At 39.2% G+C, this 144179-nt stretch overlaps 3 protein-coding genes and 2 pseudogenes across 12 annotated transcripts in view; 2 read left to right on the plus strand and 3 right to left on the minus strand.

Moving 5' to 3' along the window:
• Positions 1–18735: 18735 nt before the first annotated feature.
• LOC117310612 (ubiquitin-conjugating enzyme E2 D2-like) lies at positions 18736–19537 on the minus strand (annotated as a pseudogene).
• A 2624-nt stretch (positions 19538–22161) lies between these two features.
• Positions 22162–22894, minus strand: LOC117310649 (insulin-like growth factor-binding protein 3 receptor pseudogene; annotated as a pseudogene).
• Positions 22895–26581: 3687 nt separating this feature from the next.
• LOC117310650 (sodium-dependent organic anion transporter-like) lies at positions 26582–39825 on the plus strand. The gene is given in 5 exon segments (XM_033850354.1): positions 26582–26819; positions 26822–26936; positions 36367–36485; positions 38268–38356; positions 39796–39825. Coding segments are annotated over 5 exon segments (591 nt in total).
• Positions 39826–44338: 4513 nt separating this feature from the next.
• Positions 44339–88222, plus strand: LOC117310589 (lysine-specific demethylase 5D-like). Of its 10 annotated transcripts, none has more exons than XM_033850295.2 (28): positions 44339–44543; positions 44670–44838; positions 46000–46077; positions 47086–47208; positions 47656–47826; positions 48651–48782; positions 52202–52325; positions 52431–52615; positions 54208–54366; positions 54762–54881; positions 54997–55155; positions 55741–55857; positions 66370–66551; positions 66646–66808; positions 79579–79698; positions 79821–80015; positions 80288–80469; positions 80552–80676; positions 80802–80949; positions 82075–82171; positions 82733–83091; positions 83517–83655; positions 84327–84506; positions 84661–84795; positions 84974–85564; positions 85843–85921; positions 86051–86250; positions 86362–88222. In XM_033850295.2, exons 2-28 carry the CDS (start codon positions 44689–44691, stop codon positions 86764–86766), a joined length of 4818 nt encoding a protein of 1605 aa, XP_033706186.1. In that variant the 5' UTR covers positions 44339–44543; positions 44670–44688; the 3' UTR covers positions 86767–88222. The 10 variants fall into 10 exon arrangements, with proteins under 10 accessions (XP_033706186.1, XP_033706192.1, XP_033706190.1 ...); XM_033850294.1 differs by having other exon boundaries at positions 44340–44551; positions 48648–48782; XM_033850293.1 differs by having other exon boundaries at positions 44340–44543; positions 48648–48782.
• Positions 88223–97175: 8953 nt separating this feature from the next.
• The window catches only part of LOC117310651 (BCL-6 corepressor-like), a 47291-nt gene continuing 287 nt past the window's right edge, over positions 97176–144179 (minus strand). The window contains 12 exon segments of the mRNA XM_073799791.1: positions 97176–98983; positions 100108–100264; positions 100478–100555; positions 102293–102438; positions 122075–122241; positions 133201–133455; positions 133792–134105; positions 134955–135194; positions 138668–138851; positions 139922–140222; positions 140224–142462; positions 142465–142726. Coding sequence (XP_073655892.1) covers positions 98695–98983; positions 100108–100264; positions 100478–100555; positions 102293–102438; positions 122075–122241; positions 133201–133455; positions 133792–134105; positions 134955–135194; positions 138668–138851; positions 139922–140222; positions 140224–142462; positions 142465–142726 — 4632 coding nt within the window. The 3' untranslated portion in view covers positions 97176–98694.

Raw genomic sequence — 144179 nt, forward strand, 5'->3', positions numbered from 1 at the left:
AGTCAGACATATAAAAACAAACACGGTGTGATCTCACTTATATCACAAAAACAAAAAACAAGCCAAACATATAGAAACAGAATATTGTGTTTGCCAGCAGCTGAGGTTTGAGGGCAATGGAAAGATATTCATCCAGTTATATAAGTGCTGTGGATCTAATAATCAGCATAATGACAGTAGTTAACAATACCGTATTGCATACAGGCATAACTTGGTGATGTTTCGGGTTTGGTTCCCGACCACTGCAGTAAAGCAAATATCGAAAAAAGTAAGTCACACAATTTATTTGGTTTTCCAGTGCATATAAAAGTTGTTTAAACACTACTGTAGTGTATTAATTTTTATGCAATAGTATTATGTCTAAAAAACACTGTACATACCTTAATTTTGAAATACTTTATTGCTAAAAAATGGTAACCATCATCTGAACTTTCAGTGAGTCATTACATTTTGGATGGTGGAGGCTCTTGCCTTGATCTTGATGCCTGCTGACTAGTTTCATGTTGGTTGCTGAAGGTTGGGGTGCGAATTTCTTAATATCAGACAATGAAATTTGCTGCATCAAATGAGTTTAGGTAATATTCTAAATCCTTTATTGTCATTTCAACAGCCTTCACAGCATCTTCACCAGGAGTAGATTCCATCTCGAGAAACCATTGTTTTGGCTAACCTATAAGAAGCAACTCTGCATCTTTTAAAGTTTTATCATGAGACTGCAGCAATTCAGTCACAACTTCAGGCTCCACTTGTAATTCTGGTTCTCTCACTGTTTCCACTAAATCGGCAGAGACTTTCTCCATCGAAGTCATGAACCCCTCAATGTTATCCATGAGGGTTGGAATCAACTTTTTCCAAACTCCTGTTAGTGTTGATATTTTGAGTTCTTCCCATGAATCATGAATGCTCTTATGGCAGCTAGAATGGTGAATCCTTTCCTGAAGGTTTACAATTGATTTTATCCAGAACTCTCAGAGCAAACATCACCTCATAAGCTATAGTCTTATAATGTGTATTTTTTAACAAAGCCTTGAAAGTCAAAGTGACTCCTTGACCCTTTGGCTGCAGAATGGATGTTGTATAAGCAGGCATGAAAACATTTATCTCATTGTACATCTTCATCAGAGCTCTCAGGTAACCAAGTGCATTGTCAATGAACAGTAATATTTTGGAAGGAATCTTTTTACCTGAGGAGCAGGTCCAACAGTAGGCTAAAAAAATTAAATATATGCTATAAAAGGATGTGCCATCCTTAGGCTTTGCTGTCACATTTACAGAGCACAGGCAGAATAGATATAGCATAATTCTTCAGGGCCCTAGGATTTTCAGAATGGTAAGTGAGCTTCATCTTCATCTTAAATTCGCCAGCTGCATTAGCCCCTAACAAGAGTCAGCCTGTCCTTTAAGGCTTTGAAGCCAGTAATTGACTCCTCCTCTGTAGCTAGGAAAGTTCTAGATGGCATCTTCTTCCAGTAGAAGGCTGTTTCATCTACACTGAAAATCTATTGTTTAGTGTATCCACAATCATTAATGATATTAGCTAGATCTTCTGGATAACTTCCTGCAGCTTCTATATCAGTACTTGCCGCTTCAGCTGGTACTTTTGATGTTATGGAGACAATTTCTTTCCTTAAACTTCATGAACCAACCTCTGCTAGATTCAGACTTTTCTTCTGCAGCTTCCTCATTTCTTTCAGGGTTCATAGAGGAGAGTTAAGGCCTTGCTCTGGATTGGATTTTGGCTTAAGGGAATGTTGTGGCTGGTTTGATCTTCTATCCAGACCACTCAAACTTTCTCCACATCACCAAGAAGGCTGCTTTGGTTTCTTATAATTTGTGTTTGCTGGAGCAGCACTTTTAATTTCCTTCAAGAACTTTTCCTTTACATTTACAACTTGGCTAATTACTTGGCACAAGAGGCTTTCAACATGTCTTCCTCACTAAGCTTAATCATTTCTAACTTTTGATTTAAATTGAAAAACATGCAACTCTTCCTTTTTATTTGAATTGGCCTACATTCAATTCCTTCCCTCAAGGGTGTAGTTACAATAGTAACATCAAAGGTCACTGATCACAGATCACTATAACAAATAAAATAATAATGAAAAAGTATGACATAATGTGATAATTACCAAAATGTGACAGAGACGTGAAGTGAGTAAATGCTGTTGCAAAAGTAGTACCAATAAACTTGCTTCATGTTTATGGATTGCCATAAACTTCAATTTGTAAAAACACACAATATCTTTTAAGTACGATAAAGTAAAATATGCCTGTATTTGAAAACTGCAGAGAGTAAATCTTTTATGGATTGCCATAAACTTCAATTTGTAAAAACACACAATGTTTTGAAAACTGCAGAGAGTAAATCGTGAGTATTCTCACCACACACAGAAAATTGTAATGATGTGAGGTGAGGAATGTGTTAACTAACCTTTCATGGTAGTTATTTTGCAGTATACAGATGTATCAAATCATCACATTATACACCTTAACGTATGTAGTATATTGCAATAAAACTGAAAAAAACTTTAAAAAACAAAAAAGTTATTCTCTCAAATTTTGGGTAAAGTTATTAGAAGGAAAAAAACATAAAATTATTAGATTTTCAAATTATATTACTCCTTAGAGTTCTTGATCCCAAATGGCTATTGCTTTCCCAATAATTTAAAAAAAAAAAAAAAAAGTAGGGGCTTCCCTGGTGGCACAGTGGTTGAGAGTCCGCCAGCTGATGCAGGGGACACGGGTTCGTGGCGCAGTCCGGGAAGATCCCAAATGCCGCGGAGCGGCTCGGCTCGTGCACCATGGCCGCTGAGCCTGTGCGTCCGGAGCCTGTGCACCACAACGGGAGAGGCCACAACACTGAGATGCCCGCGTACCACAAAAAAAAAAAAAAAAAAAAAAAAGAATCCTTAAAACTCAAAATTAAAAAGACAACCAATCCAATTAGCCAATTAAAAGAGATGTTTGACCAAAGAGGATAGTCACATGGGAAATAAACACATGAAAAACCATTCAACAGTATTAGTCATATCACTGCAAACATATTAAAACACCTAATATAAAAAGTAGTGACAATAGCAAATGCTGGTGAGGAGGCAGCAAAATTGGATCACTTATACATTGCTGGTCAGCATGTAAAATAATACATTCACTCTGCAAAAGAGTTTGGCAGTTTCTTATAAATATAAACATGCAGTTACAACAAATCCCTGCAATTGTACTCTTGGACATTTGTGAAAACTTGTTTTTGGAAAAACCTGTACATGAAGGTTTACAGTAGCTTTATTCCTAATAACTAAAAACAGAAACTATCTTATATGAACTTCAGTTGTGAACTGGCAAACAGACTGTCGTATAGTCATAGCATCGGTACTACACAGCAAGTAAAAGGAACTATTAAGACAGGCTATAATTGGATGAATCTCCAGGAAATGATACTGAGTTTAAAACGTTAATCTCAAAAGGTCACATACAGTTTGATTTCATCTAAAAACACTCTCAAAATGAAAACAGTATAAGAATGGAGGACAGATTAGTGATCATCAAAGGCAAGGAAGGTACTGGAGAGCAGAGGGAAGTGAATGTGACTTTAAAAGGTCAACAAAGCCAGGTGAGAGGTTTGGGGGGCAGGGGGATGGCATTTTAGATATAGAGGTTCAAAAAACGCCTTTCTAAGTACATACTCTTTTTGTAGACATCTAAATCTTAAGTCATTCTTGAGGAAAACTAGAGGAAAGGCACATACAGGTGCTGAAGAAGGAGATGTCTAGCATGTTAAAAAAATATTAATGCAGTCAGTTTGGCAGGATCAGAACTCATGAAATAGTAGTACCCCTATTCCCTTAGTAGTAGAAAATGAAACAGTATGAATAGTAGAACATGAAATTAGGAAGTATGGTGACTGAATTTCCCAAGAGTACCACAACGAATTATCATAAATTGGGGCTTCAAACAACCGAAATTGAATCTTTCACAGTTCTGGATGCTAGAAGTCTGAAATAGGATAGTGGCAGGGCAATGCTCCCTCTGAACACTCTAGGAAGGAATCCTTTCTTGACTCTTCTAGCATCTGGAGGTAGCTGGCAATCCTTGGCTTTTTTTGGTTTGCAGTTGCATTACTGCAGTGTGTGCCTCTCTCATCTCATAGTGTTCTGTTAACGTCACAATGCTTCCTTCCATGCATGTTTGTGTGTGTGTCCAAATTTCCCTTTTATAAGAACACTAGTCATATTGGATGAGAGCTCACCCTCTCATGATCTCATTTTAACATAATATCATCTGTAAATAAGGTTACTTTCTAAAGTACTGGTGGTTAGAGGTTCAATATGTCTATTTTGAGGGACTGTAATTCTACCCGTAACAGTGAAGGATTTTTAGGTTATTTTTAGGGACAACTTTTAAAGACTGACTGCATTACGCAGAGACAAACTGAATGATTCTGACAAAATTGCAGGATTTGACTTAGATTTTAACAGAATTCCTGTGGCTATTGTTTGGGGAATAAACCATAGGGAAATAAATGCAGATATGGCAGAGTGTAAAGACAGCTCCAATAATCCAGGCAAGAAATAATGGTGATGACGCAGAATGTTTTTAGTAGAATCTTCCCAATTTCATTTTCTTTGACTAACATCTCTCACCAAGACTATTTTCCTAACTTTACTAGTCTTTCTGATTTCATATTTATTATTTTCTCTATAATTTTTCTGGCTGTTTTTAACCTTATTTTTTCATTTTGTGTGAAATATTTATCAATGCTGGTGTAATATCTAAGCCATTGCCATTTTGCTGTTCTTAGTTTTAATGTCCATTTACTAATCTATTTTTATCAAATCAATAACATCATGGAAGTTCTATCAAGTGTGTTGATTGCCACAGGATAGAACACGTACATTTTATTTTATTTTCTCCTTTGCCTTGACACAAGTTAAAAGCTTATGTTAATTTGGACTGAATAACTTAATATGAGGGATTTGAAGGTCTCTCGGGATTTAACAAAAATTATTTCCACTGCAGCAAAAATTCTTCACTTTGTTACAATGTAGTAGCAGTATAATTTTATTAATTGGTACATATATCCCTTCTGGAACATTTAAAACTCATAAGATAGATTTATTTCAACAACTAGTAATAACTGCCACTGAAAACTCACTGACTCAACATTTGCAAATACGACTATTTCTTTTTTTTTTTCAAATATGTGAAACAACTTTATAAATTGTACTTACCTGACCAGTTGCACAAAAGTATTTGCCTTTCCCACTACTGCTAACAAATTACATTTTTCCCCTAATGCCTTTAAAATTATTTCAGATTCTTTTCCATTATAGGATTTTTTTCCATTATAGGTTATTACAAGATATTGAACATAGCTCTCTCTGCTATACCATAGGTCTTCGTTGTTTATCTGTTTTATATATGGTAGTGTGTATCTGTTAATCCCAAAATCCTAATTTATCACTCCCATCCTTTCCCCTTTGGTAACCATAAATTTATTTTCTATGTCTGTGAATCTGTTTGTGCTTTGTAAATAACTTCATTTGTATTATTTTTTAGATTCCACATATATGATATCATATAATATTTGGCTTTGACTTAACTTCAGTTAGTATGATAATCTCTAGATCCATGCATTTCCATCCATACATGCAAATGGTAGTATTTCATTCTTTCTTATGGCTGAGTAATATTCATTATATATACATACCACATGTTCTTCATCCATTCATTTGTTGCTGGACACTTAGGTTGCTTTCATTTCTTGGCTATTGTAAATAATGCTGCTATGAACATAAGGGTACATGTATCTTTTCAAATTAGTGTTTTCATCTCTTCTGGATATATGCCCAGGAGTGGGATTGCTGGATCATATAGTAACTCTATTTTTAGTTTTTAAAGGAACCTCCATACTGTTTTCCATAGTGGTTGAACCATCTTATGCATTCCCATCAATAGTATAGGAGGGTTCCCTTTTCTCCATGACCTCTCCAGCATTTATCTACAGACTTTTTGATGCTAGCCATTCCGACCAGTGTGAGGTGATACTTCATTGTAGTTTTGATTTGCATTTCTTTTTTTTCAGCTTTATTGAGATATAATTGACAAATAACATTGTATAAGTTTAAGTGATTTGATATAAATATATATTGTGAAATGATTACCACACTTAGGTTAGTTAACAGATTCATCTCACATATTTATCTTTTTGTGTGTGTGTATATGTGGTTCTAACATGTAAGATCTACTCTCAGCAATTTTTAAGTATACAGTACAGTGTTAACTATAGTCACTGTGCTGTACATTTTTAAAATTTATTTATTTATTTATTTGTTTATTTATTTTTATTTTTGGCTGTGTTGGGTCTTCGTTACTGTGCGTGGGCTTTCTCTAGTTGTGGCGAGTGGGGGCTACTCTTTGTTGCAGTGTGTGGGCTTCTCATTGCAGTGGCTTCTCTTGTTGAGGGGCTCTAGGTGCGTGGGCTTCAGTAGTTGTGGCATGCGAGCTCAACAGTTGTGGCTCATGGGTTCTAGAGTGCAGACTCAGTAGTTGTGGCTCACAGGCTTAGTTGCTCCATGGCATGTGGGATCTTCCCAGACCAGGGCTCAAACCCATGTCCCCTGCATTGGCAGGTGGATTCTCAACCACTGCTCCACCAGGGAAGTCCCCCATGCTGTACATTTGATCCCCAGAACTTATTCATCTTATAACTGTAACTTTGTACCCTTCAACAAATATCTTCCCATTACCCCAGTGCCTGGTAACCACCCTGTTTCTATGAGTTTGACTTTTTTAGATTCCACATATAAGTGAAATTGTGCAGTATTTGTCTTCCCCTTACATATATATATATACATAAATATATAACATTTTCTTCAGTTACACATATATTTTTTTTCACATTCTTTTCTATTATGTTTTATCACAGAGTACTGACTATAGTTCTCTGTGCTATACAGTAGGACCCTGTTGTTTATCTATCCTGTATATATTAGTTTGCATCTGCTAATCCCAAACTCCCAATCCTTCCCTTCCTCACCTCCCCTCTCCCTTGCCACCACAAGTCTGTTCTCTATGTCTGTGAATCTGTTTCTGTTCTGTAGAGATGTTCATTTGTGTTGTATTTTAGTTTCACATGTAAGTGATATTAAATGGTATTTGTCTTTCTCTTTCTGAATTTGCTCGGTATGATAATCCATCCATGTTGCTGCAGATGGCATTATTTCATTCTTGTTAAGGCTTAGTAGTATTCCACTGTATGTATATGTATGACATCTTCCTTATCCATTCACCTGTCAATGGACATTTAGGTCACTTCCATGCTTTGGCTATTGTAAATAATGCTTCTATGAACATAGGGGTGCATGTATCTTTTCGAATTATAGTTTTGTTTGACGCATGCCCAGGAGTGGGATTGCTGGATCATGTGGCAACTGTATTTTTAGTTTTTTGAGGAGCCTCCATAGTGTTTTCCATAGTGGCCTAAACAAGTTACATTTGTACCAACAGTGTAAGAGGGTTCCCTTTTCTCCACACCATCTCCAGCCTTTGATATCTGTTGAATTTTAATGATGGCCATTCTGACTACAGTGATGGTGATACCTTATTGTAGTGTTGATTCACATTTCTCTAATAATTAGCAATGTTGAGCATCTTTTCATGTGCCTGTTGCCCACCTGTGTGTCTTCTTTGAAGAAATGTTTGTTTAGGTCTTCTGCCCATGTATTTGATTGGGTTGTTTGGTTTGGGGTTTTTTTTTTTTTTTGATATTCTGCTGTATGAGCTGTTTGTATATTTTGGAAACTAATCCATTGTTGGTCACATTGTTTGCAAATTTTTCCTCCCAAACCATAGGTTGTTTTTTTGTTTTGTTTATGGTTTCCTTTACTGTGCAAAAGCTTTTAAGTTGGACTAGGTCCCATTTGTTTTTTTATAAATTTATTTATTTACCTATTTTTGTCTGTGTTGGGTCTTTGTTGCTGCATGCAGGCTTTCTGTAGTTGCAGTGAGCAGGTGTTGCTCTTCATTGCGGTGCGCAGGCTTCTCATTGTGGTGGTTTCTCTTGTTGCACAGCGCTGGCTCTAGGTGTGTGGGCTTCATTAGTTGTGGCTCGCAGGCTCTCGAGTGCAGGCTTAGTAGTTGTGGTGCATGGGCTTACTTGCTCTGCGACATGTGGAATCTTCCCAGACCAGGGCCTGAACCCGTGTCCCCTGCATTGGCAGGTAGATCCCTAACCACTGCACCACCAGGGCAGTGCCCCCATTTGTCTTTTTTTTTTTTTTTTTTTGTCTTGGGAGACTGATCTAAGAAAATTTTGCTATGATTTATGTCAGAAAATGTCTTGCCTATGTTCTCTTCTAGTTTTATGGAGTCATGTCTTATATTTAAGTCTTTAAGCCATTTTGATTTTATTTTTGGGTATGGTGTGAGGGAGTGTTCTCTCATTGATTTACATGTGGCTGTCCAACTTTCCAAACACCACTTGCTGAAGAGACTGTCTTTTTTCCCTTGTATATCCTTGCCTCCTTTGTCAAAGATTAGTTAACCATAGGTGTGTGGGTTTATTTCTGGGCTCTCTATTCTGTTCCATTGATCTATATGTTTGTTGTGCCAATACCATGCTCTTTTGATTACTTTATCTTTATAGTATTGTCTGAAGTCTGGGAGGGTTATGCTCCCAGCTCTTTTGCCTTTTCCTCAGGATTATTTTGGCAATTCTGGGTCTTTTGTGGTTCCATATAAATTTTAGGATTATTTGTTCTAGTTGTGAAAAATGTCAAGGGTAATTTGATAGGGATTGCATTGAATCTGTATCTTGCTTTGGGTAGTATGATCATTTTAACAATATTAATTCTTCCAATCCAACAGCATGGAATATCTTTCCATTTCTTTGAATCATCTTCAGTTTCCTTTATCAGTGTTTTATAGTTCTCAACATATAAGTCTTACAACTCCTTGGTTACATTTATTCCTAAGTATTTTATTTTATTTTTTATGTGATTTTTAAATGGGATTTTTAAAACTTTCTCTTTCTGATATTTCATTGTTAGTGTAAAGAAATGCAACAGATTTTTGTATATTAATCTTGTAGCCTGCTACCTTGCTGAATTCATTTATCAGTTCTAATAATTTTTGTACGGCCTCATTAAGGATTTCTAAATAGAGTATCATGTCATCTGCATATAAGGACAATTTTACCTCTTCTTTTCCCACTCAGATACATTTTATTTTTTTTTTCTTATTTGATAGCTGTGACTAGGACTTCCAATACTATGTTCAATAGAAGTGATGAGAGTGGGCATCCTTGTCTTGTTCAAGAATTTCGTAGGAAGGCTTTCAGCTTTTCACCAGAATATTATGTTGGTTGTGGGTTTGTCATAAATAATTTTTATATTATGTTTAGATATGTTCCTGCTGTACCAACTTTAGTGAGAGTTTATATTATGAATGGATTTTGAATTTTTTCAAAAGCTTTTTCTACATCTATTGAGATGGTTTTTGCCTTTTCTTTTGTGGATGTGGTGTATCACATTGATTGATTTGCATATGTTGAACCACCCTTGTGACCCTGGAATGAATCCAACTTGATCATGGTGTATGATCCTATTGGCCTATAGTTTTCTTTTTTGGTAGTGTCTTTGTCTGGTTTTAGTATTAAGGTGATGATAGCTTCATAGAATGACTTTGGGTGTGCTCCCTCCTCTGCAATCTTTTGGAAGAGTTTGAGAAGGATAGGTATAAGTTTTTCTCTGTATGTTTGGTAGAATTTGTCTGTGAAGCCATCTGGTCCTGGACTTTTGTTTGTAGGGAGTTTTTTGTTTTCTTTTTTTCTTGGTACAATATATATGGAATCTAAAAAAATGGTTTTGTAAGGACTTTTAAAATTACAGATTCTATATTATTTCTAGTGATTGGTGTGTTCAAATTATCTATTTGTTCTTGATTCAGTTTTGGTGGGCTGTATGTTTCTAGAAACCTGTCCATTTCTTCTTGGTTGTCCAGTTTGTTGGCATTTAACTGTTCATAGTATTTTCTTATGATTTTTTATATTTCTGTGGTATTGTTTTTTATTTCTCACCTTTTATTTCTTATTTCGTTTATTTGGGGCCTGTCTCTTTTCTTCTTGGTGAGCCTGTCCAGTAATCAAAAAAAAATTTTTTTACTGAAGTCTAGTTTATTAAAAAGGTGCCACTTGAAGAGTGATCAGGGGATTTGATTCCTGCTGTTTCTTCCCTATATATGCTTTGACACACATTTTTTTGCAGTTTTATTAGTGTGTCACTGGCTATACCATAAACTGTACATATTTAAAGTACAGTTTGATGTTTTGACACCTGTAAGATCATCATCACAATTAAGATAATGAACATATTTGCCCCCTCAAGAGTTTTCTTGTGCCCTTCTTAATTCGTTCTTTCTCACTGCTCTTTTCCCATCCCCAGCCTCCCCTAGGGAACCACTGATCTAGCTGCTTTCTGGTATGATAAATTGATTTGTATTTTTGAAAATTTTATATAAATGCAGTAATAAAATATGCAATTTCTTTAGCCTGGTTTCTTTTGCTCAGCATAATTAGTTTAAGATTCATCCATGTTGTTGTGTATATGGTCCTTTTTATTGCTGAGTGGTATCCTATTGTATGAATATACCACTTTGTTTATCCATGAACTCATTGATAAACATGTGGATTGTTTCCAGTTCTGAGTGTTTACAAATGAAGCTGCTCTGAGCATTGTATGGGCATATGTTTTAACTTATCTTGGATGGATACTTCAAGGAGATGAATGGCTTGGTTCTATAGTAGGTATATGTTTAACTGACCCATTTTCAAATCCCTATTTTAGTTTTGAAGGAATCAGAGGGCTAGATGAACGATTTGTAACTTGCCCAAAATGACACAGCTTTTCAAGGAGTGGAACTGAGATGTGGTTTTAGATTCGTGTGATTCTAAGTCCAACCTTTTCCAGAAACCTATGCTGTTAAGCCATCTGCTTGGTCTGGTTTGGCCTGGCTGCCTGTGTGACCTATTGAGAAAGCTGATATCAGAGAATATGGCTGGTATGGGACAAGTAGGAGTTTGGAATGCGATAGATTTCCTCATTTCATTACTGGCAACCCTGGGCCACAGCAGGCTTTCTGGGCAGCAGGCTGATTTCCAATAAGTGTACTGTGTGCGAAGTTAAGAACACATGGTTTCTCTAGGATGTTAGCTTCCATGGGGAAGAAAGAATTAAGAAGTTGGGCCACATGTGACTACTTTCTCCCTCCAAACTTATCAGTTAGCTCCATTTCCCTTGAGGTGGAATAAGGGGGCAGAAAGAAGCCAGGAGTGTAATACTTTTGGAAACCTATTCACGTGGAAGGAGACACCCAGAATAGAAAAGTGTTCCTTCTCAACACCTTTATGTGTGATAACATACAAGACAGATAAGATCTTGAGATAGAATAGGAAAAAAGATGGTCTGAGTCAAGGTGAAGTTTAGGAGGTAAGATTGAAGAACATTTCTTTTCCATCCTTCGTTTGACTCACTCTAGACCCCATGACTTTTGTTCTGTATATTTGGAAAGTTCCCAGGTGGTCTCCTGTGTGAAGAACATATTGAGGCCATTCTTAAATCCTTTGTGACTTTTAGGAGAGCCACTTCCAGGAGATCTGGCAAGACCTACATGATTTCAGATCACGTGTGACCCTGGTAGATAGTAAATCCTGAGAGAGCTTCCCATTCCATCAGGAAGTGGTGGGAACTAACATTCACTGAGTATATTCTATGTGCCAGGGACTGCAAGATGCTAGTGCTTCTGATCAGTTTTCATGTCATGGCACATGTAGAAAATTCTAATATTTTATACTGGAATAAAAGATGAATGAGGATGCTCAAGGCCAGAGGTGACTGGCCCAGGGGCTCTAGGCAACCCAAAGGCTGAGGGATCAAATTCTTGCCATGCCCATCATTTAGTCACAGTGCAGCATTGAACCTAATTGTTGGGAGGCCCTGCACTACATATCCAGTATCCCTTATTCCATTAATCCTCTCATTTATAGACAAGGAGATTGAGGCCCAGGGGTTAAGCAGCTTGCCCTAGGTTGCACAACCATAACTTGGTATCATACCAAACTTTTTCATAACCTAAAACCCACATTTTTTGCACCACATGATGGTTTCTTCTAAAGGATCTCTGAATATTTCGGTCCATCCCTGCATATCACTCACTGGATAATTTCTGATTGACAGTTCATTCAATTGTTGTTCATTTCAACAAGTATTTATGTGGTTCTGATAATCTGTCAGCAATGCTTGGTGCTAGGACTTAAAGATGAACAAGACCCAGTCTTGTTCATTTTTAAAATGATAAAGCTTTAGCTTGTTTCCAGTTTTCATTATTATAGATAATGTTTCAGTGAACATACTTAAACATGTCTCTTTATACACGTTGTGTGGGAATTTCAATCCAGACTGTATGCCTAGAAATGGAATTTCTGCATCATAGGATACATATTTTAGTTCTACAAAATAATGTCAAATTGCTCTCCAAATGGCTGTACCAATATATGCTTCTTCTAGTGGTTTATGAGTATATTGGACATTTGCCTTTTTGTTTGTTCATTTTTGGGCTGCCCAGAATCTAACCTCATTTCTGTGGTTTTGTGAGCTGAAAAGCCAGATTCTTGCTCTGCCTGATCCCAAGAACCTGGGCATAAGTATGTGGCCAAAATATGCCAACTGGATGCTTCCTCCTGGGACATTGAATCTGGGGTGTGAGAGACACAGAAGACAACCTGGTTTGGCATTGATTTCAGTGACAGTGTCATGACATCCTGTGTCCAGGGGCAGAGGTGGAAGTAACATCAACAATGGTTTCAGGTTTCATCTTGACAGGCCCTTCCCATGACAAGATTTTAGTTGTGATTCTGGGTTTCCGGAAGTCCCTACCTGTTTTCTGAATCTTATTTTCTAGCCTTCTTATTCATGATCTCTCCAATAGCCTTCCAACAAATTCCAATTCGCCTACTAGAACTGAGTGAAGTGCACTGTTTTCATACTGATAATCACACATCGGAGGTTTGTGAAATCAATTTAGCGGGTATGACCAACAGTTAAAAAATTAGATAGTATAGAATAGAATAGAATAGAATAGAAATATTGACGTTCATTGATTGTGGTAAGGGTAGGGATTGTTTCATGAAACATACACACATATAAACATGCATAGATACACACATATAAACATGCACAGATACACACATATATGTACTAAGTTGCTAAGTAAAATGCTTTTCTTGTTTTAGGTTATCATTCAGAGATTTGAAAGTAGTGTTATAGGGTTTAAGATCATGGCCTCTGGAATTAGCTGCTTGTGTTCCTGTCCCACTTGCCAGCCATTTGACTTTGGGCAAATTACTACAGCTCTGTACCTTGCTTTCTTCATTTGTAACATGATAATATGCAGAGACTGCTAGTTTCCTACCAAAATTATTTCCCCTTCTGTCAAAGCTATGTTATTTTTTAAGTCAGTTCAAGCTGTTATAACAATACCAAAGACTGGGTGGCTCAAACAACAAACATTTATTTCTCACAGTTCTGGAGGCTGGAAGTCCAAGATCAGTGTGCCAGCATTGTCAGATTCTTAGTAAATACCCATTTCCTGGTTTACAGATGGTCACCTTTTGCTCTGTCTTCACATGACAGAGATAGAGATCATTTCTCCTGTGTCTCATAAGGGCACTAATCCCATTCATGAGGGCTCCACCATAATGACCTAAATACCTCCCACAGGCCCTACCACCAAATAATATCACAGTGCAGATTAGGGCTTCAACATGAATTTTGGGGAACACAAACATTCAGTCCACAGTTGTAGCTGAACACACGATTGTGCAGTTAGGCACTATTTGCTGGTTGATTTATAATTAAATGTGGGGATGCAGCTAAGTTCTTGCCAATGGAATGTGTGACATAATGGGTACCAGTTTCAAATCTCAACCTTGAAAGGCATTGTGTATACTTCCTCCATTACCTTTTCCCTTTCTTGGTGGGTGGAACCCTGATGTGGTGGTCATCCAGCTTTGGCCATGTAGAGAATGATAATGTAGACCAAATAGACAATAAATGGAAGGGGCTTGGATCCTTAAATGACTGTAGAATTCCACCAACCTGCACTACTCATATAAAGACCATTGAATATGAGAAAAATGTCTTTGTTCTCTAAGCTATTGCATTTTGGGATCTCTTTGTTATACAAATCTTGTCTTTACCCTAATTAGTACACTGTCTCGTGGAGCTGCTGAGGATTATTTGAGCAATTCGTCACATATAATAAGTATTAAATAAGGTATACCTGTTATTAATTTTTTGAAATCAAGAACACTCATTAGTAAAATGAGGGGTGAATTTAGCTCAGTGGTTCTCTATGAGGGGTGATTTTTATCCTCATCCCTCTCCTCCTTGGGGAACATTTGGCAATGCCTAGAAGTATGTTTGGTTATCTTAACTGTAGAGTATCATAAAGGCATGTAGTGGGTATAGTCCAGTGGTGCTGCTGAATATTCTACAATATACAGGACAGACCCCCACAATGTAGAGCCCCAAATGTCAGTAGTTCCAAGGCTGAAACCCTGATTTAGCTGATTGGTTTAAGCTACTTGGGATACATTGCTGAAACAGAATTTGGGGTCAAACTGCATGGCTGAGAAACACGAGGTGGGGTATTTCCCCAAAAGAAATGCCATTCTATTTTACCATGACAGGGGGAGAATGAATGCTGGGCAGCAGTGAATATATGTCTCCAGTACATTTTGAATACTGACATTCATTCACACCCTTCTTTCCATACATACATAAACCCACTCATTTATTCTTCAGAATCATATGCAGCTAATGCATCAGCTCCAAGTCCAGAATTTCAGGGTGATACACAGTCCTTGTCTTTAGTCTAGATCTTGCAACCAATAGCTAAATAATATGCCATTAACTCTAACACAATTGTTATACCATGATGGAGGGAGAACAGGATAACCACATAAAGACCATCTTTAGTCTTGCAGATAGATGGTGCTAGGTCACGAAGCTGCCATTCCTTACTTGGTATTTGGGGGCAGACAGCAGAGGAGTTGCTGAATCTATTCAGACTTCACTGAGCCACCAATCCACCATTATGGAGCCCAAGGTGAAATCCAATTACAGTTTTCTTTTGCTTCATTTGGGAGTTAAAGGGATAGGAAACAAGACAATAGAGGTATTGACAGGGAGGCTTAGAGATGTTTTCATTGTCCCTCAGAACAGATATAACCTATGAAAAGAACCTAGTGACTTTCGCTTAGTTTATTTATAATTATGGGCATAATCTATTAGTCTTAATTGATCCCTAGAGAAGGAAAAAGCAGCCAATGTACCAGGTGTCTCAGTCTATTTTGGAATTTTCTACTAATAGGCTCCTACCCTCCATTTATGTGCTCCTTTTAGCTTCAATCCGTCTCCTTCTCTTCAAATCATGTACCTCTAGTCAAAAGACTTGTTTTTCACTATGAGACTTTCACAGTATTGGAATGTAGGCGTCACCTCCTTCATGCACTGCAGTTGTAGGTGCCATTTTTCCTACATCAAATCAACTTTGTCAAAGTAACTTCTTCCAAGTGCCAATAACAAACTCCCTCTCTCATTGTTTTACAGATTGCTCACCATATGGATATTTCCCGTTGGAACTTAGTTTTTCTTGCTCTCATCATGTATGTAGAGCAGTTAAGAAAAGAGTAATCTGAATCGAACAAATGACCAACATTTCCTGGGCTTCATTACCTGCACCACCTCCTTCCCCAGCAGCTCTGCTGCATCAGACCTTGGGTGTTTCCACGAGTGTAACTGTCAGAACTCGATCACGACAGTTTAACAATGTCAAAATTACTTTACATACATAGTGGAAGTAGCTGACTTCATTTCCTTCGAGAGAAGGGGAGGGTTGTTTTGTAATGGTGGTCTCCTTTCATCATGGAATTGCATGACTCTTTAACATTTGAAAGAAATTACTAAATTTTACTAACAAAAGTCTTTGAAAAGCAAACCAGAAAATTGGAAGCAGGAGCAAAGAAGAATTTATTTATTTATTTATTTATTTATTTATTTATTTATTTATTTGATACTGACATAGTTATTTTTCTGGGTTAGATGTAACAGATGTTATTAATGATAATATTTAATAACAACACAATAGCTGATATTTATTGAGTATTTACATATCCCAGGCATAGTAGCTAGAAAAGCTCTGTTGAAAGTTTAATAAGGAAGGGGTAAATGGCCACTTTCATCATGACTGTAAAATGTCTGACTTGCCTGGTTCCACCCATTTTTGGTAGTTGATTGTTCAGGTCAAGTATCTATTTCATTTATCTATTTTTTTAGGGAGGACACTGTAGAGTAGCTTACAATCCACAGTAAGTGCTGGGAAATATTCTTTGTGTTTAAGATCATGAATGTTTGAATCAGGTACTCCCTTCAAAATAAAAGAGTTATTCAGACATGTAAATTAGGATATTACCTTTTTTAGCATGGATATTATTCTTTCATAATGTCAGTTAACACGTGTTTACTGTGCACCTGTATTCAATATCTGATACAGCATGTGAGTTAAGGGTTTAGGAAGGTGAATAATAGCAACCAGGATGTGATATTTAGTTTGAGTAGCACAAATAATATTTTATACAAGGGAAAATGAAATTTCATTATTTTATTTATTTTTCATATATAGTATGGACCCTGAAGTAGATTCTCATCATCTTGCCTTGTCATTTACTAGCTTAGCCCATGGCAGGTTGTTTAACCTCTATAAGGCTCTCAGCATTCATGGGTAAATGAGGGTAATAATGGTACCTGCATGATAGGGTTGTTGGAAGGATTAAATATGTGTAGTGGAGAAGCAATCTTTTTCTCTTGCCATCTTGGGTTCTCCAGCTGGGACCTTGTAAATTAGACGAGACACATTAATAAGAGAAAAACAAGTTTATTGACCTATGTGTCGCACATACATACGGGAGCACTCAGAAATAAGTTACTCAAAGAGGTGGTTAGAACTTCACCTTATATACCATTTTAAAAGAACAATACATTTTTTAAACATCTTTTTTGGAGTATAATTGCTTTACAATAGTGTGTTAGTTTCTGCTTTATAACAAAGTGAATCAGCTATACATACACATATATCCCCATATCTCCTCCCTCTTGCATCTCCCTCCCACCCTCCCTATCCCACCCCTCTAGGTGGTCACAAAGCACCAAGCTGATCTCCCTGTGCTATGTGGCTGCTTCCCACTAGCTATCTACCTTACGTTTGGTAGTGTATATATGTCCATGCCTCTCTCTCACTTTGTCCTAGCTTACCCTTACACTTCCCCATGTACTCAAGTCCATTCTCTACGTCTGTGTCTTTATGCCCCTAAAAAGATATCTACAAACAATAAGTGCTGGAGAGGGTGTGGAGAAAAGGGGACCCTCTTGCACTGTTGGTGGGAATGTAAATTGATATATCCACTATGGAAAACAGTATGAAGATTCCTTAAAAAACTAAAAATAGGACTACCATACGACCCAGCAATCCCACTACTGGGGATATACCCTGAGAAAAACATAATTCAAAAAGTGTCATGTACCACAATGTTCATTGCAGCTCTATTTACAATAGCCAGGACATGGAAGCAACCTAAGTATACATCGACAGATGAATGGATAAAGAAGATGTGGCACATATATACAATGGAATATTAGCCATAAAAAGAAATGAAATTGAGTTATTTGTAGTGAGGTGGATGGACTTAGAGTCTGTCATACAGAGCGAAGTAAGTCAGAAAGAGAAAAACAAATACCGTATGCTAACGCATGTACATGGAATCTAAAAAAACCAATACATTTTTAAAGATGTGACAAGACAAAAGAAAAGGGCTTTGAGTTTCTAGGGGTGAGAAGGCAAATATGTGGGGAAAACAGCTGTAGTTAAGTTTTGTCAGGTAGGTTCCTTTGGGCTGCCAAGGGTCTCTGTGTTGTTTACAGTGATTAATTGCTGTCCTTCCTGGTAGACAGGGGAGAGGAAACACTTTTACAAATTTATGGCCTGCTTTTAGTCAAATAGGGGGAGGATAAGGAACTCTTCTTGTATCTGCTTCTTCTTAATTGCCTCTGGTCAAAATAATCCTTATGCCAAAGTGGCATATTTTGGGGTGGCAGATTCTATAACCCTTCCTATGTAACAGATGTATCACAAGGCCTGGCACTATTTTTTTTTTTTTTTTTTTTTTGTGGTACGTGGGCCTCTCACTGTTGTGGCCTCTCCCGCTGTGGAGCACAGGCTCCAGACACGCAGGGTCAGCGGCCATGGCTCACAGGCCCAGCCGCTCCGCGGTATGCGGGATCTTCCCGAACCGGGGCAAGAACCCGTGTCCCCTGCATCGGCAGGCGGACTCTCAACCACTGCACCACCAGGGAAGCCCTACATACTCAATTTTTAAAAAAAAATTTTTTGAATGTTGGGCATTGTTCTCGTGTAACCATTTTACAGTTTCTAAAAGCAGTATTGTCCAAAGCTGGAAGAACTTAAGTCTTCGCCATGTGAATGAATGGAGGGAGTTAAACAAAAAATAAAATTTAAAAAGAGAAGGTCTGATAGGAGAGCAGCTGGATAAGAAAATCAAAAAAGGAATAGTAATTTAAAGTTTATTCCAGCTATAATGTGGCTTATTCTGACCTCAAGGCAGCATCACATGGCGTACTTCTGAGTCCATTCCTGAGATATTCTGTTGTACTTAGCTCTGTCTGTCTTATAGATCCATGCAATCTCTGGTACTAGGGAGTTATGTGGGTTTGAATCACACAGCAGTGAACAAATGGATTAAAGAACTTTAGAAATAGTTAAAGCAGGTGACCACTGTGATCTTAGAATATCAAGACAAATGCAGCCATTCCTGTTGATATTTGGATGATAAATTCTTATGGTAAATGCAACCTGGTTTGAAGGGGTAGTCCATAAGAAGATGAACTGTCAAAAAGAATACATATATATGTGTTAGCATACGGTATTTGTTTTTCTCTCTGACTTACTTCACTCTGTATGACAGTTTCTAGGCCCATCTACCTCGCTACAAATAACTCAATTTCATTTCTTTTTATGGCTGAGTAATATTGCATTGTATATATGTGCCACATCTTCTTTATCCATTCATCTGTCAATGGACACTGAGGTTGCTTCCATGTCCTGGCTATTGTAAATAGTGCTGCGGTGAACATGTGGTATAGGTCTTTTTTTAAATTAAGGTTTTCTCAGGGGATATGCCCAGTAGTGGGATTGCTGGGTCATAAGAACCAATAATAAAATAATACTGAATTTTATATTTACCTATTAAAAAAAAAAAGAATACACCACTTTGACATGGACTGTCATTAGGTCCCATAATTGTGACTTGCCAATGAAACATATCATTCCCAACTTGACCTGCAGAACATTGTGCCAGAGGATCATGGACCAAATCACTAAGTTCCTTATGAATTCATTTCAGCACCATAGTCTGTGCTTTTTGTCTGGCTCCTCACTACCTCAGTATGTGCTCAAAGGTCCAGCACAAACTCTTCATTTTCCAGGCTACTGGGAAGGGTAGTTTCTTCATCTCACACCGACTCTACACAGGTGCAGAGGGGCCAAGGCATCCCTCAAGCTGTGGCCTCGGCCTCCTCCCTGCCCACCCGACAGCTGCTGCATAGCTGACCCTACGGTGCTAATGCACATGATGTGAGGTGATAGTATTTTTGAATACTATCAAAAGGTGTGATTTTTTTTTTTTTTTTTTGGCTGCACCCACCGGCTTGTGGGATCTTAGTTCCCCAGCCAGAGACTGAACCTAGGCCCTGGACAGTGATAGCGCAGAGTCCTAAGCACTGGACTACCAGGGACTTCCCAAGGTTTGATTTTTTTTAAATATAGAATTAGGCTTTCTATCTTGTGTCATTTAACAGTCTGTTTCCTTACCACCAATTTATTTTAATTTTGGATTAAATAAATAGTTTTGTTTTTGAGATATCTCTCATGAGTTTACCTAAGCTCTTTTGGAACCTATAGGATTCTTTTTTTTTTTTCTTTTTTTTTTTTGGCCACACTGCACCATGGCTTGCGGGATCACAGTTCCCTGACCAGGGATTGAACCTGGGCCTGGAATCCTAACCACTAGGCCACCAGGGAACTCCCTATAGGATTTTTTTAAAATTTATTTTATTTTTGGTTGCGCTGCATGCAGCATGCGGGATCTTAGTTCCTCAGCCAGGGATGGAACCCATGCCGCCTGCAGTGGAAGTGCAGAGTCTTAACTGGATAGCCAAGGAAATCCCCAAAATTGATTTTATTAAAATATAGTTGATTTACAATGTTGTATTGGTTTCTGATGTACAGCAAAGTGATTCAGTTATATATATATTACATATATAAAATATATATATATATATATATATATTCTTTTTCATATTCTTTTTCATTCGGGATACTTAATACAGTTCCCTGTACTATATAGTAGGACCTAATAGTTTGCAACTGCTAATCCCAACTTCAAATCCATCCCTCCCCCACTCTCCCTTCCCCTGGGCAAGCACAACTCTGTTCTCCAGGTCTGTGAGTCTGTTTCATAGATAAATTCATTTGTGTCATATTTTAGATTTCACATGTAAGTGATAGCATATGGTATTTGTCCTTGTCTTTCTTGCTGACTTTCCTTAGTAGGATAATCTCTAGGTCCAACCAAGTCTCTACAAATGACCCAATTTCATTCCTTTTTATGGCTGAGTAATAGTCCATTGTATATATGTACCACATCTTCTTTATCCGTTCATTTGTCAATGGACATTTAGGTTGTTTTGATGTCTTGGCTATTGTAAATAGCACTGCTATGGACATAGGGGTGCATGTGTCTTTTCAAATTAGAGTTTTGTCCAGATATACACCCAGGAGTGGGATTGCTGGATCATATGGTAACTCTATTTTTAGTTTTTTTTTTTTAATTAAGCTTTATTGGAGTATGGTTGTATTAGTTTCTTGCTGTACAGCAAAGTGAATTAGTCATATGTATACAAATATCCACTGTTTTTTTAGATTTCCTTCCCATTTAGGTCACCACAGAGCACTGAGTAGAGTTCCCTGTGCTCTACAGCAGGCTTTCATTAGTTATCTATTTTATACATAGTAGTGTATATATGTCAGTCCCAGTCTCCCAATTCATCCCACCCCCCTATCCTCCTTGGTAACCATTCATTTGTTCTCTACATCTATGTCTCTACTTCTGCTTTGCATCCTTTCAAATCATGGTTTTCTCAGGGTATATGCTGAGTAGTGAGATTGCTGGGTCGTATGGTAGTTCTATTTGTAGTTTTTTAAGGAACCTCCATACTGTTCTCCATAGTGGCTGTATCAATTTATATTCCCACCAACAGTGCAAGAGTGTTCCCTTTTCTCCACACCCTCTCCAGCATTTATTGTTTGTATATTTTTTGATGATGGCCATTCTGACCAGTGTGAAGTGATACCTCATTGTAGTTTTGATTTGCATTTCTCTAATAATTAGTGGTGTTGCACATCTTTTCTTGTGTCACTTGGCCATCTCTATGTCTTCTTTGGAGAAATGTCTGTTTAGGTCTTCTACCCATTTTTTGATTGGGTTGTTTTTCTTTTTGATATTGAGCTGCATGAGCTGTTTGTATATTTGGGAGATTAATCAGTTGCTTCATTTGAAATATTTTCTCCCATTCTGAGGGTTATCTTTTTGTATAGTGTATGGTTTCCTTTGCTGTGCAAAAGCTTTTAAGTTTCATTAGATCCCATTTGTTTATTTTTGTTTTTATTTTCATTACTCTAGGCAGTGGATCAAAAAAAGATCTTGCTGTGATTTATGTCAGAGAGTGTTCTGCCTATATTTTCCTCTGAGAGTTTTACAGTATCCAGCCTTACAGTTAGGTCTTTAATTCATTTTGTTTTTGTTTTTGTGTATGTTGTTAGGGAGTGTTCTTTTTTTGAGGGGGGGCAAAAAATCCTTTTATTTCCCCCCCACATTCCAGCTCTCCACTTTTTGTAACATCTCTTCCAACTCAGAATCAAGGCCCAAGAAGTTGACTCACACCTGAGAATGAGACGGGAACTAGGCCAGTGCCCTCAGAACCAGGTTCTAGACCAGTAGGACTCTGGCGCAGCTGGAAGCACACAGCAGTGAGACAGCAGAGAAAGCCACAGAAGAGAAGAAGGAAGGAGCCCAAAACCAGCAGCCTAGAGCTACACAGAGCCAACTCCTCGGAGGTGAGCAACTTGCTGAGCACAAGACCTCTGTGGCTTCAGACGCTGACATACTCCTCAGTCATCCTAGGGCTCAGGGTAGAATTTCCTGCTCCCTCCTCCAAGCAGGACATGGGAGGCTGGCTGGAGGGCAGGATTACTGGAGCACCACTAAAATATAGGCAGGTTCCTGGGGTCCTTTCTTTGGTCACCCTGGCTGTAATGAGGACCAGCTCTCCTGCAGAAGATCCTTTCAATCCCATCTGACTACCCTGGACCTCGGGTAGTCAGAGGTCTTGGGTATGTCTGGGTCTTGTTCCTGTCTAGACCATCTCTGAAGTTCAAGGTAGTCAATAAGCCCACAACGTGAGCCACGCCACTTCTCTGTGACTGTCCCATTCAAAGGGCAAAGGGTCAGCTGGCCAAAAGATCTCAAGAAGGAGACCTAGTCCTGAGGGATGTCAGAGCTGCACAGGCCAGTCTTGTGCGTGAGGAGGAAGCAACCAAGGCCCAGGCCAGAAAGGCCCAGAAGCAGCAGGATCAAAGTGATACAGACCAGAGGTGGGTGGTGGGCCAGGCAGAGATACAGGTTGTGCCCTGCCTGGCAGATGCCCATGGGGAGCAGAGGGGTCTGGGCATCCAGGAAGAGCCACTTGGAGGCAGGCAGAGGCTGGCGTCCCCTGTGACGTCACGTGTGGAGTAGCAAAGGGTGGGAGTGTTCTAATTTCATTCTTTTACATGTAGCCATCCAGTTTTCCCAGCACCACTTTTGAAAATACTGTCATTTCTCCATTGTATATTCTGGCCTCCTTTGTCATAGATTAGGTGGCCATAGGTGTGTGGGTTTATCTCCGGACTTTCTATCCTGTTCCATTGATCTATATTTCTATTTCATAGGTAGGTTCGCTTGTGTCATATTTTAGATTCCACATATAAGTGATACCATATGGTATTTGTCTTTCTCTTTCTGACTTACTTCATTTAGTATGATAATCTCTAGGGCCATCCATGTTGCAAGTGGCATTATTTCATTCTTTTTATGGCTGAGTAATATTCCATTTTACATCTTTATCCATTCATCTGTCAGTGGAGATTTAGGTTGTTTCTATGTCTTGGCTATTGTGAATAGTGCTGTTGTGAGCAAAGGGGTGCCTGTGTCTTTTCAAATTATAGTTTTGTCCAGATATATGTTCAGGACTGGAATTACTGGATCCTATGGTAACTCTATTTTTAGTTTTTTGAGGAACCTCCATACTATTTTCCACAGTGGTTGCACCAATTTACATTCCCACCAACAGTATAGGAGGTGGAACCTATAGGATTTTTTTTTTTAAAGAATTCTATCCTTTTTAAATTAATTTATTTACTTTTGCTGTGTTGGGTCTTCGTTTCTGTGCGAGGGCTTTCTCTAGTTGTGGCAAGCGGGGGCCACTCTTCATCGCGGTGCGTGGGCCTCTCACTGTCGCGGCCTCTCTTGTTGCAGAGCACAGGCTCCAGACGCGCAGGCTCAGTAGTTGTGGCTCATGGGCCTAGTTGCTCCTCGGCATGTGGGATCCTTCCAGACTAGGGCTCGAACCCATGTCCCCTGCATTAGCAGGCAGATTCTCAGCCACTGCACCACCAGGGAAGCCCTATAGGATTTTTTATGTTCTTCAAGCTTCTAGAAGTTTCATGTTGTGCTAATTTTCAGAGTTTTGTAAACAATTCCTTAGCCATATTTAATCACCTTTCTTTTTGGCACTTTCACTCTGCCTTTACATTCTCAACCTGAAGAAGGTGGGCTGTTTAGTTGGTTTTCCTGAAGAAAATCTTTAACCTCTAATTCTATCTGCAGAGATTAGAAATACATGAAACATTTCCTGTGATTTGTAGAATTAGATCTCAAAATTAGGGTACATGTATGTTGAACATATTCAAGTGCATTTTAAGCTTGTGAGCATATGAGATAAATTTAGAGATTAGGGATTATTTGGTTTCTTCATCTTTATGCCAAATAGCAGTGTTTTATCCCTGAGCTATTTCTAAGGGTTGCCAGGATTTTCTGCATGATCATGCTACCAACTACTTTCGTTGTTTCCACTTCAGTGTGGTTCAGGGAAATGTAAGCTGAGAATTAGACTGGGATTCAATACCCCAGGGTTACAACTAACTTGCCTAATAACCTTGGACAAATCACAAAAGCCTTACTAGGCCTTTGTTTCCTTATATGTGAAGTGGGGAATGATAATACTTACCTCTTAGTTTGGATATGAAGATTAAATGGTATCTCACAATCCACCTTGCTAGCATGGGTTGTAAGTTTAGATTTTAAAATTTTCTAATTAATCACTAGAATCTCTACATGTAAATAGGGTTGGGGTCCCCTATTTAAAATCTCCTTTACAAATTTACTAAGAACTCTAGGTGCTTACTCTTCCAAAGGAGCCTCTTGTCAACCCCAAATGGAGAGAAACTCAGAAAAGCACGACCAGTCCACTGGTAGGTCCTGGTCTCAAATGCTGTTGTTTTGTTGAGACCTTTTGAATAAATTGGTTCTACTGAGGCCATTGAGTGCTCACCCACTGCTGGCATGCCCCTTCTGGTCCAGGTCCTTGCACACAACTTGGTGGTGCCCAAGCTTGACCTCTCAAGGTTACTTGTCTACTGGTTACATTCATCTACTCAGTTATTGTGTCCTGTATCACCCTGTGACATCTGTGTCAAGACAACTGGATCCAGAGGAACTTGTCACCAGTCCAGACATCACTTCCTTTCTTGATGTGTAACTAGATTTTAATATATTTTCCTACCAGTGGACCTCAGTTGGAATCATCCTAATTCATTTGAGAAATTCTGATAACGCTGAATTTCAAAAGGCAAGGCCAAGAACAACTTCACCTTTGGAGACTCCTTAAGTCCATTTTGCATATTTAGCCCACTCCTCCCAGCTATCAGAGCTGAGTACCAAGCAAATCACCAAAGTTCATATCACTTCATCATCTATCAGGAATGGCTTACTAAACTTAAATTTGTATTATTAAGAAGGGTCTTTCAGGTGATTTGGGAACAAGGAAGGACTACCAAGGGACTTATTTTTTTTAACCAAGGGACTTTTTGACAATATCCAGACAGAAATAATCTGATACCTTCTTACTAAATAAGGTTAAAAAAAAGTTCTGCTTCACCCCACAGAGCCACATATGTGTAAAGTACCTAGCATGCCTCTGTTATTTATTAGGTGCTCAAAAAATGTTAGTTCTCTCCTTTCTCCATTCCCCCTCATCTTGACCACCCGTCTGCATCATTTAGGTGGGAACACATAGCTTTCTGTGAGAAAGAGTGTGGCATCTAGTGTTTTGAAGCTTCAGTTTAGTGGAACCATATATTCCTTGTCTGGTTTTGCCAACAAAACATGTGTCTGTGTGGTTAAGGCACACAGAGGAGGCCCAGGTCATTGCAGTCAGAGGCTAACCTCACGCTCTGTCTTCAGCTTTCAAGACAAGCTCTTTACTACATTTATAGCTGAATTCCCAGACCTCACTACAAGACCCAGGGTTGTGGCATCTCAAAGCTGACTCTATTCTTCAAAAGAAAGTGACAGCTCCCTTGAATTATTTTGGGTTCAGTAGTGAGTCACCACATGTTTCATGAGACAAATCAGGTGCTTAATACCATATTAGTCTTACAGGTGTTTAATTATTGGCTTTAGACACAAATTCTAATAGAAATAGAAAGAATAAAAAGTGAGACTAATTCCAAAGCTCTCTTGAAATTATCCTTAGTCCCTGCTGACATTTCCTTAACTGGCCTTTTGTTTTAATGTCTTCAGCAGAAGAGTTTTGCTAATGCTCTGAGGTGTGGTTTTGGCTTAGCTGCCTTTGTTTTTTCCAGAGTTAGCCTTGCTCTCTGAAAAACATTGCATCCTGGCTTTTGCAAATCTCCACTGAGTTTGGAGAAATTATGCCTTGCCATCCAACCTCTTTCCTGGAACACAATGTGATTGCTGATGACATACCAGCTGTTCCACTTGACAATGTTTGCTTGTCGTCTCATTTCACTTGAATATTCACTGGTGAGTAAGAACAGAAGTGGAAAGCCTTACTTATCACAGTTTATTATATGTTTCATGCCCATGGTAATTACTTTTATAATGCCACTCATGAATAAATTGATCAGATTAGGGTGAATCACCTGACTGGCCAACAGCTATTGGAATGATCCTCCATGTGTGACCTGGTGGAAGTATTACAAAATGTGGCAGGATAGACCTGCCCAGCATCGCAGCAGTTGTTCATTTGTAATGCTGCCTTAAGGAGATAAGAAGATGAGAGCAAATTTTTCCAGCAGCTCAGCCTGCCTTGCCAATAGTTTGGAGGAGGAGTTGCCAGTGGGGCTGGAGACCTATGGGAACCTGGAACTTGTTTTCACAGTGGTGTCAGCCGTGATGATCGGCCTGCCCATGTTCTCCTTGGGATGCTCTGTGGAGATCCAGAGGCTCTGGTCACACATCAGGGGACCCTGGGGAATTGCTGTATGACTGCTCTGCCAATTTGGGCTCATGCCTCTTGCTTCTCTCTTAAGCCAGTCCAAGCTATGGTTATCCTCATCGTGGGGTGCTACCCAGGGGGAACCACCTCGAACATTTTCACCTACTGGGTTGATGGAGATATGGATCTCAGGTAAGTTACACTAGGGAAGCTCAGCTGTCTTCCCCTGATAGCACTCTGTCTGGGGTGGGGGTGGGGATGGGGGGGACTGACACCTTCACGTTAAAAACTTTGCCAATCTAGGTAGAGATTCCAGTGAGAAACATGTTACAGAGACTTGTTCAGTCCTAGAAGGACTTTCCTTTTCTGAGCTTAGAATTTACTTTGCTGTGATTGTCCTCTGTTTTACTGGCAACCGCTTTTCTGAATAGAGGGGTTTGGTTAATATGCAATAATGAAGGCAGGTCTCCTTCCTCACCCAGTGGCCCTTCCTAGGCATGAACTCATTCTCATTCACACTGATGACTTTAGCAACAGTCCTGGTTGCACAGTCTCCCAGGGCAGAATCCCAGGAAGCTAAGGATACTTGTTGGTAGCTATTGTAGTAGTGGTGGTGGCAGTGGCATAACCAGAATGAGGGCCTCATGGCTCAAATCAGCAAGTGATGCCTGAACACCTACTTTATGAGATAAGTATTTTGGGGAACTGGATAAGGGAGTGGATAGTGGTATGTGATAGATGCATCCTGTTTTGAGTGGCCTATTGAGTTGACTTGGAGAGCAACATAAAGACTTATGACTAAAACTGTTCTTTCTTGTTGCTTTGCAGATGTTTAACATTCATTACTAGAATCTCCCTCCTTTCAGTTAAGCCAGTGACCTTATTTCCAATTATGGTGTAGATAAATACGCCTGGGAAAGATTAAGCTTTATCATTCATTTACATTTTAATGAGATTGAATTAATCACATGTATTTTGCAGTGCTTGTTTTGATGGGGAAAAAAGGGCATTTGAATAAAGAATAGAGGAGTCACAATTGGAGAAAATGACAGTGGTCTTTCTAGAATCTTTGCTTACTTCCAAAAAACCTCTTTCACATTTTGCCCAGGGAAAGAACTACTTACAAATTTTAATCTTTGTTTGATGTGTATGTCATTTGGTTGAGATTTATTATACAGTGAATGAATGAATCAGAGGTGCTGACTGTGCTGGGAGTTGATGTTACTGAGTCAGCTGCAGATATGGGTTTCTAGTTTCCTGCATGTGCTGCATGTTCAGCATATGGAACTTATTTCACCTATTAATTTTAATGAGTTCATGCCAAGCAGGCCAATAATTAATTTTCATATGGCATATGTTTTTAGTTACCCACTTATCAAAGATTTGAAATGAATCACTTGCATTGCTAATTTAAAAAACCTCCTTAATGTGCACTAATTCAAATTCAGTAAAGTTGACCATTAATATAATAATTAGGAAATGACAAATATTCTTTACACAAAGTCCACATAACAGTGATAAATTCCAGGGCCTGAAAGTTTTGGGAAAGAAGAAGGAAAGACATTTATTAAGTATCCTGATAGTCAGGAGGTTTATGCTTTCATGTATTTTCTTTCTCTCCTTTCTTGACTCTCAAAATAACCTTGTAAATGACCTTTTATTATTCTGAATTTTACAGCTGAGAAAATTGTGTGTCAGATCGGTTAAGTATGGTGCCAAATCCTACAAATGAGTATGGCAGAACTCAGATTTAAAGGCACATCTGTTTCTCATCAGTCAGCAATTTAGGGACTTTCTTCAATGCCATTTATTAACACAACTAGATCTTCTGAGTAGGAACATAAATCTTTAAACAGTGTTCTCAAACACTTCTGTTCTAGAAAAGAGAACATTTATTACCTACATCTCTTATTAGCCAAAATTATAATAAAAACACCAATTAATAGGAAGTCTATAAAAGATAAATCTCATTTTACTTCCCTTAATTAGCTTTTAACTTTGGTCAAATTATTTAACCTATATGCCTTATTAGTAAAACAGGGTTAAAATTACCTGTTCCTCACAAGGATGTATTTTAAGGGGGAAAGATATATGCAGGATGCCAGGCACAGAGTAGGTATGTAGTAAATATTAGCTACTTTCCCATTTTTCTTAAAATTTTGATTTTGAGTCTCACAAACAAAAACAAGCATAAAATTTAAATTTTAAGAAATGAAATTTTAAAATGGGGACTAAATATTAGATTTTCAAAAGCTTATAGATACAAGAGTAATATATCTTAATTCTCAGTAAAAATTGCAAATAGGAAATTCAGTACTATCGAGTGAAACAATATCCAAGTTCATTATGTTTTTCTGACTTAATTACCAGCAAAGAAAACTTTTAAGCAAAACTCAATAGACAGTCATTGACAAAAATTCTATTTTTCATACCAGAAAAAATCCAAGAGCATTTAGTAAAACGTCTTCATTTTACAAATGGGGAAATTTAGATTTAGCGCTCTTGAGATGAGCACTAAATCTAAGTGTGTTTCTCATGCCTTAACTCCGTGCTTCATTCAATCTACTTGCAGTTCTCCATGTGTTCACACCAACCAAGGTGTTTCAGAATGAACATGTGTGAACCAGTTTCTGCATTCTGAGTATCTGATGCTGACACCAGTCATCCTCCCAGTCACCTGGGCTCATCATCTTAGCAGTCCTGCACCCCCACCCCCTGATTCCCTTCATGCTTCACTTTCTTTAGTTAGTTCTCTGGCTAGTATGTAGCCCACCCTCTTGATGTCACCCATAGCTATTGCTTCCTATCTGTCCACTGCCATCACCTCAGGTCAGACACCACAATTTCTTTCTTGGTCAATTGAAGTATCTTCACAATGTTCTCTTCTACCTTCAATCTCTGCTTCATGGTTTTGTAGTAAGTGGGTAAGGCAGGCTCTGGGGTCAGGCTGCCTGTCTTTATATCCTGACTTGGGACCTCTTTTCTGTAACTGCAAATCATAGTACTTCCTGTATGGTGTTGTGAGGTGAAAAGGAACATTAGTATATGTGTGAAGGCTTCTCAACACCTGCTAAATTGGGTAGAACCTAAGCTGGGTCTAACAAACTCCTGCAAGTTTATTTACCATTAAGCCCTTAAGTACAACTGGTCTTTTGTCAAAATGAGCTATTAACTGCTCTTTTTTTTTTAATAGATTTTAGTTTTATTTATTTTGGCTGCGCTGGGTCTTAGTTGTGGCGTGGGATCTTTGTTACGGCATGTGTGTGGGATCTAGTTCCCTGACCAAGGATTGAACCCAGGCTCCCTGCATTGGGAGTGCAGAGTCTTACCCACTGGACCACCAGGTAAGTCCCTATTAACTGTTTTTAAACATACCCAGCACTTTTCCAACTTTCTTTTGCTCATTGTCCTCACAGCCTGCAATGACAACTGGCCTGATCTGTCTCCTCCAATCATCCTTCAATATAACTGTTCTGGAAAGCAGTTGGCCCACATGTATGAAGAGCCTTAAAATTATCCTGCCCATGGACTGAGCTCTGCTCATCTTTGCAGGGCTCTGTTACATGTCCAGGACTGGCTAAATGTAGACTGATCTCAGATGGCCTCAGCTGGGACAACTGGGCTCTCCTCCATGTGTTCTCTCATTCTCTAGCAGGCTAGCCTAGACCTAACCAAATGACAGTGTCTGGAAAGCTTATAAGGTCTCTTGAGGCCTGAGCTTGAAAGCATTTCATCATAACTTCCACTACATTGCAGTGGCTAACGCAGATTGCAAGGCCAGCCGAGTTACAAGGACTGGAGAAGTAGATTCTGCCTCTCAATGGAATGAACTGCAAAGTCATAATGCAGAGGGCATGGAAAAGTGGGGGTAAAGGAACTGGGGACATTTTTTGCAATGTACTGTACTAAGGATGGACAGAATTCTTGCCTTGGACAGTAGGACATGAAAACTGAGATCTGGCAGTACAGTGTCATAGTTAAGTGCACCAGAAAGTAGATCCATCACTTACTAACTGGGTCATCTCAGTAGGTTATGTAAATTCTCTATGCTTTAGTTTCCTCACTACTAAAATAGGGAGAAACATAAATGGGTTGTTGTAAGGACTGAATTAGTTAATATATATAAAGTGCTTAGAGTCTTACTGGTACAAAATTCTCTATGAGTTATTATTATAAGGGTCAGGCAAAAGAGCACTGTATCAGGGGTCTGTGTTTTAGTCTCTGCTCAAGGAGCCATGTGCCTTTGAGCAATTTACCTTTCTGGACCTGTGTTCTCATTTGTAAAATCATTGGGTTAGACTTTCTGAGGTCCCTTTTTCTTTTTCTTTTCTTTTCCATTATGGTTTATTACAGGATATTGAATATAGTTCCCTATGCCATACAGTAGGACCTTATTGTTTATCCATTCTACATATAATAGTTTGCATCTACTAATCCCAAACTCCCAATCCATCCTCCCCTGCCCACTTGCCCCTTGGCAATCACAAGTCTGTTCTCTATGTCTGTGAGTCCGTTTCTGTTTCGTAGATAAGTTCATTTGTGTCATATGAGGTCCTTTTTTATATTGTGATAAAATATACATAACATAGCATTTACCATTTTAACATTTTTAAATGTACAGTTCAGTGGCATTAAATACATTCACATTGCTGTACAATCATTACGACCATCCATCTCTAGAACTTTTTCATCTTTCCAAATTGAAACTCTGTATCCATTAAACAATAATTTCTCCTTCTCTTCAGGCCCTGGCAACAGCTATTCTACTTTCTATTTCTATGAATTTGACTGCTTTAGATATCTCATATTAGTGAAATCATAAAACACTTGCCCTTTTGTGTCTGGCTTATTTCACTTAGCATAATGTCTTCAAAGTGCACCTATATTGTAGATTGTGTCAGAATTTCCTTTCTTTTTAAGGCTGAATAATAATCCATTGTATGTATATAAGACATTTTGTTTATCCATTCATCCATTGATGGACACTTGGGTTGTTTCTACATTTTGGCTACTGTAAGTAATGCTGCCATGAATACGGGTGTGCAAATGTCAGTTGGAGTCATTGCTATCAGTTCTTTTGGGTATAAACCAGAAATGGATCTGAGGCTCTTTTAAGTATTTTGTGACAATAGGAAAAGAAAAGCAAATTATAAAATCTAAGCACCCCCCCTCCCACCCCAGTTTTTAGTGTTTCTTCTGAAACTATTCAACAGAGATGCCTCTCCTCTGTCCTATAGCACTAAATATGCAATGCTTTCTTGTCATCTATCGGAGGACACTGTAGTAGTTGGGCTACTTTCAGCCTCACTAGGTCTCTGAGCTCCTCCAGGGCTTGTTCCTCTGCATACTTAGTGCTAGCCTGGTGGTGACAGGTGCTTGATAGACAAGAGTGAATGACTGAAGGAAATTTTCTGATTGCCTGTGTGTTACGAAAGCTTCTTTTGAAATGCAATCAGTTTATTGGCACAACTCAGGATAGCTTGCACTGTCCTTAGTTTGATAACTTTTTTTTTCTTTTCTGGCCATACTGTGTGGCTTGCAGGATCTCAGTTCCCCAACCAGGGATTAAACTCTGGCCCCAACATTGAAAGCCTGGAATCCTAACACTAGGCCACCAGGGAACTCTAGTTTGATAACTTTTGATATGTGAGGTCTATTCATCCCTGAGGACATATTTGTGTCCTCTACAGCAGAGAAAGACCACTGGTAGTGGTAGAGCCTGAGGGATTCAGTGGCCAATTTTGACTTTTGAACTTTAAAGGAGCTCCTGATCCTCAGCAGAAACCCTGAAAATAGGACTTCAGATTCTTCAGGTCTGTCTGACAGGGCCTGGTGGAGAACTGAAGATCATCTTGTGAGACAGAACTTAGATTGAATCCATGTGACTTAGTGTGTTTCTATAATGCTATGCACCTTGTCTATAAAATGAAAATAATACTCACCCATAGGGTTGTCTTTTAGATGAAAAGAGAAAGTGTATGTAATGAGGTCTGATACTTAGCAGGTGGTACTCAATAAATGCTGGTTACTGTTCTTGAGATGGAGCAGACAGCAGTAACATGTATATTTGGGGGTTGAAAACCTGGCCTTTAATTCTTCTGTAGGACCAAGTCTGTTGATCTGATCTTATAGCATATTCCATGTCCATCTGACTAGCTAGGTAATTTTAAAGATTTTTTTCAGTGGGGAAGCAAGTGTGTACTTTCGTAATTTTGAGTGTCAGAGTTCCTGAGTTTATTGGTTTCAAACTAAAATAACATGTGTATAATTTAAATCCCAACTGCAAAATGGTATACTCATCAATACTACATTTTGATATAATGCATATATGTATAATTTTCATGTTTTAAAGGAGGTTCAGGATTTCTACGTTTTTGCACACTTGCTGAATCTGTCTCATTATTCTCTGTAGTAGTTTGCAGATAGTTATGCCATTCTTCTAAGTGCAGGTGGAATCTTGTTATATTGAAGTTAGATTTTGCCAACAATTTTCCTATATGTGAACAGCCAAGAGACTCAGTTGACCACATCCTCTGTTTATGTTACATTGGAATTTCATGGCATTAAAACAAAAGGTGTGACTATCCAATGTACTCTGGCACATTCACTGTTTGCTTTTCCAGCTTTGGTGGTATTTATAACTGTCAGCAGAGCACCAGGGTCATCTGTTGCCTTCCTTGACCATTACTGTGAACGTTATGGGTAGTTGTATAAAGGATGGAAGTAGTAACCTGTGTAATCAAGGATATAGAATCAGTCTGATATAATCTTACACTTTGCTTCTCACAGTCATGAATCTTACCTTTCTGGTGTTTGAGCCAAAGCCATACAGGAGGAAAATGCTCTGCTAGTTCAACAGAAGTTCAAGATCAAAGTGACATAATATGGAATTCCTTTCAGGATGTGGTGATATGAAGAGCCAGGAATGTAGCACTATCATAGACTAGGAAGTTGGAGAAGCATTCCAAACACACTCTTCATAGATACAGAGGTTTGAGAGCTGTGGCAAGCTGCTTTTCTTCCTTCACCTGCTCTCTAGTTAGGAGGAGATAAGATAAGATAACATAATTTTAAATCTCATATGGAGTAAAATATTTGCAAGAACTGCTCAGAAAAGCTTGAAAAGAAAGACTTACGTGGAAGTGTCTGCTCTATCGTATACCAAAATACACTATGAAAACACCATAATTAAAAGTCTGGTATTTGCTTAGGAAAAAATGACATTTTGAACATACTTGAACATATATTTAATGTATAATGAAGCTGGAACTTCAGTTTAGTGGAAAAGTGTTTATCTGGAAAATTTAACACACTTGCCTCACAATATAGAAGACAATAGATCAGTTTCATACCTTACACAATATAACATATAGATTTTAGATTGGTTAAAGATATAAATGTAAAATATAAACCTATGAAAATGTAAAAAGTGGTGGCAATATTTGAATAACCTCAGGAGAGGGGGGAATGTTTAACAAGACAAGGAACTCAGAAGCCAGGAAAAAAAAAATTGACAGATGGACAGATTTGACTAGCTCAGAGTTATTTACCATGACAAAAGTCATAAGCATAATAAAAATATAAAATAAGCTTGGCAAAAATATTTGTATTACATTTGATTACATGTACCCTAATTTTAAAGCAGCTCCTACAAGTTGAGAAAATAATCAGACAAGCAAGGCTGTTGAGAGGGGGTATACAAGAGGTAATAAACTTGACGGAAAGCACAACCTTGTAGAGAGTCAGGTGTATAACAAAAGAAGAGTGAGATGCAGTTTTCAGTGTTCTCATGAGAGTTAAAAGGGATCGATGGCCTCCAGTGTAGGCAAGATTGTGAAATGCAACAAGCTTTTTTTGAAAGTAATCAGTAGTACCTATTAAAATAAAAACATAGACTTTTGACACAGTGATTCCACTTTGGAGAATCTATTCTACAGAAAGAAAAGAATTATTTAAAGTGAAATATATGTAAGAATGTTTATTATAACATTGTTTATAATGGAAGAAAACTCAAGTTTTTCATCATTAATGGAGTGATTAAAGAAATTACGGCATATTTATATTGTACTTGCAGTTCTTTAAAAAATATAAATTTGTTATATCTTTTGTCCTGAAAAATGCCTATGATATTAAGTGGAGAATAAAACAAAAGCAGCAAAGCTGCAGAGTAAGTTGTATCCTTTGATTTTTTAAAAAGAAAGCAACAAAGAATAAACCTCTATTCCCTGAACAAGCAGCTATGAAACAGGATTGTTCAAATGAAAACAAAGAGGAAAAGAGATATATACAAATACTTGTGAATTACCTAAGTCTGGTTTTCTGAAGGGGGTCACCAATTAGTTAAATATTTGACAGTGCATCTTTGGGCTAGATTCCCAGATGGGCAATTGTTGGGCCAAAGAATTAACACATATGTAATTTTGCTAGATATTACAAAACTCCCTCCAGGGCTTGTGCCATTTTGCATTTTCACCAGCAATGACTGAGAGTACAGAAGGAGTATTTTCAATATCATTGAAGTATAATGGTTACTGCTTTGCTGGGAGTATAAACATTGTTCTGATAGAAAATGTCAAAGTTATCACAGACAGATTATTTTATAGCCAGGGTAATTAGATGGAAACATTGGTGATTCATATTATGAGGAAGAATGATGGATGACTTGCAGGCCTGATCAAGTGCTGGAGGACATTTGCTGTCTCTGGAAGAGACCTTAGTCCTACGAAGGATCTCCTTCCCCTCCTTGGTGGGCTGGGAGGTAGTGAGCCTCAGTCTCTCGGCCATTTGCACCATAAACACAGGTTGGGCATATACCATGTGCAAGGCAGTCTGTTGTGAGAACTTAAACAATGAATATTAAAACAATCCCAGACTCTTGAAGCCTAGTGTTGAAGGGAACAAACTCTTGCTTTACCACTGGGTTGTGTTGCATGATGTTCCCCGTGCCTTGCCTCATCTGTAGAGCAGCATTAATCGTATCTATAAACAGTTTGTATGTGCTTAAACAGATTGTGTAATTTTCTCAGTGATTTAAAGATAAAGTATTTTGTTGGCCTGAAGAATATCTCATTTCCATTTACCTTATTTCCCTTAATTTTACTGATTGATTTTGTTGCTGGTTTTATCAGATAGGGACAAAATCCTATAAGGAAGAAAATCAATTCCTGGTTGTCAGGGACTGGGGGAAGAAGGTTATGGGGAGGTAATGCTAATGGGGCGGAGCTTCTTTTTGGGGTGATAAAAAGATTCTGGAAATAGAATAGTAGTCACATATACTAAAAGATACTTTAAAATGAATGAATTTTATTGTCTATGAATTATATATCAATAAAGGAGAACCGTATAAGGAAAAATATGAATCTTATAGTGACTAGCAGAATGTTTAGGACGAGTAAATGCTCATAAAATATGAGTTAATTGATAGATGGCAAGAACTGCAAGAAACTTTTTTCTAGGCCACAAATACAGTCATCATTTGTTGAATAATAAAACAGGAGGGAGTTTCAAGTAACTTGCCCTACATAATCTCTAAGAAGTTGTACCCCAGAAGTTGTTTTTGTAAGGACTAAATTCTTCATTTCAAACTCTCCATCTTAAGCAACTACTTTAATTTTACTTTCAGCATCAGTATGACAACCTGTTCCACAGTGGCTGCCCTGAGAATGATGCCCCTCCACCTTTATCTCTACACCTTGTCCTGGAATCTTGAGCAGAATCTCACCATTTCATATCAAAACATAGGTCTGGGGCTTCCCTGGTGGCGCAGTGGTTGAGAGCCTGCCGATGCAGGGGACGCGGGTTCATGCCCCGGTCCGGGAAGATCCCACATGCCGCGGAGTGGCTGGGCCCATGAGCCATGGTTGCTGAGCCTGCGCGTCCGGAGCCTGTGCTCCGCAATGGGAGAGGCCACAACAGTGAGAGGCCCGTGTACAGCAAAAAAAAAAAAAAAAACATAGGTCTGTATTGGGCTTGTGACATGAAATAATAATAGTAATGGAGATGGTAATAATAATAGCTGTTGTTTACTATGTGTCTCATTTATACAGGGGTTTTAATATATTATCTAATTTAATTTTCCATATAACCCTACAATATAGATTCTATTACCAGTTCCATATCCTGCATTTTCAGAATTAGGGAGGTGAAGTAACTCGACCAAGGTTGTGCAGCTGGTAAGTGCAGACTAGAATTCTGACTCGTGAATCTGACTGCGAAGTCCAAGCTCTGAACCCCTGCAAGTATTCACTTTTGAAAACAAAGCCAGAAAACTTACTTATTAAAAAAACAAATAACCCTTATATAATTCCCTAGAAAGCAATTAGACTCATCATGACCCACAGGTTAACTGAATCACAGTGCCTCTAATGAGACCTTAGTTCCCTCAGCTCCACCTTTTACATCACCTGTGAGCCTTGACTTCTTTACTGATCAACATAATGATTCCTATTGAGTATTAAAAGCATATCCACATGTCACAATCACACCCATATCTCTTTCATTATCTCCTTAAACTCTGAGAGCTCTGTGAACTTACTAGGCTTGGAAGAAAAACTTGGTGAGATGATGTCTATTCTGGTTTGATCAGAGTCTTTGGAGAATTGGTAGAAACTATGATTCGTAAACTCCAAAGTGTCAATCTGGAGTCTCAAGTAATTACTTACAGAGCTTACAACCCATGGCCCATAGTTCAGAACCATGAATAGAGCCATGTCCTGATAACAGCTGAAGCCCATTAAATTTGTAAAGTTTGAGTTAAATCTTAATTTAGAAATCATGATTTTATGTGCAACTTTTTCTTATCACTAAGTTATTACCATATTCTGTTTTAATAATATACTCTAAAAGTCACTTGTAAACAATTAAAGCCCCAAATATGAACAACTCATATGACTTTGGAGCTAGTATTGCAAGTGAGCAGGTTTGGAAAGTGGCACTGGAAAATGTCAGTGTATGGATCCTATTGGCAAGTAGACTTCTGCTCTGTTGAGCCTGTCCTTATTCTCTTATGTTAATTAAAAGATGTATTTCTCTACCTGCCTTTGAGTTACCTGGCTACGCTTGGAAATATGAGAACTTGCTTTGGTTTCTGTAGCAAATGCCATCTTTGTCTTGTAATAGATATTCTTTACTTTGCGAAGCAAATCACCCATTGGCTTCAAATAGAGAAATAATAGCTATAGTTGTAGAGTGGTAACTCCATACATAGCAACCAGAGAATTTTGCAGATATAAAAGGGTCCTCCTTTTTTCTAATCCTTACATTTTCAGTTGTGTCTAAAATTCCATGTGATTGTTGAGGGATTCTGAGAGAAATGATAGACTGTGTGTGATGGCATTCAGTGGTATCATATACCCTTCAAAGATTGTCTTATAAAGATTTAAAAAATTTATTTTGGAGGTGGATGCAGAAATAAAATGCATCTTTAATTAAAGCTTTTATCTAATTGAAATAGACATAAGTTGTTGAGGGCTGGGCAGTCAGGGTGAGAGGGGATACCATCTGACAGATTTTTCTTCTCTTCAGGAGTTACCCTTGTGTGCCTGACCATTCCTGTGGCCCTCGGTGTCTATGGGAATTATAGGTGGCCAAAACAATCCAAAATTATTCTTAAGGTAAGCAACTCCATGGGACAGTTAGCACATTTCAGAATCAGAGACTTGACAAATAGATGTAGGCAATGACCAGAACAAATGGGCCAATCAAATACAACCCCACACCTAGCACTGTTTTCTTTACATGTCCTGCATTTTTGGATCCAACCACCATATTTCCTCCACACTAAGCCTTGCTCCATTCCCATGGGACCCTACACTGAGGCTTATGACACCCTGCAAACCGTGGAACTCATGCTTTAGTGACAGAAAACCTTAGGCCTGCGTGTGGCCAGAGAGCACCAATTTGTTCACAAGGCTTCACACCGGTGCTCTCAAGTGAAGGCTGTCCAAGTCTGTATGAACTGGGACTCAGCGTTTAGGAGTGTGGCTGATTTCCTGGAACAGCAGAATGAAGGGATGTCTTTTGGAAGCACTCCTGGGGGAACCTCTAAAGATGGAGTTTGTACACACGAGCAAGGGCTGCTGACCACACGAATAATTGTCAAAATGAAATCATCCAGAACACACTAAGGAGTCTGGCCCTGGAATGATGGGAGGTGGAACACCCTACCTCCTCTTAACTTCACAGGGTTGTCTTTTATGTGCTAGAGAAACAAGCCAATGTCCGTGTTAAATAGCTTTTAAAATTATGTGGCTTGGGCTTCCCTGGTGGCGCAGTGGTTGGGGGTCCGCCTGCCGATGCAGGGCACGCAGGTTCGTACCCCGGTCCGGGAGGGTCCCATGTGCCGCGGAGCAGCTGCGCCCGTGGGCCATGGCCGCTGGGCCTGCGCATATTATGTGGCTTGAGTGGAGGCATTCTCAACAATGGTGTCCATCTCCTATAGGGTTTGTCCATTTTTCCAGTTATGCATTGTTTTAGACGATACAGACTTTTATTACATACTTTCATGAAGATTACATGCTTTCATGAAGATTTAAAAAATGTTTTTATTTCTACATTTATAAAGAAAGACATTTGGAGCTAACTGGAGGTTCAGCAAATAAATCTCAGTTTATTTTAGTTTGGGATTTATGGTTTGGTTCAGTTTAAGCTCTTGATGTTTGGCTCTACCTGACAAAACATGCCACTACATTTGCCTGCGCGAATAGATGATGCTTCCCCAGCTTGGCACAAGACTAAAAAACTCTCGCTATTCCTCCAGTGAGATGGAGAATGGGAAGAAGCGTTGACAAGCAGACAAATCAGTTGAGCACAGGCAGCTGGAGGAAGGCTTAGATGCTGTGGATTCGGATTGCTCATGGTGAGTTTACTGTTATTTCAGTAGGAGAAAATTTCCACTGTGTCAGCATGTGGTTATAATTTTGTTTACAAAACAAGAGGAGAGAGTATGATCATGGGAACCTCTTACTTTTCAAGTACTCTACCTTGCATTACTTTATAAAAAGGGCATCTAACAAAAAAATTATGATTTTGGTGTTTCCATATCCTCTACTAGGCCATCATTGTCAATGGAGAAATCAGATAAATTTTCTGTATGTCTGTAAAGAGTAAATGAAAACCATAGGCAAATTAAAAACCATTTGGCTATTCCATAGGCGCTGTGGCAGAAAATATTTAGTAATATGTATGAACAGTCTAGAGCACTTTAGTTAAAACTAGGACACTTTTATCATTATTTTGGGATGTCTTCATTTTCTATTCCTAGTCCTCTTTTAATTTTAGATCTGATTTATTTTCTGAATCAGTTGCTTTTGGTAAATTTTAAACTTTGATATCCCTTTCTTGGGAGAAAGTTAAAGGAGGATTTTTACAATCAGAGGCCTTTGTGTGTTCCAGCATCTTCCTGTTAGGCAGAGGCCCAGTCTTTCCCTATATTTGAGCAGTAAAAATGATCCCAGAACACATCTATGGTACATTGCGTTGTTTTTATTTTGTTTTGGTTCCTCATGACCATCTTCTTCCATACCCTGAATCACTTCAAATCAAGGTTGATGCTGAACTGGGTGCATAGTTTGCTGTTTACATGATGTGAATGGGAGCTTGCCAACATCCTGATTTTCTCCCAAATATTCTGGGTCTTGCTTCCTCTCTCTCTGGTTTAAAACTCAGACCACTAGGAAAATTTTTGGTTGATTTTTGTTTGTTTGTTTCTGTTAACAAAAGTAAGAGACAGTCTTCATTTGGGAGAAGATATCAGTATATTCAGTACTATCTCATTTTCCATTAATATTAGCTCAGGTTTTCTAATGAAGAATGGGTAAATTTCATTTGAAGGAGAGAAGAACAGGGAACAAAGCAGTAAGAAATTGTTGGTGTTTGAAGGAGTGGTGGGAAGAGAGTGGAGGATGGTCAGGCAGGGCAGATCTCAAACAACAGCTTACCAGCACAGGGCCTGTGAGGTTGTGTAAGAGGTGTTGGATGCTTATTATCAGATTTTTCACTTATTTCACAAATTTGTCCTATCCACGAAAAATGCCACTACCCAATCCTTCTGGCAAAATCCTCCCCTTGAAAGGAATACATTCTGATCATAAAATAAGAAGACTTAGATTTGTGCAAGTCACTTGACCATTTTGGACCTCAGTGTGGTATTGACATGAAGATATATAGAGAGACTGATGGAAAAGAATTGAGATTCTGGGGGCTTCCCTGGTGGCGCAGTTGTTGAGAGTCCGCCTGCCGATGCAGGGGACACGGGTTCGTGCCCCAGTCTGCGAAGATCCCACATGCAGCAGAGAGGCTGGGCCTGTGAGCCATGGTCGCTGGGACTGCGCCAGAGCCTGTGCTCTGCAATGGGAGAGGCCACAGCAGTGAGAGGCCCGCGTACTGCAAAGGAAAAAAAAAAAAAAGAATTGAGACTCTGGAAATAGAGCAAAATATATTTATGGACTATTGATTGTCATCAAATGTGCCAAGAAGTCAATGGAGAAATAATAATATATTATAATAATAGTAATTTTAATATAGTAATTAATACTTTGGATAAGGTTCAGGCACCTGTACTCTTCTAGGAAAATAAGTTTCACTATATTTTGTTTCATGCCTCTCAATTTATTTCAAGCATTTTTTCTTACTATAAATACAACATATGTTCACTGTAGAAATTTTTTAAAATTAGAAAATTCTGAAGAAAAAAAATTATCTGATATTTGACACAACTCTGTGAGAGTTGCACAACTCTAAGTATACTAAAACCACTAGGTTGTGTACTTTAAAAGTGGAGAATTTTATGTTTATCTCAATAAAGCTGTTGTATAAAAAACTATTTTAAAGTATCAAAACTGCTCTTCACTGATTTAGGGAGATTTTCATTGTTATATAAATGTGTGAAACTAGATTCAGCAGAGTTCTTTCATAATTACTCTGCATATACAAAAAAACTGCAGCCTGTGATCATTTCAAAATCTTTTTATATTCAGATACTGAGCCTTCATAAGGGTTGACTACCTCAGATTTGCTGCACTCATTGTGGATCACAACTTCTAGATAAGAAGTTTACAGCTATCGTGTCGAAGTGAAATTTGAAAGTAGCTCTGCTGGATTCCTATCAGAAATCCTGCAGAAAGTCAGACATCTTGGCTCTGATCTGCTATAAAAGATGTAAATTTAAGTGACCTTAATTACCCTGTCCTGTGCTCCATCCCTAAGGAATACTCTGTAGTGGGCGGTGGCTTTATTAGACTTCCTGGACCATGCTACTCTCAAAAGAACTGATGTGTTCAGATAATCTGTGTAGGGCTGTGATTCATAATTTAAACTTTGAGTTGTCTCCTGAGGTAACCACAAACTAAATTCAACCAAACTTGAGTCCAGCAAGTGGGAAAAGGGGTGGGGGAGGAAATAATCTTATTTCTTTTAGCAATTTTTTAATTTGGTAGTGCTTTTCTGTGTTCCATGTTAAGGCTTTTTTTTTTCTTTGACTTGGAATAGTTTTTGGCAGAGCATATTGCTTGGTTAAGTAACATGAAATATGCATTGGAATTATGAAATGCCTCATGAGTTTGCCAATCTCTAGAGTGGAACCAAACAGCCTTTGATGTAAAGGCTACCCAGGATTACCGAAAAGTCTTTCCATCTAATGAGACAGTCTGGTAGTTTCCTAGTTCTGTATCTTTGGTTCAGTAGAAATATTTCAAAGTGTCATGTGACCACTTGATTCAGAGTCTGGGTTTGTCCATGATAAATCCGTTTGTCAAATGTTGGAGTTGCAGACTTGCTACTGGTGAGAGTGAAGCAAATGGGTAAGCAAAACTATCCTGATGTGGGAATGTTTTCCTCTAGGAGTTCAGTCTTGATAAAAGTGTCAATACTACTCCTAGGAGGGTTACAGAATCACCTGACAGGACCTGCAAACAACATCTGGGCAATAATGTTGGCATTATTTGAGGTGACAGGGAGGATGCCTACGTTCTGATATACTTGGGTGAGTATTTGAGCCAGGCAAGGAGAGGTTGGATGATTGAGAAACAAAGCATTCTTGGTTAATATGAAGACTTCATTTGGCAACCAAAACTCTTAATAATGTCTTGGACCTTAGCCACATATTTCCCCTGAAAAGTATGCCTTTTTTTCCAGCAAAATTTTGTTGGGGTTTATGTTATTGAAGAATGAACTGATATGAATATGTGGAACTGGTATTTAATGGCATACTGTCCTAGAAATCTGAAGACCTGCAGGAGATTTAAAAATTCCAACCCTTGTTGTAACTTTTTAAAGAAGATTGTGATATTGTCAAAATACACATGAATGAAGTTTTAACATGCTGTATGATGGGTGGATAAGGCTGTCCATTGTACCATTTCTTTGTTTGAATTCTCAGGCATGGTTTGGCAGTGCAAACACTCTTGAAATTAACAAATTCAATACACAATAAATATACGCATTAAAAAATTGTGGAGAAGTAGATCTAACCATTTGAAAGACCTAATCATTTGAAAGATTAATAATACTGTGTAAACTATGGCAAATCTGATTTTATGAAACAAAAAAAAGTAAAAGTCCCACAGATAGAAACAAAATAAACATAAAAACATTTAAATATAAATAATGTTTAATCTAGCATAATAAAATAATGTTGATAACACAGATCAAGTGGATAAAGTTCTGGAAAAACATAAATGGTAAGAATAGAATTAAATAAAACAATATTCAAGTCAGACTAACAAACTTTGAATCAAAGATTTATTTCCAGTTCCCTTTAAAACGGGGCCTAACAGTTAATTTTTTAAAGCATTTTTTAAAAGAAATGGATACTTCCTAAATTTTGCAAAATGTTAAAAAATATAGCGCTAAGAAGATACCATGAAATAAATTTTACAAATGTAAAATTGACTTCAAGCTAAGTGGAGAACACCAATTATGGGAAATTTCACTCATTAACAAAGACGTAAAAAACTGTAAATAATGTTATGGACAGCAAAGTGTTAACAGCTTGTTTTAACATAAAACCTCACGAACAAATAGAATTTGTTTTGAGAAAACAGTGAAGTGTTCGACACCGCAAAATTGAGCATAGTTATTCCATCCACTGAAAGAATAACGTAGAAATAAGCGGGACAAGTTGTAGTCAGAGTGTTTTCACGGTACTTTTGTTTTTTGCTTTTTTTTTTTTTTTTTTTGCTATTAAGAATCCAATCTGCAGTTTGCATAAATGGAATAATAAACGTGCGCATGGAAAGTGGGTCGTGAGTGAAGTACTGTACATGAACGTAAATAAATTATATTCTATCATGGTTCCAGGTTTGTAAAACTCCTGCAACGGGTTCTTTTCCCATAAAGCCTGGCCTGTCACAGATAACTCGGTAAGGGTCTAGAGAAACTGCGTTTTGGCAAACGCAGGCACGTTGCTGTGGTTTACACTGGTGGAGTAACGGAGGAACATTTGGGCTGCAGGTTCAGTGCTCAGCCACACTGGTGATTCTTCAGATTTTTTTTTTCCTCGCTAATGCGCAGGCGTAACATGCGCAATGGCACATTAAAAAAAAGATCCGGTGCTTCTGGTCGTAACTCTACCCCTCTGTTCCGTTAAAGAACTACTTAATATCACGCTAGCGGCTAATTTGTGGTGATTTTACGGTGGTGAACTTGCTTCTGCAATCTCAGCTTTTACCTGGCGTTCAGAACGTCGTTCAGGTTTGTAGATAACTGCTGAAGAATCGGTGCGCGGAGTGACACGGCACGCAAAGAGACCGGAAAGGCTGGCGGTTCAAGATGGTGGTTGTTAAAACGCGTCCTTGACGATTGGTAAGCAGGTAAATGCGTTAAAATAACTCGGGAGTTTACTAGAAAATAAAGGCTGTGTGGCACTTACTTTTTATGTAGTAAGGATCCATGCGCTATTGAAAAAAACAGCAAAATCGTATTTTACAGATTAGCGTTCGGGCCCGACATGCAACCGGGGACGGACGACTTCCTAGCGCCGCCAGAGTGTCCGGTGTTCGAGCCTAGTTGGGCAGAATTTCGAGACCCCCTAGGCTACATCGCGAAAATCAGGCCCATTGCCGAGAAATCGGGTATTTGCAAGATTCGCCCACCCGCGGTAAGCCTCTAAAGCAGAATTTGGCCTGAAGGTGACTTTTGCAGTGACCGCAGGACCACTGTGCTACTTTAACAACGCCTTAGATTCGGAACCAGTTAATTGAATCCTCCAGGTAGCTCCTAGTTTCTCCCCTTGTAAATGTTTGACTAAAACGCGCTGGTGTCGGAAAACTAATATCCTATCACTAGACTTCGTGGAGTAACAAAAAATTTATGTGAATAACTAAAAAACCTGAATCGGTACCAATTCTCAACTGTGCCAGTGTTACACCCATCTCTATTATAGGGATATGTGTCTTTTATACTTTCTTTAAATGACATTTTGTTCATTCCAAGTTATTTGATATGTAATTGAACCGATGAAAAGTTGCATGAATTTGTGCCACTGAGCCTCCGTTGTTTACATTTTCTCATATGACCTGCGATGTGTATAATAAACATACCTAAAAATGGGAAGGGATATGGAACCCCTACCACCAACCGAAGTACTGTTATTTCACTTAGAGTCTTCTCTTCTGTTTTGGGATACTTAAAACTGCTAATTGAAACCGTTATTTGACTGAATTTTGAATGCAAATTGAAATGAACCTAGGCCATCAGTTTAAACAACTAATATGACATCCAGAGTAGATGTCCACTTACTGCACAGCATGCTGCTCATTAGTTACATGCTGAGCCAGACTCCCAGATTCTCTTTTTTTCTATTTCAATGGCAGTACTTTTCTCGGTATAGTAGTTATGCATTGGTTCATCTTTTCCAGACCACCAAGAGTAGGAAAAGATAATGGTCTAAGTTTGAAAATTAAACAGTTTCTTGTTCATAATAGGGTTATCCTCATTTCAGTAAGGACCTTTCTCACAGCCTTTTTGTCCTTTGTTCTTAAAGTGAGCTTTAGGCCTCATTTTGTCAGAATTTGGGACTTTTTTCTTTTGTTTCTGTTTGTTGTCTTTTTTTGGAGGAGACATACCAAGCAGACCTTTGGATTAGTAGATTTTTTTTTTCCCAGTGACCTAGTGTTAAAGATGCAACAGCTTGAGGCTTTTAGAGGCAAAAATAATAATGTCTTAAAAGTGAGGGATATTAAGATAGAAACAGGTGGTTCTAGTTCTATCTTTATCCTTTGTTATGCCATAATAACCAAGTTGTTTCTCTTTATTATAGGACTGGCAGCCTCCGTTCGCAGTAGAAGTCGACAACTTCAAATTTACTCCACGCATCCAGAGGCTAAATGAACTAGAGGTATTTTAATATTTAAGTCACCCTCTTAGAGTGGAATCTCAGCTGTAATCTTGTTTTGCTTGTAGTTTGATAACAACGCATTTAAGAGGTTAGGTTTTGAAGTAAATATATTTTGATTGTAACACCAGCTTCATTATTTCCAACAATATTGATCCTGCAAAAAGTCTTGTGCAGAATGGCAGGACATATAGAGGGTTTAAATTTAGGGAGATGAATCACATATTTTTTTCTGCCATAAATGGGCTAAAACTAGACCTATCAAGAAAAGAGATACTGTCTTTCCCATTTTTTCCCCCATACCTTTGTATTTTATTATTTTGGATTTTCCCTGATTTCTTTAACAAAAGCAAAGTACAGAGCAAAAATCTGGCCTCCTGAATTTCTACCTTAAGGCTGGTGGTGGTGTATGTATGACTGTATTTAAGAATGGGTTAGAGTAAGTAGGAGAGGAAAATCTTGTTTTTTAAAGTACTCAAGAGTGTCCATATTCGGTTTAGTATTATTTTTGGAAAGTATATGAATGGTTTGGCATTGTCTGTTAGAAGTTTTGACTGTGGTTGGTGACTAAAAGCACCAAAATGACTTAGGGTAAGAGAATGATAATTCATAAACTGGTCTCATGTCTTAAGTTTTTGACATGGAAAGGAAAACTACTTTATTCCCTTGAGTTGTGTTTCTGTAGACTCTAGATGGCTATCTGGAGGAAGATATTAGATTGAGCCTAAATACTCTTATTCAGCATTCAGTAAGCCCAAAGATAACGCTTTAAACTTAGGCACGAAGTGTTTTGACTTTGAGGCATCACTTTCTGAGTTCCTCCTCTCACGTGAAAGAATTAGTTTATTTGAGCTTTTTATGGACAACAGTGGTGTTAAAGGCAGTGAAGCCTAGATTCTAGCCTAGTAGAAAACCATAGAAAATACAGAACGATACTTGCTCATCCATTTCATACTGCACCAAAGTTCGGATAAGGAGTAAGACAAACTCATAGGGCTCTCTATTCTCTAGGCTCAGACCAGAGTGAAACTGAATTATTTGGACCAGATTGCAAAATTCTGGGAAATTCAAGGTTCTTCTTTAAAAATTCCCAATGTGGAGCGGAGGATCTTGGACCTCTACAGTCTTAGTAAGGTAAGAGTACTTCTGCTTTTAAAAGGAAAAACAAATAAAAAACCTTACTTTGGACACATCTGTTGTTGAACATTGTCTTTGGACAGGAAAGGAAAGAACACAAGAGTCCGCCAACATCTTTTCCCTCAGTGCTCCAGCAGTGATTTATTAGATTTTCATAGAAACCAGGACCTAGAGAGAGTCACTTGTATGCAGATTTTCAGTCTGATGGGACTTCCTATACCAACTAGTACTAGAGCAGGTAAACTAGGGCTCAGTCTTCAAGATGAAAACCCTAATTTAACTTTCACTTGGTTCATAGTCCTGCCAACATTGCTTGACACAATATTTGAGACCTGGAATCATTGGTACTGGGGGGCAGAGAGCACTCATTTTAAGCCTCATTGCAATTTTTTAGGTTTTTCCAGTGTGTTCACAGTTAATCTATACCCTTTCTTATCCTTTCAGATTGTGATGGAGGAAGGTGGCTATGAAGCCATCTGTAAGGACCGACGATGGGCCCGAGTTGCCCAGCGCCTCAACTACCCAGCAGGCAAAAACATTGGCTCCCTGTTACGATCTCACTATGAACGTATCATTTATCCTTATGAAATGTTTCAGTCTGGAGCTAACCTTCTGGTGAGGTCCCTTAGCTGGTTTGGAGCCTAATGTGATTTTGCTGTTTTTCCTCTTACCTTCCCTTTTCTGGTTGGGATTTCTTCTGAATAGTCAAGGTTTAGAGAGTTTTAAGCTCATTGACAAAATTAGAAATTCCAAGAATTGCCCCTGTAAAATATTTTGTAGCATGTGTGAAGAGGTTTTACACCTTCTAGGTTAGATCATGGGAAGTGGAGTGTCCTTTCCCTCTGTCTTAGGGTTTTCATGGACAAGGTCTTAAAGTAGGAGTTAGAGAAAAGCAGTTCTTATTTTAGTCATCCTCTGTGAAAAAGATAATTCTTAAGAGTTATTAAATTTTCGGAGGATAGTTCATGTAAAAAGAGTTTAGGAATAAAACCATGGTGTGACTTGGGCTTAACAAGGAGTGGCAACTGATTTAGCTGGTTATCTTAAATAATAACTTTTTAGGTTTTATTACCTCCAGAACTCTTTTTAAAACTACGTGTGTATCATGTATGTGTGCAAACATATTAAATTTAGCTTACCTGGTTTTATTAGATTTGAAGTGCATAAGGCACACAGAAAGTAAGGGGGGAAGTCCAGGTTCAAACCTTGGTCCAAGACTGTGGGCCTTCACTAGGCTCTACTGCTTATATGTATGCAAAGATGTAGAGGAATTTTCATGATGTGTTCTGTCATTCCAAAGAACAGAAGGGTAGATTTCTATAATTTACCAAGAAGTACAGCTTTTCTTGCCAGAGATTTAGGATGAGAGAATCAGTTATTTGCTGATTGTGAATATTACACATTTCCTGATACTTCACTTTTCCCTGTATCCCCAGCAGTGTAACACTCAACCATTTGACACTGAGGAGAAAGACAAGGAATACAAACCCCACAGCATTCCCCTTAGACAGTCTGTACAGCCTTCCAAGTTCAGCAGCTATAGTCGGCGGGCAAAAAGACTACAGCCTGATGTGAGTGCCTGGTTGTTTTTCCCTACAAACTGCCAAAGTTCATCTAGGACTCCCTTTTAGGGACAGTCCATTTGTATAAGACATTTTTCTTTTTTAACCTATAGCTGGTTCACGGTTGAATTAATTGAAAGTGAATGAGTTGTTTCATAGGTATGGTGTGCAGTATTTTTCTTTTGTAGTTTTCCTTTTGTACATTTTAAAAGCAAACGTGTATTCTTCTATTGTTGTCTTAAGGGTGAACTTTTGTGAATCTTGTGATGTTTTTATTAAGCATACTATATAGTTTATTTTTTAAACCATTGGTTTTCATTATGTGTTCTTTTATGAGATGGGCAGTCAGATGAGGTGACATAAGAAAGGCTCAGGAAAACAAAATATAATAGAAACATGAGTGTGGGGCAGGAGAGAAGGGTGAGCCTAAACCACAGCCTTTATTTAGGTTTCCAAGGGAAGGGCAGGTTGGGATTGGCTACTTTGAACAATTTCAGCGAGCTTTGACTTGCAGGGTGGTCCCTACTTTCCTGACACCTGACCCTGCATGATTATGGCAGAGAAATGTTGCCTCCTGGGGTGCAGGAGCCAGACACAGGACATATGGCTCTGGGCTGGTTAGTTTGCTTATCAACGTGTGCTCTCTGGTGAGTCCAATCTTGAAGAATTTGCTAGCCTGGAAGGGGCAGTCTCTCCACTGCCAGAAAACCTTTCAAGATGTCACACATCATAATGTACAGAAAATTTTAAATATGAACAGGTACAGTCTTATTATTTGGCTTAGCCTGTTTTGCTTAGCCTGTTTTGTATGTCTGCGTATATTTTCATAAAATTTTGAATGTGTCTACTTCTGAAATATCTTAGCATAAGGTTGTGTGTATCTTTAGTTATGTTGTGAATAATCTTAGTACTATTAAGTTTTAAAATACTTAACACTGTAATGTAGAATGAAGAAATGAGTAATAGTGATGTTCAGATTATTGAAATTGAAATGGATTCTGCATTAATACTTTAGTTCTTTATAGAGACAGGTGTCTGAAAATGAGTTGAATAAGAAAAACTGAGCAGGTAATAACTTGGAAACAGATACGTTTGAAAGTTGTCAGTGCCAGTCAAGAGCAAAAAAATTTTCACAATCAAAATGATCTTTAGTCGAATGGGATTGTCCACTGTGCTGGAAAGATTTTAAAAATTCTTGAAAACCATATGGTTACTAAAATAAAGAAAGGGGTTGTATTTCCAAAACATTATTACCAGGGAAAAAATACAAATAAATTCTAAGTAAAGCAGAAAAGAAAACAAGTAAATCTAGTGACAAAGAAATTGTGAGGACTAACATGTACATCGTTTTTCCACTTCATACATAAGTGTATGTAATATAGGAATTAATAGTAAGATGTCTGAAAGATTAAGAGTAGTACTGTGTTAGTTCATATTTTAAGACAAGCAGGTATTAGGTCTTTTAAAAGGTATTTGGTTTGCCAGCCATCACCTATAGAGTATATTAAGGGAATATGTCATGGTATAGTTAATATGATATAAGGGGAAATTATAAACGTACAAGGCACCTAGGAGTCCCATGCCTACAAACTGATGCAGTTGTCTTTCACAGTGTGTTTTCAAGATTCCTCTTACATTAACCTTACTAAATAATTAAATGTTTTACCTTACAAATTGAAAATATAAAATAGTAACATATTTTTTTTTACAATAACTAATTGGCCAAAAAGCGAAAATGTGTCAAGGATAAGGAACTAGGGATCTTAGTATATTGTTGGTAGGGTGAAAGATTGTACTAAAATTAAAATTTTTAATTCAAATTTTAGATGTGCATGCACTCCTGTTTTAACTCAATTAATCTTTCATAATAGCATGCAGCCATTATATGAGTATTATAATTTGTTCCCAGGACTTAATTTATAAAAATGCCTGAATGCCAACAGGGAGATCTCAGTGCCTTTGAAAGAAAAGTTTTAATGTTACTCACAGTGCCCCTAGAAGCAAGAGGAATACCATGCCACATGGGGCGACAGGAGGAAGGAAACATTAGTGTCTGTGGGGGGCAGAAAAGAGTAGGGAGAAGGCATAGGCCACAGCCTTTATCAGCGTATCCTCAGGGAAAGCAAGGCAAAGTAGGGTAAACATCCTAGAACTAACTGGCTGGTTTGAATAATCCCAGCAAGCTTTGGGGCCTAGGGAATTTTCCTAGTTGTTTGGTTCCTGGCCAGAGGTTGATTTGGCCAGGAACCAAACCATGGTCGTCATTTGTAAGTGTTAGATAAGGAGGTGGTTGGGGGTATGGACTTGGGATTAGTTAGTTTGTATATGACAGTTGTTTGTTGCCTCTAGAAATTAGCTAGACCTGGGAGGAACAGTCTCCCCAGTCAGCAAGGCCCTTCAAAAGATGTCAAAACATAAAATATAAAAAATTTAGAACATGATTAGTATAAGTAATTACATCATTTGTTTATAATACCAAAAAAAAATAAAATAAAAGAGTAGGTTGAATCTTTCCTGATGCCATAATAATAGAATAATAAGCTAGGGGACAGATATATATGTTGATGCTCCTTTTAAACTCAAGCCTCCTGTGTTTCGTTTCTTTTAATCATTTCTGCCTAATCACTGAGTGATATCTTTGCTACCACTGTGTCCCTAGTTAATGCTGTGTTTGTCATGGATATGGTCATACAATATATATACTGTTTGCATAAATTATTTTGGAAATAAAACCAGGAAATCGGTTATCATATGTGTTTTTATATATATGTAGAATAAAAGTTAGATAACGTCAGATTTTAGATGCAAAGAAGAAATGTAATAGAGCTTAAATTCAAGTTTTTGTTCAAAACTGATACAGTCGATAAAATACATTTCGTGGTGTTCACTAAAAAGAGATGTACTGAAAATGGCATATAATGTGTGTATTTTTTGACACATAACATTTCTGCTTTCCTAGGTCTTTAAATACATTGTCAGGAGAAGGGAATTATTTCTTATTATCTGAGTTCAAACAGAACAGTAGAATAGTAGGAGTCCTCTTATCTTCCCATTTGCGTCTTCAACTGAGTTGCAGAAAGGGGCTTTTTTTATAATTTATTTATTGTACTCTTTGGTATAAGTTATATATTTTGTGATACTTAAGCTTAACATACTGGAGTACTGTACCATATCCTTCATAGTGTGAAAAAAATCGAGACTATTACCTCTCAAATTTCTGTCTTCGTTTGTCCATCCCTGGTCACCCCTTACCCACAGATAAAAATACATCCATCAGTAAACAAGGTGGAGGCTGTTGACTGACTTGAATTTTTATGACCTCTTTTCCATTTATACTGCTGGAATATTTTGCGAATTGAAAGTCTAGATCTTAAGCATAATGCCCGTTTATATAAAACCACTTCCTTCTCTGAACCTTCTTTCAACAGCCAGAACCCACAGAAGAAGACATTGAGAAAAACCCAGAGCTGAAGAAGCTACAAATCTATGGGGCAGGTCCCAAGATGATGGGCTTGGGCCTTGTAGCCAAGGATAAGACTTTACGGAAGAAAGGTGAAGCCTAATAGGCTATGAGGCAAAGTGAAGGGTAAAGTACTAAAGTACCATGGGGGAGACAGTTTGTTAATCCTGATGGCAGATGGATTTGTTTGTTTTCAGGTTTGTTTCTGACTCCCCTAGATAAAGAAGGGGTCATATGCCCCTCAACTGTTACAATGAAGGAGGAACCGAGTGGGAACTGGGAAGTGATGTCGGCACTGCCCAAGGAGGATTCGAGTAACAGCCTAGAGCCCTGCACCAAGATGACCATGCAGCTGCGGAAGAATCAAAGCAATACCCAGTTTGTAAGGACTCTTAACACTGTTTATGAACTATCAGGACGAGGTGGAAGCTAAAATTATTTTATCGCACCTTACTTTCTCCTTCCTTCAGTTTACTTCTAAGCCCTTTAAATATGAAGACAGTGACGGCCAGGAGGGAGAAAGAACATACTCAAGTATTATAGTCAGGAGCAAAGTTCATATCCTATGTTCTATATCAGAAATTTCCTCCAAATTTTTGTGTCTTTTCAACTCCAGTGATAAGCACATTCTTAACTTTTACATCTTAATGTAGTAGGAGACAATGTGATTAAATATAAATTATGTGAAAGAGCTGTTTTCTGGCAAATGCTTCAGGGCTCTAAAAATCACATTTTACATAGTAGTGCCTCTCCTATGATCTTGCTTTACTTAAGTCTTTTATGTATATAAATCTTTCTTTTCACCTTTTCTTCCACCTCATCTGAAAGATTTTATAATCTCTTTAGTATGCTAGAGTTGCTACATTTTTATAAAGTGATAAATTTGCTTTTTCCTTCCTCTTAATCATGTCCACTGAGAGATTATCGTTACTACCACCATTGGGATTGTGTCCCCACTTAACCCTGTGTTTTTAGTACTTTCCAGATTGGGACTACTATAGATAATACTATTAAATTACATGACTTTAGGTAAGCTATGTAGACACTTACGTGGTGTATATATATAGTATTGGAATTGCTGTGACTGAGGGTAACTGCCTACATACATATATGTAAGTATATGCCAATGTATATATCTGTGTATAAACGTGTATATTTTATAAATTTACATATATTTATGTATGTGTGTAAATACATATATTTACATATACATGTTCTTGACAAATTATTATATCTACAGATTAATAAGAGAATTTATGTGTGTGTGTCTACCTCCATACACTCAGCAGATTTTTTTTTCCCACTCTCAGTTGTGTCTTTTTGCCCTTTACTGATCTTGTTACTTCTGCATTCTCCCAATGTAGCCTATCCTCACTGCAAGTAATTTTTCAGTAATGAATCCTTCCTGGTAAAAGTCTACTAGTGTGTCTTCTTTTTAAAGTGTACTTAATAATAAATTATTTCTGTAGTAGCTAAGAATCCAAGTTGTTAGACCTTGCCTTAATCTTTCTCTCCTTATGACCTATCCAATTCATTATCTAAACTGAAGACAGTTAAATGAAATGGAAACCTATTAAACTTCACATTAGAATAGCAGGTATAACTGGATAGTGGGTCATTGGACCTATTTATATTCAACTTGCAGTCTATACCAGCTATTACTAACATAGGTAATTCTCTGAATGATCTATGCTAGTATGTACCTTCATGCTTTGGGTTTGTACCGTGAAACTTAAATAAAGTCTACTTTTTGTTTCTTCCAACACACCTTAATTATGGTTCATTTCTTAACATGCATAGTAATTATTTATGTTGTCATATTTTTCACCAGACAGTGAAAAGTCATGAGTGAAGTCATGAGTAGAACAATGCATAGTCATTGACTGGTGGTGGCTGTTCAGAATGAATGGTCTGGAAGCCTAGGATAAAGTTTCCTTGAACAAGCAGCTTATATTATTTTATTTTTCCTGGTAGATTGACTCATATGTTTGCCGAATGTGCTCTAGAGGGGATGAAGATGATAAACTTCTTCTTTGTGATGTCTGTGATGACAATTATCACATCTTTTGCCTATTGCCACCCCTTCCTGAAATCCCCAGAGGGGTCTGGAGGTGCCCAAAGTGTATCATGGCGGTAAGGGCTGTCCACCATAGATGTTTTAAATTTAGTTCTTGGTAATTGTTTTTAATACAGACTCCTGGTTTTAGGGAAGAGTAAAGTAGGTTCCTCCATTTTTCTAAGTTAATAACTTTTGTTAGGTTATAATTAGCTATCAGTGACACAGTAAATGAGAGAATGGCTGGGTAGAGTAGCTGTAGGATGGTAGAAATTTAAGACAGACAGGAAGGACTGTAATCCAGATGATGTGAACCAAAGGAACAAAAGGAAATAAGTTTAGTAGATATTAAAGAAACTATTCCACCTGGAAAATTAAAGTGGAGGAATAGCATAAGATACATCTCTAGCTGGTTTTTTGAAGGGGTTTGTTGTCTATTGCCTCTGTCTTACTGAAATATTTTCTATTTCAGGAGTGTAAGAGACCCCCGGAAGCCTTTGGCTTTGAGCAGGCTACCCAGGAGTACACTTTGCAGAGCTTTGGTGAAATGGCTGATTCCTTCAAGGTGGACTACTTCAACATGCCTGTTCACGTATGTGATTGTGGAATGCGGATGTAGGGATTGGTGTCTGATAGTCTTAGTGCTCATGGACACGTGGGGCCAAAATATAGTGGGCTACGATCATCTTTTACACCTGTTATCACAGATGGTACCTACGGAACTTGTGGAGAAGGAATTCTGGAGGCTGGTGAGCAGCATTGAGGAGGATGTGACAGTTGAGTATGGAGCAGACATTCATTCCAAAGAATTTGGCAGTGGTTTTCCTGTTAGCAGTAGCAAAGGAAACCTGTCTCCTGAGGAGGAGGTAATGTGGTTGGTAATTCATATTTACACTGGCCAATAAAATTTAATGCCATTGGAAAATCTTGTCAGTGACCCAGAATTTGGATAGCCACTATTACTACCACATTTTCCTCTTTGGTATTTTCCTGGGGATAGGCACAAGGAATAGCATGATACCTTGCAGTTATCTGTTAGAATCCACAGTAGTCCTTCCTCTTTCCCCACATGTAATTGTTGGAAGTTACCACCTTTTGGTTATCTGCATAATAGAAAAACACAAATGCTACAACTAACTTGTTCACACATTTATGATTTGAAAGAACTAGGAGGGCATCAAGAAATGGCTTCATTTTATTCTTTAATACAAGGAGATCTCTTACCTACTCAGAGGTCAATTTAGATGTCCTAAATTCTGACTAAATCTTGTTAGCAATCTCTCCCTCAGTGCAGAACCAAAAAATACGATGGATGAAGCAACCTTATTTGGGGTGAAGAAGCTAAAAAAATAATCCATCTCATGTGTTATTGATGAATTATCCCTATAATAATTGTTGTTTTGCCATGCTAGTTACAACCAAGAAAATTAGTGTTTGGTTTTTTTATATAGATTGTCCTACATGTTAAGCCTTATGTGACAATTGATCCAGACCGCAAAAAAGTCTGGATTCTAAGAAGTACTCATTCTAAGAAGATAGAGATTCAGCAAGGCACATTCAGTTTTTGTGTATGTATACTGTGTTACTGTATATATGTTTGTGTGTATGTAGAAACACTTGAAGAGTCTGTTTCCCCCCAGTTTTTTTTTAATAGTATTTACATCAATTGTGGCAAATTGAAAAATATAAATGAAAAGGAAGAAAATCACCCAGAGCTTCTCTTTTAAAAAAAAAAAATTATTTATTTGTTTATTTATTTATTTGGCTGTGCCAGATATTCATTTTGGCATACAGGATCTTCATTGCTGCATGTGGGATCTTTAGTTGCAGCATGCGGGATCTTTCTCTCTTTTTTTTTTCCTCCATTTTGCAGATGTTTCAGCAGCATTTACTATCACAGAAGAAGTGGCAACATGTTCTACTTTTTTTTTCTATTTTTATTTATTTTTTGAAAATTATTTTTTTATACAGCAGATTCTTATTAGTTATCCATTTTATACATATTACTGTATCCATGTTAATCCCAATCTCTCAGTTCATCCCACCACCCCCACCCCACCCCCCAGCCACTTTCCCCCGTTGGTGTCCATACGTTTGTTCTCTACATCTGTGTCTCAATTTCTGCCCTGCAAACCGGTTCATCGCTACCATTTTTCTAGGTTCCACATATATGCATTAATATTCGGTATTTGTTTTTCTCTTTCTGACTTACTTCACTCTGTATGAGTCTCTAGATCCATCCACGTCTCTACAAATGACCCAATTTCGTTCCCTTTTATGGCTGAGTAATATTCCATTGTATATATGTACCACATCTTCTTGATCTGTTCATCTGTCGATGGGCATTTAGGTTGCTTCCATGACCTGGCTGTTGTAAATAGTGCTGCAATGAACATTGGGGTGCGTGTGTCTTTTTGAATTATGGTTTTCTCTGGATATATGCCCAGTAGTGGGATTGCTGGGTCATATAGTAATTCTGTTTTTAGATTTTTAAGGAACCTGCATACTGTTCTCCACAGTGGCTATGTCAATTTACATTCCCGCCAGTAGTGCAAGAGGGTTTCCTTTTCTCCACACCCTCTCCAGCATTTGCTGTTTGTAGATTTTCTGATTATGCCCATTCTAACCGGTGTGAGGTGATAACCTAATTTTAAGTTTGATTTTCATTTCTTTAATAATTTGTGATGTTGAGCATCTTTTCATGTAGTCCTTGAGCATTTGTATGTCTTCTTTAGAGAAATGTCTCTTTAGGTCTTCCACCCATTTTTTTCATTGGGTTTTTTGTTTTTTTAATACTGAACTGCATGTGCTGTTTATATACTTAGGAGATTAATCTTTTGTCCATTGATTTCGTTTGCAAATGTTATCTCCCATTCTGAGGGTTGCCTTTTCATCTTGTTTGTAATTTCCATTGCTGTGCAAAAGCTTTTAAGTTACATTAAGTCCCATTTGTTTATTTTTGTTTTTATTTCCAGTATTCTAGGAGGTTGGTCAAAAAAGATCTTGCTGTGGTTTATGTCAAAGAGTGTTCTTTCTGTATTTTCCTCTAAGAGTTTTATAGTGTCCAATCTTACATTTAGATCTTTAGTCTATTTTGAGTTTATTTTTGTGTATGGTGTTAGGAAATGTTCTAATTTCATTCTTTTACATGTAGCTGTCCAGTTTTCCCAGCACCACTTATTGAAGAGACTGTCTTTACTCCCTTGTATATTCTGGCCTCCTTTGTCATAGATTAGTTGACCACAGGTGCATGGGTTTATCTCTGGGCTTTCTATCCTGTTCCATTGATCTATATTTCTGTTTTTTGTGCCAGTACCCTATTGTCTTGATTACTGTAACTTTGTAGTGTAGTCTGAAGTCAGGGAGTCTGATTCCTCCAACTCTGTTTACATTTTCCCTCAAAATTGCTTTGGCTATTCAGGGTCTTCTGTGTCTCCATACAAATTTTAACATTTTTTGTTCTAGTTCTGTAAAAAAGGCCATTGGTAATTTGTTAAGGATTGCATTGAATCTGTAGATTGCTTTTAGGTAGTATAGTCATTTTTACTATAGTCATTTTAGTGTTGATTCTTCCAGTCCAAGAACATGATATATCTACCTCTCCATCCGTTTGTATCATCTTTAATTTCTTTCATCAGTCTCTTACAGTTTTCTGCATACAGTCTTTTGCCTCCTTAGGTAGGTTTATTCCTAGGTATTTTATTCTTTTTGTTGCTGTGGTGAATGGGAGTGTTTCCTCCAGCTCTTGACAACTATGATTCTAACTTTACTTTCTCTAAATTTGACTGCTTAGGTACCTTATATGTATTTGTCCTTTGTGGCTGGCTTCTTTCACTTGGTGTACTGTTTTCAGAGTTTATAAACTTCAAGGTTTATATCTTGTAGCATGTGTCATAATTTCCTACATTTGATCTTCTTTTCATTGGTTGATGGATATTTGGGTTGCTTCTGCCTTTTGGCTATATTGAATAATACTTTCATGAATACAGATGTACAGATATCTGTGCAAGACCCTTTTTCAGTTCTTTTGCCTATAGTATTCCCAGAGGTGGAATTCCTGAAACATAAAGTTTAATCTTTTGAAGAGCAACCATGTCATTTTTCACAGTGGTTCTGTCATTTTACACTCCCACCAGAAAGGCAATCCAGTACCTTTTTCTGAATAGTACTGTGAAGAATGATCAGACTTATTCCTTATTCTTCTTGTTTCTTATTCTTTAGAGGAAGAGCTTTCAATCTTTCATTATTGATTGTGAAATTAGCTGTGGGCTTTTTATGTATATCCTTTATTATGTTGAGGTATTTTCCTTCTTTTCCTTGTTTGTTAATGTTTTATCATGAAAGAGTATTGAATTTGTTAAGTGAACATTCCTGTACACTTTTGGTTTGAACACCAGTTTCCATTTTTCTTGAGTATGTATTTAGGAATGGAATTACTGGATTACGTGATAATCTATGTTTAATTTGTTAAACTGTTTACCACACCACTAGTAGCAAATGAGGGTTCCGCTTTCCACATGGCTACTAATGCTTGTTATTGACTGTTACATGGTTGTAGTCATCTCATTATAATAACTAATGTCAAGCATCTTTTCATGTGTATGTTGACCATTTATGTAACTCCTTTGGAGAAATACCTATTTAGGTCCTTTTCATATTTTAATTGAAGTTTTTGACTTTTGTAGTTGATATTTTTCAAATTATGGTAAAATATGCATAATATAAAATTTACTGTATTATTTTTAATTATATACTTGAGTGGCATTAAGTACAGTCACAAGGTCATGCAACCATCACCATCATCCTTTCTTATCACCCCAAACACAAACTTTGTACCCATTAAATAATTTCCCATTCTCCTTTCCCTCCAGCTTCTAGTAACCACTGTTGTTTTCTGCCTATGAATTTGACTGCCCTAGATATATCATGTAAATTGAGTCATACTTTTGTGTTTTGCTTATTGCATTTAGCATAGTGTCTTAAAGATTCATCAGTATTGTAGCATATAACAGAATTTCATTCCTTTCTAAAACTGAATAATATATATATATATAGCACATTTTGTTCATTAATTCTTCTGTTGTTGGACATTTGGATTGTTTGTATCTTTTTGCCATTGTGAATAATGCTTTTGTGAACATTGGTGTAGCAAATTTCTTTTTGACTTCCTGCTTTTATTTGGGTATAGGCTTAGATTAGAATTACTAGATTATATAATTTGAAACCCCAACAGCAGCGATTCCATTTTACATTCTGTCCAGCAGTGCACCAGGTTTCTAATTTCTCCGTGTATAGGTCAACACATGTTTTCTGCTATTTGTCTTTTGGTCAGTTTGTGGGCTGGTTTTTTGTTTTGGTAATAGCAGTTTCCTAATGTGTGAAAGTAAACTATTATCTTCCATCTGGATTTGCATTTCCCTAAATGATGAGGCGCTGAGAATCTTTTCATGTACTTGTTGCCGACTTTGGAGTCTTACAGCTTTAGCTCTTTTGTATATCTCTTTGACTTACTTGGAGTTGAAATTTTGTATGTGGGCCAGCCTCATTCTTTTGTAGTGGATATCTAAGTTTTCTATTTATTGGAAAGGCTGTCCTTCCCCATTAAGTGGTGTTGACACCCTTGTCAAAATCAGTTGACTGTATTTGCAGTAATTTATTTCTGGGCTTCCTGTTCTATTCCATCGGTCTCTAATGTATCCTATGCCAGTACCACACTGATTTCTGTAGCTTCTTGAAACGTAATACCTTCAACTGTACTTTGTGGCTATTTGGTGTCCTTGAGATTCCATGTGAGTTTTAGGGTGGATTTTTCTATTTCAGGAAAATTTTAGATGGATTTTTTCACTTCTCCATTGTTGTTTGAATTTTGATAAAGATTGAGTCTGTAGAATACTTCGGTAGTATTGACATCTTAAGTCTTAGAATTCATGAACACAGATGTGTTTCCATTAATTATGTCTTTAATATCTTTCAGCGATGTTTTGTAGTTTTTAATGTTTGTATACTTCTACTGCCTGGTATTCATTTTGATACTGTTGTTAGTAGAATTATTTACTTAATTTTCTTTTTGGATTGTTAATTGTCAGCTTTTAAAAATGCAACTGTTTTTTGTAGGTTGATTTCTGTAGCGTGCAACTTCACTAAGTTTATTTGTTGTAACAGGTTTTTGGTAGATTTTTTAGGGTTCTTTACGTATAGGATAATGTCATCTGCAAACAGATGATTTTACTTCTTCCTTTTCAATTTTGATTGCATTTTTTTTTTTTCTTGACTAATTGTTGTGACTGTAACTTGCAATTCCGTGTTGAATAGAAATGGTGAAAGTAGGCATTTGACTTGTTTCTGATCTTAGGGGCAAAGCTTCAGTCTTTTAATATTGAATTGAGTATAATGTCATCTAGAGGTTTTTCATATGTAGTCTTTATCGTCCTGAAGAAATTTCTGTTTCCTTCCATTTCTTGTTTGTATTAGGAAAAGTTGTAGAATTTTGTCAGATGTGCTTTTTCTGAATAACTTAAGAGGATTGTGTGTCTTTTTCCCTTACATTTTATTAATGAAAAGTTTACATTCATTAATTTTTGTATGTTGAACCATTTTTGCATTTCGGGAATAAATTCCAGTTACAAGTGGAATTTCCACTTCCACTTATAAGCAGTGTAGTATTCTAATGTGTAGCTGAATTAGATTTGCTCATATTATACTTTGTTGAGGTTATTGTTGACTTTGAGTTCTTATGTATGTTTGGAATAAAAGACCCTTATCAGATACATGACTTAACGTGACTTAAAAGAGTTTTTTGTCATATTACAGGATTAAAAATAATTTTGATAGTGTTCTGAAAAGTGCTCATTTTAAAGAAGTGCAATTTTTTTTTTTTTTTTTTTTTTTTTTTTTGTCGCCTGTACTTTTTGTGTTATTTTCAGAATCCACCAAATCCAAAGCAGTGAAGATTTACCACTGTGTTTTCTTTTTCTAGTTAGGTCTTGGACCCATTTTGTTTTACTTTCCCCTTACAATGTGAAATAAAGTTTCAGCTTCATTCTTTTGAAGTTAAATATCCAGTAGTCACAGCACCATTTCTCGAAGAGACTGCTCTTTCTCCACTGAGTAGTTTTGGCATCCTTGTCAAAATTGACATAGAAATGTGGCTTTGTTTATGATCTCTCATTTTTACTCCATTAGTCTAAATGCTACCCTGTTTTGATTACTCTAGCTTTGTGGTAAATTTAGAAATTTGAAACTGTGAATCCTTCAACTTTGTTCTTTTTCAAGACTGGCTGTTCTGGATCACTTGTAATTGTATTTGAATATTAAGATTGGCTTACCAGTACTGCTAAGAAGGTCATTGCAATTTTGATAAGGGTTGCATTGAATGTGTAGATTGCTTTGAGTACTTTTGCCACGTCAATGATATTAAGACTTCTAACCAGGGCTTCTCTGGTAGCGCAGTGTTTGAGAGTCTGCCTGCCAATGCGGGGGACACGGGTTCAAGCCCTGGTCTGGGAGGATCCCACATGCCGCGGAGCAACTTGGCCAGTGAGCCACAACTACTGAGCCTGCGCGTCTGGAGCTTGTGCTCCACAGCAGGAGAGGCCGCAACAGTGAGAGGCCCGCGCACCACGATGAAGAGTGGCCCCCGCTCGCCGCAACTAGAGAAAGCCCTCGCACAGAAACGAGGACCCAACACAGCCAAAAATAAATAAATAAATAAATAAATAAAGACTTTTAACCTATGAACACATATCTCTTTCCATTTCTTTGTCTTGTTTAATTTTGTCAGCAGAGCTTTGTGGTTTTCATTGTATTAGTTTTTCATCTCTGATTAAATTTATTCCTAAATATTTTATTCTTTATAATGCTGTTTTTAACAGACTTGTTTTTTAAATTTTCTTTTCAGGTAAAGAAGCACAATTGAATTTTGTGTGATTGTGTGTTGTGTAACTTAGCTGAATTCCTTTACTAGCTCGGTTTTTTATGGGTACATTCTTCAGGATTTTCTGTGTATTAGATCATGTGGTATGCAAATATAGCTATACATCTACTTTACTTAATATTTTAAAATTTTTCTGCTAAATTGCTTTGCATAGAACTTACACTACAGTACTGAATGGACGTGGCAAAATGTTGGAATCCTTGTCTTGTTCCTGATCTTAGAGGAAAGCTTTCAGTCTTTAATCATTGAGTATGATATTAGCTGTGGGTTTTTCACAAGTGCTTTTAGTAGGTTGAGAAAGTTCTCTTTTAATCTGAGACTGTTGAGGATAGTTACCATGAAAGGGTGCTGATTATTGTTAAATGCATCAGTTAGGATGATCATGAGTTTTTTAACCCTTTTTATTTTACTGATATAGGGTAGTACATTGGCTGGTTTTTATATTTGAACCATCCTCTATATTCCTGGGACAATTTCACTGGATCATGATGTATAATCCTTTTAATAAGCAGCTAGACTTGGTTTGTTAGTATTTGCTGAAGTGCCTTGTATCAGTGTATAATGTATAGTGGTTTGTAGTTCTTGTGTGCTGTCTTTGTCTGACTTGATGTCATAAAGTGAGTTAAGGATTCATTCCTTTTCTGTTTTTCAGAGAGTTTGAGTCAGATTGCAGTTTTTCTTGTAATTTTTCTTTCACTGGTAGAATTCACCAGTGAAGCCATCTCATTCTAGCATTTCTTTGTTCAAAGGTTTTAGATTACTGATTAAATCTCTTTATGTGTTATCAGTCTTCACATTTTTTATTTCTTGAGTCAGTTTGGGGAGATTGTTTTTAGTAGATTGTTCATTTCATCTAGATTATATGATTTGTTGGTATACAGTTTTTACATTGTCCTCTTATATAATACCTTTTTCTGTGAAGTTTTCAGTTATACCCATTTTCTTTTGTGATTTTAGTCATTTGAACTTCTTTCTCTTAGATTAAGCTTTTTCAGTTGTTATTCATCTGTCTCAAAGTATCTTTTAATTTTTCCTTTGTGAGTTCATCTTTGACCCATGGTTTTTAAAAGTGTGTAGTTTAATTTTCACATATCTGTAAATTTTCTGGTTTTTCATTGGATATTGATCTCTAGTTTCATTTGTTTGTGGTGCAGAAAGATTTTATTATTTTAGTTTTTTTATACTTCATTGGGATTTGTTTTATGGCCTAACATGTTTTATCCTGGGGAATGGTCTGTTTTACACTTGTGAAAAATATGAATTCTGCTGTTACTGGATGGGATTGTCTGTGTCTACCTTAAGCTGATTTATAGTGTTGTTCACATTTCCTATTTTCATATTCATATCTGCTCTGGTGGTGTTCTGGCCATTATTGTCTTAGCAATATTAAAACCTTCAATTATTTTTATAGAATTTTCTATTTCTCCCTTCAACTTTGTCAATTTTTGCTTCATTTATATTGGGGCTAGTTTTTAGGTGTGTGTTGTTTTGTCTTCTTGATGGATTGACCATTCTTATCAATGTATAATGTCTTTTTATCTTGAATAATTCTCAAAATCTATCTTGTCTGATAGTGATACAATGACCCCATCTCTCCTTTGGTTACTATTTGCACAAAATAAGTTCTTCAGCTTTTTTCCCTTTTAATTTGTGTTTAAGGCTTTGAGTCTTTTCAAGACATAATAGATCAGGTCTTTTTCTTATTCTGCCAGTTTCTGCCTTTTAATTGAAGAGGCATTCCTCTTCGATCCATTTACATTTAAGGTATTTACTGATAATGAAGAACTTAATTCTGCTCTTTTTTTCTTACGTCGTTAATCATTTTTCTTCTCAGTTCCCACATTACTCCTTCATTTTGGGTTTAATTTTTAATTGAATATTTTTCTCCTTTATTACTCATTTATCATTGCTCTTTTGTGTTTAATTGATTGTTTAATTGACTTTTTTCCTCAGTATGTCATTTCCCTTTTTGTATATTTTTTAGTTATTTTCTTGGTGGTTACCTTATACAACTAATATATATTACACTTGGTTAATACCACCTTAGTTTTAAACATTGTTCCTGCACAGAGTCTTCTCTATCCCTTTGTTATTATGGTTAATTATATCTTCATAAATTGTGTGCCCATTAACATAGACTTATAATTATTATTTTATATCAATACATTTGTGTTTATATCATAAGGGTAAAAAGAGTCACAAATCAGAACTGCAATAGTATTGAGCTTTTACATTTATACGTGTAGTTACCTGTATCATATTTTCTCATAAATCTTTGAGTTACCATCTAGTGGTTTTTGAACTTTTGCCTAGATAACTCTCTTTACTATTTCTTGTGGTGCAGATCCCTCATTTTTGTTTGGGAATGTCAGTTTGTCCTTCAGTTTTGATGGATAGTTTTTATCAGTTATAGAATTCTTGACTTATTTATTTTTTCTTTTATAACTTACAATATGTCAGCCTACTGTCTGTGGTTTCCATAGTTTCTAGTGAGAAATAGGCTAATCATATTGAGAATACTTTGTAGGAGAGATAACACTTCTCTCTTGCTGCTTGTAAGAATCACTATCAGCTTCCAATAGTTTGGCTATGCTTGGATTGCATTAGGCTTGTTGGATGTGTAGATTAATATCTTTAGGGAAGTTTTCAGCTGTTATTTCTTCAAATATTCTATTTCTTGTTTTATCTTCTCTCCTTTTAGGACTCTTATTAAGAGTATGTTGGTTTGCTTCAATGTTTCCCACAGCTGACTTAAAGGCTCTGTTCATTTTCCTTTATTCTTTATGCTCCTCAGTGTAAATAATCTCAATTGACCTGTCTTCGGATTTCCTGATACTAAGTTCTGACTTTTCATTCTATTGAACTGCTCCAGTGAATTTTTTGCTTCAAATATGATACTTTTCAGCTCCAGAATTTCTATTTGAGACGTTTTTTTTCTTCTGTCTCTCGAGTTTTCTGAGGAGACATTGGTCTCCTGGTTTCCTTTGGTTCTTTGTCAATGGTTTCCTTTACCTTTTTGAGCATATTTAAGATGCTGAAAGCCTTTTTCTAGCAAGTCCAGTGTCTCTGCTCTCTCAGTGACAGTTTCTCTTCTTTTTTTTTTCCCCTGTCATTGAATGGGTCATATTTTCTGGGTTTTTTTTTTTGCATGCATCATAATTTTTTATTGACAGCTGAACATTTTGAGTATTTTAATGTGACAGCTCTGGAAATCATATTCTCCTTCCCTTGGGGTATTTGTTGCCATTTTTTGGGATTGTGTAGTGTGTATGTTTTATATGACTTTTTTTAAAGGATTTTGCAAAGAAAAATTTTTTGTTAGATCTCTGAATACTCTTATTAAATTCTTTGCAGATTGGCTCTGTGTATGACCTTTCAATGCATAGATATTTACAGCTCATCACTTAAGCACAGCTTGGAGGTATAGCAAGAGGTGGTATTCCTTGAAATATAAGGAAGCTTTCAAAAGCAGGAGTTTTGGAGTTTTTCCTCCCAAGTGTACTGCAGTATCTGTTGTTTCACCCAACCGCTTTTTCCTACTCTGAGATTTCACCAGTGACTTTGATACTCCAAAAAATGAATTAATAACAATGTGTCAAACACAACCAAGAAATAAATGAGATGGTATAAATAATTTACTTAATAATTTAGTAGTTTGGAAGTAAGAGACAGCCTAAAATATCCTATGGAAACTACCCAGAGTAGTACTAAGGTTTGGGCAAGACTTCCAGAATAATATATCTGTGTGTGTTTGTTTTGGACAAGTAATAGAAAGGCATAAAGAAAAGAAAAATATGATAATGATATTTAGAAGATGTAAGTAAGTTAAGGAGTAACATCATTGTCTGTAAATTTTCATTAGGGGCACAGCATACCTGGAGTGTAACTGAGATAAAGTGATTTTAAAGAACATTTATGAAGAGTGTTAATTTCAGGGGCAGATAAATCTTAATCTGGATTATAGATAATTAATATTTTGAGTCATAGTCTTCCCTCTTTATGCAGAAAAATGATTTGCATTCAGAAAACACAGTGGACCTTCTGTGGGCCCATGAAAACTAGGTTTTTATTCCCAAACTAGAGCAAGCAGTTATCTTTCTTCACCCACCTGCTCCCTACTCACTCTGGTAAATCTCTGACCTGACAGGAGTATGCAAACAGTGGATGGAACCTGAATGTGATACCAGTGCTGGATCAGTCTGTTCTCTGCCACATTAATGCAGATATCTCAGGCATGAAGGTTCCCTGGCTCTATGTAGGCATGGTATTCTCAGCATTTTGTTGGCATATTGAGGATCACTGGAGTTACTCCATTAACTACCTACACTGGTGAGCAGGCTCCAAATGGCTGGGATGGATATCAAGATTCCCTCAGTATGCAAGGATATTTCCAGTCTTTATGTGTCTCTCTTTACCTGAGCAGGGGTGAGCCGAAGACCTGGTATGGTGTACCCTCACTGGCAGCAGAGCATTTGGAGGAGGTGATGAAGAGGCTAACACCTGAGCTCTTTGATAGCCAGCCTGACCTCCTACATCAGCTCGTCACCCTCATGAATCCCAACACCCTCATGTCTCATGGTGTGCCAGTAAGTACCTGGAAATAGGGGACAAATGGATTTAATGTTTGCCATGAAGTGAATGGCAGTGAATGAAAAGCTTAGTTTTGGAGGAAATAAAAGTTTTGGAGACTGGGTTTAGCAATGCATCTCTCTTTCCCTTTATATGCTATTTCAAGCTGCAATCCTGTGTAGACCACCAGGGTGTGGGGTATCCTTAAAACGAAGAGAAAAGAGAAATCAGAAAATTATTGAACAGCATAAAACCTAAAACCTTGTTTCTGGCCTTTTAATCTGCCTCATAGTCTGTAATAGGTTTTCTGATAACATTACTGGATATAGATTCTAATTTTATAATGCTTAAACAGAGGTGGGAGGGGTGGTTTCAGACTTCAGATTTTTCAGGATTCATTTATATCACCCTGTTTTGCAAAGGTTACTAAGCCAGGAATTTCTAGGAGATAAAATAGCACACTCTCTCTGTCTGCAACACACTACACATTTTCTCATTTGAACAACTTTTAGATTTAGATTAACCTCCACAAAACATTTTCATAACTTTTATGTCCATCTCCCTCAGTTTTTCCATCCACATAAAATGGACTTGACACCTCCAGTACTCTCTTCCAGTTCTGACATTTTACAAGTTCTTGAATTTTTTTCCTTTCTTCCTAATAACACCACTATTGTTTCATTAAAAAACATAGCCCTGAATATTGATTATAATGAGATCATACAGCTAATCTAGTTTTACCATTTCTCTTGCCTCATGATTCTTACTTTTTTTCCCCCACATATATTGGGGACTACCCTTCATATTCGGGACTAGAATTTGTGCATCATCTTTTTTTTTGTAATCTAATTTGCTGATGTAGTTATTCATAGTATTTTCTTATTATCCTTTTTATTTATGTAAAGTTAGCAGTAATCCACTTTCATTTCTGATTTTAATAATTTGTCTTGTCTCTTTTTGTCATACTCTTCTTAAAGGTTTCTCAATTTTGTTAATCATTTCAAGCAACTAGGTTATGGTTTTGGTGATTCTCTGTTGGTTTTCTATTCTCTATTTTACTTATTTTGTTAAGAAATTGACCCTTTTATAAATATATCATGTCCGTCTTCATTGCATGACAGTTTTTTACTTGAAGTCTAATTTCATCTCATATTCCTACAACCACTCCTACTCTCTTTTCATCACTATTTACCTGTAGTCTATTTTTTCATTGTTTTACTTCGAGTCCACTTGTGTCTTATGTGTAGGTGAGTTTCTTATAAAGAAGATAATAGTTGAATGAAGTTTTTTATTAATTCTGCCAGTCTTTGCTTTTTGAAACTTTAATTTTAAACTTAATATAATTGTCAGTAAGGAAGAACTTTACTTCTTTCTGCCATTTGTTGTTTTGTGCATGTCCTGAATCTTTTTTTTTTTTTTTTCTGAATCTTTTTTATTCCTCAGTTATTCCATTACTTCCTTCTTTGTGATTAATTGGTTTATTCCAGTTTAATTCTACTTAATGCCCTTATCTGGTGTTTATTTTCTAGTTATTTTCTTAATGGTTACCTTGGTGATTACAATTACTGTTTTAAAACAATCTGGTCTGAATTAATACCAATTTATTTTCAATAGTAAGTTTCAAACAAAATTCTTCATTCCTATGTAGGTCTGTCCCTCTTCTTTTATATTATTATTGTCACAAATTACTTGTTTGCCCTTGGACATGGTATTAAAATTTTCATTCCATGCACTTGTCATTTATAAAGAAAATAGGAGTCATAAAAAATGCACCACTGGTTTTTGTGTTTGCCAATTTAGATACCTTTTTCAGTGTTCTTATTTTCTTTGTATGGATTCTGGTTACACTCTAGTGTCCTTTAATTTCAGTCTGAAGGACTCCCTTTAACATTTCTTACAGAGCACACATATCTGCTAGACACAAACTTCCTCAGCTTTTGATTCTCTAGGAATAGCTCTCTTTTTTTTAATTTCCTTTTTTTTTAAATTAATTTTTATTGGAGTACAGTTGCTTTACAGTGTTGTGTTAGTTTCTGCTCTACAGCAAATTGAATCAGTTATACATAGAAATATATCCCTTCTTTTTTGGATTTCCTTCCCATTTAGGTCACAACAGAGTATAAAATTCCCTGTTCTGTGCAGTAGGTTCTTGGTAGTTATCTATTTTATACATAGTAGTGTATATATGTCAATCCAGTAGTGTATATATGTCAATCCCAATCTCCCAATTCATCCCACCCCTCCTTTCCCACCTTGGTGTCCTTATGTTTTGTTCTCTACATCTGTGTCTCTGTTTCTGCTTTGCAGATAAATTCATCTGTATCGTTTTTCTAGATTCCACATATAAGCAATGTTATCTTTATTTCTTCTTCATTCTTTTTTCTTTCATCACTCTGTGTTATCGCAAACTTCTGACATCCCTGATTTCTGATGAGAAATCTGCTGATAGTCTTATTGAGGATTCATTATATATGATGAATTGCTTCTCCGTTGCTACTCTCAAGATTCTGTCTTTGGTTTTGGCTTTTGAGAGTTTGGTTAAAGTTTTTAAATTTATTCTACTTAGAGTGGATTGAGTGGATTGAGCTTCTTGGATGTGCACACTTTTTCCTAAAATTTGGGAATTGTTCAGCCATTATTTCTTCAAATGTCTTTCTGCCATTTTATTTCTGTCCTCTTTCTCTGGACTTCCATAATGCATGTATTGATGTTGTTATTGGTGTCCCACAGGTGTTTTAGGTTATTTTTCTTTATTCTTTTTTCTCCAGTGCTTCTCAGACTGAATAATCTCAGTCAACCTATTTTAAAGCTTGCTGATTTTTTCTTTAGCCTACCCAAATCTGTTGAAACCATCCAGTGACTTTCTCCCCTTAATTATTTTCATTTATAGCTTAGGAATACTTTTCTGTCTCCTTTTTGTAATTTTTTTCTTTATTGAAATTCTCTATTTGCAGGGGACACCATTCCCCTGTTTTTCTTCAGTTCTTTGAACAGTATTTTAACTATGCTTATTTAAGACAATTGATTTTCAGATTTTGTCAGGTCCAGTTTTCAGGGATAGTTTTGTTGAATAGGCCATACTTTCCTATTTTTTCATTTGCCTTCTAATATTTTCTCTTTTTTTTTTACATCTTTATTGGGGTATAATTGCTTTACAATGGTGTGTTAGTTTCTGCTTTATAACAAAGTGAATCAGTTATACATATTTTCTTGAAAATAGGACTTCTGAGTATTGTATTGTGGCAGCTCCAGAAATCAGATTGTGTCATTACCACCTCCTCTCAGTATTTGTTATTACTGCTTTTGTGGTAGCGTTGTTGTTTAGTGACTTTTCTGAACTAATTTGGGGGTTGTCATTTGAGATAATGCATAATACAAATGCATAATACAAAATACACTGTAGAAAATAAACGATTTAAAAGTGAATAATTCAGTGGGTTAAGTACATCCACAGTGTTGTGCAACTACCACCTCTGTGTAGTTCCAAAAACAAATCTTTGGCCATCTAGTCAGTCTCCATTCACCCCTTTCTCCTAGTCCTTGAGCCAAAGACTTATTTTTGGTCTGTACAGATGACCTATTCTGGATATTTCCTGTAAATGTAATTGTACAGTATGTGGCCTTCGTGTCTCACTTTCTTTCACTTACTATAATTCCAGGGTTTATCCATGTTGTAGCATGTCAGTTTGTCATTGATTTTTTGGCCTAAAAGTATTCCATTATATATGTATGCCACATTTTGTTTATCCATTCTTCTCTCCATAGACATTTAGGTTTTTTCCACTTTTTGACTATTGTGAATAATAATGCTTTTCAACATTTGTCTATAAAAATGTTTGAGCAGTTTTTTCTTTAAGGATTTTTTTGATGTGGACCATTTTCTTTTAAGTTTTTTTATTAAATTTGTTACAATATTACCTCTTTTTATGTTTTATGCTTTTATGTTTCAGTTTTCTGGACTAGAGGCATTTGGGATCTTAGCTCCCGGACCAGAGATCAAACCCGCACCCCTGCATTGGAAGGCAAAGATGTTTTTTTAACATCTTTATTGGAGTATAATTTCTTTACAATGTTGTGTTAGTTTCTGCTGTATAACAAAGCAAATCAGCTATATGTGTGCATACATCCGCATATCCCCTCTCTCTTAAACCTCCCTCCCACCCTTCCTATCCCCCCCACTAGGTGGTCACAAGCACTGAGCTGATCTCCCTGTGCTATGCAGCAGCTTCCCACTAGCCATCCATTTTACATTTGGTAGTGTAGATATGTCAGTGCTACTCTCTTACTTCATACCAGCTTACTCTTCCCACGCCCCTCCGTGTCCTCAGGTCCATTCTCTATGTCTCCATCTTTATTCCCATTGAGCCCCTAGGTTCATCACATCCATTTATTTTAGATTCCATATATATGTATTAGCATATGGTATTTGTTTTTCTCTTTCTGACTTACTTCACTCTGTATGACACACTGTAGGTCCATCCACCTCACTACAAATAACTCAGTTTGGTTTCTTGTATATTTTGGAGATTTATCCTTTGTCAGTTGCTTCATTTGCAAATATTTTCTCCCATTCTGAGGGTTGTCTTTTTGTCTTGTTTATGGTTTCCTTTGCTGTCAAAACATTTTAAGTTTCATTAGGTCCCATTTGTTTACTTTTGTTTTTATTTTAATTAATCTAGGAGTTGGATCTGTAGTGGAATAACTGAGGACATGGAAAGGAGACGTGACCCATAAGCCAGAACCCCTCTGCAAAGCAAGGGGCTGGCAGCCCTCGGCAAACCGAGGGCGGGCGAATAAGCCAGGACTGCAGGCAGTCCTGGATACTTTGGGCACTGATCCATGAAATGACCTCAGTATAATCAGAACACAAGGAAACGTCCTTGTGCTACTTTAGTATAATCAGAATGATGGGAACACAAGGAGATGTCCTTGTGCTGCTTATGAGCTCAAGGACGAAGCACGGCATGTCTTCAAGAAAGCCCATTGTTGCCTGTATAATCAATAAAAGCATATGTTGCTGCTTTGGCATTTTTGGAATGTTAAGAAAACAAGTCTTAAGGTGTAAACATAGATAATGCTTAAATAAAAGCTACCACAGCAGGACAGACGGCACTGTTTTGCCTGAGCGAGCGGCAGCCCTCTACTGCTGTGCTTCGGCACAGTTCATCCCATGTGATGAGCTTGCTTTCAGAAACCCTGTCATAAGATAAACTGCAACAGGATCAAAAAGGATCTTGCTGTGATTTATGTCATAGAGTGTTCTGGCTATTGTAAATAGAGCTGCAATGAATATTGTGGTACATGTCTCTTTTTGAACTATGGTTTTTTCACACTATATACCCAGTAGTGGGATTGCTGGGTCATATGGTAGTTCTATTTGTAGTTTTCTGAGGAACCTCCATACTGTTCTCCATAGTGGCTGTATCAGTTTACATTCCCACCACCCTTTCCAGCATTTATTGTTTGTAGATTTTTTGATGATGGCCATTCTGACCGGTGTGAGATGATATCTCATTGTAGTTTTGATTTACATTTCTCTAATGATGAATGATGAACATTCTTTCATGTGTTTGTTGGCCATCTGTATATCTTCTTGGGAGAAATGTCTGTTTAGGTCTTCTGCCCATTTTTGGATTGGGTTGTTTTTTTGATATTAAGCTGCATGAGCTGATTGTGTATTTCAGAAATTAGTCCTTTGTGAATTGCTTCATTTGCAAATACTTTCTCCCATTTTCAGGGTTGTCTTTGTGTCTTGTTTATGGTTTCCTTTGCTGTGGAAAAGCTTTTAAGTTTCATCAGGCCCAATTGTTTATTTTTGTTTTTATTGCCATTTCTCTAGGAGGTGGGTCAAAAAGGATCTTGCTGTGATTTATGTCATAGAGAGCTGCCTGTGTTTCCCTCTAAGAGTTTTGCAGTGTCTGGCCTTACATTTAGGTCTTTAATCCATTTTGAGTTTTTGTGTATGGTGTTAGGAAGAGTTCTAACTTCGTTCTTTTACATGTAGCTGTGCAGTTTTCCCAGCACCACTTATTGAAGAGACTGTCTTTTCTCCACTCTGTATTCTTGCCTCCTTTGTCGTACATAAGGTGACCAAAGATGCATGGTTTATCTCTGGGCTTTCTATCCTGTTGCATTGATCTATATTTCTTTTATTGTGCCAGTACCATACGGTCTTGATTACTGTAGCTTTGTAATATAGTCTGAAGTCCAGGAGCCTGATTCCTCCAGCTCTGTTTTTCTTTCTCAAGATTGCTTTGGCTATTTGGGGTCTTTCGTGTTTCCATACAAATTGTGGCATTTTTTTGTTATAGTTCTGTGAAAAATGCCAGGGGTAGTTTGATAGCGATTGCATTGAATCTGTAGATTGTTTTGGGTAGTAGAGTCATTTTCACAATGTTGATTCTTCCAATCCAAGAACATGGTATATCTCTCCATCTGTTTGTATCATCTTTAATTTCTTTCATCAGTGTCTTATAGTTTTCTGCATACAGGTCTTTTGTCTCCTTAGGTAGGTTTATTCCTAGATATTTTATTCTTTTTGTTGCAATCGTTATTTTTTCAAAAGCTTTTTCTGCATCTGTTGAGATGATCACATGGTTTTTCTCCATCAGTTTGTTAATATGGTGTATCACATTGATTGATTTGCACATATTGAAGAATCTTTGCATTCCTGGAAGAAACCCCACTTGGTCATGGTGTATGATCCTTTTAATGTGCTGTCAGATTCTGTTTGCTAGTATTTTTTTGAGGATTTTTGTGTCTATGTTCATCAGTGATATTGGCCTGTAGTTTTCTTTCTTTGTGACATCTTGTCTGGTTTTGGTATCAAGGCATTGGTGGCCTTGTAGAATGACCCTGGGAGTGTTCCTCCCTCTGCTGTGAAGAGTTTGAGAAGGATGGTTATTAGCTTTTCTCTAAATGTTTGATAGAATTCACCTGTGAAGCCATCTGGTCCTCGAATTTTGTTGGCTGGAATATTGTTAAGCACAGTTTCAATTTCATTACTTGCGATTGGTCTGTTCATGTTTTCTGTTTCTTCCTGGTTCAGTCTTAGAAGGTTATATCTTTCTAAGAATTTGTCCATTTCTTCCAGGTTGTCCATTTTATTGGCATAAAGTTGCTTGAAGTAGACTCTCATGATCCTTTGTATTTCTGCAGTGTCAGTGTTACTTCTTTTTCATTTCTAATTCTGATGATTTGAGTCTTCTCCCTTTTTTTCTGGATGAGCCTGGCTAATGGTTTATTAATTTTGTTTATCTTCTCAAAGAGCCAGCTTTTAGTTTTATCAGTCTTTGCTAATGTTTCTTTTATTTTTTTTTTCATTTATTTCTGATCTGATCTTTATGATTATTTTCTTTCTGCTAACTTCAGGCTTTTTTGGTTCTTTTTTCTCTAATTGCTTAAGGTGTAAGGTTATGTTGTTTATTTGAGATGTTTCTTGTGGTAGGGTTGTATTGCTCTAAACTTCCCTCTTAGAACTGCTTTTGCTGTTTCCCATAGGTTTTGGATCATTATGCTTTCATTTTCCTTTCTCTCTAGGTACTTTTTGTTTTCCTCTTTGATTTCGTCAGTGATCCATTGGTTGTTTAGTAGTGTGTTGTTTAGCCTCCATGTTTTTGTATTTTTTTGCAGTTTTTTTCCTGTAGTTGATACCTAGTCTCATAGCATTGTGGCCAGAAAAGATACTTGATATGATTTCAGTTTTCTTAAATACTGAGGCTTGATTTGTGACCCAAGATATGGTCTCTTCTGGAGAATGTTCCACGTGCACTTGAGAAGAAAATGTATTCTGTTGTTTTGGGATAGAATATCCTATAAATATCAATTAAGTCCATCTGTGTCATTTAAAACTTGTGTTTCCTTATTTATATTCACTTGGATGATCTGTCCACTGGTGAAAGTGGGGTATAAAGTCCCCTACTATTACTCTGTTACTGTCGATTTCCCCTTTTAGGCTGTTAGCATTTGCCTTATCTATTAAGGATCGCCTGTGTTGGGTGCATAAATATTTAATTGTATCTTCTTCTTAGATTCATCCTTTGATCATTATGTGGTGTCCTTCTTTGTCTCTTCTAATAATCTTTTAGAGTCTGTTTTGTCTGACATGAGTATTGCTACTCCACCTTTCTTTTGATTTCCATTTGCATGGAATATCTTTTTCCATTCCCCCAATTTTAGTCTGTTTGTGTCCCTAGGTTTGAAGTGTGTCTCTTGTAGACAGCATATATATGGGTCTTGTTTTTGTATCCATTCAGCCAGTCTCTACCATTTGATTGGAGCATTTTATCCATTTACATTTAAGGTAATTATTGATACGTATGTTCCTATTACCATTTTCTTAATTGTTTTGGGTTTGTTATTGTAGGTCTTTTCCTTCTCTTGTGTTTCCTGCCTGGAGAAGTCCCTTTGGCATTTGCTGTAAAGCTATTGTAGTGGTGCTGAATTCTCTTAGCTTTTGCTTGTCTATAAAGGTTTTAATTTCTCCGTTGAATCTGAATGAGATCCTTGCTGGGTAGAGTAATCTCGATTGTAGTTTTTTCCCTTTCATCACTTTAAATATGTCCTGCCACTCCCTTCTGCCTTGCAGAGTTTCTGCTGAAAGGTCAGCTGTTAACCTGACAGGGATTCCCTTGTATGTTATTTGCTGCTTTTCCCTTGCTGTTTTAATATTTTTTTCTTTGTATTTCTTTTTTGATAGTTTGATTAATATGTGTCTTGGCGTTTTTTCTCCTTGGATTTATCCTATCTGGGACTCTCTGCGCTCCCTGGACTTGACTATTTCCTTTCCCATATTAGGGACGTTTTCAACTATAATCTCTTCAAATATTTTCTCAGTCCCTTTCTTTTTCTCTTCTTGTTCTGGGACCCGTATAATTCGAATGTTGGTGCGTTTAATGTTGTCCCAGAGGTCTCTGAGACTGTCCTCAATTCTTTTCATTCTTTTTTCTTTATTCTGCTCTGTGGCAGTTATTTCCACTATTTTATCTTCCAGGTCACTTCTCCGTTCTTCTGCCTCAGTTATTCTGCTATTGATTCCTTCTAGAGAATTTTCAGTTTCATTTATTGTGTTGTTCATCATTGTTTGCTTGCACTTTAGTTCTCCTAGGTCCTTGTTAAAGGTTTCTTGTATTTTCTCCATTCTATTTCCAAGATCTCGGATCGTCTTTACTGTCATTCCTCTGAGTTCTTTGTCAGGTTGACTGCCTATTCCCTCTTCATTTGTTTGGTCTGGTGGAGTTTTACTTTGCTCCTTCATCTGCTGTGTATGTCTCTGTCTTCTCATTTTGCTTATCTTACTGTGTTTGGGGTCTCGTTTTCTCAGGCTGCAGGTTCATAGTTCCCATTGCTTCTGGTGTCTGCCCCCAGTGGGTAAGGTTGGTTCAGTGGGTTGTGTAGGCTTCGCGGTGGAGGGGACTGGTGCCTGTGTTCTGGTGGATGAGGCTGGATCTTGTCTTTCTGGTGGGCGGGGCCGCATCTGGTGGTGTGTTTTGAGGTGTCTGTGAACTTATTATGATTTTAGGCAGCCTCTCTGCTAATGGGTGGGGTTGTTGTTCTCTTGCTTGTTGTTTGTCATGAGTCATCCAGCACTGCAGCTTGCTTGCTGTTGGGTGGAGCTCAGTCTTAGTGTTGAGACAGAGATCTCTGGGAGAGCTCTCACTGATTGTTATTATGTGGGGCTGGAAGGTCTCTGCTGGTCCAGTGTCCTGGACTTGGCTCTACCACCTTGGAGGCTCAGGCCCAACACCTGTTCGTAAGCACCAATATCTGCCAGCTGCACAGCTTGGAAGAAAAGGAAGAAAAAAAAAAAAAAGAATCCCAAAACAAATGATAAAGCAAAACTAAACAGACAAAATCACACAAAGAAACACACACACACTCATAAAAAGAAACAAAACAAAAAGTGTAAAAAAAACCAAAAACACTCTAGGACAAGTGGTAAAAGCAAACCTAAACAGACAAAATCACATAAAGAAACACACACATTCACGAAAAGAGAAAAAAGGAAAAACAAAATAAAGAGGAAGAGAGCAACGAAACCAATAAACTAATCCACAATGATAAAAACTAAACTAAAATAAACATAAAACTAGAAAGAAATTAGGTGCAGGAAGCAAACCCCAAGTCTACAGTTCCTCCCAAAGTCCACCACCTCAATTTTGGGGTGATTCGTTGTCTATTCAGGTATTCCACAGATGCAGGGTACATCAAGTTGATTGTGGAGCTTTAATCCGCTGCTCCTGAGGCTGCTGGGAGAGATTTCCCTTTCTCTTCTTTGTGCTCACAGCTCCCGGGGCTCAGCTTTGGATTTGGCCCGGCCTCTGCGTGTAGGTCGCCGGAGGGCATCTGTTCTTTGCTCAGACAGGACGGGGTTAAAGGAGCCGCTGATTCGGGGGCTCTGCCTCATTCAGGCCAGGGGGAGGGAGGGGATCAGAGTGTGGGGCGAACCTGCGGCGGCAGAGGCCGGCGTGACGTTGCACCAGCCTGAGGCGCGCCGTGCGTTCTCCCTGGGAAGTTGTCCCTGGATCCCGGGAACCTGGCAGTGGCGGGCTGCACAGGCTCCCTGGAAGGGAGGTGTGGATAGTGACCTGTGCTCGCACGCAGGCCCCTTGGTGGTGGCAGCAGCAGCAGCCTTAGCGTCTCATGCCCATCTCTGGGGTCTGTGCTGATAGCCACGGCTCATGCCCATTTCTGGAGCTCGTTTAGGTGGTGTTCTGAATCCCCTCTCCTCACGCACCCTGAAACAGTGGTCTCTTAACTCTTAGGCAGTTCCACACTGTTTCCCTGACTTTCTCCCAGGTAGCTGTGACACACTAGCCCCCTTCAGGCTGCGTTCACGCAATCAACCCCAGTCCTCTCCCTGGTATCTGACCTCCAAAGCCCGAGCCTCAGCTCCCAGCCACCACCTGCTGCAGCAGGTGAGCAGACAAGTGCCTCAGGCTGGTGAGTGCCGGTTGGCACAGATCCTCTGTGTGGGAATCTCTCCACTTTGCCCTCCGCACCCCTGTTGCTGTGCTCGCCTCCGTGGCTCCAAAGCTTCCTCACCGCCACCCCCATCTCCGCCAGTGAAGGGTCTCCCTAGTGTGTGGAAACTTGTCCTCCTTCACAGCTTCCTCCCAGAGGTGTGGGTCTTGTCCCTATTCTTTTGTCTCTGTTTTTTTCTTCTTTTTCCCTACCCAGGTACATGGGGGGTTTCTTGCCTTTTGGGAATTCTGAGGTCTTCTGCCCGCGTTCAGTAGGTGTTCTGTAGGAGTTGTTCCACGTTTAGATGTATTTTTGATGTATTTGTGGAGAGGAAGGTGATCTCCATGTCTTACTCCTCCGCTATCTTGAAGGTCTTCCTTGAAGGCGAAGTCTTAACCACTGGACTGCCAGGGAAGTCCCTGAGCGCTTGCTTTCAATTCTTTGTTATATAGCCAGAAATGCTGCATCATATGATTCAACGTTTATCTTTCTAAGGAACCTCCGTACTGTGTTCCATAGTGGATCCACCAGTATACTTTCCTACTGACAGGTTCCATTTTTTTTCTACATCTTCCCCATCTTGTTATTTTCTTTAAAAAAAAAATCTTTGGCCATCACAGTGGTAAAAAGAAGTATCTCATGTGATTTTGATGTGTATTTCCCTAATGACTAATGACTTTGAGTGTCTTTTTTATGGGCTTGAAGTAATCTTGTAAAGTCTGTTGTTTTTCTCTGTTCCATTAGAGTGGTAGTCATCTATCAGTGAGACTTTTCCTTAAACCAAGAAGAGAGAAAGAAAAATATATCCTCCTAGTCTTCCCAGGTTGGCTCTGGTTGGGGGCTGTTTTTCAGTGATTAGTGAAAGCTGTTTAAAACTGTCACCACCTGATTGTAGCCAAAAAATCAGCCAGAGGTTGGAGTTTAGGGTCTTCACAGGTTTTTTTCCTTAGTATTCATATAGCCTTCTCAATTTTCAGAAATAAGTAGGAGGTTTTCAGAGCCCTTATTTCCCCAAATATCTCTTTCCCTTGCCTTTTACTTCCCAGGCATTTTAGAATTTATTTTTTGGTCAGCCTTTTTTATCGTAGTAAAGGTGACAGCGGGTAATACATTTTTCTTTGCATGCTTTCAACAAACAGAACATGTGAAGCCGCTTCTATTCGTGAGGGGAAACCCTCAGGCAGATGAAATAAGGGGAGATACTTGAGCTGATTTTTCAGGGAGCCATGTGACAGGTCAAAATACACATCAGTTTTTTGAAAACAAGATTTACATTGTGCTGCAGGCACCAGCAGGCTGCACCAGGATCTTAAAACTGCTGTCCTCAAGGTAGCTGTTGAGATTGGGTGAAGGGGTCATAGACTGAGAAGTTATGACACCATTGTGTACTTGTGACAGTTTAAAAATTTCTTTTTGTTTCTTCCTTTTTTTAATTTATGGTTTTTGTAGTTTGTGATTTTACTGCAGAATTTTGAAAATGGTTAGGAAACTTTTTGCCAGCCTAGTCATTGGTAGAGGGAGAAAAGTTTGGAGTTCCCATTCCATCATTCGTGCTGATATTATTTCCCAACCTTTGAAATTGACATTTCTTTATTTGTTGATGTTACGAATTTTCTTCTCGTTTATGGATGACTGATGTATTTAATTCTTGAATTGTGCATTATTTTCATCTGTACTTTTGTCTGAATATCACTTTTAACCATCACACTCTTCATTTTCTCTTTTAGGGCACATAAATGCTGAAGTAGAATTTATGTGAAAGGCATTCTTGACTCTACATCCCATCCTTAGTCCTGACCCACACCCTCCTGTGTCTTCTTTTCAGGTTGTGCGTACAAATCAGTGTGCAGGAGAATTTGTCATCACTTTCCCTCGAGCTTATCACAGCGGCTTTAACCAAGGCTACAACTTTGCAGAGGCTGTCAACTTTTGTACTGCTGATTGGGTGAGTCTGGAATGGATGGGCTTGCAGATAGAAAAGTGTAAAGAATATGAGTAGAGGTTATTGTGGAGAAGGTAAGCACTCTGGTCTCCAGATTCTCTAACAAAGACTTGAACTGCTTACAGCTGCCTTCTGGACGCCAGTGCATCGAACACTACCGCCGACTTCGGCGCTACTGTGTCTTCTCCCATGAGGAGCTCATATGCAAAATGGCTGCTTTTCCAGAGAAGTTAGACTTGAACCTGGCTGTGGCTGTGTACAAGGAGATGTTCATTATGGTGCAGGAGGAGCGACATTTACGGAAGTCCCTATTGGACAAGGTGCGTGGTGGAGAACAGAACTCAGGGATTCAGTGAAGTAGACTATGGATGGGAGACATAGACAGAAATTGAGTAAGAATTCTGTTCCTCATCTCTAAGTCACACATTTTGAAGATGAAGGAAAACTATATTTGTTTATATTTTTTTCTTCCGATTTTTCTACAGCTGTCCTTACACGGTTGAGCCCACAGCAGGGCTCGGTGTTGGCTGAGGTGGGGTGTCCACAACCCTGCTCCTAGTCTTTACAGTATATGTGGGTTGAACACCCCCAGGGCATCACGGAGGCTGAACGAGAGGCTTTTGAGCTGCTCCCAGATGATGAACGCCAGTGCATCAAGTGCAAGACCACATGCTTCCTATCAGCCCTGGCCTGCTATGACTGCCCAGATGGCCTCGTCTGCCTTTCCCACATCAATGACCTCTGCAAGTGTTCCAGTAGCCGGCAGTACCTGCGGTGAGCATGGGGCCTACTTGGAGGACACAGAGCAGTTTATAGAACTGGGCCAGATGTGCTTTTCTTTGCACCATTCCCCCAGATACCGTTACACCTTGGATGAGCTCCCCGCCATGCTACATAAGCTGAAGGTTCACGCCGAGTCCTTTGACACCTGGGCTAACAAAGTGCGAGAGGCCCTAGAGGTAGAGGATGGCCGGAAGCGGAGTAAGTGATAAGAGGTGGAACAACCCAAGGGCAAGCGCTGTTTCTTTTTCTTCAGCACTCCCAATCCCTCTTCTCCAGCTGTTCATAATACTGCCTACCTCTTGAAACTTTAACTGTCTCTCCAGGCTTTGAAGAGCTAAGGGCACTGGAGTCTGAGGCCCGTGAAAGAAGGTTCCCTAACAGTGAGCTGCTTCAGCGATTGACGAATTGCCTGAATGAAGCAGAGGCTTGTGTCACCCAAGTGTTGGGTCTGGTCAGTGGCCAAGAGGTCAGGTATGTTAGAGAAGAGACCCAAAAAGGATGGGCAGTATGTGAAAATCGGTAAGAAAAAATGGGTAGACTGTAAGTGAAGAATCCATGTAACAAAAATTAATATGTTCTATATCTGTGTATATATAATCAGTTATATTTATTGGTGACCAATAGTTAATAATCTAGTTGACAAGGCATGGATTCAACATAGGATAACTTACAGTGAGAACTTATTAAGACATGAAAACAGTGGGATATGAACAACAAACCATTGAAAATAGGCAACTTCAAACATAATATGTCATGAATGGAAAAATTGTAGTCCTGACCTATCAGCAAATTTCATGAAGATATTCAACCACTGGAATTTCCACAAAATTTTAGAATTTGGAAGAAATCCTCACATTGTGTTTACGTAATTGGTTGCAGAAGTATATGATTAACTGATACACGCCTGCTTCTCTGACTGAAAAATTAACTTATTATTTATATACATATGCTTTATAAATTTTAAGTAAAGGAAAAATAGGAGCTATTAATCAGAATGTCAGAGTCATTTTTTTTTAACTTGAAGTTTTTAAACAGTTAAAATAGTAGAGGTGATTCCCTCTTGTAGATAACTTTTTTTCTTTTTCTACTTCAAAAGAAATAAAAACTTTCGCACCTTGACAAGGGATACTCATGGTCAGTGGCCTTGACTACTGCTCATATCCTGCTGGCTGTTTACTTTTATGTCTTACTTATTCTACATTTAGGTCTCCTTATATGTCTTAACTGAATACTACAGCAAATAAGTTATCTAGGGACCATCTCATATTTTTGTTATGTCCAGAAAAACTCTGTATTTATTTTCACTCTTCTAACTAATGACACTTACCCTAGACCCCAAACTATTAAATTTCCTCAAAAAGTTAGATTCTCTCGCTTAGGTTATCTCCAGTCTTCGTTAACAGTTTCTGTCAGCTGTCAATTGTCCTCAAGTCTTTTTTATCTTAACTTATTGGTTCACAGTACCAATTTAGAAAATGACTTTGGAAGCATTACTATTACATGGAAGAGAAATAAGGATGATGGGTTTCTCATGAATGCATGAAGTATGGACTTCGCAGGTTTATTGAGTGAATTTTTTCTGCCTGACTCCTGCAGGATTGAAACACCACAACTGACCCTGACTGAGCTCCGGGTCCTTCTTGAGCAGATGGGCAGCCTCCCTTGTGCCATGCGTCAGATGGGGCTTGTCAAGGTGAAGAGGGATGTGGCGTGGCATCCTTGTTAACATCAGATACTAGCAAAGTCTAAGATGCTATAGGAAGGTGTGAGAACTGATTGTTCTAAGTAGCTCCTTATAATACATCTTTCTTAGAAGCTACGGAGATGGCTGGTCCAACAATGTCTATCCTGATAGCTTACAGTACAAGGTGATATCCTCCAAACAAAAGTTACTGTACATACTAAGCAGAGAGCTACATGAAAGTCTTACTCCTGGCATTGGAGAACCTGAAGGGGGTGGGAAGATTTTTTTTTTTTTTTTTACTTTAAAGTGTCAGGAAGCTTTCTAGAAGAGTAAGATGGTATTAAAGTAGGCCAAACAAAAGTAGGTATTAAAGTAGGCCAAACAAACAAAGGCCAAACAAAATTTCAAATAATTAAAGGAGAAGCAGGAGTATTTATGGTAAATAAATGAGTTGATATCAAGCAGGCCATGTCTTAGGACATCATTGAAGATAAGTGGGAGCACAATAAGGCCAGCTGGTTGACTATCAGGATGAATAAAGAATATGTTTGTTATTCAATTTCTCTGCAGGATTTCCTGCAGCAGGTGGAGGACTACCAAGCTGAGGCCCGGAAAACCCTGGCCTCACTGCCAGCCAGTCTGGGGCAACTGCGGTCCCTGTTGGAAAGGGGGCAGCAGCTGGGTGTGGAAGTACCTGAAGCCCGTCAGCTCCAGCAGCAAGTGGAGCAAGCACGATGGCTAGATGAAGTAAAGCAAGCACTGGACCCTTCGGCCCAAAGGGGCTCCCTGGTCATCATGCAGGGGCTGTTGGTTACAGGTGCCAAAGTAGCTTCCAGCCCTTCTGTGGACAAGGCCCGGGCTGAGCTTCAGGAACTGCTGACCATTGCAGAGCGCTGGGAAGAAAAGGCTCATTTCTGCCTGGAGGCCAGGTGGAGCCCGCACTTTTTTCATATTACTGTGACTCAAAGTCTTTGTAGTTTGGGGATGATCCTAAGTATGGCTTCTAATGCACGACTCTGGTACCAGAGTCCCAGTTACCCATCCAGTAAACTATAAACGATTAATATGACATGTCATACAGTCCTATAGATACTTTACTGTTTAAAGGCAATAATTGAGGAAATACTCCTGGCCTGAGTTTGTTCTCGGATGAGAGACACTGGACATGACTTCTAAAAGAGTCACATGTTTACTTCAGTGTTTAGAGAGTTCCTAAGAATTGGAGAATTGTTGCTCACTTTCTCTGTCAAAGTTTTCATTACCTCTGATTTTGCCAAAGAAATCTAGGACCAGAAAAGAACCCAGTATATGTATACATTTAAGGATTGGTTCTTTTTTCCCCAAACATTTTTAGGCAGAAGCATCCACCAGCTACGCTGGAAGCCATAATTCGTGAGGCAGAAAACATCCCTGTTCACCTGCCTAACATCCAGGCACTCAAAGAGGCTCTGACCAAGGCACAGGCTTGGATTGCTGATGTGGATGAGATACAAGTGAGAACTTTGTTTCTTTTCCTACCTCAAACATTCAGCTGAAAGACGGACACTTTGGTCTTAGACAACTCAGTTGGGTTGTGCTAGAAAGTGGAAGCTGCAGGTTGAAGGGCACCCTTAAGGAACTAAGGATATCAGCATGAGAACAGGTGAAAGGGGGAAGCACGTGCATGGGCCTAGAGCAGAGAGTATCAATGTGGAAAGTGCCAGACAAAGGAAAGCAGAACAGAACAAGTGGCCTGTTAAGTAGGTGTTTTTTCCTGAACTGGTGAAACTAGGAGTTCTGTTAGAAAAGTTGTTGCTATCCCTCTTTTTCCTCCAGAATAGTCTATAGAGTCTTATCATGACTATGCAGCTTGAAACTCAACATTGGTCAGCATGTCTGCACTTACTAGTTTTGTTTTGTTTTGGTTTGGTTTTTTTTGCGGTACGCAGGCCTCTCACTGCCCTGGCCTCTCCCGCTGTGGAGCACAGGCTCCGGACGCGCAGGCTCAGCGGCCATGGCTCACGGGCCCAGCTGCTCCATGGCACATCCTCCCGGACCGGGGCACAAACCTGTGTCCCCTGCATTGGCAGGCGGACTCTCAACCACTGTGCCACCAGGGAAGCCCCCATGCACTTAGTAGTTTTTGACGTGACTCACCTGAGCTTTTCTCTTGCCCCTGTCCCAGAATGGTGACCACTACCCATGCTTGGATGATTTGGAGGGCTTGGTAGCTGTGGGCCGGGACCTACCGGTAGGGCTGGAAGAGCTGAGACAGCTAGAGTTGCAGGTACTGACAGCACACTCCTGGAGAGAGAAGGCTTCCAAGATATTCCTGAAGAAGAATTCATGCTACACGTTGCTGGAGGTGCGTCCTGTGACCGTGAACCACACCAGTCATATCCCTGGCCTTGCTATTGTGACATGACTCACATGAGAACATGGGACCTTGGAGGGTCCTGGGAGGAGAGGAAAGTGAGTGTGAGGTGGGGAAATCCTGACTTCTCTGCTGTGTGCCTTAGGTGCTTTGCCCATGTGCAGACACTGGTTCAGACAGGACCAAGCGCCAGTGGCTGGAGAAGGAGATGGGGTTATATAAATCTGATACAGAGCTGCTGGGACTTTCTGCGAAGGACCTCAGGGACCCAGGATCCGTGGTAAGGAACTTGGGCACAGATGGGGTGAAGAAACTGCCTGCAAGTGTCACAGCTGTGTGACTGTAGGTAGACCGCTTGCTCCCTGAGCATTAGTACTCGTGGTTTGTGGTGTTAATGGCACCAGAAGAGGGAGGGGGTAGAGTGCTGATCTACCATTCTTCTGTCCTGGGCCTGGCAGATTATGGCCTTCAAGGAGGGGGAACAGAAGGAGAAGGAGGGAATCCTGCAGCTTCGTCACACCAACTCCGCCAAGCTCAGTCCATCAGCTACAGCCTGCTCTGCAACCTCCATCTGTGTGTGTGGGCAGGTGCCAGCCGGGGTGGGAGCTCTGCAGTGTGACCTATGTCAGGACTGGTTCCATGGGCGATGTGTGTCAGTACCCCACCTCTTCAGCTCCCTGAGACCCAGTGCCACCTCATCACCACTGCTGGCCTGGTGGGAGTGGGACACCAAATTCTTGTGTCCACTGTGCATGCGCTCACGGCGCCCACGCCTGGAGACCATACTGGCACTGCTGGTAGCACTGCAGAGACTGCCTGTGCGGCTGCCTGAGGGTGAGGCCCTGCAGTGCCTCACAGAGAGGGCCATTCGGTGGCAAGGCCGTGCCAGAGAAGCTCTGGCGTCTAAGGATGTGACTGCTCTGTTGGAACGGCTGGCTGAGCTTCGCCAGCAGCTGCAGCTTGAACCCACACCCAAGGATCCCCATACTTGCTCTTCAGCTGCTGTCTCTGACTGTCTCAGAAAAGACAATGGCAAGAAGATGACCAAGGTTAGCAGCCGAGTGCCAGCTCTTGTTCTTAAATTTCAGTCTCCTCTCACTACCCATATTTACTATGCATCCCTGTTTTTGTTCTTGAATTTTCAGTCTCCCTTGGTCTAGCCTCCCTGCCCCATTCATGTTCTGCAGATCCCTAGACTTCCCACTTTTATAAACTTGTGTCTGCTTTCCTGTTCCAGGAGGTGGAGGATCCCATGCTTGGTGTTGGGGGAGGAACAATAGGGCCTGGTTCTTCTGTTATTGTGACTCATCTTTGCTCTCATTTGCAGGTCCAGGGGTTGCTGGAGAACAGAGACAGTGTAAGCAGTCCTGAGAAGGTAGCTGCCAGTTATGACTCACATAAGACAGGTATGTCTAAGTGTGGGTAAGCTGTTGAATAGATACTACCAGAGTAATCCATGTGGTCCTTGGCTTTGTCAAGGTGTTGTGGATCAGACAGAGGCACACTCTAACGCAGCCTGTCTCCACATGCCCCAGACTTGGAACAGCTCTCCTCAGTACTGCCTCAGTTGATTGGCCCCGTATTGGAACTGCCTGAGGCAACTAGGGCCCCGCTGGAGGAGCTCATGTTGGAGGGGGATCTCCTTGAGGTGACTCTGGATGAGAACCACAGCATCTGGCAGCTGTTGCAAGCTGGGCAACCTCCAGACCTAGCACGGATCCGCACGCTTCTGGAGGTGATGTGGTGGGGTGATGGCCAGGGCCAGGGGAGCAGACCAAGTAGGCAGAAATTCCAGGCCTGGCCACTGACCCACAACTCCTTTCTACTTGTCTGTGTATTATTCTAGCTGGAGAAGCCTGAGCACCAAGGAAGTCAGATAAGGAGCCAGGTACTTGAGAAGCGACAGCGGCGGCAGCGGAAAGTAGATCTGGGTAGAAAGAGTGAGCGTATTGTTCAAGAAGAGCTGGAGTCAAAAAAGGCCCGGAGTTCACAGATAAAGCCTGAGGAGGGCCAAGAGGAAAAAGAATTTGAAGAGGGAACAGTTTGTGAAAATATATTCATGACACCTCCTGCAGAGCATAACCCTATCTTGAAAGGGATCCAAAATAACTTACAAGAGAAGGATTCAGCTTCTACAACACCATTTCCTTCTTCAACACCTTTGGTACACCTGTCATACCCTGAGCAGCAAAAGTGTGACAGTAACACAAAAGATTTTTATTTAATACCACTGCCTCCTGGACCTTTGTAGGTCCTATACCTTCTTTTCTATCTGGGATTTGTCACTCAGATAGTTTTCAAATCTTAACTCCTAAAGGTGATGTTTTTTAAGCTCTGTCCCTATGGATAGCAGCTTTTCCCAGCAACGTTACTGTGACTAGCATACAAGGAGATATTTCCCAAGCCATTTTTTTTCCTAGACTGGTGCAGATAAAACTTGAGAAAGGCAAATGTCTCTTTTTTTTTTTTTTTTCTCTTCCTGTATTCCTCTTTTTTTCCTCTTATATCTTTAAAATATTTTGGTGCTTGAAGTCTTTTTCCAACTTCATTCTACCTCCTTTTATTTTCTCACCTTAGTTCACATTGTAATAAGAGACATTTATGATGTACTTATTCGGTAAGGCAAAAAAGAATAGAGCAAAACAAATTGTTGGTTAGAGCTGTTGTCTATGTTTAATTTATTTACTTAGAAATAAAACATCACCAGGTGTGTTTTGAAACTGCAGGTTTTTTTTAGCACTTTTGGGAATACAAGAAAAGTGAAGGGCTGAGGTTTGGAAATGTAAAAATTTAGTTTTAAAATGCATAATGTCTTTCTTGGTAGGGGTGGAGGACTGTTAATTGTATAAGGTGTTAGCCTTTGGTCAAGGTTCACTTTTTTTCTCATGGATGCCAGTTTCAGCACCACTTACTGAAAAGTTATTTTCTTTCTTGCTTTATTATCATTATGTCAAAAATGTTGCTTCTACTGTGTGTCTGTGTTTTGACCTATTCCATTATGTCTGTCCCTTTGGCAATATTCCATTGTCTTGATTAATGTAGCTTTTAGAAAGTTTTACATTAAGGTAGAGTGGTTCCTCCCACTTCTTTCTTTTTCAAATCGTTGTAGTAGCCTAGAACCAATCTGTTTTTCCATATACAGTTGGCTATGAGTTCTGTTTCATATAGATTTGAAGTTGAAAATGTTACTTGTTTAGCTTTTCCTGTGCTTTCAAATGATAAATATAACATCTCATCTAATAGTATTTTTTGTAAGATTTCAATGTGTAAATATCTCGGGCAACACCAGTACAAGACCTTTAATCGGTTTTTCGTGTTTCTCTCTAAGGGGTCTAGTCATATAGATGCTGTTGTACTATTACTCCTTTCCAGTAATCTAATTCTGTCAACCTGGTTTGAATGTCTTAAGTCAATGCTGCTCCCTCTCTTCCTGCTGACCCCAGCCAGTGTAGACTTCTTTGTTTTTCTATGAAATTCCATGCCTGTAATCACTGCCACCCTCTTTATTCTCTTCCCTTTTCTTTATTCCAGCAGCTGATCCTAAAGTATAGCTTTGTTACTGGGAAACCTAATCATAGTCTCTTTCCCCCAGTTTTACCTTTTTCACTTGTCCAAAAAAAAAAAAGTGATATCCTCTTGCAGCATAAGGATCAGGTAAAATAGAATGTCTTGTGATATTTTATCGAAGTAAAAGAATTATTTCTTAAGCTTTTGTGTCTTTCTTCTTCCTCTGCAATGTGGCAAAAGGACCTATGACTCCCCATGGGCCTCAGAAATTTTGTATTTTCTAAAGAGTGTCTTCTAAATACAGCATCTGCTCCCTGTATTTGTTCTCTCACAGTTTACATATGCAGCTCACTGTTTTGAGAATTACCATTTAATGGAAAATACTGATAATGTAGTGAAAGAGTTGAGCTTCTGCCTGCAGAGTAGAACTATACAACCCAGCAGTCCCACTGCTGGGAATGCCCTGAGAAAACCATAATTCAAAAAGTCACATGTACCCCAGGGTTCATTGCAGCTCTATTTACAATCGCCAGGACATGGAAGCAACCTAATGTCTGTGTCCATTGACAGACGAATGGATAAAGAAGATGCGGTGTATACACACAATGAAATGTTACTCAGCCATAAACAGGAATGAAATTGGCTCAGTTGTAGAGATGTGGACGGACCTAGAGACTGTCGTACAGAGGGAAGTGAGAGAAAACCAATATATTAACACATATATGTGGAATCTGGAAAAGTGGTACAGATGAACCAGTTTGCAAGGCATAGAGACAGGTGTAGAGAACAAATGTATGGACACCAAGGTGGGAGAGTGAGGGGTGGGATGAACTGGTAGATTGGGATTGACATATATACACTAGTATAGATAACAACCTACTGTGTAGCATGGGGAACTCCACTGTACAGTAGAAACTAACACAACATTGTAAAACAACTATACCCCAATTAAATTTTTTTGAAAAAGAAACATCATCTCGTATGTGGAACCTAGAAAAATGGTACAGATGAGCTTATTTGCGTGACAGGAATAGAGACGCAGACTAGGGAACGGACATGAACACAGTGCGGGAAGGGGAGAGTGGGATGAATACGGAGATTAGGTTTGACGTATATACACTACCACGCGTGAAACAGGTAGCTAGTGGGCACCTGCTGTATAGCACAGGGAGCTCAGCTCGGTGCTCTGTGGTGACCTAGACGGGTGGGACGGGGGATGGGAGGGAGGTCCAAAAGGGAGGGGTTATGTGTACATATATAGCTGATTCACTTTGTTGTACAACAGGAAGTAACACAACATTGTAAAGCGACTATACCCCAATGAAAAACAAATTTACTGACCGGACACAGATTAAGAAGTGCAAAACCATGGTGTGTTGATAGAAAAGACACAGAAGGACTCAAGTAGATACTCAGTTAATATATGGTCAAAACAAGGTACTGGCTAGAAAAAAAAAGGATTTTGAGTGCTCCGGATATTCTCTTTTAAAGCCGGTGATTTGGAACCTCCCTTCAGTACTTTTAACATCTCTTTGTAAATCGAGTTAAGGCAATGATTGGAAGAGGGATTCCTCTGTCATCTGGCAGATGACCAGTCGGGCCTCTTCGTTAAGACTTATGGATCTTCCAGGCACTGATTCATTGTTCTGTTACATTCTGCTGTATCTTTGGAAATTAACCCTACAGAGAATGAAAAGAGAAATTCACGTCTTCAGCACATGCCCTGAAAAGTTCTCTTCAGTTGTTGCGTTGCCTCTGCAGGATGCAGGGGTGGGGATGATGAATAGACATCTCTTGCCTTCATATGGCTTAAATCTTCAGTCACAGAAGTGGTTCACTAGCAATTTCCCGTATGTACTGGAAGGTTTGTTTGGTCCTCAGTGTTCTGGGCTGTGCACTCAGAACCACAGAAGCACGTGTGCCCATGCAGAGCTGGCTAATCGAGATGCTGGGCGGATGTCCATCAAGCTGGAGACCTAGGAGTATACGGCATGACCCAAGTTACATCACTCCAGGGCAAGATGCTGTTTTTATAAGGTCCCAGCGAGTCACTGTAGCTCAGGACATCTATTTCCACCCAATATCCACTGAGTTAGTCTCAAATCCTAAAAGAACAATTGCCCCGTTAGCTTTCCAACAGCCTTCCCAGCTCGGGTCAATCTGTACTGCATCCCACCTCCTTTTGGATCCATAACCTATGAGGGATCCGGACAGAACTTTGAGGCAACCACTATAGTCTCATGTGCCTAATTAGAATGGCTATCAGGGAATCGAATAAACTTCTACCACTATGATCCATGGATTATGCTGAGGGGAAGCATTCTCGGATCATTTTCAAACACCCTAAGGAAGAAAAGAGATTAGCTGGAGTGCCCATAAACTCAAAACGGAAGCACATTTCAGAGTTGTGCTTTGTTTCTAACAGAGAGACCCGAGTAAGTACTTTTCTTTTTTAGTCAAGGTATTGTGTTAGTTCTGTTTCATCAGCATATTTCCCACCCACTAATATAGGGCCGTTTAATACCATCTTGCTTATGTCAGACACCTGTGCACATTTTCCTCTCACCTTTTAGAAGAACAAAGATTCAAAAATGCCGAGGTCTATTACAGCAATTTTAAGGGCGCAAACGGTAACTCTGATATTTTTCTGAAATGCTTTGTTTGGAGTCTGAGATTCATTGTTCAGCTTTCTCTGTCAGAGACAATGAAATAACACCTGTTTTGTTTTCAGGGAAAAAAAAAAAAGTGTTCTGTTTCTGTGGAGTAATTTCAAATTTAGTTTGTGGCTCTCCTTTAAATGTCAAGAAGAATAAAGACTGGGAGACAAAACACCGTAACGTTGATGCTCTGAAAAAAGAGGTTTCTGGGGTTTTTTCCTTCTTGTTTTCACTTTTCTACATTTTCTGCATTTCTCCTAATGGATAATTATTTTTATCATTGTGATTATTTAACATATACCGAAGTTGGTGATTCCATAGTTCCTAAAGTCTTCGTGGGATTCCAAAAATCACTAATGATTTGGGAGCATCAGTAACTTTGTCTGCAGGGTCCGTTCTAATCTGTATGATGAATAACCTACCTGAGCATTGCTCTGGATGATCTCTTTTCTCCAGATGTGTCCACATCTGGTTTCCAATGAGACCCCTCAATCCTTGCCGTGCTTCTTCTAACCCGTTGGGCCTGGGTCCCTTAGGATGAAATATTTTTTTAAAAATCTGCCCCATTTTCAAAGAGAGGCAACTCTCTATATCACAAATATTGTGATTCATTGCTTTTCTGCACAGCTCATCAGAATGCTACACTAATTTTGTTCCAAATAAACTGTTGCTCCTGAATTTTCAGGTTCATAGGAGCAGGAAGCCATCTTAATAATAATAACTACAATTTACTGAACACTTAAATATCTGCTAGGTGCTCTGCCAAGCATTCTGAATATGCCGTTTGATTCATTTCTCCAAGCAACTCTTATGGAAGCAATATTAATAGCCTGATTTTTTTTTATGAGAAAGCTGATGTGTAGAGAACTTAAGACTCTTATCCACCTTCTCCAAACCAAGTAATGATCATGCCAGGATTTAAACACAGGGCTCCTTTGCTGCAGAGAAAGGCAGGCCACACTGCCATGGGATTCGACAGCCAATGTCCATTTTATTGCTTTATCTTTCGGGCAAGAATGTAAGTTCCATAAATGCAGGTTCTCTATCGGCTTTGATTAAGCAGCCAATTTCCTGGTGTTCTTAAGGATATCTGAATATATCTTGAAGCTTTTCCCCCTTTATTAGTTGATTTCCTCCATAGGACACCAGGATGCAGTAGTACCAGCATGCCTCAAAAGTGATAACCTCTAAACCCACTTTTCATCTCAGTGACACAGCTGTTAACCTCATAATGGTGTGAAACGATGGAACTCTGCCCCTCTTGTAGTAACATAATTGTTATAATTATTAACACATTATGTTAATATATGAGGGCTGGAGGATGTTATATTAACTCATAATAACTTAAATTTATTAATTTAACCAAAAGATGGACTGACCGCATGCCCGCATACATGGCAAAAAATAAGATGCACATACTCTATTCTGGGGGGGTGATTTCAGTGTATTGCCAATCAAACAAGAGCACGCTGAAGAAAAGATCCCTTATCTAGTAGCACCGTAAAGCCGCATAACAAACATCCCTTAGCTCAGTGGCTTAAAGTACAGTTCTTTAGCTAATGAGCAGAAGGGTGGATCTTTAGATTGCGTTCAGTTGGGTTCTTTGCTGTCTACTGACTTCACTCACAGGGTCTGCCTAGGTCTGGTTGTCAGCTGAGAAATGTCACCATAGATGTCTTATTTCCAACAAGCTTGCTCAGGCACGCTCTCAGGACTGGGGTGAGCAGTGGCAGCAAACCGAAAAGCACAAGCCCTTTCAAAACCTCTGCTTATATCACAAGTGTGGACACCCACTGGCTATAGCATGTAAACCGGGGCAAACTTATTACCAAGCGGTGCAGAACTCTCTCCCACCTTGTGCTAGAAGGAGCCACAAACTCCCATTGTGAAGGGTGTGTCGGCAGGAAAGGATGACGGATCAGGGCGCTCATGCAATCTCTATACCTCAAGGAACAGCTGAATATGGTGCAAAATAACTGTTAGAAAGAACAGCTATGTAGACCCTACAAAACGTTGTTTAGAGCAGATGCTTCTCACAGTTTAATTCAACAGGAGTGCGGGTAAACCAGGGCGGACCCCATACCTAATTCATCCTGGCAGCTGCCTTGGGACACTGTGATGCACAAAACCGGAACCACCAAAGCACGACGCGGTTGCGCTTCTACATTTGTGACGATCCACGGGTAACCCACGCACAATACTGTCTAAGCCAAAATAGTACCTTCTCGCTCTAAGTCACAGAAGGGAGAAGTCTCGAGTGAGTAAGTGCGCGCACTGTTGAACCGCTACCGTTTCATGAGATACATATTGATAAAAATCGGGTGTGTGGACAAAACTGGGATTGATTCTCTTTCTTGACAACCATGTAAGTAAAGATCTTTCTTTCAATAATAAAACATCAAGGCCATCACCCACAGAATAATTCTATTAGAGGCCTTAATTCAGGGACAAACTGGACAATGTGGAATTTAGTATACAACTTCTTACAAAAACACAACTGAAATTATGCATCTGTTGGAGAAAGTATTTTAAGTGGCATATCATCGCACATAACCTTTATACTTTCTAAGTGGTTCCTTTATCGAAATATGTCCTCAGAAATAGTCACCCCTCTCACATTAGACTATCTCCCTTTGATTAGTAAGCATCTGTTTTTAGAATGAGACATATAAAAACATTTTTTTGTATTTTCTTTAACATAGCTACTATATAAACTGCCCATGAGACAAATCCCTCTTAAAATCTGGCATCAGAAAGAGAAAATTTATCTGACAAACTTGTTTGCTTCCTTGATCAACCTTATAAAAAAAGACGATTTTGTGCCTCACCTTACTGCAAAAAGAACAGAGCAAATATTAGCACATAATTGCGGTTTCTACATCAACTGAGGTCTGAATTAACGCTGTTATCTTTGATCAGCCTTTGCCTACTTTCATTTTGTAATGAACTCTTTGGGCATGTTTGGTGAGGGATACTGTCTCCTTTCTGTAGAGATGCAGAATCATACATTCAAAATGTAATGGCTCAAAACAGCCACTGTTTATTTTTCTCGTGATACTGTGGGGTGATCATTTGGGTGGGGCTCAGAGGAGATGGCTCAACTCTGTGGCTTGTGGGATCTCTGTATTTTATTTCTGGGGCCTCGGCTGGGACAGGTAAAATAGCTCTGCCCCTTGTCCTTAGGGTCTCGCTTCCTCCAGGAGGGTAGCCCGGGCTTGTTCACGTTATAACAGGGTCAAAGAAAGCAGAAGGGGAGGCTATGTAGCTTCTAGAAGTTCAGGCTTGGATTTCTAACAGCATCACTTCATGGCATTCTATTGGTGGAAGCAAACCATGAGGCCAGTCCCAATGGAAGGGGTAGGGAAAGAGCTTCCATCTCCTGGGAACTGCCAAAAACGTGCGACCATATCTTCAATCTACCACAGCTAAAGTCTAAGTGATTCACCCCTACAGGCAATCACTGGTACAAACCCACACACTTTTCTTGATACTTCTGTCACTCATGTACTATTTAGTCTATGGAGAGGAATTCCATGTAAAAAGGCACCAGGAAAAAACATCCTTCAAAACCTAGAATGTGGATATTCTACAGTAAATGGCTTGGCTTCCCCAACAAATGGGTGGCACGGAAAAAGGCAGAGGGGGAGGCAATAAAAGTTTAAATAACAAAAAGATACATTTCAGCAATGTGTTCGTCTCTGTGCTCCCAGTTTGGAATACAGATAAAATGAAGAAAGGTTCTTACTGTACACAGTTCTTTTATTCCTCATGGAAATCTTTCATCTTATAGAAAATCAGAATTTCATCTTGAAAGGTTTCCAACATTTTTTGGCCACCCGTCTTCCATTAAGATTGGGACCTTGCACTATGGAGATAAGTATATCCCCTGTAAACTTAAAACTTTTATTAAAAAAGATAAGCCTAACCTGAACCTAATCCTAAAGAGAGATCAAAGAAGCCTAAAGACATTCTGCAAAAGAGTTAACCTGTTCTCTTCAAAAGTGTCAAAGTCCTACATTACCAGGAAAGATTCAGGAGTTATTCCAGCTTAAAAGACAGGATAGCTGAAGGATAACTTGGACATTATTCTTGCAATTGGCAGTATCTGAGTAAGTCTCCACAGAGACAATAGTATTAGATCCATGTTAGGTTACCGATTTTGATCATTGCACTGTGGTTACGTTAACACAAGGCCTCGTTTTAGTGTACTATTCCTACTGCTCTTATCTGCGCAAGTTTTGAACGTGTTGTACCTGCGCAAGTTTTGAACGTGTTGCAGGAAAGTGCTGTTGAATACTTCTGTAGGATTCAACTGTCTATATTATGTCTGAAAAATGTATCCCTTCCAACCTTGCAGTCTCCCATGCTTTCCCAGAGTTCTCCATTCTGAATTCACATTTATATGCAACAGTTCTCATTCAACTAAATATTTTTTGGTAATGAAGCACAGTTCCATCTCCCATCGTAGCAGCCTGGTTTATTTTCAAGACAACCTAGCAGCAACTTCAGAACACAGTGACGTATGAATGGCATAAACCAGGAACGAACCTTTTTCAGAAGTGGGGAAAACCTTCCTCTTCGACTAGGCAGCAGAACGAAGTTCGCCAGAGCGAGCTTGGAAAGCAGTGATACTCAAAGCGTGGTTTTCAGACCAGGCACACTAGCGTCCTCTGGCACTGATACACAGGCAGATTCCTGGGACCCACTCCAGACCCACTGAATCAGAGTCTCTAGGGATTTGGCTGGGAAAATGCACATTTTAAATACACGGCCCAGGTGCTTCTTATCATTCAGTACTGAACAAATATTTATTAGTATCCTCTGTGCACCAGATGCCATTCAAGGTCCTAAAGATAAAAGTGTGTAAAACAGCAAAGAGGATGCAAAATGGTACGGACAGTTTGGAAGACAGTTTGGTGGTTTCTTACAAAACTACACATACTCTTACCAGACGATCCAGCAATCTCATTCCTTAATATTTGCCCAAAGGAGATGAAAACCTACATCCATGTGGATGCTTGCAGCAGCTGTATTCCTAATTGCCAAGACCTGAAAGCAACTAAGATGTCCCTCAGGAGTTGAATGGATAAATAAACTGTAAAGCATCCGGACAATGGAATATTACGCAGCACTGAAAAGAAATGAGCTATCAAGCCAGGAGAAGACATGGAGGAACCTTAATGCATATTCCTAAGCGAAGAAACCCATCTGTACATCTGTAAAGGATACACACTGTACGATTCCAACTAGATGACATTCTGGAAAAGGCAAAACTATGGAGACAGTGAAGAGCTCAGTGGTTGCCAGGGGTTCGGGGGGAAAGAGGGATGAATGGGTGGAGCACAGAGAATTTCTAGGGCAGTGAAATTACTCTATATGATACTGTAATGGTGGATACATGTCATACATTTGTCCTAGGTATAATACGAGGTATAAGAGCAAGGTGAACCCAATGTAAACTATGGACTTTGGGTGATAATTTTTAGAAAAAGAGCATATCCTTGGATGCACATGCAAAACTAAAAAACAAAATCCCACTTGTCCTCGCATTCATGGAGCTTAGAGTGGCAATAAAGCTTGAGAACAAATATCCTAAGGGATGGGTGGGAATTCAACTGGGGCTTTGATGACCTGGCCAGAGAAACACCTCCCAAACAGAAGTAATGCTACAGCTGCAAAACTGATGCAAAAGCCTCAGAGTCAAGGCTTCCTATTCTGTTTTGGGGTTTTTTTTAAATGAACTTTTAATTTTGGAATACATTTAGATTTATGGGAAAGTTACAAAGATAGTGCAGTGTGTACCTCTCACCCATTTCTCTAGTGTCAGCACCTTACATAGCTATGGTGCATTTGTCACAACTAAAAAGCCAACATTGTATATTCGTGCTAAACAAATGCTGTACGTTATCAGGATTTCACTAATTCTGTATTTCCGTCCTTAGTCTCCTCTGCTCTGTGATCATTTCTCTAACTTGCCTTGTTTTTCAAACCTTTGACAGTCTTGAGAAGTAATGGGCAGGTATCCTGTATAACATCTTTTATTTCGAGTTTTCCTGAAGTTTTTCTCATGATTAGATAGGGGTTAAGGGCTTCAGGTTGAAGACCACAAGGTGAAGGGTCCTTCTGCTCACTTCATACCATGGGGGACAGAAGAGCAACCTGACTTATCACTGGCAATGACCTTGATCTTGTACCTGACTATCTAGCCAAGGTAATGCTTGTGCTATTCTTGTTGATGTCAGGGTAGCCATAGGATGGTAGGAATGCCCAGGGGACGATGTAGGTTGAAGGGCCAACGGGACATCCAGATGGAATTAGTGGCAATGGAGGTTCGTCTTTCAGGGGAACGATCTGTGACAGATACTCACTCTAGTCACCTCCCAAGTGCCATGCAGACGACAGAAAGGGCATCAACACCTGGTCATCCTTCTCCAAGCAACTCGTTATCTTCATTTTGCTCCACCCTCCTCATGGCAGTGTTTTATTTCATCCAAGGATAAAACGCCTCATTGATCAAACACCTTTCAGAATTTAGAATGACACTGCTCCCTCACAAAATCAACACCTTTATTTGAACTGAAAAGTGGAATCCCAGTTTTTGGTAGACAGTAGGTCTAATCCGGATTTTGGATCAGACCATGGGGATTGGGAATTGGTTTTTACAAGTTTCATTATATACTGCACATTTTTCCATCAATATATCTGAATCTGCTGGTCCAGTACTTCTGCAGAAATATACCTGATATATGTATAATCCATACATAATATGCTGATAATGAAATGATTTGCCAGGGCTCAGCATATGAACATTTTGGGTGGTGACTTTAAAATAGGTGCGGAAGTATGCTTTTCAAAACTATTTAAAAATAGTGGGTACTACACTAACAAATGTAAGGTAGATAGCTAGTGGGAAGCAACCGCATAGCACAGTGATATCAGCTCGGTGCTTTGTGACTGCCTGGAGGGGTGGGATAGGGAGGGTGGGAGGGAGGGAGACGCAAGAGCGAAGAGATATGGGAACATATGTATATGTATAACTGATTCACTTTGTCATAAAGCAGAACTAACACACCATTGTAAAGCAATTAAACCCCAATAAAGATGTTTAAAAAAATAGTGCGTACTAGAGGAAAACTTTTGAAGAAGTGTGTTTGGTTCACCATTCACGTTTAACATTTGAGTTTGTATGGAGCTGATTACAGACTAAAGATAGTGTATAAAGAGATGAAGATGGGATACCAAGAGTGAGCATAAATTGCAATAAAATTGGAGGCAATTGAGAGAAAAGCATGGGAAAGCATCCAGTAGAATTAACAGCTTACTTTCCTGCATGTAGTGAAACCTATTTTTATCATCGCATATATGTGGAATCTAGAAAAATGGTACAGGTGAGCCAGTTTGCAAGGCAGAAATAGAGACACAGATGTAGAGAACAAACATATGGACACCAAGGTGGGAAAGCAGGGCTGGGGGGAGGGGGGTGGGATGAATGGGAGATTGGTATTGACATATATACACCAGTATGTATAAAATGGATAACTAATAAGAACCTGCTGTATAAAAACAACAACAAAAAGCTGGGACAAAGTAAGAGAGTGGCATGGACATATATACACTACCAAACGTAAAATAGATAGCTAGTGGGAAGCAGCCACCTAGAGGGGTGGGATAGGGAGGGTGGGAGGGAGGGAGATGCAAGAGGGAGGAGATATGGGAACATATGTATATGTATAACTGATTCACTTTGTTATAAAGCAGAAACTAACACACCATTGTAAAGCAATTATACTCCAATAAAGATGTAAAAAAATAATAATAATAAAATGGTAAAACACTTCAACTTCATAAAAACTAAAAAGAAAGACCATCTTGTACGTTTTCCAAATTGTGTTTTAGATAAAGCAGATATATATTTTCATATGTAATAATGTCCCTTCTTTACAGACAAAGCTGTATTTAAACAATAATGCACAGGATTAACACAACACATTTTGTATACAGTGAAACTAAACTGCTCAGTGGTCTTCCAGGGCCACATCACTGGGATTTAACCACTCCACAGAGGGGCCGAGCAGAGTCTGAAGTTCATTTGATAATTCAACCAAATCTAGTAGCTCTTTGCTTTCAGGATTGAAGGCTTCCAGGTCTTTGGGGCAAGAGAACAAGAGACTTGCAGAAACCTGCCTGTAAAATTCTGACTCTGCGACTGTGACAATTTCAATATTGGGAAAATTGCAGCGGAATACACAGGAGGACGTTTTCAATTTTTAAAGCACATCTGAAAGCAATAACCAGTTTCGTGGCCTACAAAATAAAAAAGAAAGTGGTTCAACTTTCTGGCAAAAATTACTGACTACTATCCTGAATAAACCCATCTACAGCCATAACAAGAGCCAATAGCTTTTTCTAACTATACCCATCATTGACCAATGCTCTCTTATCAAAGTAAGGGAAAGTATTTACTTCTAGTATGAGTAACTCAGAACTCATCTGGTTTTAAGAGAACATCTAGAGAAGGCCATCTGATTTTTAGAAAGCAGAAGGAACATCTTAATGAGATTCATCAAATGTGCTTTTCACTGCTCTCACTGCTAACAAATGGGTTAATTCCTATTCACTCAGCTCTTACCACAATTCAAGTTATAACTCTCTGTGTGTTCCACTATATTCACTGAGGGAAGTCTGTATCCCAACCCAAGAGGATTGATTACAAACACCTTTTCTGATCCCTCCTCCTACCCCCACAATAGAATACATTTTAAACACACATTACACCACATTTCTTTTCACACATGCCACACACTAAATTTCATCTCTTTCGGGATTGATGGTTTTTAGAAGCAAACTGTAACATTCCTTACATGCACAGTGCAACACAACTTTATGTTTTCTGTTACTATAAAATTTCACTGTTTTAATGGCATATATACTTTTATTTATTAAGTACCTTTGTTTACACAGCAAAGGATTAATCTCTTATGTGTATACGATATATAAAAGCCCATGAATAAATGATTTTTCTAATCCTACACGAGAAGGCAGATTATCAATACACTGTTACACACTTCGTGTGCCTAAGGAGTCCCCTGTGTTGGGAGCTCCTAGGACTCTTTCCCAAATATTTTGTGACCAAAGTCTCCAAGGGAGCAACTATTCTGTGAAATTCCACTGAATGACAGCTTCAACACTTTGGGCCCAGCGTCTTATTTGCCTTGGTGGTGTTCTATTGAGGATAGTTTATACTGGGCTATGAATCTGATCCCCACTGTGTATAATTAATCTTTTCCAGAAATTTTCATTAAGTGAGGTTCATGGAGAATTAGAAATCATTCACCCACCCTCATCTGCTTAAAAGGGGTTTTAGGTCCTGCTTCCCCAAGAAAACTACTGCAAGCTATTTTTCAACTACATGATATATACATCCTTACCTCTGAGCAACAGACACTTGGATGTTATAACAAGGTAAGAGAGGACTATCTGAAAATTCAAATTCAAACACATCGCTGAAAGCCTTATCCTCATCATCCTCATCCTCTGGTCCTGGAGGATCTGTCAAAACATTAAGTCCAGCCTTTTTATCTGGTTCTAATGCAGGTAAAAAGAAAGAAAGGAGTCAGTAGGCTCTACCACATTTCAGCTCTCAATAATTAAACAATTCTAAATAAAAACATAATTTCCTAATGATCCCTGCTTACAGTACCCATCACCCATCATCCCCTCACCCATATCAGAGAGAAATATTCTGTAACTCATTCACTTCCCACTGAAAGAAAAATGTGGAGGAAAAATGTTTCTCACCACATACAGAGCTTCCATAGAACTCCCAAGGGCCACCAAGTTTATCATCATTGTGACCCTGTAGGTCCTTTAAATAATCTAGAGAGATGACAAAGTAAAAGGGTTTTTAAAAAAATGTTAGAAGTAATAAATGATTTCAGCAGAGTTGCATGAGAGTCAACATACAAAAATGAGTTGCAATTTTATATACTAACAATAAACAATTCAAAAGGGAAATAAAACAATCTCACAGTAGCATTGAAAAAATACTTAAGAATAAACTTAATAACGAAGGGACATCTAAAAAAAAATGGTTCTGAAGAACCTAGGGGTAAGACAGGAATAAAGACACAGACCTACTAGAGAATGGACTTGAGGTTATGGGGAGGGGGAAGGGTGAGCTGTGACAAAGTGAGAGAGTGGCATGGACATATATACACTACGAAACGTAAGATAGCTAGCTAGTGGGAAGCAGCCACATAGCACAGGGAGATCAGCTCAGTGCTTTGTGACCACCTAGAGGGGTGGGATAGGGAGGGTGGGAGGGAGAGAGATGCAAGAGGGAAGAGATATGGGAACATGTGTATATGTATAACTGATTCACTTTGTTATAAAGCAGAAACTAACACAACACTGTGAAGTTATTATACTCCAAAAAAGATGTAAAAACAAAACACAAAGAGACAAAGACTTGTACACTAAAATCTACAAAACTTAGCTAAAAGGAATCTAAGAAGATTCAGATAAATGGAAAGATATCCCATGTTCACAGATTAAGCAGACTTTATTGTTAAAATGTCCATACTACCCAATGCAGTCTACAGATTCAAGGCAATCTTTCTCAAAATCCCAGCCTTTTTTTTATATTTTTGCAAAATTAGAGAAGTCTATTCTAAATTCACGTGGAATCTCGAGGGATTCTGAATAGCCTAAGTAATCTTGAAAAACAACAAAGTTGGTGGCCTCACACTCCCTGATTTCAAAACACACCACAAAACAAAGTAATCAAAACAATACAGCACTGGCATAAAGACAATACACTGTCAAATAATCTTTGACAAGAGTGCCAAGGCTACACGTGGAGAAAGCCTCTTCAACAAAGGATGCTGCGGGAACTACCTGACGGTCTAGTGGTTAGGACTTCGTGATTTCACTGCGGTGGCCCTGATTCAATCCATGGTCAGGGAACTAAGATCCCACGAGCCATGTGGTGTGGCCAAGAAAACAAAACGACAGCAACAAAAAAATGATGCTGGGCAAAGAATGAAGCTGGACCCTTACCTTACACCAAATGCAAAAATTAACTCAAAATGGATATAATAAATAAGACCTAACACCATAAAAACATAGGAGGAAAGGTTCAGGAAATTGAATTTGACCAACATTTCTTGGATATGACACCAAAACACAGGCAACAAGAGCAAAATCAGATAAATCTGACTACGTCAAACTAAAAAATTTCTCCGTATCAAAGGAAATACAGTGAAAAGACAATCTACAGAACGGGAGAAAATACTGCAAGTCTGATAGGGGTTTATAGCCAGAATATAAAAGGAACTCCTGCAAGTCAACAAAAAACAAATAAACTAATATTAAAATGGGCAAAGAACCTGAATAAACATCTCTCCAAAGAAGATCTATAAATGGCCAATAAGCACGTTTTCATTAATTAGCAAATAAAATCTATAGTAAGATACCACCTCACATCAATTAGAACAAAAAACAGTGAGTGAGAGTGAGGATCTAGAGAAATTAGAAGTGTTGCAAATTACCATCTAATTTTTAATTTAAAACATTTGTTAAACTTTGTCATTCCTATTCTTTGAAGTTACCTACCTGCCAGAAACATTTCCATAAGTTTGCTGTGAGTCATACTCATGACAGTTCTACCGGAATACGTAGCCAAAGTGGGGTCAGCACCATAGGAGAGAAGCAAGCGAACAATATCCAAGAAATCACTCTCAACTGCATCATGAAGAGGCCTAGGAAGAGATGTGCAGTGGGATTAACCTTGTGTACACATACTTGCTTCTGGAGTAGTTTCATTTAACAATAAGCAAAATACGGTGTGTGTACTATGTGTGATAAACCTCCTACATGGAATATTTCACGAAGAAAGTATGTACTTTCAAACCATTCTACACAAAGGGAAACTGAGGCATGATAACTGACCCAAGATGAAATAATAAATTACTGTTAGTTCTGTATCAGTCATTTATAAGACAGGTGAACAAACAATTTCAGAAATAATTCTCAAATGAAAATCTATTTTAGTCCAAGACCTAATTCAAGACAAAGATGAAAATATTTTGAAGGAATTTAACTAATGACAGACTGTATAACGATAAATCAGAGAGAAAAAAAATCCCATCGTTATGGAAGCCAATAGAAGTATCAATTGTTACACAATTTTTTAAAATACCTACTCCATTTTAAAAAGAACCAGGGTACAAATATCAGTGATCAGTGAAAATTTCTCTTGGAAGCTGGGCTCTAGGAACTTATAGACATTAATGATGAACTCTCTGCCTCAGAACCTCAGTGACTGAAGGGGAGAGAAGAAACAGGGTCCAGAGTCAGCCCAGAACCAGAGTCATTACGATGAGTTCTCATGAGGATACAGAGTCCTCCATCCATTTGCACTAGGGAATGAAACATTGCCTGCATTCCCAACCTGAATGGGTAGTAAGAAACTATAGAATACCACAAACATTTCAATTTTGCTTATTTTATAACTGTGAGGAGAGCCCTAGTACATTGCCTCTTGGTAGCATTTCGTGGACACAAGCAAAAACTTGGTCCTCAGGCCAATAAATTGTGACCATATTGGGGATGGGGCCAGGTCTGAGGATGTGGGTTATGACATCAGGTTGTACACAAAGCCAACACAGGTCTGTACTCTGTACTATTGGGACTTGAAGATCATATATTTTTTGAACACAGTGATTTAAAGAAATGATTAAAGAGTTCAGTGTCTTAAAACTTAGCACTACTATTTATTCATATAACCCTTGATTATTTCAGGGACTAACCTACGGGGGCGTTGTACGACTGACCAATGTTTTACACCTTGACTCTAATAAGCCATCTGAGGAGAAGAAATAAACACACAGAAAATTAAGAAGAAACAATAGTGCAAATTGCCAATAATGTGCAAGAGGAGGCCCCAAAACAAAGGCTGGTACTGAACGTTGGAGTAGGAGCTTGCAATTACTGAGAAGAGGCATAAAGTGTGGAGAAGGATTATGGAGGCCAAGCATACCTCATGGAGCAGAAAGTTTCTTCTGCTGGACACAGTGGAAAGCTACATAAATTCGGGGGGGAAAAAAAGTGGTCAAAATAATGTCTCGTTGCCCTGAACTGAACTGTATCTTACTTTTTATTGGTTTTGAACAGTGAAATAATTTAGTTACTGACTTTTGGAAAGAAAAAAACTGAAAGGCCAAGAACTAAAGTGGAAATGATCAAGGTTTTTAAAAACAACAGTAAACAATAATATTATAAAATCAGAACAACAAAATTAGAGTCCATCACTGACGCATCCCTAACTGGCCTGAACAAGCACACACGTGCACACATGAACACACAAATACACACACTTATCAACTTAGAAACCACAATCAATCCTACGAGGGTAACTACTTACAGAATGCCTTTTTTCTTTCAATTTTTGAATTTTATTATATTTTTTTATACAGCAAGTCCTTTATTACTTATCCATTTTATACATATATACATGTCAATCCCAGTCTCCCAATTCATCCCACCACCACCCCCATCCCCCGTGCTGCTTTCCCCCCTTGGTGTCCATACGTTTGTTCTCTACATCTGTGTCTCACTTTCTGCCCTGCATACCAGTTCATCTGTACCATTTTTCTAGGTTCCACATACGTGCATTAATATACGATATTTGTTTTTCTCTTTCTGACTTACGTCACTCTGTATGACAGTCTCTAGATCCATCCACGTCTCTAAAAATGACCCAATTTCATTCCTCTTTATGGCTGAGTAATATTCCATTGTATACATGTACCACATCTTCTTTATCCATTCATCTGTCGATGCGCATTTAGGATGCTTCCAGGTCCTGGCTATTGTAAATAGAGCTGCAGTGAACATTGGAGTGCATGTGTCTTTTTGAATTATGGTTTTCTCAGGGTATATGCCCAGTAGTGGGATTGCTGGGTCATATGGTAGTTCTATTTGTAGTTTTTTAAGGAACCTCCATACTGTTCTCCATAGTGGCTGTACCAGTTCACATTCCCACCAACAATGCAAGACGCCTCCCCTTTTCTCCACACCCTCTCCAGCATTTATTGTTTGTAGATTTTTTGATGACGGCCATTCTGACTGGTGTGAGATGATATCTCATTGTAGTTTTGATTTGCATTTCTCTAATGATTAGTGATGTTGAGCATCCTTTCATGTATTCGTTGGCAATCTGTATACCTTCTTTGGAGAAATGTCTATTTAGGTCTTCTGTCCATTTTTGGATTGACTTGTTTATTTTTGTCATATTGAGATGCAGGAGCCGCTTGTAAATTTTGGAGATTGATCTTTTGTCAGTGGCTTCATTTGCAAATATTTTCTCCCATTCCGAGGGCTATCCTTTTGTCTTGTTTATGGTTTCCTTTGCTGTGCAAAAACTTTTAAGTTTCATTAGGTCCCATTTGTTTATTTTTATTTGCATTACTCTAGGAGGTTGATCAAAAAAGATCTTGCTGTGATTCATGTCAAAGATTGCTCTTCCTATGTTTTCCTCTAAGAGATTTATAGTGTCCGGTCTTACATTTAGGTCTCTAATCCATTTGGAGTTTATTTTTGTGTATAGTGTTAGGGAGTGTTCTAATCTCATTCTTTTACATGTAGCTGTCCAGTTTTCCCAGCACCACTTATTGAAGAGGTTATCTTTTCTTCATTGTATGTTCTTGCCTCCTTTATCAAAAATAAGGTGACCATACGTGCATGGGTTTATCTCTGGGCTTTCTTTCCTGTTCCATTCATCTATCTTTCTGTTTTTGTTTGGCAGTACCATACTCTCTTGATTACTGTAGCTTTGTAGTATAGTCTGAAGTCAGAGACCCTGATTCCTCCAGCTCCATTTTTCGTTCTCAAGATTGCTTTGGCTATTTGGGGGTCTTTGTGTTTTCATACAAAGTGTGAAATTTTTTGTTCTAGTTCTGTGAAAAATGCCAGTGGTAGTTTGATAGAGATTGCATTGAATCTGTAGATTGCTTTGGATAGTAGAGTCATTTTCACAATGTTGATTCTTCCAATCCAAGAACATGGTATATCTCTCCATCTAATTGTATTATCTTTAATTTCTTTCATCAGTGTCTTATAATTTTCTGCATACAGGTCTTTTGTCTCCTTAGGTAGGTTTATTCCTAGATATTTTATTCTTTTTCTTGCAATGGTAAACGGGAGTGTTTTCTTGATTTCTTTCACTTTCAGATTTTTCATCATTTAGTGTATAGGAATGACAGAGATTTCTGTGCATTCATTTTGTATCCTGCTACTTTACCAAATTCATTGATTAGCTCTAGTAGTTTTCTGGTAGCATCTTTAGGATTCTCTACGTATAGTATCATCTCATCTGCAAACAGTGACAGCTTTACTTCTTCTTTTCCAACTTGGACTCCTTTTATTTACTTTTATTCTCTGATGGCTGTGGCTAAAACTTCCAAAACTATGTTGAATAAGAGTGGTGAGAGTGGACAACCTTGTCTTGTTCCTGATCTTAGTGGAAATGCTTTCAGTTTTTCACCACTGAGAATGTTGTTTGCTGTCGGTCTGTGATACATGGGCTTTATTATGCTCAGGTAGTTCCTTCTATGCCCACTTTCTGGGGAGTTTTTATCATAAATTGGTGTTGAATTTTGTCAAAAGCTTTTTCTGCATCTATCCAGATGATCATATGGTTTTTATTCCTTAATTTGTTAATACGGTGTATCACACTGATTGATTTATTTGCGTATACTGAAGAATCCTTTGCATCCCTGGGATAACTCCCACTTGATCATGGTGTATGATCCTTTTAATGTTTTGTTAGATTCTGTTTGCTAGTATTTTGTTGAGGATTTCTGCATCTATGTTCATCAGAGATATTGGTCTGTAATTTTCTCTTTTTGTAGTATTTCTGTCTGGCTTTGATATCAGGGTGATGGTGGCCTCGTAGAATGAAATTGGGAGTGTTCCTTCCTCTGCAATTTTTTGGAAGAGTTTGAGAAGGATGGGTGTTAGCTCTTCTCTAAATGTTTGACGGAATTCACCTGTGAAGCCATCTGGTCCTGGACTTTTGTTTGTTGGAAGATTTTTAATCACAGTTTCAATGTCATCACTTGTGATTGGTATGTTCATATTTTCTATTTCTTCCTGGTTCAGTCTTGGAAGGTTATACCTTTGTAAGAATTTGTCCATTGCTTTCAGGTTTTCCATTTTATTGGCATAGAGTTGCTTTTAGTAGCTCTTAGGATGCTTTGTATTTCTGCGGTGTCTGTTATAACTTCTCCTTTTTCATTTCTAAATTTATTGATTTGAGTTCTCTCCCTCTTTTTCTGGATGAGTCTGGCTAATGGTTTATCAATTTTGTTTGTCTTCTCAAAGAACCAGCTTTTAGTTTTATTGACCTTTGCTATTGTTTTCTTTGCTTCTATTTCATTTATTTCTGCTCCGATCTTTATGATTTCTTTCCTTCTGCTAACTTTGGGTTTTGTTTGTTCTTCTTTCTTTATTTCCTTTAGGTGTAAGGTTAGATTGTTTACTTGAGGGGTTTCTTGTTTCTTGAGGTAGGCTTGTATAGCTATAAACTTCCCTCTTAGAACTGCTTTTGCTGCATCCCATAGGTTTTGGATCGTGTTTTCATTGTCATTTGTCTCTAGGTATTTTTGGATTTGCCCTTTGATTTCTTCAGTGATCTCTTGGTTATTTAGTAACATCTTGTTTAGCATCCATGTGTTTGTGTTTTTGACTTTTTTCCCCTGTAATTCATTTCTAATCTCATAGCCTTGTGGTCAGAAAAGATGCTTGATATGATTTCAATTTTCTTAAATTTACTGAGGCTTGATTTGTGACCCAAGGTGTGATCTATCCTGGAGAATGTTCCGGGCGCACTTGAGAAGAAAGTGTAATCTGCTGTTTTTGGATGGAATATCCTATAAATATCAATTAATTCTATCTGGTCTATTGTGTCTTGTGTTTCCTTATTAATTTTCTGTCTGGATGATCTGTCCATTGGTGTGAGGTGTTAAAGTCCCCCACTATGATTGTGTTACTGGCGATTTCCTCTTTTACAGCTGTTAGCAGTTGCCTTATGTATTGAGGTGCTCCTATGTTGGATGCATATATATTTGTAATTGTTATATCTTCTTCTTGGATTGATCCCTTGATCGTTATGTAGTGTCCCTCCTTGTTTCTTTTAACATTTGTTATTTTAAAGTCTATTTTTCCTGATATGAGTATTGCTACTCCAGCTTTCTTTTGATTTCCATTTGCATGGAATATCATTTCCATCCCCTCACTTTCAGTCTGTATGTGTCCCTAGGTCTGAAGTGGGTCTCTTGTAGTCAGCATATATATTGCCCTTGTTTTTGTATCCATTCAGCAAGCCTGTGTCTTTTGGTTGGAGCATTTCATCCATTCACATTTAAGATAATTATCGATATTACCATTTTCTTAATTGTTTGGGGTTTGTTTTTGTAGGTCCTTGTCTTCTCTTGTGTTTCCCACCTAGAGAAGTTCCTTTAGCATTTGTTGTAAAGCTGGCTTGGTGGTGCTGAATTCTCTTAGCTTTTGCTTCTCTGTAAAGCTTTTGATTTCTCCATCGAGTCTGAATGAGATCCTTGCTGGGTAGAGTAATCTTGGTTGTAGGTTCTTCCCTTTCTTCACTTTAAGTATATCATGCCACTCCCTTCTGGCTTGTAAAGTTTGTGCTGAGAAATCAGCTGTTAACCTTATGGGAGTTCCCTTGTATGTTATTTGTTGTTTTTCCCTTGCTGCTTTCAATAATTTTTCTTTGTCTTTAATTTTTGCCCATTTGATTACTATGTGCCTCGGCATGTTTCTCCTTGGGTTTATCTGGTATGGGACTCTCTGTGCTTCCTGGACGTGGGTGGCCATTTCCTTTCCCATGTTAGGGAAGTTTTCGACTGTAATCTCTTCAAATATCTTCCTGGGTCCTTTCTCTCTCTCTTTTCCTTCTGGGACCCCTATAATGCGAATGTTGGTGCGTTTAATGTTGTCCCAGAGGTCTCTTATGCTGTCTTCATTTCTTTTCATTCTTTTTTCTTTATTTTGTTCCGCAGCAGTGAATTCTACCATTTTGTCTTCCAAGTTATTCATCTGTTCTTCTTCTGCCTGTTATTCTGCTGTTGATTCCTTCTAGTGTACTTTTCATTTCAGTTATTGTATTGTTCATCTCTGTTTGTTTGTTCTTTAATTCTTCTAGGTCTTTGTTAAACATTTCTTGCATCTTCTCGATCTTTGCCTCCATTCTTTTTCCGAGGTCCTGGATCATCTTCACTATCATTATTCTGAATTCTTTTTCTGGAAGGTTGCCTATCTCTGCTTCATTTAGTTGTTTTCCCGGGGTTTTATCTTGTTCCTTCATCTGGTACACAGTCCTCTGCCTTTTCATCTTGTCTATCTTTCTGTGAATGTGATTTTTGTTCCACAGGCTGCAGGATTGTAGTTCTTCTTGCTTCTTCTGTCTGCCCTCTGGTGGATGAGGCTATCTAAGAGGCTTGTCGAACCCTTTTTATTAACACCTTCTTAGGTACAAATTTTCAAATAATTTCTCCCGTTGTTTTCCCTCTTATTGAATGTATCCTTTGACAAGTAGAAATTTATATAATCCCATTTGTCTGTTTTTGCTTTTACTGCTTCTGCTTTTGATGTCATATCCAACAAATCAATACCAAGTCAAATGTCATAAAGCTTTATCCCTAGTTTTTCTCTAGCAGTTTTATAGTTTTACGTCTTACATTTACATACTTAATCCATCATAAGTTAACTTTTGTATATGGAGTAAGGAAGGGATTCAACTTCACTGCTTTGCATGCGGACGTGTAAGTTTACTTGCAACTGTGGATGAAGAAATTTGTCCATCCCATGAGCAATGTGGCCACACCTGCAGAGCCTCATTTGACTATATACACAATGGTTTATTTCTCTATTTTATTCCATTGGACAATATAGCTGTCTTTATGCTACTCACATGCCGCTTTCATTAGTGTGGCTTTGTACTAAATGTTGAAGTCAGGACAAATCAAGACAAAAAAAAACAAACCTTGCCTTTTAAAACAGATTTTAAAAATTATTCAGGGCTCCTTGAAATTCAACATGAATTGTAAGATGGATTTTTCTCTCTCTTCAATAAATACTGTTGGTACTTTCATAAGACTGCACTAAAATCATAGAACTGAGTAACATTGACAAGACAAAGGAATCAGAAGCCTTAGGCCATCATTCCCCAACCAAGAGACACTGACTTAACAACAATATACAGACTAAATTGTCTTTATGATAATACCAGAAACTGGTTAAGAAGCTGTAGCAACCCAAGCAAGTGCAAAATCAAGAAGAGCTGCAATGAAGCAGGTAAGAATATTTGTTCCATTTACATGTGAGGGGACTCCCACCCCCTACACTTAGCACAATGCAGGAACAAGCAGGAAAAAGTTCTCAGCTTCTTCCTAGAGAGGGAAAGGCAAGAATGGAATGTGTAGCAAATGTTCTAGCATTGCAGTGGGTCTACCTGAGGGACTGACTGAGGGACTGAGTCTATATGCCTGACTCAGAACACTGAAGTGGACAGAGGTATTCTTTGGATGCTATATTAGTCTGTTCAGGCCACCGTAAATTAATAAAGCAAAATGGGTGGCTTAAAAAAGATAAATTTATTTCTTACAGCTCTGGAAGTTGGCAAGTACAAGATAAAGATTCCTAGTGATTGACTCACCTCCTGATTTGCAGGTGGCTACCTTCTCACTGTGTTCTCATATGATAGAAAGAAAAAGAGATTCCTCTTTTAATAAGGCCACAGGCCTATTGTATTAGGGTCCTACTCTTATGACCTCAGTTCCTTTTATTCATGTCGTATTGTTTTTTCTTCGTGGTTACCATGTGAATTATTTACCTCTTCAATTTATACTATATGAAAAATGGATGAAATGAGCTAGTTGTTTGAAAAAATCAACAAAACTGTCAAACCTTTAACAAGACTCAAATAACATCAGAAATGAAAGAGGAAATGTTATAACTGATGCTATAGAAATGGAGAGAAATAATTTGCTCTGTAATTATTTAATATAAACAGTTGAATTTCCACAAATTGGATAACCTGGAAAAAAAGATAAGTTCCTAGAAACATGAAACACTTCAAAGCTGAATCGTGAAGAAACAGGAAATCTGAACGAGTAATGAGTAAGCAATCAAAAGTTTCCCAACAAAGAAAACCCCAGGGTCAAATGACTTCACTGGTAAATACCAAACATTTAAAGTCAAATTAACAACATACCCCTCAACTCCTTCTAAAAACATGGAAACCGGGATCACTTCCAAACTTCATGGCCCAGCTTTGCAGGATCAGGAGAATGCATACAAGCTCAAGAATTCTGCCTCAAGAGAGTGCTAGAAGCATGGATCAGGTATGGCCTATCTATACAAGGTCTAAGAAAGCCTCAGAATCTGTAGCAGGACTGACTTAAACGTATTTCCACCCTGAAGGAAATTAGCTAAAAAGTGGAGGAGGTGACTGTGCCAACATGAAAACCGCAACACAAAATTCCAAGGAACTTGAAAACTCAAGGAAACATAAAATCACCAAAGGATTTCAACAATCTTCCAGTAACCAACCCAAAGACACAGACATCTATATTTAGTAATTAAAGAATTCAAATGAGCTATTTAAGGAAACTCAATAAGCTACAAGAAAATACAGAAAAACAATTCAATGAAATAAAGAAAACAAAACACAATCCAAATGTGAAATTTAACAGCGACAGAAATCATAAAAAGAGTCATAGGGAAATTCTGGATCTGAAGAATTCAATAAATGAAATGAAAAATGCAACAGACAGCACCAATATCAGAACAGACCAAATAGAATACAGAATCAGTGAGATAGAGTCAATGAAAGGAAAAGAGATACCATAAAGCTAACAACAACAACAACATCCAAATCACCGAAAATCCAAAAGGAAAAGAGAGGGAGAAGGGAACAGAAAAGTTTAATATTGAATCACTATGCTGTACACCTGAAACTAATATAATATTGTAAACCAACTATAATTCAATGAATGAATGAATGAATGAATGGAAGGCCAAGAACTTCCCAAACCTGGGGAGAGACTTGGAATCCAAAAATCGTGAAGATATATATCCCCCCCATTATTTCAGTTCAAAATGTTCTTATCTGAGAAACATTCTAGCAAACTGTCAAAAATCAAAGGTTCTAAAGGAAGCAAGAGAAAAAAATATTGTAACCTACAAGAAAATCCCATTAGGCTACCAACAGATTTCTGAGCACAATTATAGGCCAGGCAAAAAGGCAGAATAATATACTCATAGTGTTAAAACAGAAAAGCTGCCAACTTATCCTTTAGAAACAGACAGGAGAGAATTCATCACCACCAGACCTGTCTTAAAAGAAATGCTGAAAGGAGTTCTTCAGGCTGATACGAAAGGATGCTAATTAGTAATGAAAACATATGAAAATATACAACACACTGGTAAATGCAAATATATAGTCAAATTGTGAAACTCTAATACTGTAACATGAGGGTGTGTTAAACCAATTAACTATATTAAAAAGGTCAAAGGTATCAAAAATTACTCAGGCTACTATAATCTGTTGAAGAATATATAATATAAAAATCAAATTGCAACTCTAAACACTTGAAGGAGTGCATGAAAGGATAATGTGTTTGTAAGGCATAGATATGATGTTGCCAACCACATAAAATAGACTGTTATACCTAAAAGATGTTTAATGTAAGTCTCACGGTAACTACAGAGCAAAGACTAACTGTAGATTCACAAAAATAAAGACAGGAAATCATAGCAAACTATCACAGAAAATCAATAGTTCAAAGAAACATACTGAAAGAATAAGAAAGTAACAACACGAACTACAAAACAGCCAGAAAACGGTTATATGGCAATAGTAAGTCCCTACATATCAATAACTACTCTAAATTTACATGGACTGAGTTGTCCAATCAAAAGGTACAAAGTGGCTGGATGCATAAAAAAAAAAACAAGACTCTACTGTATGCTATCTACAAGAGAGTAACTTCAGTTTTAAGGACATACACAGGCTCATATTTAAGGGATTAAAAGAGAATTCCATACAAATGAAAAAGAGAGTAGTGGTAGCTATACTCATATAAGAAAAAAACAGATTTTAAGCCAAAAGGGGTTAGCAGAGACAAAGCAAGTCATGATATAATGATAAAGGGTCAACCTATCAAGGAAACATAACAATGGTAAATACATGTGCACCTAACATAAGAGTACCAAAATACATTAACCAAATACTAACATCTGAAAGAAGAAACAGACAATACAGTAAGATCAGAGGACTTCAAAACAACACATTTGACAATGGACAGAAATCCAGATGGAAAATCCTCAAGAAAACATTGGGCTTGAATCATACATGAGATCAAATGAACCTAACAGAGATATATACATTCCATCCAAAAGCAGCAGAATACATTGAATTAAAGTGGCAAGAGTGGGCACACCCTTCTCTTGTTCCTGATCTTAGAGGGAAGGCTTTCAGCTTTTCACTGTTGAGTATGATATCAGCTATCAATCTGTCACATATGAGATATATCTGGTAAAGTTTCAGGATACAAAATTAATACACAGAAATTTGCTGCATTTCTATACACTGACAACAAACTATCTGAAAGAGAAATTAAGAAAACAATACCGTTTACCACATCATCAAAAAGAATAAAGCACCTTTTGCCTCCTCGGTAGGAATAAACCTACCGAGGAGGCAAAAGACTTGTACTCAGAAAACTGTAAGACTCTGATGAAAGAAACTGAAGACCACACAAACACATGGAAAAATATACAATGTTCTTGGATTGGAAGAATCAATACTGTCAAAATGACTATACTACCCAAGACAATCTACAGATTCAACGCAATGCCTACCAAATTACTAATAGAATTTTTCACAGAACTGGAATAAAAAATGTTTAGATTTGTATGGAACCACAAAGACATGGAACAGGCAACACAATCTTGAAAAAGAATGGAACTGAAGGAATCAGGCTCCCTGACTTCAGAATATACTACAAAGCTACTCATCGAAACAGTATGGTAGGGCAGAGTCAAGATGGCAGTCGGGGAGGACGCAGAGTTTGCGTCTCCCCACAAATAGGGCACCTGCTGGACATTGGTGGGTGCCCTCGACGCCCAAGGAGACAGGAGGCACCCCCGAGTGCCTGGGTAGGATGCAGGGGTAGGAGAAGAGTGGAGACCAGACAGCACCAGTGCCCCTGAGGGATGGCTGGGAGGGGGAGGGGTTCCCAGGCCTGGAGGGACCCTCAGGGGCTTGGAGAATCAGGCATTTCCCCTGCCCAATCGGGCCCGGGAAGTCTGCGGGGCTCCTGGGCCAGGTACTCCCCCCTCCAAGGCCTCCTCCAGGCCGCGTTGATCCTAGGGCATAGGAGGGAAGGGGGGCGAGAAGAGAAGAGGTGGTGGGAGGGGTCTTCCAGGACTGGAGGATCAGGGGAGGTGCAGCAGGCATTTCTCCCACCCACTGGGGCCCCAGGAGGCCTGCCGGGCTCTTGGGCCTGGTCCTCCATTCTCTGGGGCCCCCTCCAGCCTCATGGGTTCTAGAGGCATGGGAGGGAGGAAGGAGGGGGGAAGAGGAGCAGAGGGGGACGGTTGGGGCGGAACCATCCAGGACCGGAGAGGATCAGGGGAGACATGGAGGGAGTTTCTCCTGCTCACTTGGGCCCAGGGAAGGATGCTGGGTGCCCAGGCCTGGTCCTCTGTTCTCCATGGCCCCCTCTGGCCTCTTGGGTCATAGGGGCGTGGGAGGGAGGAAGGAGGGGGGAAGAGGAGCAGAGGGGGATGGTTGGGGCGGAACCGTCCAGGACCGGAGAGGATCAGGGGAGACATGGAGGGAGTTTCTCCTGCTCACTTGGGCGCAGGGAAGGATGCTGGGTGCCCAGGCCTGGTCCTCTGTTCTCCATGGCCCCCTCTGGCCTCTTGGGTCATAGGGGCATGGGAGGGAGGGAGGCAGGAGGAGGACGGGGAGCAGAGGCAGACAGTGTAGGGGGAACCCTCCAAGACCAGAGAACCAGAGGAGGTGAAGCGGGCGCTCCCCCACCCACTCAGCTCCAGGAACCCTCTTGGGCTTCCAGGTCTGGTCCTCTGCCTTCTGGGGCCCCCTCTAGCTGCCCCAGGGGGCATAGGAGGAAGGAGCAAGAAGAGAACCCAAGGGGAAGGGGCCCTCTGGGATCGGAGGATCGGGGGGAACACACCTAGTGTCTCCCATGCCCACTTGGGCCCAGTGATGAGCCTGTTGGGTCCTGGACCTGGTCCTCTGCCCTCCAAGGCCAGAGGCACTCCTGGGACCCTCTTCCTGCACTGAGCCTAAGCCGCACCCCCAACAGCCCCCCAGGGCCTTTTCCGGCCCTGTGGGTCCTAAGCGTAGACTCCCCACAACGGCCTAAACCCCGCCCCTGCCTAAGCCCCACCCCCCACAGCCAAGGTCTTTTCCAGCTTTTTGTTTGGTTTTACTCCTCTTTTTTTCACTATTGTGGTTCTGTTTTATCTTACGGTTATTTTGTCATCTATATTTTTATTTAATTCTTTGTAATATATCTGTTAGTTATCTAATCTTATTTTATTTTTTTATTATTTGTTATTCTTCTGCTCCTTTATTTCTTATTTTTTTCCCCGCCCCATGTGGCTTCTGGGATCTTGGTTCATGAGCCGGGGATCAAGCCAGAGCTCCTGTAGTAGAAGCATTGAGTATGAACCACTGGACTAACAGAAAACCTCAGACTCCAAGGAATATTCCTCAGGGTGAGGTCTCCCAGAAATCCTCATCTCGGTACAAAGACCCAGCTCCACCCAACAGCCTACAAACTCCAGTTCTAGAAGCCTCAGGCCAAACAGTAAGACAGGAACACAGTCTCACCCATCCAAGAAAAAAAAAAAAAATTAGACGACAAAAACCTACAAGACCAAATAAATGAAGAGGAAATAGGCAACCAACCTGAAAAAAGAATATAGAGTAATGACAATAAAGGCCCAGAATCTCAGAAATAGAATGGAGGCACGGATTGAGAAAATACAAGAAATGTTTAATAATGATCTAGAAGGACTAAAGAACACCAACAGAGATGAACAACAAAATAACAAATGAAAAATACACTAGAAGGAATCAATAACAGAATAACTGAGGCAGAAAAATGAGTAAGTGAGCTGGAAGACAGAATGGTGGAAATAACTTCCGAGAAGCAGAATAAAGAAAAAAGAATGAAAAGAATTGAGAACAATCTCACAGACCTCTGGGACAACACTAAACATGCCAACATTCGAATCATAAGGGTCCCAGAGAAGAACAGAAAAGCAAAGGGTCTGAGAAAATATTTGAAGAGATTACAGTGGAAAACTTCCCTAACATGGGAAAGAAAATAGTCAATCAAGTCAGGGAAGCGCAGAGAGTCCCATACAGGATAAATCCAAGAAAAAACACTCCTAGACACATATTAATCAAACTATCAAAATTAAATAAAAAGAAAAAATATTAAAAGCAGCAAAGGAAAAGTGAAAAATAACATACAAAGGAATCCCCATAAGGTTATCAGCTGATTTTTCAGCAGACACTCTGCAGGCCAGAATGGAGAGGCAGGATAGACTTAAAGTGATGAAAGAGAAAAACTTACCGCACTCTACGCAGCAAGGATCTCATTCACATTTCACAGGGGAACTAAAACCTTTACAAAAAAGCAAAAGCTAAGCAAATTCAGCACCACCAAACCAGCTTTACAACAAATGCTAAAGGAACTTCTCTAGGCAGGAAACACAAGAGAAGGAAAACACCTACAAAAACAAACCCAAAAGAATTAAGAAAATGGTAATAGGAACATACATATCGATAACTACCTTAAATGTAAATGGATTAAACCTCCAACCAAAAGACGCAGACTGGTTGAATGGATACAAAAATAAGACCCATATATATGCTGTCTGCAAGAGACCCACTTCACACCTAGGGACACATAAAGACTGAAAGTGAAGGGATGGAAAAAGATTCCACGCAAATGGAAATCAGAAGAAAGCTGGAGCTGCAATACTTGTATCAGAATAGACTCTAAAATAAAGACTGTTACAAGAGATAAGGAAGGACACTATATAATGCTCAAGGGATCGATCCAGTAAGAAGATATACCAATTATAAATATTTATGCACCAACAAAGGAGCACCTCAATACATAAAGCAAATACTATCAACCATAAAAGAGGAAATTAACAGTAACACAATAATATTAGGAGACTTTAACACCATTTACAACAATGCACAGATTATCCAAACAGAAACTAAGTAAGGAAACACAAGCTTTAAATGACATGACAGACCAGATAAATTTAATTGATATCTATAGGATATTCCACCCAAAGGTGTGAAAACACACTTGCTTCTCAAGTGCACACGGAACATTCTCCAGGAAGATCACATCTTGAGTCACAAATCAAGCCTTGGAAAATTTAAGAAAACTGAAACTGTACCAAGCATCTTTTCTGACCACAATGCTATGAGACTGAAAATCAATTACAGGAAAAAAACTAAAAAACATAAATACATGGAGCCTAAACAGTGCGCTACTAAATAACCAAGAGATCACTGAAGAAATCAAAGAAGAAATAAAAAAAATACACAGAAACAAATGACAAAGAAAACACAACAACGCAAAACCTATGGGATGCAGCAAAAGCAGTTCTAAGAGGGAAGTTTATAGCAATTCAATCTCACCTCAAGAAACAAGAAAAATATCAAATAAACAATCTAACCCTACATGTAAAGCAACCAGAGAACCCAAAGTCAGGAGAAGGAAAGAAATCATAAAGATGAGAACAGGAATAAATGAAATAGAAATGAAGAATACAATAGCAAAGGTCAATAAAACTAAAAGTTGGTTTTCTGAGAAGATAAAATCAATAAACCTTCAGCCAGACTCATTGAGAAAAACAGGGAGAGGACACAAATCAATAAAATTAGGAATGAAAAAAGAAAAATCACACCTGACAATGCAAAGGATTATACAAAGGATTATAAGAGACTACTACAAACATGTATATGCCAATAAAAAGGACAACCACGAAGAAATGGACAAATTCTTGCAAAGGCACAATTTTCCAATACTGAACCAGGAAGAGTTAGAAAATATAAACAGACCTATCACAAGTAATAAAATTGAAAACGTAATTTAAAATCTTCCACCAAACAAAAGTCCAGGACCAGATATGGCTTCACAGGTGAATTCTATCAAATATTTACAGAAGAGCTAACAGAGATCCTTCTCAAACCCTTCCAAAAAACTGCAAAGGGAGAAACACTCCCAAATTCATTCTACGAAACCACCAACCACCTGATATACCAAAACCAGACAAAATATCACAAAAAAAGAAAATTACAGACCAACATCACTGATGAATGTAGATGCAAAAATCCTCAACAAAATACTAGCAAACAGACTCCAACAACACATTAAAAGCATAATACACCACAATCAAGTGGAATTTATCCCAGAGATGCAAGGATTCTTCAATACACAAATTAATCAGTGTGATACACCATATTAAAACTTTGAAGGGGCTTCCCTGGTGGCGCAGTGGTTGAGAGTCCACCTGCCGATGCAGGGGACACGGGTTCATGCCCTGGTCCGGGAAGATACCACATGCCGCGGAGCGGCTGGGTCTGTGAGCCATGGCCGCTGAGCCTGCGCGTCCGGAGCCTGTGCTCCGCCATGGGAGAGGCCACAACAGTGAGAGGCCCGCGTACCGCCCCCGCGCCCCCCCAAAAAAAATAACTGAATAAAAACCATATGATCATCTCAATAGATGCAGAAAAAGCTTCTGACAAAATTTGACATCCATTTATGATAAAAACTCTCCAGAAAGTGGGCATACAGGGAACTTACTTCAACATAATAAAGGCCATATATGACAAACCCACAGCAAACACTATTCTCAGTGGTGAGAAACTGAAAGCATTTCCACTAAGATCAGGTACAAGACAAGGATGTCCAATCTCGCCACTCTTATTCAACACAGTTTTGGAAGTCCTAGCCACGGCAATCAGAGAAGAAAAAGAAATAAAAGGAATACAAATTGGAAAAGAAGAAGTAAAATTGTCACTGTTTGCAGATGACATAATACTACACTTAGAAAATCCTAAAGATGCCATCAGAAAACTACTAGAGCTAATCAATGAATTTGGTAAAGTTGCAGGATTCAAAATTAATGCACAGAAATCTCTGGCATTCCTATACACTAACAACGGAAAATCAGAAAGAGAAATCAAGGAAACAATCCCATTTACTATCACAACAAAAAGAATAAAATACCTAGGAATAAACCTACTTAAGGAAGCAAAAGACCTGTACTCAGAAAACTATAAAACACTGATGAAAGAAATCAAAGATGACATAAACAGATGGAGAAATATACCATGTTCTTTGATTGGAAGATTCAATATTGTGAAAATGACTATTGTGCCCAAAGCCATCTACAGATTGAATGCAATCCATATCAAATTACCAATGGAATTCTTCACGAATTATAACAAAAATTTTACAATTTGCATGGAAATACAAAACACCCCGAATAGCCAAGGCAATCTTGAGAAAGAAAAATGGAGGTGGAGGAATCAGGCACCCCAACTTTAAACTATACTACAAAGCTACAATAATCAAGACGGTATGGTACTGGCACAAAAACAGAAATACAGATCCATGGTACAGGACTGAAAGCCCAGAGATAGATTAGGTGACCATATGTGCATGGATTTATGACAAAGGAGGCAGGAACATACAATGGAGAAAAGATAGCCTCTTCAATAAGTGGTGCTGGGAGATTACCTCCTAGAGTAATGAAAATAAAAAAAATAAACAAATGGTACCTAATGAAATTTAAAAGCTTTTGCACAGCAAAGGAAACCATAAACAAAAAGACAACTCTCAGAATGGGAGAAAATATTTGCCAAGAAAGCAACTGACAAAGGATTACTCTCCAAAATGCATAAGCAGCTCATGAAGCTCAATATCTAAAAAAACAAACAACCCAATCCAAAAATGGGCAGAAGACCTAAACAGACACTTCTCCAAAGCAGACATACAGATGGCCAAGAGGCACAAGAAAAGATGTGCAACATCACTAATTATTAGAGAAATGTAAGTCAAAACTACAATGAGGTATCACCTTACACCAGTCAAAATGGCCATCGTCAAAAATTCTACAAACAATAAATGCTGCAGAGGGTGTGGAGAAAAGGGAACCCTCTTGCACTGTTGGTGGGAATGTAAATTGATACAGCCACTCTGGAGAACAGTATGGAGGTTCCTTAAAATACTACAAATAGAACTACCATAGGACCGAGCAATCCCACTACTGGGCATATACCCTGAGAAAACCATAATTCAAAAGGACACATATAGCCCAATGTTCATTGCAGCATTATTTACTATAGCCAGGACATGGAAACAACCTAAATGTCCAACAACAGATGAATGGATAAAGATGTGATACATATATACAATGGAATATTACTCAGCCATAAAAAGGAATGAACTGGGTCATTTGCAGAGACATGGATGGAACTAGAGTCTGTCACACAGAGTGAGGTTAACCAGAAAAAGAAAAACAAATATCATATATTAATGCATGTATGTGGAATCTAAAAAAATGATACAGATGAACCCATTTGTAGGACAGGAATAGAGACACAGACATAGAGAATGGACATATGGACACAGCGGGGAAGGGGAGGGTGGGACAAACTGGGAGATTTGGTTTGACATAAATACACTACCATGTGTAAAACAGATAGCTAGTGGGTCGTGCTGTATATAGCACATGGCTAAGCTGGGTGCTCTGTGACAACCAAGATGGTGAGATGAGGGGGGTGGGAGGGAGGTCCAAGAGGGAGGGGATACACGTATACACATAGATGGTTCACTTCCTTGTACAGCAGAAACTAACAGAACATTGTAAAACAATTTTACTCCAATAAAAATAAATAAATAAAAATTTAAAAAATTTAACCCCCCCCCCAAAAAAAAAACCCGAACAGTATGGTATTGGCATAAAACAGATAAAGAGATCAACAGAACAGGGTAGAAAGCCCAGAAATTTACTCATGCACTTATGGTCACCTACTCTATGACAAAGGAGACAAGAATATGTACTAGAGAAAAGATAGCCTCTTCAATAAGGCATGGTGGAAGAACTGGAGAGCTCCATGTAAAAGAATATAATTAGAATAGTGTCTTTCACCATATACAAATATAAACTCAAAATGGATTAAACACCTAAATGTAAGGTGGGACAGTATAAAACTCCTTGAGAAAAACATAGGGAGAACACTCTTTGACATAATTGCAGCAATATCGTTTTGGTTCTATCTCCTAAAGTAAAGGAAACAACAGCAAAAATTAACAAACAGAACGTAATTAGACTTTAGTACAGTACAGGAAACCAACCACAAAATTAAAGGACAACTTTTGTGCACATTGGTGGGAATGTAAATTGGTATAGCCACTGTGGAAAACAGTATGGAGGTTTCTAAAAATAACTAAAAACAGAACTACCACATGATCCTGCAATCCCACTCCCGGGCATGTATAAGGAGAAAACTCTAATTAGTAACGATACCCCAATGTTCACAGCAGCACTTTTACAATAGTCAAGACACTAAAGCAAGCTAAATGTCCACTGACAGATGAATGGATAGAGAAAATGAGACACATATATATAATGGAATATTACTCAGCCATAAAAAAGAATGAAGTAATGTTATTTGCAGCAACATGGATGGACCTCCGAGATTGTCACAGTAAGTAAAGTCAAAGACAAATACCATATGATACCACTTATATGTAGAATCTAAAAAATGATACAAATGAACTTATTTATAAAACAGAAATAGACTCAAAGACATAGAAAACAAACTTATTGTTACCAAAAGGGAAAGGGGGGAAGGGATTAATTAGGAGTTTGGGATGAATATACACACTATTATATATAAAATAGACAATCAACAAGGATTTATAATGTATAGCACAAAGAACTATATATATCTTGCAATAAACTGTAATGGAAAAGAATCAGAAAAATATACATATGTTTATAGGCATAACTGAATCACCTTGCTGTATACTTGAAGCTAACACAACACTGTAAATCACCTATATACTTCAATTGAAAAACATAAGAAAAATTGAAGTAATACTCAACTTGGCCAGAAATATACATTTGATTCAATTCTGGAGTACTCTGTCATCAATGTGATTACTCATATTTCCTTAAGTGTTTCCCACATACCTGAGGACCACTGCTAGTGCCCTAGCAAGACACAACACTAACCTGGTTCCATCCTGGGCACTGCAGTTGACGTCAGCACCGTATTTAAGAAGATGTTCAGCAATATGGAGCCACCCTCCTGCACAAGCTTCATGTAGAGCACAGTAACCTGCATTGTCCTGATGATTAATGTCACAAATCTTGTTTTTCAGGCAGTACAAGACCAATTCCTACGTGGAGGAGAAAAGGGGATGCCATCAGATTGCACACAATAAACCTCATAATAATGATCTCTCCATAGCTTGGTAGTATCCATTTTCAAAGACGTCCACCCTCAGGCCTGAGAACCCACTGTAGCATGGGCAGGCAATATCCATCTTGGTGGAAGGTGTGTGTGTGAAAGTCTTGATGACGGAGACAGTGTTGTCAAGGGCTGCTAATACCTTAGACGATGCATTGGTAAGTACAAAAGCACTCCCATTTGATGGGTATACTTGGCAGGTGGTAGTGGATGACAATACAAGTTTAGATAAAAATATAGAAAACCAACACACAAGAAGAGAGTAAATGAGGTAAAGAACATCCCTAACCTTAAAGAGGGAGGGAAACCCAGGAGGTTAGCCAGGTCCTCTCGCTCCTGTAAAGATCAGAACCTGGGAAGCAAATGCTTCTGTTTTTATATTAAAGAAGAGTCCCTCTCGAAAATGATCATAGAGAAAACCCAGACTGTCACAGAAGCAAGGAGCCACCATTGAGTGACACGCAGGAGTGGAGCCTGTTATCGCAGCCTCTTTCTCCATGTGCTGGCCCCATGCCCCGCCAGGCACTACGAAAGCCCCCACCAGGGCTGACCTTCTCAGGCCTGCTACCAGGAACTAGGAAAAGCCCCCTCCAGGGCTGATCTTCTCATGCCTGCGGCCAAGGCTAAGAAAAGCCTCCTCCAGGGCTGACTTTGTCACACCTGCCGCAGGCACAAGGAAAAGCCACCACCAGGGCTGAGCTTCTTGTGCCTGCAGCTAGGGCTAAGAAAAGCCCCCTCCAGGGCTAACCTTCTTGCACAGACAGCCAGGTATTAGGGCTACATCTATTGTGCCCACGGCCTCCAGCTTTCTCATGCACCTGTCACTGCCAGGGTTCCCGCAACCCAGGGAGTTGTGCCACCTCCACAACCTGCCCTCACAGGGGCAGACCCGAGTGCTCCAGAGCAGCCTCAGAAGCACAACCCTGTGGGTGGCCCACACACAGAGGTGGGGCTAAAACCACAGCTGAGCCCCAGGAGCAGGGCAACTAAGGAACAAGAACAAAAATCTTTCTGAGCAAATGCACAAGTCGCAGATTAAGTCCCTACAATCAGCTTGGTAAACCCTGCATCTATGGAATAACTGAATGGATTAGTGTTCACACAAATGACACTGGTCTAGCTCTAAGCAGTTGTGGACTCTGGGTACTAGTACATGCAGGAGTTGGGCCAAGACAGAGTCTGAGCAGCCTCCACAGTGCCCACAGGGGAAACAGAGACCTACTGAGAGGTTTTGGAGGGCCTCCTGGCGAGGCGGAGGTTCGCCGTGCCTCATGGTGGAGGCAAGGACACTGACATCTGAGACCCAGGAAAATATTATTATTACTATTTTTTATGTTTTGTTCTGTTCTCTTGTTTTTTGTTTGTTTTTATTTTTATTTCTATTGTTTATACTTTCCATATGTTTTTAATTTTTTATATTTCTATTTCTCTGTTACTTTTTCCTTGTTCTGTTTCTTCCTTGTGTTTTTTCTTTTCCTTTGTTCTACTTTCTATCTTTTTCCTTTTTTCAATTTGTTCTTATCTTTTCTTACTTTTTTTATTTGTGTGTTTGTGTTTTTGCTTTTTACTTCAGTTTGCATTCTCCTTTTGTATTTTTTATTTCTTTGTATTTCTTATTTCCGTTTTTAATTGTTTGATTTCATATTGGGATACTTTTGTTTGTCTAGTTGTCCTCTTGTTTTTTGTTTTCTCTGTTTTTGTTTCTTATTTTGTATGTGTGTATGTTTTGTTCTGTTCTGTTGGTTTTTAAAAATTTATTTTTCTTTTCATTTAGTTTTTTAAATTTTTTCAGTTTCTTAAAATTATTTTTATATTTCTATTTCTCTGTTACTTTTTTCTTGCTCTGTTTTTCTTCCTTGTTTTTTTCCTTTCCTTTGTTCTATTTTGTTGTTTTTTTCTATGTTCTATTTCTTCTCATCTTTATTTTTTGTTTAATCATTTTTCTGTTTGCTTTGTTTTCTTTCCTTTTTCCTTCAGTTTGCATTCTGCCTTTTTTTCTTTTTTGTTTTTGTCAGTTTTGTTTTTAATTGTTTGATTTCATTTTGGGGTTCTTTTGTTTCTGTTTTTTTCTCTTGTTTTTTGGTTTCCCTGTTTTTTTGTTTCTCTTTTTTTGTATGTTTGCGTGTTTCTTTTTTTGTTGTTGTTCTTGTTTGGCTCTGCTTTTACCATCTGTCTGGGATCTTGTCTGTCTGTTCATTTGTTTGTTCTTAATTGTTGTTTCTGTTTGCTTGTTTTGTCATTGCTATTTGTCTTGGGGTTGAATGTTTGTTTTCATTCAACCCTTTCTCTTTTTTTCCCCTTTTATGCCAAGCTGTGTGGCTTGCTGGGTCTTAGTTCCCAGGCTGGAGGTCGAGCCTGAGCCTCTGGGGTGGGAGAACCAAGTCCAGGATGCTGGAACACTAGACAATTCCCAGCCGCAGGGAATATTAAACCGCTCTCCTAGAGCTCTCCTGCAGGTCTCCATCTCAACTCCAAGACCCAGCTCCACCCAACTGCCTGCAGGCTCCAGTGCTGAACGGCCCACGCCAAACAACAAGCAAGACAGGAACACAAACCCACTCACCAGCAGACAGGCTGCCTAAAGTACTAAGCCCACAGACACCCCACAACACACCAACTAAAGAACAAACAGAGATGAACAAAACAATGACTGAAATTAAAACTATTCTAGAAGGAATCAATAGCAGAATAACTGAAGCAGAAGAATGAGTGAGCTGAAAGACAGAATGGTGGAAATAACTGCTGCAGAGCAGAATAAAGAAAAAAGAAAGAAAATAAATGAGGACAATCTCAGAGACCTCCGGGACAATCTTAAATGCACCATATTCGAATCATAGGTGTCCCAGAAGAAGAGAGAAAGGGTCTGAAAATATTTGGAGGCTATAGTCAAAAACTTCCCTAACATGGGAAAGGAAATAGTCAATCAAGTCCAGGAAGTGCAGAGAGTCCCATACAGGACAAACCCAAGGAGAAACATGCCGAGACACATATTAATCAAATTAACAAAAATTAAATTAAAAGAAAACATATTAAAAGCAGCAAATGAAAAGCAAAAAATAATATACAAAGGAATCCCCATAAGGTTATCAGCTGATTTTTCAGCAGAAACTCTGCAGGCCAGATGGGAGTGGCAGAATATACTTAAAGTGATGAAAGAGAAAAGCTTACAGCCAAGATTACTCTACCCAGCAAGCATCTCATTCAGATTCGATGGAGAAATCAAAAGCTTTACAGAGAAGCAAAAGCTAAGAGAAATCAGCACCACCAAGCCAGCTTTACAACAAATAATAAAGGAACTTCTCTAGGCAGGAAACACAAGAGAAGGAAAAGACCTACAATAACAAACCCAAAACAATTAAGAAAATGGTAATAGAAACAAACTTATCAATAATTACCTTAAATGTAAATGGATTAAACGCTCCAACCAAAAGACATAGGCTGGCTGAATGGATACAAAAACAAGACCTTATATATGTTGTCTACAAAAGACCCACTTCACTCAGGAACACATACAGACTGAAAGTGAAGGGACGGAAAAAGATATTCCATCCAAATGGAAATCAAAAGAAAACTGGAGTAGCAATACTCGTTTCACGAAAAATAGACTTTAAAATAAAGACTGTAACAAGAGATAAGGAAGGACACTATATAATGATCAACGGACCAATGCAAGAAGAAGATATAACAATTATAAATATATACGCATCCAACATAGGAGCACCTCAATACATAAGGCAACTGCTAACAGCCATAAAAGGGGAAATTGACAGTAAAACAATAAGACTGGGGGACTTTAACAACCCACTAACACCAATGGACAGATCATCCAAAATGAAAATAAATAAGGAAACACAAGCTTTAAACGACACATTAAAAAGATGGACTTAATTGATATTTATAGGACATTCCTTCCAAAAGTGGCACAATACACTTTCTTCTCAAGTGCTCATGGAACATTCTTCAGGACAGACCACATCCTGGGTCACAAATCAAAGCCTTGGTAAATTTAAGAAAACTGAAATCATATCAAGCCTCTTTTCTAACCACAATGCTATGATATTAGAAATAAATTACAGGAAAAAAAACTGTAAAAAATACAAACACATGGAGGATAAATAATATGCTACTAAATGACCAATGAGATCACTGAAGAAACCAAAGAGGAAATCAAAAAAATACCTACAAACAAATGACAATGAAAACATTGTCTATAATCTATGGGACACAACAAAAGCAGTTCTAACTGGGAAGTTTATAGCAACACACTCTTAACTCAAGAAACAAGAAAAGGGCTTCCCTCGTGGCACAGTGATTGACAAGTCTGCCTGCCGATGCAGGGGAAGCAGGTTTGTGCCCCATTCTGGGAAGATCCCACGTGCTGTGGAGCGGCTAGGCCCGTGAGCCATGGCCACTGAGCCTGCGCGTCCGGAGCCTGTGCTCCGCAATGGGAGAGGCCACAACAGTGAGAGGCCCGCGTACCACAAAAAAAAAAAAAAAAAAGAAAGAAAAAAGAAACAAGAAAAGTCTCAAACAAACTGAACTTACACCTAACACAACTAGGGAAAAAAGAACAAATAAAACCCAAATTTAGTAGAGGAAAGATCATAAAGATCAGAAGATCTGATCATCAGATCAGAAGATCAGATCAGAGCAGAAATAAATAAAATAGAAATGAAAAAAAAACAATAGCAATGATCAATAAAACGAAAAGCTGGTTCTTTGAAAAGATAAACAAAATTGATAAACCTTTAGCCATACTCATCAAGAAAAAGAGGGAGAGGACTCAAATCAACAAAATTAGAAATGAAAAAAACCTTACAACTGATACCGCAGAAATACAAAGGATCAAAGGCTACTACAAGCAGCCGTATGTCAATAAAATGGACAACCTGGAAGAAATGGACAAATTCTTAGAAAAGTACAACCTTCCAAGACTGAACCAGGAAGAAATAGAACATATGAACAGACCAATCACAAGTAATGAAACTGAAGCTGTGATTAAAAATATTCCAACAAACAAAAGTCCAGGACCAGATGGCTTCACAGGCTAATTCTATCAAACATTTACAGAAGAGCTAACACCTATCCTTCTAAAACTCTGGAAAAAATTACACAGAGGAGCACTCCCAAACTCATTCTACAAGGCCACCATCACCTTGGTACCAAAACCAGACAAAGAAAGCACAAAAAAAAGAAAATTACAGACCAATATCAAATTTTTGAACACTGATGCAAAAATCCTCAACAAAATAAATCCAACAATGCATTAAAAAGATCATACACCATGATCAAGTAGGATTTATCCCAGGGATGCAAGGATTCTTCAATATATGCAAATCAATCACTGTGATACACTATGGTAACAAACTGAAGGATAAAAACCATATGATCCAAAAAAAAAAAAAAACCCAAAAACCATATGATCATCTCAATAGATGCAGGAAAATTTTTTGACAAAATTCAACAGCGATTTATGATAAAATCTCTCCAGAAAGTGGGCATAGGGGGAACATTCCTCAACATAATAAAGGCCAGATATGACAAACCCACAGCAAACACTATTCTCAGTGGTGAGAAACTGAAAGCATTTCCTATAAAATCAGAAACAAAAAGGTGTCCACTCTCGCTACTGTTATTCAACATAGTTTTGGAAGTCCTAGCCGTGGCAATCAGAGAAGAAAAAGAAATAAAAGGGATCCAAATTGGAAAAGTAAAACTGTCACTGTTTGCAGATGACATGATACTATACCTAGAAAATCCTAAAGATGCCACCAGAAAACTATTAGAGCTCATCCATGAATTTGGTAAAGTTGCAGGATACAAAAGTAATGCACAGAAATCTCTCGCATTCCTGTACACTAACAATGGAAGATCAGAAAGAGAAATCAAGGGAACATTCCCATTTACCAATGCAACAAAAAGAATAAAATACCTAGGAATAAATCTACCTAAGGAGGCAAAAGACCAGTACACAGAAAACTACAAGATACTGATGAAAGAAGTCAAAGACAACAGAAACAGATGGAGAGATATACCATGTTCTTGGATTGGAGGAATCAACATTGTGACAATGACTGTACTACCCAAAGCAATCTACAGAATCAATGTAATCCTTATCAAGTTACCAATGGGATTTCTCACAGAATTAGAACAAAAAATTTTACAACTTGTATAGAACCACAAAATACCTCAAATAGCAAAAGCAAACCTGAGAAAGAAAAATGGAGCTGCAGTAATCAGGCTCCCTGACTTCAGACTATACTATAAAGCTACAGTAATCAAGACAGTATGGTACTGGCAGAAAAACAGAAAGATACATCCATAGTACAGGACAGAAAGCCCAGAGGTAAACCCACACACCTATGGTCACCTAATCTATGACAAAGGAGGCCAGAATATACAATGTAGAAAAGACAGCCACTTCAATAAGTGATGCTGAGAAAACTGAACATCTACATGTAAAAGAATGTAATTAGAACACTCCCTAACATCATACACAAAAATAAACTCAAAATGGATTAAAGACCTAAATGTAAATTAGAACACTATAAACTCTTAGAGGAAAACATAGGAAAAACCCTCTTTGACATAAACCACAGCAAGATCTTTTTTGCCCAGCTCCTAAAGTAATGAAAATAAAAGCAAAAGTAAAGAAATTGGACCTAATTAAACTTAAAAGCTTTTGCATAGCAAAGGAAACGATAAACAAGACGAAGAGACAATGCTCCAGAATGGGAGAAAATATTTGCAAACAAAGCAACGGACAAAGGATTAACCTTCAAAATATACAAACAGTTCATGGAGCAAACAACCCAATCAAAAAATGGGTGGAAGACCTAAATGGAGAAGACCTAAATTTCTCTGAAGAAGACATACAGATGGCCAAGAGGCACATGAAAAGATGCTCATCATCACTAATTATTAGAGAAATGCAAATCAAAACTACAAGGAGGTATATCACCTCCCATCAGTCAGAATGGCCATCATCAAAAAATCTACAAACAATAAATGTTGGAGAGAATGTGGAGAAAAGGGAACCCTCTTGCACTCCTGGTGGGAATGTAAACTGATACAGCCACTACGGAGAACAGTATTGAGGTTCCTATAAAAACTGAAAATAGAACTACCATACGACCCAGCAATCCCACTACTGGGCATACACCCTGAGAAAACCATAATTCAAAAAGAGTCATGTACCACAATGTTCATTGCAGCACTATTTACAATAGCCAGGTCATGGAAGCAACCTAAATGTCCATCTACAGGTGAATGACAAAGAACATGTGGTACATATACACAATGGAATATTACTCAGCTATAAAAAGGAACAAAATTGGGCCATTTGTAGAGACGTGGATGGACCTAGAGACTGTCATACAGAGTGAAGTCAGTCAGAAAGAGAAAAATAAATATCGTATATTGACTCACATATGTGGCATCTGAGAAAACTGGTATAGACGATCTTATTTACAAAGCAGAAATAGAGACACTGACGTAGAGAACAAACATATGGGATGCCAAGGGGGATGGGGGGTGAGTGGGATGAACTGGGAGTTTGGGACTGACATATATACACTACTATGTATAAAACAGGTAATTAGCGAGAACATACTGTATAGCACAGGGAACTCTACTCAATGCTCTGTGGTGACCTTAATGGGAAGGAAATCTAAAACAATGGATATATGTGTATGTATAACTGATTCACTTTGCTGTACAGCAGAAACTAACACAATATTGTAAAGCAAGTATACTGCAATAAAAAAATACAGAAAAAAATAAGAGGCTCTCCCCATGGACTACATAAAGTGCTGTATTTTGCTTCATTCTCCATCCCAGTTGGGGTTGAATCAATGTAATATTTCATATTTGCTTATGTTGGTGACAGGAATCAACCTACGCATTTCACGTATTAAGTAAAAGTGTATCCCTCCTACTTTTCAGAATGTGAACAGAATATAAAGAGTTTGTATTAGAATCACTGTTACTAATTTCATTTCTTTGGTATGTTATAATATCAGTAGTTAATCAAAACCAGAGCCTGTAGAAAACAGAGTGAACTTTAATGTAAACTATGAACTTTAGTTACTAATAATGTGTCACTATCAACATATCAACTGTAACAAAACATTAATAATAGGAATTTGGGGGGGGGGAGAAGTTTGTACAAATACAGGGAACTCTGTATTTTTGCTCAATTCTAAAAACCTAAAGCTGCTAAAAAATAGTTTATTAAAAAAATAGTTTATTAAAAATGTGTAAATATATACACAGATATACTCCCACTACACAAGAGAAGCAACTTATTCAATGTTTTATCACCTTGGTTAAGAAAGTTTCATAAATATAGAACAAAATGTGCCACCAATAAACAAGTTACACTGTTTTCCTACAAGGCATGCTCAGCAGAGAGCTATCATGTTCTGACAACAAAGGAAACAAAGTAGATGGAGACTACAGGGGACCCAATACTTGTTAAGGGGGAGCTCACTGGAGTCACAGCAGGCCTCATTGTGACAACTCTTAAATAACTCACCTGCTAAATTTAAAACAAGGGCCATTCCAGCCACTCACAGAAGTGAGAAGCCTTTTATGACTTTTCAAGGACACATCAACCAAAGGTGACCACCCACTTGGGAGCTAACTAGGATATTCCATTTGCTCATCCCATGAACCTAATGTGACATGCTGGCAAACCTGGCCATCAGCACCCTGTTACTTTGGGTCACTGCAGCAGCTCCCTCCCAAAACAAGAGAAGAAAGAGAGAAGGCACGCCCACAAATGGATTCCTTCATTCAGATCCTAATCTGCCAGAGAGCCCACAATCCTCTGGACTCCCAGGCCACCTGCACCGAAGCCCTGGTTACTGAACTGGGATACCGCATGAAGCTGCTCTTTTAGCAGGCCCTCACTAGGCAGACTCGAGTGAACACCTGCAAAGCTAATGAGTTTTGTGCTCCAGCCAGGGTGAGGCCCTGTCACAAGGCTCTGAAAGGCACTGACTGCTCTGTACAGATGAATTTACCCAGATCTTGGCAGCCCACCTGGTATCCTATCAACCCAGGGTTTATTTGCTCTCACAATTATGGCCTTCATCTGGAGACCTTCATCACTACCACAGCTAATTCAAGGGTACACAGAAATAAAAAGACATGATAGCTAATGGGTATTTCAACTCTCTTCACGTGGAGGGTGGCAACAAAGCAGCAGTAACCAGGTCAGACTTTCTGCCATCAACTGTCAACTCAACTGTGTTACTATCACATAGTACTTTTCATTTCTGCAAATGAATGTATCTTATGTTATCCCACAGAAATACCTATGAGATACCAGGAACAGGATTATTCTTACTCAACACCTGGGGAAATTGCAGACAAGAGAGGTCAAACCCCAACTTCAAGTTTACATGACCTATGAAACTTATAACTCATGTCTAGTGTTGAGAGTCAAAAGGTCAAATCAATAGCCCCGGCTAGAGAAATGTAACCTAAATGTGATAACCACCTGAAAACCCTTCTCTGTTGCAGGCAAGTTGGTTAAATACATGCCTCCTAATTTTTAAGGGTGGTGGCTTCTAAACAAATGATAACTGCTGTCACCAACAGTCAGAATGGTTATGAGGCCAGGCAAGTCTCCCATACAATACATTTCTGGTTTATTTTTTAACACTAGAAATTGGGAATATCTGAAGGGTACCCCACCCATTCCCAAACAAAATCAAACTGTTTTTGTTGGCACAAATTAAAAATATCCCAGACTAAGAAAATGCTACTGTTTCAAAGGACTGTCCCACAGGGTGCTAGCTTACTTACAACTTCCCACCCACTCATGAAGTGTGCTCAGGGTCAATGGGAGACCTACAACTGGGCACTCAGAAAGGGCTCACGGGACACTGGACAGCAGCACAAATCTGGCCAAGGTGAAGGAGACACAGTTTCAGTTAAATCCTGTGTGGTGGTAAAGATGCACAGTGGCAGTAATCTATTTCACAGATATTTCAAATTGTAAGTAGGGCAATTCCAATGTGACACAGTCCTTGGAGAGCAGTGGGGTAGGGGAGAGAAGGGAAGATGGGGGGGCTTGGCTTTGGAGCCATACTGGTGAACTGCTACCTGCATAAGTAGCACTTTAACCCCTCTGGGGTTCAAATTCCTCATCTGAAGTCAAGATAATACTTGTTACTACCACACGAAAAGGCTGAAAGGATGAAATGCGTTACCATGATCTTGTGGGCTTAGAACGAGTGCTGAGACAATACAATCTACCACTGACATCAGCCACGCTAGGTGGGGAAATGCAGGTGAAATGGGCAGGGAGTTCGGAGCAAAGTCTAAGTCCCTCCTCTCATCTGCCCTTGGGCTCTCCTACCCTCTCAGGAATAGAGGTCTGTCCCCCTCCATTTCCACAACCCTGCTGCCTCAGCACCTACCCTGCAGACACTGACCAACAGCTGACCCCCATGTGTATCTGTTCATAAACAAGCCAAAATGGGGCTAGTAAGTTCTCTTCCCCTTGCTAATCAGAATCCAAAAGGCTTATTTCCACAAGCCCTGAATTATGTCAAATTTGATAGCAGATGTAAGTGAGCAAGCCTAGAGGATGCCAAACCAAGCCACCTGCTTAAACAAAGTAAATATCAGAGCGGCCTTTCTTTTCACACCCTGACTGAACAAGTCACCAAAAGAAGGGCAGCACCAGCAGGGCTAATATAAACATCCTGGGAGAATACCTAAGCCCAGCTCCTAATGTGAAGGGCGCTGGGCTCTGAATGCCATCTCCTCCCCTGCCCTGGTCCCAGGCAGTGCACCCTCCTACCGCATGTCACGGAGGAGTGGCCAGTGATTTCTGAATCTAGGAACCCACAAAAACACACACGAGGACACCCACCTCGTAGCCAAGTCGGGCAGCCCGCTGCAGGAGGGTCTCTCCAGTATTCTTATTGACAGAAAGTCTCCGTGCTTTCGGGTGCAAAGGGCGACACTGGGTTGTCTGTGGAGATGACCCTGAGTATAGCAGCTGTGAGGTCTGTGAAGCTGGCAGCAATTGCTGCACACTGTTGAAGTACTTCTGGTCCTGCTTGGCTGGTGACTGTTCGCAGTTAGAAGTGAGCTCAGGCTGATTTCGGAATCTCTGGATGTTCACCTATCACAAAACCAGGCAGTACAAACATTTAAGGCCATCTTCCAACAGCTGATTCTTGCCCTGACTTACAAACCTGAGAAGGAGGCACTTTTTCCTTTTCAGGTGTTTGGAGGAGGGAGGGGTGTCAGAGGGTACTGGGGAAAGGATTTCATTCGTACTAGTTTGAAACTTCATCACCACCTAGGAGATATGGTCGCTAGGACAAGTGAGTCAACTTGGGGAATGAGATCAGGAAAAGGAAAGCTTTGTTCTTTGAGAAGCAGGAAACAGGTAGGCAAGCAATAACTTATGGAGTGCCTGCACAAGCCTGATTCAGGAGGAGATGTCAAAAGGTACCTGGCTATCTGCACTGTCGCTTTTCAGTGAGGTGCACCGCCTGGGCCCCTGAGGAATCAAATGCTTGGTTTTGCACAGTCTCTTCCCAGATGTTTTCTCAGTGCCCTTAGTGTATTTCTGCAGCAGCATGGCACCCTGGCAATCCTCTTGATCATCTCTGTGCAGTACACCTGGCTTATGGCTTTGTTTAATTCTCTGCTGTTTGGTATGCATCATCAAGCCTGATGTGCAGCTTGGCTGGGGCTGCATTTGGTTGCCCACAGTGGTAGATAAAAGCCTTTTCGTGGGCACGGAGCTGGAGGATACAGGAAAGTCTAAAAGGGGGGGTGGAGGGGTGAGGTGTAGGGAAGGCAGAAACGTGCGTTACAAGTTTTAGCTGGTACAGGAAGAAAAAACTACTGTTAACACTGATCACTTCAGTTTTCAAAGGTATACTAATTACATTTCAAAGCCTTAATTTTTTTTTTTTTTTTTTTGCGGTACGTGGGCCTCTCACTGTTGTGGCCTCTCCTGTTGCGGAGCACAGGCTCCAGACGCACAGGCCCAGCGGCCATGGCTCACGGGCCCAGCCGTTCCGCGGCACGCGGGATCTTCCCTGACCGGGGCACGAACCTGTGTCCCCCGCAACAACAGGCGGACTCTCAACCACTGCGCCATCAGGGAAGCCCAAGCCTTAATATTTTAATGACTCAAATTCAAACAGCAAATAAGTTAACCCACAAAATGAGTGTCATGTTTGTTCAAAGAACCATGACAAGAGAGCAAGAGTCAGCTCTTCATGATTTTACACCCCCACCTAGTGGGCTCAGATGCAGGACCTTCCCAACCAAGGACAACCAGCCTACATTCTAAGGAACTACCAAACTGACATACTAAGGTGCTGGAATGAGGGCACTGTCATGCCACAGGGTCAACAAGACTTACCTTCCTGAGCAGCCATGGTCTGGGTAAGAAAAGCCCAAGAAATAAATCTCCCTCCTTTCAACTGAGCTCCTCACTGTACATTGCAGAAGGAAGAAGTATGGAGGCTAGTAGGACCTCAGGAGAGAACTCCCCACCTACCACGTACTACTCAGCCAACTTCGATGGTGCTCAGGTCCTGTCCAGGACCCTTTGCCACAGACGACAGGTGACCCACCCTCCAGGAGAGGCCCCCCGTGTACCTTGATCATTGTTACTCGATTTGAGGAACTCCTCCAACCAGCTTCTGTTGCCTTTGGCCTCTGCACTCTTTCTGCTGGGTTTCTCTCCAGAGATTTCACTGCTCTGGGCAATGACCTCAGGCTTAACAGCCTGGGTCACTTCCTTCCTGCCTTGCCAGAAAGGTTTGCTCTCTGCCGCCAACACCTGATGCTCCCGTTCTGTAAGATGGAGCAAGTAGCGCTGCTTTTTGGGATGGAGCCCTGTTAATTCAATGCACACCTGTCATTTCCCTCTCAGGCCAGTCATCTAATGGAGAAATAACTACAAATTAATCAAAAAGTACCCTGGCGGGGTGGGTTAGTTAGCCTGTCTTACACATCAGTAATGGGAGTATAGGAAGGGAGGAGGGGTGTGGTCACTCTCTTTGCTGGAACGTAAGTCTTGGGAGACTTTGTCTCTCTGTCTTTAGCTATCTTGGGGCTTAAGTATCTAGCAACCGGGAAGAAGGGGTACGAGCACCTTTCCAAGGGCCTGTAGGTTGTATGTAATCATTACTATACTGCCCTGGAAGTGGTATGAGAACAGAGCTCTTCCACTACAACTGTTCAAAATACAAATGCCTTATCTTCTATACTGAATGGACTAGTAACTTCATGCTTTTACAGTTGGGGGCATGAAGGAAACAACCAAAATGAGGCACGAAGCATATGCAGTCCTTTTAAGCATACATGGTCCTTTCTTTTGGCAGCAAAATCTAAGCAAGCCAAGACTGACCTGAAAACCTCTATGAAAACATATGTCCATATTTTCAATTAAGTGAAGGCTGATATAATAAACAGACCAAGTATCTACCAAATATCACCTACAGAAAGAAAAACACTAATACTCACTTGGGTCAACAGGAAAAATGATGAAGGAAAAGGGACAGTAAACAAAGTGGTGAAAGACAGCCCACATCCCTTATGGGACAAAGCATATGGTCTCTACTATATGTTCTGGGCCTACAGCCCAGGCTACTACTGCAACCTTCAAGATAAGCAGAGGAATGCAGGGAACCTGAGAAGACCAATGGCACTAGGACGAGGAACCCTTTAGCAAAGTTTATTAGTGTATGTACAGGTTCACAGGCAACTTCAAAGAAATCAATCTAGTTACTGCTAATCCTTCTCTGTCCTCTCATCACACTTAAAGTGAAAACCGTATCACTGAAACCATGTAACTGTTACCATTTCCTGTCCAGGAGAAAGGTCCTTGATATCTCAGCACCCCCGTGACACTATGTACTTCTATCCCTTTCATTGGCACGTATGCCTTTCACGGATGTCTCAAGACAGGTGGTTTGAAGACTGATTAGCTAGGTGATACTTTGTGTGTTCCAGATGAACAACAAAACAGTTGTTGAATAGACAGGACCCTATCTTCCTTGTCATATAACTTATCATCAGATTAAGAATCAGTTTATCAGCACAAGTGTTTCAGATTCCAAGTCCAAATTTTACATTTTAACTTCAGGTGTCATGTAATCACCTGTATCTCTAATAACAGTTTCAACCATTCCTAAACAGGCATCATTCTCAAGGAGAATATTTTCTACTTAAGTTTTCACCCTCATGCAAACTTCGTAAAAGTGATATTAGTTTATATCTCACCCACCTGATTTTTTGGCTGGCATCTTCTGCCCACAGAAAATACCCAGAACACTTGTGATGACTTATTTCACATGTGCTGGCAAAGAGTGATTCACTGGTAACCTCATCTCCCTGCTCCTCATTGAATGACAGCACCCCCACAGAAAGAGCCCTTTCCTGACAGGCTCTAGGCTTCCCACCTGGTAAAACCTGCCTGGGTGCAGAGGGTGCCCCTTCACCCACCAGGTCTGGGAGCATGCAGCCCATGTGTTGCCCTTCCCGCTCAGCCAGGCATGGGACTCCTGTGCCTGAACTTACAGTCTCCTCATGCCTTGTCCCCAGGGACCCCAAAGTGTGATGTCTGTGGCGCCTCATTCTGAACTATTATCAGAAAGCTCCATTGCTAAAGTCATGGTTCACTGAAATCACTCATCCACACACACAGTTTATGTTTTCTTCTGCTTTTCACAAGAGGATCTTTTTCCCAAACTAGGTCCATCCACCCTTTCCCCAAATACCCACTTAAGACACTACAAGAAAAAAAAATAGAACTGAGACCTTTTCAGTGCTGCCTCTCACAGCAAAGATCTGGATTCTCTTAAATGAAGCCCTCTCAAGAGGGCTCCTGAAGAACACCTATGACTGTGCAAGATACACAGGCTATACAACCTACATGGGAGAGAAGCTATACAGCACATTCCTGCAGATACCAATTTAGTCTTTTGCAATTGAGGTCATTTTAAGGCCTATCCAAATGACTACCCTTGAAGACAAAGAAGACAGACAAAGAGATATGTAGGTGCACTGACCATGAGGATATGCCATTGTAGCTACTTTTCTAAAAACAGAAAGTCACATGTCCTTGGTCTTGCAGTCTAGGCAGATGTTACCATGACTATGTTCTTTTCTTTTCTTTTCTTTTCTTTCAGCATGCGGGCCTCTCACTGTTGTGGCCTCCTCCATTGCGGAGCACAGGCTCCGGACGCACAGGTTCAGCGGCCATGGCTCACGGACCCAGCCGCTCCGCAGCACGTGGGATCCTCCCAGACCGGGGCACGACCCCGTGTCCCCTGCATCGGCAGGCGGACTCTCAACCACTGCGCCACCAGGGAAGCCCCATGTCTATGTTTAACACTTGCTTCCTGCAGCACGGTCATATGATTCACAGCACATATGTCCCATAATATATCATGTTGTACCACAGCATTTCCTCACAAAAGCATCACCACGGCAACATTTACAAGTCATCACAGCAACAAAGCAACCTCTCTACTATTGAGCCATGCCCAGTTAGCACTAAACAAAATGGGGAAGTATTGATTGTTTAAGACTTACCAATGATCTAAATTCCATCCTCTGCAGGTAATTATGGAAACTCCAGCAAAAGCTAACCTTGTTAAAACTTATTTCCTCTACAGAAGAGGCATTGGGAATCTCTGTTCAAAACTCAAAGTAGTTTACAAAACATACACATGCTGTAGTGTAAGAGAGGTTTCCTGACCTAAAAAGTTTCATGAAGCTCTTTGACTCAGCCTTCTTCCAATTCCTGCCCAGCCATTTCCACTGAGCAGGTCCTAAGTCTGACCCAGCCAAACAGCTGGCAAAGAAGACCGTCACTGCGTGTTTGAGAAGGAAGGGATGAATGCCTCCTTGTCCTTCCCACTGATGGTTCCTATTTATGCACGTCCTAGTTTTAAGAACCTAACTCATACGTTGTCTTCTAAAGTGAAAATTTACCTCAACTGCCTATATTATCATAGAGTAAATGAAAATCTTGACCACCACATTTTCAAGTTAATTCACCTTTTTGTAGGCCACTGCCACAGAGATGTACCCAGAGACGTACCATATTAGAGTATTTCTAAATTCAGGGCCAGTGCTTCTTTGAAAAAGGATATATGTCCCAAGAAATAACCCACCCTAGGTGCTTCTTTCTTGGATGCCACAGCTTTCGAAAGGACAATCAACCCTTCACTCTGCAGACTGAAAGAGCAGCCTATTTCCCCCTGCAGCCACCAAACTGCAGAGTGAATTCCTTCCTCTCAACTCTGAGAATAGACTCAACCCCATTCTCATAGATGTGGTACCACACTCAAGCTACTTACCTCTCTCACTATCATTCTGGTTGTCAATGGCCTCCAGGGTTACCTTCTTCCACTTTTTGCCCCGATTTCCTTTCAGCCTTTCCCGGTCAGCAGGGCTGAACTTGCACACCTCAGAGTCTTTGGTTGCAGGGTGGCCACATTTTCTCTCTTTCCTCTCCATCTCCAAGAAGCGCAACATTGCACGCTAGAAAGAGAATGAATATGGAAAAAGTACAGCTTACCATTAAAGACGTTTTAGTTGCCTTATCTTAAAGGAAAGTATCTCCAAAAAACGGTTTGCCTGAAAACAAATACAATTTATGAAATAAAGCTGTTTTACCGTATCCTTTTCATAAAATTTGGCATGCAAATACATATGCTGCATGTATATATATTCATGAACACACTATTGCAAAAATACATTCTCATTTGGAGATAAAAACAACAAAGATAAAACAGTAGTAAGAAGAGATGCACAATGAACAAAGATGGGCATAAGCTATAAGCTTCCCTTCAAATATTTTGTAATAAAATTTAATTCTAAAAGTTTATGTAATATTCTAGTAAAAATAATTTGAAAAACAGAAAATTGCAGAACTGATGGTGAGCCAGGTAGATGTAATACTGTCCTTTTGCAATCCTTCTATTCATGTAATTAAGGTGGGCATTCAATGAGTCATTTACATAACTTTATCCATTTTTATAAACATGTGCCAACTTTTTTCATGACTTTACAGCAATAATTTGACTTTATTCATCTTTTAAATAATGCTAAAAATCTTGATAAATTCCTGCATGAATGATAATTCACTACTGAGTTTAGTAACAGGCTATAGCTCATTATGCAAGGGGTGTGTGTGAAGGCTGCACGAATGCCACAGACATGCAGCTCCCACACACTTCCACCAACTATCACCACATAGGGCATTCTGAACAGCAATTCTAGGTATAACTGTTAACATACAGTAACAGCACAGAAATTAAAGCAACTTGTAAACATCATACAATCTTTGCAATTATTAAAACTTCTGATATTAGCATTTGAGTGAAGTCCTTTTAGAGTCTACACAATAATTTGGAGTATGCAGATACACGAACCTCCTAAGTCCTACCATGTACTCCCCTTACTGGAGACCTTTCAAACATTTCAATTACCATAAGCTTCATTAATTAAATCTGCCTACTGTCCTGCCCTACCATGTCCCCCCAATCCTCTTCATACATTTAAAACACTGACAACTACTCAACCTCCTGAAATTTGGGTGCGGGGCTCACCTGCAATGCCCACTGCTCCCGGCTGAGCTGCCTGGAATCTGCATACAGTTCAGTAGTGACACATTTGAACTGGTCACCCACATAACCAGTAGAGTTTGCAATTCTCTTTGCCAGCTTAGATGGCTTTGGTTTCAGAACTTTGATATTGTTTGATTCTGCCTCATCAACTCCATCCTTGGTATAAATGGGGGTGATGTCCACACTCGGTGGGGCACTGCCCAAGCAAAGTGGTTTGGGATCCTTTTGGGTTTCACCAGAAGTTACCCCAGGGCCATCATTCCCAAGGCTTGGCTCCAGGAATAAAGACCGACATCGCCAGGTTCTCCTTGTTGGTTCCCACTGGAATATTCTCCGTGCTTAAACGGAAGACAGACTGGCCTGGAGCTTGTTTGAAAGTACAAGCTTCCTGAAAGTCACTGATCTGCCCCGACTCCTCTTTCAGGGCAATAAAATCCTGGCGTGGCTGCAGGGCTGGGCCAGTTGGGGGTTTGGTGGGCTCAGCACTCTGGCCAACACTCTCAGCCATGAACCTGGCTTTGGATAGGTCTGCATCAGGTTTCGCACCTGGCTCTTCCTTGAGAAGATGTACACAGATAAGACTATCACTCCTGATGAGAGTTTTCCCTTGATTCCAGATAAGGCTTGCATTTACGTTCTTTTCAGTGGAGACTTGTGGATGTAACGTGGTGCTGTTAGCTTCCAACACCTCAGGAAACTGATTCCAAACGGCTGAGTCCTCATAGGAGGCTCTGTCGTGGGACCAGGACAACTTCTCTGTTTTCTCTTCTTTAGTGGGCATAATGGGCTGCACCATATCCAACACATCTTGGTTGGCCACAAACTCTGGCTGGCCCAAGGGTACCCTGTAGGGCAATCTAGGCTTTGTGGCAAGGTGCCCGGGAAAGACAGTACTGTTTGGCAACAAAACTGGGTGAGGGTAGATAGGTTGCTCACCATGTAAGGAGACGCGACTCAGATGCACGCTTTCAGGTGCTGGGTAAGGGAGGTAACTCCTAGGGTAAGAAATTGGTGGGGACCTGAACGCCTCATTTGGAGATAGAAATATTGAATTTGGTGGGAGGCCATTCTCATTTGCTTTGAAACTCGGTTCTGGGTTGCTGGCTTTGGTGCCCTTGCTGCTGATGCCACTGCCATGCTTGGCAGTTGTGGCCAGGGGCTGGCCCATGTGTTGATTAAAACATGCCATGGAATCCATGGAGCTCCTGCTAGTCTTGTTGCCATCTGCACTGGCATTTGGGACTGGCAACAAAAAGGCTGGGTGACCCGTGCTCAGCACTGACCCCGAAACGTTAGTGACTGCAGTACCTGTGTTTCCCACTTGGAGACGTGAAGAACTGTGCAGCTGGGAGATGGCCCAGTCCAAGGCCTTGTTTTTCAGTGGCAGGCCTTTGCCATTGTTCTCTTTGTTACACCTTGGTCCAGGCACCACCCAGGGTGAGGTAGCCATGTTAGTGATCTCAGATCTACAGGCAGTACAGCTGTTTCCTGGAGGAGACAGTGTTTCTTTCGGAATCTCACTTCTGGAGAGCACTTGGCCACTTCCAGTTCTGCTGTAAACCAGGACCTTGGGAGCCATCTTTTTCATGTGGTCAGCTGTGGAAGCATCTACGCCCACCACTTCAGAAAACAAGTCTAGGGGCTTATTAGTGACATCTTTGGTAACCATCTGCTTCTCCAACACAGGAGGTGAGCAGACACCTTTTCTGTGTTCACCTGCTGTTTTCCAGATGTGCTCAGGAACTGGCTGAGTACTTCTGCCTCCTTCTGGAGTCTTCAGATATTTGCTGCTGCAGAGCCTGGCCACGGGGAACTCGCTGCTGACCGTCATATATGGCTTTGACAGGGAAATGGAGGGCGAGGTGGAAATCGTGGCATAGTGCTTATGAAATTCAGAGTAGGTGTCTGCACTGGGCTGGGAAGGAAAGCGGACTCTTGGTAAAGGCCAAGGGGAGGGGGGCAGTAGAGGAGCTGTGTCCTCCAGCTGGCCATGGGTGACTACCTTGGCAGAGAGCACCCTAGAGTGCTCACTGTTCTGAACGTGGAAATGTGAGTGGGAATTAAACAGGTTCCCAGGACTGACGTCCATCTCCCAGGGCAGGCTTTTGTCTGCACAGTGGACCAGAGGCGGGACAGGTGGAGAGTCTGAAGGCACTGGGAGCCTCACAGCTGAAGCAAGAGATGATGGGATGTAGGGACTGACAGAGTGAGGGACTGACAGTTTTCGCCCATTTGCGAAAACTGGAGAATACAGCGGCTGGGCTAAGCTGTGAGACTGCTGAAGTGGCAAGGTCTTGTATTCACTGAACAGTGAATACTTATTTGGTGAGCTGTGGAAAGGAGAGATGGCTGGCATGGCCTGCTCCATGTAAGGATTGACCCAGGGCATCTGCTGGTAATTAGCACCCCTGATGTTGAAAGGGCTGTATCTGGCACTGGCAGAGCTATCTAAGCCCAATGTTTCTCTTGTAGGTATAACGCTTTTTTGTATACTAGGTGGTGTTTTGTAAACAGCACTGAAGCATCTGGGGGTTCTCCAGAGACAGCAGAAGCCTCCACTGTCTCGGGTATATTCAGTTTGAACTGCATCTCTGGACTTCTTTCTGAAGAAAACCCAGGGCCACCTAAAGAGCTCATGGCAGCCTCCTGACCTTTCTCTGAGCCCAGTTCACACAAGCCAGAAGATATAATGCCTTCAGGTACACAGAGCTCTTTTGGAATCAGGCCACTGCGGTCCATGCTCACCACTGCCACGCCATCGATCCAGTGGGCAGTAGTCACATCCACCTTTACAGAAAAAAAACATGGGTGTTACTTACCATTCCTTCAAAGCAGCAGTACCCACCCCAAAGAAAATCTGCAAGTTAATTTATTATGACAGCAGCCTAACATTAGAGCATCCATGGTTAAAGATGAACTAAAAATAAAATACTCACAGGGCTTGCTTTTTCCACTACTACAAATAAATCCTATCTCATGGCAGTGAAATGTGCTGCCTGCTTTCTTCACTGCTCCGTTCAACTAGCATTCTAAAAGCATGTGAAATGTTTACCCCTTTAGAGTTAATATATATTAATTAAGTCATCTATTAACTCTGAGAAGTTCACCTTCTTGGCAAAAATTCTATATTACAATTGAGAGGACACCATCTCCACCACTTTGCACTACCCTCATGGGATTCAGAACTCACACTAAACCTCCCCAGCCCTGTCAGGGTTGTGGGAGGGATTCTTTCCTGGATATAGGAAGGCACAAATTAATATAACCAGAAACAATCTTCCATTGGACAACTGGAACATGGCATATTACCTGTCTCATTTCTAAATCAATGAAGAGTCTAAGGGTCAAACTGTGGTTGCATCTTTTGATTTCCTCTCCCTAGTATCTGAAGATAGTCCTGTGTTTCATATTTTACTGGTAAAAGGTAAACTGTAAGGGTCTACTTAAAGGCTCGAAATGTATCCAGCTGATGGCACTGACAGAGCCAAAGACAGAATCTCAACGGCAGTAAGAGAAAAGTGACTCATCACAAACATGGGAACCTCTATAAAATTATTAACCAATTTCTTAGCTGAAATCTTGCAGGCAAAAAGGCAGTGGATGATAAAATTAAAAGTGTGCAAGAAAATAACTGTTAACCAAGAATACAACATTACAACATCTGCAAAACTGTCCTTCAAAATTGGAGGAAAAATTAAGGCTTTTCCCAGATTAAAAAACACACACACACAAAACAAAAACGATGAAGGAATTCATTACCACAAGAACTTCCCTAGAAGAAATTCTAAAGGGAGTCCTTGAAGTTGAAACAAAATGATGCTCTATAGCAACACAAAGTTACATGGATTACAAGATTCTCCCATAAAGTTAAATACCCAGGTAAATAAAGGACCTTGTACCACTGTAATGTGGGTCCATCTTTTAACTCTATTATGAAACAAAAAAATTATATCTATGTTAATGGATACAATATATATAAAGACATAATTTTTGACACCTATATGGAGACAGTGAACCTAAAAATACATAGTTTTTATACACCATGGACGCTACCAATCTAAAATATATTATTACTACTGAAAGATGTTTTATATAATCCCCACGGTAACCAGAAAGAAAATATGTATAGAATATACACAAAGGAAATAAGGAGGGAATCAAAGCATATCACTACAGAAAGTTGACAAAACAAAGACATTAAAAGAAGAAATAAGGGACCAAAACACTCAAGACATACAGA

Source organism: Tursiops truncatus (assembly GCF_011762595.2).
Source record: "Tursiops truncatus isolate mTurTru1 chromosome Y unlocalized genomic scaffold, mTurTru1.mat.Y SUPER_Y_unloc_1, whole genome shotgun sequence".
Taxonomy (NCBI): Eukaryota; Metazoa; Chordata; class Mammalia; order Artiodactyla; family Delphinidae; genus Tursiops; species Tursiops truncatus.

Excerpts from the sequence above, each read along its gene's own strand:
- LOC117310589 (XM_033850294.1), top strand. The coding sequence starts at position 44,689 with ATGCAACCGGGGACGGACGACTTCCTAGCGCCGCCAGAGTGTCCGGTG. Across the intron at positions 52,616-54,207 it reads ATCAAAGCAATACCCAGTTT|ATTGACTCATATGTTTGCCG; the intron begins GTAAGGACTCTT and ends TTTTCCTGGTAG. Across the intron at positions 84,796-84,973 it reads TCAGGGACCCAGGATCCGTG|ATTATGGCCTTCAAGGAGGG; the intron begins GTAAGGAACTTG and ends TGGGCCTGGCAG.